The 128,639-nt window shown below is 47.1% G+C and overlaps 1 protein-coding gene across 1 annotated transcript; it reads right to left on the reverse strand.

The window, feature by feature from the left end:
• Positions 1 to 60,091: 60,091 nt before the first annotated feature.
• On the reverse strand, positions 60,092 to 115,395 carry NSG2 (neuronal vesicle trafficking associated 2). The gene is made up of 5 exons (XM_025866615.2): positions 115,244 to 115,395; positions 114,190 to 114,340; positions 98,736 to 98,819; positions 64,337 to 64,447; positions 60,092 to 61,916 (listed from the first exon to the last, which is right to left on the reverse strand). Exons 2-5 carry the CDS (start codon positions 114,316 to 114,318, stop codon positions 61,725 to 61,727), a joined length of 516 nt encoding a protein of 171 aa, XP_025722400.1. The 5' UTR covers positions 114,319 to 114,340; positions 115,244 to 115,395; the 3' UTR covers positions 60,092 to 61,724.
• Positions 115,396 to 128,639: the final 13,244 nt, after the last annotated feature.

A 128,639-nucleotide genomic window follows, 5' to 3' on the forward strand; every position in this document is an offset into this window, starting at 1 on the left:
CTCTGGGGGCCTGGCGGCTAGGCTTGGAGGCCAGCTGGGAGGGCGCCCCATCAGGGCTCTGACAATGGTCAAGGACATATAGAGCTGCTGCCCAGGCCCCTGGGGCTCCCACAGTTTATCTGATTCCGTGGTTTTGGTTTCAGTGAAGCAGAAGACGACCACCCCGGCCAGTCCAAGCAGGTGATGGAATTGTCCCAACAATCGCCAGCGAGCCGCTGCAGTGGGGAAGCTGACTGGTCCTGGTTGGTCACTGCCACTGCCCCGACATTGGGCTGGGAAAGGGAAAGCAGCAGGGTTAACAGAAAGACGCTTTAAATGAACCATACCGCTGTGATCTTGACCTTTTGGTGGAGCGACTAAGACACTGTCCATTTTCCTGGTTATTAAAAGCCCACTTCTGAGACAAAGGGCATTGTGGGTGCACTCACTTCCTATGGCTGCCATAACAAATTACTATAAACTTGGCTGCTTAGGACACAGATTTATTCTCTTAGTGTTCTGGAGGTCAGAAGTCCAAAGTCAGTGTTAACCAGGCCAAAATCAAGGTGTTGGCAGGGCTGGCTCATCTAAAGGCTCTAGGGGAGAATCAGTTCTCTTCTCTTCGAGGTTCTAGAAGCCACCCTCATTCCTCAGCTTGTGGCCACGTGACTCCAATCTGCTCCTGTCACCACATCTCCCTGTGTCCTCCTAGGAATTACACTGGGCCCACTGGGATAACCCAAGATCACCTGGGGAGAGGGAAGTGAAAACACCCCATTGTATATGGTGGGGTTTGGGACATGCTACCCCAAACCCCACCTTAGAATATTGAATGTCTTGAGCTGAAGGAGTTTGAGAAAATGGCAGAAGCTGGAAGGTCACTCTGACACCCCCAGCCCCTGTCCTTCTTTCCTGAAACAGATCGTAAAACTCCCATGGGAAAGGTAGCTTCCAGTACCAGGAGGAAGGAAGGCACGCTTACCCCCAGACAGGGAACTTGGGGCCGAGAAATCTTAACCCCTATCTGCCAGTTCCTTCTTCACCATTCATTCCTCAATCCAAACGCCTTTATCTCGTCAATTCTTCAGTTGTTTCTGTGTCGAAAAGGCATAAAAACTTCCTGTTTCTGGTCACTTCCTCGAGTCTTCAACCTCTTGTGAAGGCTCCTGCATCCAGGTGAAAATTCAACACTACTGGTCTGCTTTTCTCCTGTGGACCCGTCTTTGCCAGCTTACTTTTTAGGCCCAGCCAGGGACTCTATGAGGGTCAAGGAGAACGTTTTCCTCCCCTACACAGTCCGATAAGGGCAGCATCACGTCAGGTCAAGCAGGTGGATCAGGGCCCCTCTGGCAGCAGGTACTTTCGGGCTCTGCGTGTGAATCATGGGCACGCGGGACAAAGGCTTGGCGGAGCCCACAGTATGGTGTGCCCGGGGGTTTCAGGGAGCTAACGGGCTTCCCCACCCTGTCCTCCAGGTTGCATGAAGCTAAGATGGGCGACATACGGAAAGCGCTTCACGAACTTCAAGGCCCTGTGTGAATGGCAGACCTGAGGCAGTGGGGGCCTCTGCCACCACCCACGGGTCCATGGCACTCTTCTCTGCTCTGGTATCCATCAGTCAAACAGAGGCAACAATCCCGAAGTGACCTCAGAGGGTGTGTGAGGGGCAGATGAAACAAAGCGATGGGGCTATGAAAAAAAATCACTAAATGCCAACACATAATCTCATGGTCACTCTCCAGGTTAAAAGCCTCCAGTAGCTACCACACAAGCCAAAATCTCTTCCGAAGGGACCCCAGAACCCAGCTCTGGCCAGTGCTACTCTGCTGGACCCCCCCCCGACTTCTCCACCTCTCTCCCTCACCAGGGCCCCAACCCCTTCCCCCCTCCATGCCGACCTTCTCTCTATTCCTTGGACACCCCCAAACACGGGCTGACTTAGGACACTATACTTGCTGTGTCCTCGGTGTGTCGGGCCCTGCCCCCAAATCCCCCACGCCTGCCTCCTCCTTCTCGTCCCTCCTCAGAGGCCTCCTCTGTGGCCCCCACGCCCCCTCTCACCTCGCACACCCCGCCACCCTCAGATTCTCTCTTCTTTTCCCCACATAACATTTATCATCACCTGGAATTACTTTCTTCCAGTACTTACTCGCTTGTCTCCCGGCGGGGTTAGGGGCTTCGCGAGGACGGGTACCACGCCATGTTTGCTCGCCTCTGCATCCCCGGTGCTTGTATGACAGCTTCCAGAGCAAGGAAGACAGTCAATATTTGAAAGAATAAAATCCCAAGTGAAGAGATGGATGAGTGTAACGACAAGGATTTCTCCAGTGCTTGCAGCCCTTATTGGGCAAACCAAAAGGGAGATTTGTTAACCTTCAAGTCTTTTTATATGAGGCAGTTTGGTTCTCCCTTCAGGAAAGTGGAACAACTGGCAATAGCATCCAGACCTCCTGGAGGGAAAAATGAGAATATCACTGCAGAACGTATGAGGAACTTCAGCACGCCTTGTCTCCCTCTTCTTTCCATGGGGACGCTGCATATTCGCTGGTATCTTAACAGATGAGGAAACAGAAGAGAGCCCAGCCGAAGCACAGAGAGGCTGTGTCACTTGCCTGAAATCACACAGCTCAATCATGGAGGACCCAGGCTCCTAGGGAAAACTATGTTCGGAAATACCCTATGCCAGGCTCCTCTCTCTGAGAACACTGATATCTGTCTTTTGTTCTGCGAGCAGTTCCTTATGAATGCACTCCTTCGGTTACTCCACATTCAGTGGCACCGAATCTTGTGCTGGGTGCCCAGACTCGGGCACTGCCCTGACGTATCCATGCCAGATGGGGGAAATGAACTGTGACAGATACCCAGTTGCTGTGGTTATTACTGGCATTGTATTCTGTCTAGCATCCTACCTTTCTTCCTTTGGTCACTGCCCTTGATTTTCCCTTGGGAAATCGCTCCAAGGTGGGCCTGTGTCCTTTTCCTGACCAGTTGAAGGCACAGAGACTGACTCAGCTTAGGCACCTGATCCAAACCAGGCCAGCAAACCAGTCCTAGGAATTTCCTGGAAGTTTCCTTTTCCCAAAGGTATTGTTTATTTGGGAAAATATAGGTTTAAAGTTACAATGGCTATGTGAGAATGAGCCAAATATGATGAAGCGGTTTCTCATTTACTTCCCATTACTACCTGGATCGAGCCATGCCTGAGGGTACAACTCTCTTGTTAAGGCCAGCCAGAGCTGGGCTTCTGATACTCGCAACTGAAAGAATCCTGGCGAATACGAGATGTGTGAGTCATCACTATCCCGCGCCGTAGGAATACACACTATGAAGGTTCGCCATTTGGAGGCCAGGGTAAGTCTCAGAGAGGAGGGGACGTTCGAGGTGGAACTCGAAGGAAGGGTAGGAATTCTTGGGCAAACCTCTAGGTGTTGGGACTAATATACACAACCACACTGCCATGGGATTCGGCAGGTCCCGCATTGCTGGACCACAGAATGAGCGGGTAACATGGGGAAGGGCCGAAAGGGGATGTGGAGCCCCTCACAAAGGGCTTTGAAGGCCATGCCGGAGTTTGAACTTTATTCTGTGGGCAGTAAGTTCTCACCTAAGAACATTCAAAAGGGAAGGCTGGGTTTCTGAATCAGCAAACCGTTCAGAAACCCTCCTGGAACAGGTGACCCTCGCCTCCTCCCTCCTGGAATCCTGTCATCTCCTCTGTGGGTGGATCAGCCACCCCCATCCCCACTGCACTTCAGCAGCTGAATGGCATTGGCATAATTAAGCCATGCTGGGCATATTTCCAGAAGAGACCCAGCCGAGGCCAATGAAAGCTGTGATTCTATTACAGTCTCAGATTTCTTTCAGACTTAGAAATTCTACTTTTCCTCATTTTCACCTCAGAAACAAAACACAGTCCGTCCGGAATTGGGCTCCGCGTGTGATGGGGTGTGGGGCTTTCGGGGGCTCCGACAATCTCTCTGCCAGCACCGGTTGGGCCTCCTTGCAGGATGCCACCCAAATGCCCTGAAGAGAGGGTGCCCCCTCTTGACAAAGGAAGCCTCTGGATAGGGGAGGAAGCAGAGAGTGTGCAGATGGGGAAGATGAAGCAGGGCCAGACTGCCCTCAAGGGGAACTGTGTCTTCATTAGCATCTTACTGGTGCGCTTCCTTGGGAGAGGTTGAGGGTGCAGCCCCCTGATCGGCCCTGGGGCCAAAGGCCTGCTCTCCCCTTGGCTTCTGTGGGTGGGGGAGGCTATCCATTGTGAGAGCCCCGCTGGACCCTAGGAGGGCGTCAGGATAACCCCAGACTCTTTGAGCCTAATGTCGGCAAACAGATGCCTGGGCATTACCTGGGAAGTGTCGTGATTGCAAAGCCTGGAGCAGGGTAATAATGCATTGTTACCCTAATCTCCAATCCCCCCACACCTGCTCTTGTCCACCCCTGCCCCCACCTGCGCAGGTCCACTGCCCTCTCCGGCAGCCCACTGTGTCGCACCTGCCCCGAGCCTGCCACGGCCCACACCGCCGGCTGGATCTGGGGGTCCACAAGGCTGCTGAGCCCGGGAAGGAAATGACCCCACATGCTGGGGCCAGAGGCAGCCCCGGGGGCTTAGAGATGGTGCAGGGGGGCCGAAGGAAGCTTCCAATCCAAACTGACAAACCTGGTTGCCCTATTGTTTGCTCAGCTGCTCAGCATACTGTTCCCTCTGCTCCAAGCCGTTCCTCCCCCAGAAATCCACACGCTCTACTCCCTCCTCCTCCTCCTTCTCATTCCTCCTGCTGTGCTTCCTCTTCTCTCCTCCTCTCTCAGATCATGACTCAAATGTTCCCTTCTCGGTGGCAAACCCCTCCCTGACCACCCTATTCAAAAATGAACACCGCCCCCTCTTCCCAAAATGAACACCCCCTTCTCTCTCTCCCTCTCTCTCTCTCTCTTTCACACACACAGCATGCACACGCTCCCAAGAACTCCTTATTACTGCCTTTCCTGCTTTCTTTGTCTTCCCAGCACTTACTGGCAATATAGAAACCCACATATATCAAGTATGTACATAGTTCTTTCATGACAACAACTGCCCTTTATTAGTCACTTGCGGTGTTCCAGCCCCTTCACGGAGCACTGTGTGTGCGGCGCGTTCCCCCTGCCGGCCTCAGGAGAGAGCAGGCGTCGCTCCAGGAGCTGTCCACGGTGACATCACCGAGGACCGACAAGTCTACAGGGCAGAGGTCGGGCCCAGCCTAGCTGGAGCTTTGGCTCAACGTCCCTGGAGGCTGAACTCAAGAGTGTCAGCTGGGGTCTTATCAGATGTGGCTGTTAATAGAAGTCATTTCCTTGTGACGGTAGGTAGGACTGAGGTCCCCATTTGTTTGCTGGCTATCGCCTGGGGGCTACTCTCAGCTCCTAGGGGCCCGTTCTCCCATCCTTGCCACAGGATCCCTCTGCAGACGCTCTTGACACAGGCACAGAAACAGTCTCAAACTCACTTAGTAATGCTATCTTCCCACCCCCATGCTCCTCTAGAACATAGATTCTGTGTGGGTGAGGATTTGTGTTGGTTTTGTTCACTGCCATATCCCCCAGCGCCTCAAACAGCACCTGATACATAGTAGTTGCTTAACACATGTTGATGGAATAAATGGCTACAGTGATGAAGGATGGAGACTCTAGAGACAGACAGATGGGGTTCAAACTCTAGCATTAGCATCTGCTGGTCTCGTGGCGTGGTGCTTAGCCCCTCTGGGTTCAGCTCTCTCATCTACAAAACAGGGGTGGTTGTAATAAAAATTCCTTCCTCCCAGAGTAGTTGAGCAGATTCATGAGATCCTGCATGGAAGGCACATAACAGGTGTCCAGCCCCATGAGCATGGATTACTCTTATCCCCTGGTGTCATGATTTCCTTCCATAGGGTTGGGTAACTGGCCATTTTCTTACTGGAGCTCTCTACAGGTAGAAAGAAAGTAGTATTTCAGAAAGGTCCAGTAGTTTTCTCGAGGTCCCAGGGTGAGTAAGTGGCCAACAGAACTAGAACCCAGGACCGTGTTACTCAGGGACAGACGCCAGTAAGTGGGGGACAGTAGGTAGGGAGGAGCGTGAGGGGCGATGGGGCAGCCGTGAGGTTGTCACAAGAGACTGGGGAGGAGAGGTCACCTTCCATTCCACAGATGCACTCCAGGTGATCATGTGGGGCACATGCTTAGAAGGTGGGCTCTTCCCTCACAGACCCAGTGGGAGAAAGCACACACCATGATGTTCTTGTACAATTGTCTACATATATAACTAACTGAACATCGATTCTGCTTCCATCCACTGTGTGTACATCTGTCTCTGCCCGCCCAGCATCCATGCCCTACTCCTCTGGTTCCAACACCTGATTTTGCTTTGGAAACCCGTCCTTGCCCATCCTCAGCCCATGTGGTTCTGGTGCGACTGACCATACCTCTCTGCTTCAACAGTGCTCCTTGCCTGTGATTGGGTCAAGGATAGGCATGCCACCCAGCCAGTGCAGTGAGAGTCAGTCCTGGGGTGATTGGCTAGAAGTTTGGAAAAACAGGCTCTTTTAGTGTTGCTAAGCTAGTAGGATATAAGCAGGAGCTGTACAGCATCCCCATATGGAAAGAGTATAAATAGGAAACCCGAAAAGCTAAAACGGAAGAAAAACAATGGGGAGACATGAAGAGAAAGGACAAGTAGGAGAAAGGAAACAACTTGGTAATATCGTTTGAGTCCCTGGATCTAACTGTGCCTGAAGCTAGCCCTGTCCCTGTGCTTTTCATTTGTATGAGTCAATACATTTCTTCTTTGCCATGTCAGTTGGTGTTGAGTTGCCGTCACCTACCACCAAGAAACTTCTGGTTAATGCACCGACTCCCATCCTGACTTAGCTATTAAGCAGCTTGTGATGTGTTCAGAGGTTTAAGAACATTGGAGGGAAGGAAACTACCGTCTACTGAGGACTTATCATGTCCCAAACCTTTACCAGAATCACCTAATCCTTCACAAACCCTAGGAGCTAGAAGTTATTACCCCAACATTACTGATGGAGGAACTGCAGCTCAGGAAAATGACTTCCAGAGCCAGGTTGCAAAGCAGAGGTTCAAATCCTGCACCTTCCTTTTTCTAATGCAGGCTTCCATGGATTAGGGAGGAAGGTCTTCTAAAAGATGGGACTTTAGAGCCTGGTCAAAAAGCAGGAATGTGGTCTTGTTAGGCCAAAAATGGGTAGGAAAGGAGTTCTAAGAAGAAGGAATCACACAAGCCAAGCTCAGAAGCAGGACCATGGAGAGTTGTTTTGGAAAACAGCATGGAATCCAAAGGGACTGGAAGCTAGAGCTCAGGGAGGGACCAGAAAGGAGAAGAGACCTGAGAGACGGACAGTGACTAGGTGGCAGAGGCCTGGAGAGTCCCCCTAAAGCACTTGACTGTAACCCCTGACTTCAGGGAGCTTTGAAAGGTTTAGCAATTTCGTAAGACCCTTCTGAAGACACTGGGTGGGGTGAAATAGGGTGCTGGTACATGGCCCTGGTGAGAAATGAGGAGGCCTAGACCAGGCAGGGTGGGAGGATGCGGGTGAGGGGGCACATGGGGAGAAGACTGTAAAGAAAAGATATCAATATAACCTAACAATGAATGGAGTGGAAAGAGGAATCAGAGAGTCCTCAAGTGTAGAGTTATTTACAGGAAACACGGTGAGGTTTTTCAGACGTCAGGAAGTCAGGTGAAGTAGGATCAGGCAGCGAAGATGATGATTTCTGCCAGCAGTGCTGAGAGTCTTGGGGGCAGACTGTCAGGTGAGCCGTGGGGTGGGCAGGTGGTAAACAGCTGGACTCAGGACGGAAGGTCAGGGCCGTGGAGTCAGTCCTGGAGGCCAGTGACTTGAAAGCAGGCTCATGACCCCTGTCCCCCTCCCACATCACTGACAGACTGAAGAAGACCACGTGGAGAAAGGGACCAGGGGGTACCCTGTCCTTAGGGTCGGGTAGCAGGGCAAAGGCTCCAGCCCTACCACTAATGAGCAAGTTTCAATTCCGATCCTGCTGTGTGGCGCCCCAGTTGTATGATCTTGGACAAGTCACTTCCCCTCTGTGAGTCTCAGTTTCCTCCTCTGCAAAATGGGGGTCAGAGGCCCCGCCTCAGAGGGTTGCTATAAGAAGAGATGAGCACAGAGTATAGTCGTAGCTCTTCGAGGACAGTTCTTCTTTCAGCATTGCCCCTGAGGAAAGGAGGGATGTTATTTCAGGGACTGAAACTTACCTACCGACTTAGTCTGGTCAGAACAGCGTTTTTATGGCCTCATTCCTCTTGCCACCAGGACAGGAAAGGCATTTTATGGTGCAAGAGCATTTTTGCTCAGTTCTTCTAAATCTTCCTTGCAAGGTTCTGCACAAAATCACTCGGACTGTAAACAGAATTGAACAAATGGCTGAGGCAATTTCCCCTGACACTCTGAGCCTCCCACTCACCTTTGCATGGTGTTCACATTTCTCCGGCAGCCCGTGGAGGACAGTTTCTGGAAGCCCGAGGTCCTGGATGGTCCAGCCCATGAAGATTGATGCATATCTGGTTAAAATAAAAGGTCACCAGTTATCTGCATAGGGTTTGTTCCTGTCCAAACAGTTATCAGTCGATGTGGCTTTGACCTCCCAAGGAGCTCCTGCACTTTGCCAGCTATGCCCATTTAATACAAACTGAGGGTTGCTGGAGTGGTGGGGGGTGGGAGGGATGGGGGCGCTGGGTGATGGACACTGGGGAGGGTATGTGCTATGGTGAGCGCTGTGAATTGTGTAAGACTGATGAATCACAGACCTGTACCTCTGAAACAAATAATACATTATATGTTCATTAAAAAAAGAAAATGTATAAATATTGGGAAGGAAGAAATAAAACTGTGTTTGCAAATGACAAAAAAGTATGCCAGTTTCAAAATACATTTCTTATTGTTGTTGCAATTTAAGCCCTAAAGCAAGGGTCACCAATTCCAATATCCACAGGGACCAAAGTGAATGGTGCTTGCTGGGTGTGGGACAATAGGGCACAGCGGGGCCTCTGTAAACTACCAGCTCAGGCCTCTCAAAAGGATGAAAGGACATAGCTGCCCCTTGACCCCTCTCCCCCCATCACCATGTACAAATGTGATTCTAACACTGCCAGAGCATTCCAGTTTTCTAGAGAAACTGGAAACCAATGTTTTCACTTGACTATGTGCTGCTGGGTGGGTACTGTGTTAAGCTAAATTAATGCTTGTAACAGCCCTTTGAAATAATTGCTATTATTAGGCCCATTTGATAGATAAAGAAATTGAGGCTTAAAGAGGTCAAGTGATCCACCCACCAGGAAGCAGAGGGACCAGGGTTCAAACCGAGGAGGTCTGATTCAACAGGGCGCTCTCAGCACCACATTTGACAGTTCCAGGGACCCAAGCCCAAGGCAAGGGAGACCCAAGTGGTGCTGGGAAGCCTGCAGAATAGCAACAGTGTGGCTCTTCTCTCAGCAGGTCTGTGTTTGAATCCATGCTGCGTGACCTTGAGCGAGTCACTCCACCTCTCTGATGTTCCGGTTTCTCACCTGGGAAAAGAGAAAATAGTGGCAATGCTCTTTTAGAGACTCAGCCAGTCAGTGCGCACATCGTCCAGTTTCTGGAACATACGCGGTGCTCAGACACACATTGTGCGAATGTGGCCATTCGACTGGACATCTGAGGGTCCTCAAGGTCATCAGGGTTGCCTGTGTGACTTAAATAAAGGCTTCCCAGATAGGAAGTGAGCTCCCAGATCTTTCACTAATGGCTGTCCAGGTTTTTTATAACCTTGGGAGAATATCAGGCAGATCCATCTTCCACCGATGGGTTGTCGTCCCTCAGCCGTGAAAGGACTTGCTTTCCTCGAGCCTTTGTGCTTGCAGGGTGGCTAGCTGGTGAGGAGCTGGGTCTGTTAGATGTACGGAAGCATCTACCCTAAACCCAAACCCCTTGTCCTCATCTGGGGATGCCTTAGCAAGGGAGATACCGAAAGTAAATTCGCAAAACACATTTTCTTTGCATCCTCTAGCTGTTTCCTTTTGGCTCCAGTAGGACTTGGCAGACTTGCCTTGGGTTTCCAGCCAGAATCATAAAGCATTTATCACACATGAGCATACGCACACACGGCTTTAGTTGCTGGATCGTTTTAACCACTCGGCTTATAAATGCCCCCTCCTCTAACTCTGTACCACCTGCTCCCTCCCTACCCACAAGTAAACTCTGAATCCACTTGAGTCCAACAGACACTCACTGCACAGCTGTCCAAACCCTGGCCTCTGGTTGGTGCAGGGCATCTCAGGAGCAGTTCTGAACAAGCTCCGCCCTTGAGGAGGCCACCTGCCCAGGCAGGTCAGATCCTGTCGTCACTCCTCTGCCTAAAACCTCCCAGGGTGTAATGGAGGCAGCTGACTGTTCACCAGGTCGGCCTCCGCATCTTGCTGGGGCACAAGTGAACCACATTTCCCAGCCCCCTTTGCAGTTAGGTATTACTATGTGCCAAGTGTTGAACGGCATCCCATAAAAATTCATAGGTTGAAGACTTGGGACTTAACCCCCAGTACCTCAGAGTGTGACTTTATGTGGAAATAGAGTCAATGCGGATGTAAGTAGTTTTGATGAAGTCAGACTGAAGTAGGGTGGGTCCCTAATCCAATAGGACAGGTGTCCTTATGGAAAGGGGAAATTTGGACACAGACACACATGCAGGGAGAACACCACGTGGAAATGAAGGTGGGGGGGTGCTTCCACTAGGGAAAGCAATGCCAAAGATTGCCAGCAAACCACCGGAAGCTAGGAGACAGGAGACATGGCCTGCAAATCATGGAACACAGACAAGAGCATGGGACACATTCTCCATCACAGCCCCAAGAAAGAGCCAACACGCCAACACCTCGGTCCTGGACTTCCAAGCTCCTGACTGTGAGACAGTCCATTTCGGTTGCGTAAGCCATCCAGTCTATGGCACTGGGTCCTGGCGGCCCTGGCAAACTGACCATGTCACTGAGCTGGACCCCATGAAACGTGACGGCAAGAACTGTGTGCCCGGGACAGCCTGTGCCAGAGACACGTCCGACAAGGCTGCCCCACCCTCCGTCCTTCTCCCAGAAGTGGACACGCAGATGACTTGGAGCCACGCGTTGGAGGTGTGGGGCTGCTGTCCGCCTGGGTCTCTGTGTGACAGCATGGGGCACGGCCACCACCCCCGGCAGTGACTGGGTCTGATGTACTAGAGAAACGGAGTCTGACGTATTAAGCCCCTGAGATTTGAGGGTTAGTCTGAAAACCCTATTTAAAGTAGCCACCCTCACTTCCCTTTGGAGCATTCAGCACAATTTCTGTGATGCTTTCCGTTTGCTGACTTGCCCATTTTCTGCCTTGCTACCAGACCCTCAGTTTCACGAAGGTGGAGGGTCTGCTTGCTAACAGCAGGCCAGGCCCAGCCCTCCTTCCATTTTTCCGGATGGGATTAAGTCTGGTGGGAGAAAGGGGCAGGGTCACACTCACAAGCGCTGCTCACAGGGACGTAAGCTGACCGGCGTGTGAACAGGTCTGGGGAGCAATGTCTTTAGCGGAAAGAAGAGAAGGACAGAGAAACTTCAGAATGCATTCTATAGGAGAGAGTGGCAGGGGGAGGGGGAGACATGTGAGGCTGGGGCTGGATGAGAAACTCGGCAGGGACTCAGAATGTTCTGCAGCTGAGCAGGTGGTGCACCGGCCACCTGTGGGGAGAAGTAATTCCAGGGAGTGCAGCTGGACAAGTCTGCAGCAGCTGGACCAGGAAAGCTTGGATGAATTTTCACTTAATCCACCGACTTCCAAACCTCTCAGACCACACCCCAGAGAAGGAAACACATCTCACACCACAGTCCAGGACGCACGCATTCATGTCTGAATATAACAGAAATAACAGTCTTAATAAGTAATACTGGCCCTTATAATTTAAAAATATGTCTTTTATTTCCTATTCTATCCCATCCCATCTATTTTAAAATGCTGATCTCTTATGCTAAATGGATTTCACGGTAACTATTGGGCTGTGACCCAGAATTTGAACGTCTCTGCTGCCGGCACATGGAACTCCTTTAGGTGGGCTCAGAGCCAGGGAGGGGCCCAATGAGCAGACGGAGGTTGGGGAGAAGGGGAGGGAAGGGCAGGGCGGCCAGCCCCACAGTGGAGGGGCAGCAGCCCAGGCCAGGGGGTGCTCTACACAGGGCAGGGGTTATAGCCGGCGGGATGATGGATGCGATCCTGTGAGCAGGTGGGTGCCTGGGGACTGGCAGGAACCCAAGTACAGGAAATGGCCCTAGCTCTTTCTGAGGGCTTGGCTGAGCACTGTGGCATGAGTCCCAGGCCAGGGTGGGGACCATGGGTTGGTTGATGGCTTGGATGGCTTTGTTGGAGAGGAGGGTCTGCAGAGGGGCTGGGAGTCAGAGCCAGAGGTGCAAGGAGAAGGGAGAGTGTCCAGGGGGTGTGGGCACATTTGCGCCTCGAGAGTGGCTGGAAGGCCTCAGTGTCTGCTCTCAGCACAAGTGGCAAACCCTCAACACAACACGGGGCTGGGTGTGTGTGCGTGTGTGCGTGAGCGGTGCATGAGCGTGAGTATGTATATGCAAGAGTGTGTGGGAGTTGTGTGTGCTTGCATAAGAGTGTGCACGTATGAATGCGTGAGTGTGAGGGGGTGTGTGTGGGAGCGCGCATGTATGAGACAGCCTGTGTGTGAGCAGGGGACCTCCTCTGGCCGCGGGGTGTCAGCCTCAGGTCTCCCCTCATCACCCCTCAGGTGGTGGCCTAACCCAGGGTGTAGAGTCAGACAGAATCCTTAGTCAGGTGCTGACTATTCCATGCTCACATGTGACTTGAGCCATATGGCTTCTCTCTGGGCCTCAGTTCCCACACCTGTGGAGTGGGTATAGCAATCCCATCCCTGCAAGGTGGCTCTGTGAGGCTTTTTGAGGCAAGGTGTGGCACATGGCTGGCATCTTCAAAGCAGATGGAGGAAGGTTCTGGGCTTTACTTCATTTCCACTGGGACCTCTCAGGCCAATACCTGAGGCAATTTGCCTCCTTTCTAAACCTCTCTCACTGCAGAAGTTGCTGCGTTAACTATTTGCTACCTTAGGAGCCTTTCCCCACTCTCACTGGTGGTCCCCCTCTATCCTGGAGACTGATGCATCCTTGAGTGACAGATGTCAGGACTAAGGGTTCACCTCTGCTTTCTTGAGCAAACTTCTCTAAGGCTTCTCATCTGCATCTGAGCAATGGGCACAAGACTCAACCCTCCCTTTGCAGGGCTGTTTTGGAAGAGCTGATGAATTACACATTTGGAAAGGTTTGTCAACTGTGAAAGCAGCTTGGGTGGTGACGAGATAATCGGAGATCGTGGGGATGTTGGCATCTCAGACAAGCCCCTGGCAAAGTCCCTGCAGAGAACTAGGAGCCCAGAACAACCCGGGTCTGCTCAGGGTGCTGGGTGTGGGTGCGGGCTGCCAGAGCCTGCGGAGAGAATTCCCTCCTTCCTTCCCTCCTCCCTGCTCCTCCCTCATCTCCTGGTTATATTTGGGTTTGGATGTGATTCAAAGGGAGGGGAACAGAGATGGTTCCCAAGAGGGCCCTGGGTCCTCCCTGACAACAGCTTGGGCCCCCTAGTACCTCCCTCGCCCCCCCGGGGGGGGCCCGTGGAAAGACCTAGAACAGCATCTCCACTGCCCCCACCCCCCAATCTTTGCAGCCAGCCCTGCTTCCTGAGCAACAGGGATAAATCTGCAGCCTTCCAAGGGCTAGAATTCTCCAGTTCTCCCTGGCACCCGGTTCCCATGGCAACCGGAGGCTCTCCTTTGCCACCTTCAGGAATGGCATTAGGGCTGCTGGGGGGTGGGGGCGGGGAAGCAAACAAAGGGAGACATGTCGGGCTGTGCAGCACCTGCTCCAAGCAGAAGCCCTGTGTGTAGCAGGGGCTTTTTCTTTCCTCGTAAAGAAAATATACCAACCATTTCATTACATCAGACCAACCAAGGCTTTTCTTTCCTAAGGGGTAAAAACAACAAAACTCATAAAATGTACCTCAGAGCCCAGTCTGAGAACTGGAAAATACACGCTAATGTGTGAACCACAACAACACTACAAAAATAATAAGGACTTTACATTAAACCCTCCCAACCGCCTCCACACAGAAGAGGAAACTGAGCTCAGGAGAGGCCAACAGCCCCTTCAGGGCATGGAACCAGGGGTGGGGGGTGGGGATGTGAGCCCGGCTCAGAGCCTGCTCAGCATGAGAAGCCCCGCCAACACGCCCTCCCAGGAGCCCGTGATGACGGCATCAGGGTCTGATTTAGGAGCTAGGTGCCTGTGGAGGAAGGGGAGGGATGCTGGATGTCTTCTCGGCCCTCGGCCCCCAGGTGGGCTGATGCAAACCTGGACGTAACCCAGATCCCAGATGTCTCTGGAATCCACGTTCATGCCATCTTCCAGCTGGATGCCTTGAGCTTCTTCTGCTTTGGTCTCACTAACTTCCATCTCTTCATCCCAAGCCCCCCTTCACCGAGGCCACAGAATCTGTGCAAACACGCTCTGGCCATATCCTCCCACCTTTGCCTAGCCAGCACAAGATGAAGTCCAATCTCCTTAGCATCAGCCTCTGGGCCCCGCGCTGGTGGGTTCACCATAGACCTTCCAGTATCACCCTCCAGAAATAAGCCCGTTGCTCCAGACAGACTGAGCTCCACGTGGCTAACCAAATGGTTCCTGTTCCTTTTGATCTCTTTTCCTTTTATTTAAGTTGATTCCTCTGCCTGGAACAGTACCCTTCTTCCCTATGAGCCACATAAACTCCTGGTTGAACATCCAATTTCAGCCCGTGCCATCGCCCCCTGGGAGATCTTCCCTAATTTCTGGTCTCCTCCACCTCCATGCAGACTTAGTCCACCTCTCCTCTGGGCCCTTAAAATATTTAGACTCTTAGCACTTTCTTCATTTACTGAGATTACCTCCCTTAGGGTCTGTGAACACTTTGAGCTCGGGGACCACAGCTGGTGCATGACTGTGATTTCAGCACGCAGTAGACGCTGAGGCATTTTTAAATGGCTGACTGGCACATTCCCGTACACAAACATGCAGATGGACAGTGAAAAGAGGAGAGCACGCAAATGTGACTAAAACTTGTTCTAAGCTAAACCAACAAGAGGTGGTGCTGGAATGAGCTACTTTCTGACTTGAAAATCTCTTTGAAGTTGTTACAACATGATTTGCCTGATATAAACAAGTCTGCTCTAATGTTGGACGAATGACCCGGCTCATGGCATGGTTATCCAGGCAAGTTCAACAATTAGCAGGATTAGTCTTACCTTGTTTAGCACCGTTTACATCTCCGGCCAGTCCACCCACTTAGAGGAAAATCCATGGCCTTAAATGCATTTATTAAGAACCACAAAGCTTGACAAGAAAAGGACTTAACTTGCATCTAAAAAAGGCAGAAAAGTACAAAATAACTCACTCTCTAAACTGAAGGAAACAAGAAAGATGACAGCAGAAATTAATAAAATAGAAGACGAGCAAAACAAAAGCAGTAGATTTGATCAATACAAACCTGACATGGTTTTTTGAAAAGACCAGTATAATAGACAAATCTCTGGCAACTCTTATCAAGAAAATCAGAGAGAAGATATTAAAAAATAACTTTGGAAATGAAAGAAGTCGAAGAGCTATAGATAAGAGTGATAATAAAAATGCATTTAAGAGTGCTAAGAACAAGTTCACAGCAATGAATGTAAGCGTCTCCATGAAATGAATGACTTTTTAGGAAAATATGAATTACTAAAATTGATTCAAGAAGAGGTAGAGAACCTAAATAGAGGGGTGCCTGGGTGGCTCAGTCAGTTAAGCGTCTGCCTTTGACTCAGGTGATGATTCCAGGGTCCTGGGATGGAGCCCAGTGTCCTTAGGCTCCCTGCTCAGCAGAGTCCGCTTCTCCCTCTGCCCCTCCCCCTGTTCACGCTTCTCTCTCACTCTCTCTCTCTCTCAAATAAATAAAATCTTAAATAAGAAAGAAAAAGAAAACCTAAATTGATCAACAAACAGGAGAAAAGTTTAAAGTAACTAAAGGCCCGTCCCTTAAAAAGAAAATAAACTCAAGTGGTTTATGATGAGTTCCACCAAATTTTCGAACAAAAAAAAAAAGTTATCTATGATATATAAACTGTTTCAGAACATAGATTAAGATGGAAATTATTTCTCAGCCTCTGAGCAAATCCTGATATTAATATTAAAACAAGGAAATAGTAGGCTATACTCACTCAGAAACATACATATAGACGTGCTGAATAAAATATTAGCGAATCAAATCTAGTGTATTAATATTATAATTCCAAGGATATTTTACTATTCAGTATCTATTCAATACTAGAAAAATCTATATATTTTACCAGCTTAACAGATAAGAGAAGAAAATCGTATGATTGTTTTAATAGATGCTACAAAAGCACAATAAAATTAAACACCTGTTTCTGTTGAAAAAAGTAATGATGTAATAGCTGATGTTTCACAAACATCAAAATTCTAAACAAATAAAATTGTCATTATTTGTAGGCAATATTCTTATCTCCCTAGAAAATCAGCTAATAAAATAACAGAACAAGAGACATCAATGAAGGGGGAGTAGGTAGACATTACACAGCATTTAAAAATTAACAATTTCCTGGGTGCCTGGGTGGCTCAGATGGTTAAGCGTCTGCCTTCGGCTCAGGTCATGATCCCAGAGTCCTGGGATCGAGTCCTGCATCGGGCTCCCTGCTCAGTAGGGAACCTGCTTCTCCCTCTGCCTCTCTCTCTCTGTCTCTTAGGAATAAATAAACAAAATCTCAAAAAAAAAGTTTAACAACAAAAAAAGTTAACAATTTCCTTTGCTAAATAATAATCAGCTCTAAAATGTAATTAAAGTTCCCATTCATAACAAGAAAAAAACAAAGAAACATACATACAATATTTAGGAATAAACTGACAAGAACTGTGCAAAACCTACATAAAGGAAATTATTAAACCTAATGAAATGAATGCTAACAAGAATGAAAAGTCCTGCATAATGGAGATTCATGCCATAATCCTGGATAAAAGACAAATTATAAAGGTGTCAATTCTCTCCCTATAATCTTCATATTTAATGTAATCCCAATCATAATTTCAGCATGATGTTTAATGAAACTTGGTAAATAGATTCTGAACTTGACATAGAAAATGCATAAAGATTATAAGGAAAATTTTCAAAAAAAAGAATGATATAGAACTTGCTATACCACATATTAAAACACACTGTAAAGCTATAGTTATTAAAATGGTGTGCTTAGTGGTTCTGAAATAGACAGCAAATAAAACAAAATAGAAAATATGAAGACCAACCTATATACGCTTGAGAATTTTATTTCATGATACCACGTGGACTACTCAGTAAACAGGATATCTTTCTCAGTAGGAAAAAGTGAGGATATTTAACAATTTATGGAATATAATCATGAAAAATAATGAAAAAGATGCTTATGGACATGGAAGATTTCCAGTGCTTATTGTAAAGTGAAACGAGGTAAGTCATGGAACAATACGCCTACTGTAATTCCATTTCTGATTTAAGATGCAGGTCATGTTGGAACGTAAAAGCACAGACGAGTCTAGAGGACGGAAGTGAGCCTATTCACAGTGGATAGTTTGGGGGAGGAAATTGGAATGGGGAGGGGGTGTGAAAAAATTTCCCATTTTGTTCTATATTCTAGATTATTTTAATCTTTCATGCTGAAAATGCATTCATGCATTTCTTGCTTTTATGCATTCAATAATAAATTAGTGTTCAGGAAAATTAAAAAAAAAAAAAACCTCCAGCATACACCACAGAAAAGACCCTGGATATGCCAGCAAAATAGATCTGGGGCTATAGAGAGCTCAGGAAGCTCCCCCCTCTCCTTCCCCCCCCACCCCCCCCACCCCCACCAGCCTGTCTGCTGTCCCCACGCACAGTCCATTTCTTCTGGAGACAATTCCAAGTCTCTTGGTCTGGCCTTCTTGAAATTGGCCCTCACGCAGAAGACCACCCAGTTTCTGGGACTGCCTTCACCCATGGGCTCCATTCTTCTGACATTCCTTAGCATTATTCCCCACTCTTAAGCTGGTCCCACCTCATCCAGCCCAACGGGGGAATTCAGAGCATCCCAACCAAAGTGTGTGTCAAGTGAATGCCAAGGACACTGAGCCTCAGACACCACTCCCCTGAGGAGAAGCAAGAAGCCACACAGCAACCGCTGAGTATCCACTTACCAAGTGCTTCCCACTCCTCGACTTTTATGGCATCATTATTTTATACACCAAACTCTGTGTTTCCCACTGGAATGAGGGAGGGCAAGGACTTCGTTTTGTTCATGGTCTGTCCTTTGTCCAGCACCTAGAAGTGTGCCTGGCCCCGTAGGCACTCAATAAATACTCACTGGATGACTATTCCCGTTAAGATGCCCGTTGTGGACACTTCCTTCTGATTTGTGACCTCCCGGGGTCAGGAGTAGGCTCCCTCCTCCCTCCTTGTGAGTCAAGGCTCATTTCTTCCCAGAAGTTTTCAACAATTTTTGAACCACCTAGCCTGTGGGCCTGGGGCCATTTTTCTCCTCTGGGTCTTAGTTTCCGTTTCCTGAATAATGTAATCCCCAAATCCCCATGTCAGGGACAAGTCAGGACTCTACAGTCAGCACCGTCCATGGCTTCTGGGACAGCAGTCATGGAATTTGCATTTTTCCGCAAGCTTGATCTCATAAATTTCCCCTGCACACCCTGGCTGAAGATTCGTCAGACCAAAGATTTTCTGTATCTCCTTTCCACCACCAAACTCAAGGAGAATTTCTACTTTTCCACAGAGTTCCAGCGCTCAGTGGGTTTCTTCCCCAGGGTTTGGGCTCACCAAAAATATTGATTTTGATTTCTTGAGGAGGAACCACAGTTGATCCAGCCTTCCCAAAGGTGCTAATGAGAAGTGCTTCGGCCAACCTGAACCGCTGTCATTCTGTCTCCTGGTTAACTGGCCCCTTTGCACCGAGGTGAGACCTCTGGGCAAGATGGCTTGAAGCATGGAAAGAGGCCAGGCATGAAACGTAGAGGACAGAATAAGGAAACTGAGGCACACGCCCAGCCCCCAGGCAAGGAGGTACTGATGACTGTAATCTTCAGAGGGATTTGCAAGAACTTGCATGCGTTTAACTCCATGGCTTAAAGAATAGGACTATAATTTCATAAACCATGACAAGCAGTAATAATCATGATCACAGCTAACATTTCTGAGCATTTGCTGCATGCCAGGCCTGGACGGGTTTTATCATTTTTAACCCTCCCTTACAGGTCTGTTGTGCAGGCCTGATCACTCTGCCTACTGCCCGGATTTGGAACCTGAGGTCAGCTCACTTGCCCAGATCACCTGCTACACCCCAGGTTCCGCTCTTTACACCCAAAGGACTTCGAGTGGAGGAGGGGTTTACCCCCACACGAAGCTCTCTCACCTGAAGAAGGAGGAGTACCTGCCAGGGAGACCAGGACCCAGGCCTGCAGCCCAGTGTACCCCTGAGACACACTGGAGTCAAACGCTTGCCTTTAGCACCAACTGTATTCAGTGAAATCCAATCTAAAATTTAGCCTTGCCTAAGGCTTTTTGTGTTCTAATTATAGTCACTATAAGTAAAAAAAAAAAAAAAAACAAAAACCACCTAGGTGCAAAGCCATTGGCCACACACTCCACATACCCCAACCCCTGAAGGCATGTTTTCACATTTTGCATTTTCCCCAGTTCAGTTAAAATAGTTCTTTCCAACAACTGGTAAAGAACTTCCTCTCAACCTAAGAAATCCAATTTTTTCCCTTTGTATCTCCGTGAAAACAGGGTGGGTAATTATACGAACCTAATTATCCACTCTTTCAAGAGTTGGGCTGCTCAGGCTGTGTTTGTGGTGCTAGACTTAACTGCCCTGAAAACTCTACTCGCACAATATTATAATTATCATAATCAGCCATGCTACCCTCGAAGCACTAAGTGGGGACCTTTTTCTGGAAGAAGACAGAGCAAACCCTTTCTCAGTGATAAATAGGTAGCAGAACGGGAGGCAGTTAGCTTAGTGGTCTGAGTCACCCAGATGACAGTTCCAGTCCCGGTCCTGTCCCGACCAGTTCTGTGACCTTGGACAAGTCACGTGACTTCTGAGTCTCAGTTTCTTCATCCGTAGTTGGGGGTGAAATGGCTTCCTTCACACCATCCTGGGAGGTTAACAAAATAACGCGTGTCAAAGCAGGTCCTAGCGTGCCTGGCACAAGATAAACATTCACTCAATGATAGCATTATTTCTCTTTTGCATCTTTGTATTCATATTAGCTCATTGAATTAAGGTGATAAACTGTGCGTGCTCTGGGTACATTGTCAACTCCTCTCCATATGTTCTCGCACAGTGTCCATCTAAGGTCACCTCTTAGACCTGGAAGTCACTCTCCTTGCCTGGGAGAAACCCAGATTGTAAAGCTGAAAGAGACATGGAGAGACCATCAGCCTAGGCTCCTAGGCCTCAGATTTCCTTCTATAAAATTGGCTGGTCATCTCTACCTCACTGCTTTGTCACAACTATTGATAAAAATATATGAAATGTCCTCCTCAGTGCCCAGCACACGTAACTGTGCCAGAAACGATTTGTCCCCCTTCTGGTACCCACTAAACCATGCACTCTGCACTCCTAGGAGGGAAGCAGGGCAAGGGTCAGTGTTCCCCCCGGAGCACAGAGAAAAACTGGCCTGCTTATGGCCACTCAGCCAGATAAGGCTGGAACGTGAACTCCGTCTCTGGGTTCCACTCCCATGCTCTTTCCAATGCTCCATTCACTCACTCAGTGAAAGTCTACTGAGTGCCTCCCCCATGCCCGGCCGTGGGCTGGGCTACTGCAACGGTCCAGGCTTGATATAAAGAAGGCCTGACCAAGGCCAGTGCCGGAGAAGAGGGCAAGGGGGCAGCTTCTGTGCCTTCTCCTCTCCCTTCCCTGTTTATTCCTCCTCTCATTTTCTTCTCTCCAGGGCTTCACCACCCACACAGCCAGCCACGTTCTGATGAGGTTAATAATCAGGGTGTCAGCTTTAAATACCAGTTAACTAAAGGGAGAGAACCTACTTGCCAAAAAAAGAAAGAAAGAAACTTAACAAGAGGAAAATTCCAGTTGAGCTAACCCATTACCACAGCCCATGGTGCCCAGTCTCTAGTACACAGTTATATGCCATTCATTCACTCACTCATTCATTCATTCATTCTTGAAACAAGTATTTACAAGCATCTGTTAGGTGTTAGCCTTGTTCTAGGACAGAAGTCAGAAAACTTTTTCTGTAAATGGCAAGATAGTGAATCTTTAAGGCTTTGTGGGTCATACGGTTTCTGTGGCAACCACTCAGCGCTGTTGTCGTAGTGCAGACAATATGGAAACACATGGGGGTGACTGTGTCCTGGTCAGACTTTATTCACAGAAACGGGAAGCAGGCTGGGGAGTGCTCACTCCTGCTCCGAACCCTGGGACACAGCACAGAAGACCCAGGTGCCCTCACAGAGGTCAGGGTATGGACATGAAGACAGACGGCGGAGCACTGTGGTGAGAGGGAGCGTAAAGGAGGCAATCGTGATGATAAGGAGTAGTTCGTTCTATACGGAGTGCCTGCTATGTGCCAGAAACTTTACCTACGTTATTTAATTTATCTTCCCACAACCCCGAGAAGGAGGTGTTACATATGGTCACTTACAAAAAACAGGCTCTGATGGGTGAAATGCCTTGCCTGGACCACATGGCAGTGACCAGGCAGGGGGCCAAGAATTGAAGGCAGGCAGTCCGACTCCAGTGTTCACACACCTGGGTGCAGCCTCTCTGTGGAGGCTCCAAGGAGGCAGGAGTCTGTTGATTTGGGCAGGTCATGGGAAACTTAGCCAGATAGGGGATGCTTAACATCTTCAAGGACTCGTTCAATGTCCCCAGACAGGAGGGCACAAGGGGGTGGAGAGAGTAGACAGGACGTCCAATGGTGAGGTATTTTTTGAATGTTACCTACCATGGACCAGGCACTATTCAAAGAACAATATAGCAGTAAGCAAAACAAAGTCCCTGCCCTTGTGGAGCTAATATTCTTGCGGGGAGAGATATACAATGAACAAATAAATATAATAGGTCAGAGGGTGGCAAGTGCTTGGAAGGCAAAATAAAACTGGTAAGGAGGCAGAAAGTAATCAGAGGGGGCCTCTATGAAGAGCTGACATTGGAGAGACAAAAGGAGAATGAGACACCTAATCCAGGTAGTGAAAATAGCATGTGCAAACGTCCTGGGGTAGAAGCATGCTTGAGTGCTTGAGCAGCCAAGAAGGGTCAGAAATGAGCCTGACCTTCCACAGCCCAGAGTTTTACCACTAAACCATGCTGCCTCCACCTCACAGATCCAAGGGCATACTGGCTGAGGTGGGCACAGCCAGGAATGGTGAGTGGTCCCAACATTTCCCTGGCCATCCCTCCACTACCCACAGGGTGCTGAGAGGGGAGCAGCCTCCCTGGAAGCCCAAATCAGAGGAGAGGCAGGTGTGTGTGCCCTGCCCTCAGGACTGAAGACCACATCCTGGGTTCTCATTGAGACAGAGGGGCCAGGAGCAGGGTGTGTAACCTGCAAAGGTCTCTGTAGCCTTAGTACAGCTGTCAGAGGAAGAGGTTAAGGGGGGGAAGGACACACACACACACACACACACACACACACACCAGAACATTCATTTCCTAGTAAATCCTAACTGGTAAAAGCAAAGTCAGCCAACACTTCCGTAAATAAAACATCACTTTTGTCTTCTGTGAATCCATTTGGACTTCCCCAGTACTACAGGCAGATGTGTGTAGAGTAGAAACAACCCTCTAGGTTTCCTTTATTTACTTTTAAAAAATGAGCAGACATAGGGGCGCCTGGGTGGCACAGTTGCTTAAGCATCCGACTCTTGATTTCAGCTCAGGTCATGCTCTCAGGGTCATGGGATCAAGCCCTGCCTGGAACCCCACCTCCAGCCCCTTGTTGGGCTCCACCGCTAGATGGGGAGTCGACTTGTCCCTTTCCCTCTGCTTCTCCCCACCCCCACCCTCACCCCACTCTATCTCTAAAATAAATTTTAAAAAATCTTTAAAAAAATGAGCAGAAACAGTAATCAATATTTTTTTTTACCCATTAAAAGTTTAGCTTTCAAAAATTATTTTCACTAAGGTTGGAAATGCACGAGTCAGGTGAAATTAACTGTTTTTTATTTCTGTTTTTCACCCTGCAATGGCACATTTGTGAGTTTCCTGGCAATGAAATGTAGTAGTCTCTGGTTACATTTTCAGCCCACAGCATTGATTATGGTGAAGACTGCCTTCCTGAGGCATGTGCTGTATTGGGGTAGGTGCGAGAGAGAGGCAGGAGGGAGGTCTAAAGAGGCACACTTTGACTTTGAGCTTGCTGCCAATCTGTTTCTGGATAAATTCGTGTATATGTCACAGAAATTTGCAAGGAATTTTAAAGAGACAGAAAATGATATATTCCTTCTGACAATATCTGGATGCCAGAAATAAGTTTCTGGACCTCGTCTCAAGCAATGGGCCGGAAATATAGCATTACCCTTCAGGACTCTTAGCTAAGAGACTGTGTGCAAGAGCATGTGTGTGGTAGGATTTGGTCTGTGTTCAGAAAGAAGAGTTTAATGCATTCATTATCTCAGTTCTTCTCTCTAGGGGAAAAGCAGGCTGTAGGGATGCCAAAAACTGGAGCTGTGTCTGTTTGCAAGCCTTTCTCTTGTATATTTATCCAAGGAAAGCGATCGTAAGGGAGACCTGAGCTTATCACATTTTCTCTCTCCACGCCTTTGTTCACACAGATCCTTTCCCCCTCGATGCTCTTTCTCTCTATTTGTACATAAAGAACTTGTCCTTTTCCTTTGAAATCCAGCTCAGAATTCTATTTAGAATATGGTGCATTACCTCCTGGTAGACATCAGTCCTCACAGAATCCGTAATTATAGACAGTGGACACAATACAAAAGGTGTTCTACATGGAAGGTGGAGCTGCTCTGAAGACTCTGGGGGATGGTCAAAGCAGCCAATTTAGGAGGGGAGTCAAAACGTAGCAAGGACTGGCACGGGGTGAAATCCTCTTGGCAGCTTTGGTCTGAGGATGGGCTGGAATCTTGGAGTGGTGTGGGGCAACCACAGCTCTGATTAAACAAAACAAAACAAAAGAAAACCAACAAAACCACTGTCTTTATGGCCTGAGGAACAAAAAGACAGAGCCTAGGGTGGCCACAGCCACCAGAAAGTGAGGAGAGAAGTCCGGGAAAGCAGAGAGCTAGGGAAGGGGAGCCCCAGGTTCTGTGTGTAACCAGAACCAACCAAGTGTCTGACCAACCCCGTGCGTGCATGGGTGAGACTTGAAGCAGCCTAGATAAGGCTCTAATAGTAACCTGAGGATCGGCCAACCACTGCCCCAGACCTCCCCATCTCCCCCCACCCCACTGTGTGTATGCATGTGTGTGCATGGATCGTACCCCTGCCGCGGTCAGAACCGTGCCTCAGCTTGGCAAGACCAGAAGCACAAGCTGTTGAGGGCACCTGCAGCTGACCTACGGGGCTGGATGCGTAGACCACCAGTCGCTTCTGTCATCCCCTGAGACAGAGGGGTTGGGCCACTTGTGAGGAGACTCTTGGGGGTCATCAGAAGCCAACTTAAGGCAGAGAGGCCCAGGGGATGGACCAACCTCAGCAGCAGAGCAAGGGGGCAGAAGGGGCGAGAAGAACAGCGAACCTGCTTGGAAACTCCCCTGTGGCCGGAGCACTCTCCACAGATTTCCTCATTGTGCCCTCACTACAACTCTAGCAGGCGGGTGCCATTCTTATCAACATCCCTGTGCACAGAGGAGAAGTCTGGGGCTCGAGAGACGTATCTGGCTCCCCACCAAGTGCCCCTCGTGGGTTCGGGGTGTCTGAGATGGTACCGATGCTCTCAGTGCTGGCGACAGTCGAGTCCGTGACCGGGAGCAAATGCGTCTGTCCTCTCCGGGGTGACAACGAATCTCAGCTTTCTCTGTGTGGCCTTGATATGGGAAATGGTGGGAAGCAGCAGGGCAGTTCGTTCCCTAGACGTCACTCACTGGGCAGTGGTGGAGGGGATTCAGAGCGTGCAGTTGGGCTCCCAGGCCCACCCTCCAGGGCAGGGAAACCCGGCTATGCACAACCCCAGCCCCAGGCTCTCTCCATGCCCACCCAAGTCTCCTTGCCCCCTGGCAGGACACAGTCAGCCATGACCCCTCAACCCTCCCACAGGCCTGGTGGGGCAGATGCGATCTCACCCACTATGCAGACCGGGAAACTGGGATGAGGGCATCCCCTCTTCCCACACATAAAACCTTGTTCTGTGCCTTCTCTGCCCACATGGGACAGGGGAGGTAGGGTTGGGTAGCTGTGCTTGGCTCTAGAACTTCCTGCGGCCTTCAGTCAGAAGCTCCTTTGCAGTTGATGACCACCTCCTCACCCAGTCTTCCAGGCGAGGCTCAAATGTCTCCCCTTTCAGTACAGGATTTGTGTCCCTTTAGTGCCTGGATTCTCGGTCACACCACTTTGAGGAATGAAGAGGTAGACCAGACGAGGGGTGGCGGGCAGCAAAGCAAGGTTTATTGAGCAAGAGTTCAAAGTTCCCGGAGAGGGAGGGGGACCCGAATGTGCCAGGAAGTTTATCTAAGTTTAGGGGTTTTTATGAGCTCTTTTGTGGAACTATCTTAAGCAATCAGAGTGTGCTGAGTCGTGCCAATCAAGGCTTCGGGCACGTAGCTGTCTACCTATTAGGTTCATGTGTATGTGCCGATGGTCTTTTTCTGCTGACATCTGGGGCTTTGGTCTTAACTGCCCCTTGCCGAGATAGAGACAAATTCTTCTGTGGTTAATTGCCTTATTTTAGGACGTTTTGCAGAAGTCACTTCTGCAAAGGCTGCAAAACAGAATGTCAGTAGGGTCCTGCCTGAGCTGCAGAACGGGACGTCAGTGCTGTTTTAGTGTAGCTGTCCTGACTCCATGTTTTCTTGTTGGGGACCCTGGCCCTGACTGCCTAACTGTCCAACTCACTCCCGACACTTTGTCCCACCTCAGAAAGAGCTAGCGATTCTCTCCTCACGCCCATGGCTCCCTCATAGCAGCTCCTCCTGGAATTATAGCTATGCATCAGCAGCGTCCCCTCCTAGGAGGAACTTTGGGGGGAAAGACCTGCAGGATGGGGGCCATGCACAGGGCTGGGCTTTATTGGGAGGCAGAATGTATAGAACGTGGAGATGAAGTAGACACGGGATGCTAGAGGATGGAGGCATGAATACTCCCAACTCTCTGGTATATGCCAGAGTGCAAGACGCTGTCATTTGCTGAGATGAGGTGGAAAAGGGCAGCTGGGACATCACGGACAGAGGGGGCAATTAGAAGTCCCCTGGGAGCAGGAGTCCTGGCATCAATGCCTTCCAACAATCTCACACCAGAGAGATCTTGACGAGGACTTGAAACCTTTGGAGGCAGATTCCCCCACCCGTCCCCTTTCTCTTATGTCCCAGCTATTACATATCAAGGACGCTTATTTAGATGGTGAAAGCACCTGGAAAGAAATGGAAACAGGGCTTATGAGAGCCCTCAACAGGGCTCAGATTGCTGGGAAATCACCCTCCTTTATGATCCCGGCCAATGTCTAATGAGGGCCCAGGAAGGCGAAGAGATGAATATTTAAAACACCCAGGGTCCTGGGCGAAGCAAATGGCCAGCCTTGAAGTCAGGGGTCTGGGCTCTGGTCCAGTGCCACCTCTAATGATGGCCACAGTCCTGGAGGCAACTCCTCCGCGCCTGTCCCCCAGGGTGTCCCCAGCCTGTCTAGAAGCTCTGCTCGTTCCGAGGCCATTTTCTGTGACTCCTGTCCTGCTCCCTGCAGAGGTAGACATTTTCCTCCTCACTCTTCAGCATCCCGCATTCCTCAGTTACAGCAGACGCCACATTTAATTACGGTCCTTCCCGGTCAGTGCCACAAAGGAGGGAGAAGCAGGGGACCAGATGGTTTGGGGCTCCCTTTTCCAACGTTACCTCTCACTACACATGACTTTGGGTAAGTCCCCTTTCCTCTTTGGGTCCCTGCAACCCCAACTATTGTGAGGTTTCAAACATGAGAAGAAAATGCACATAAACTGTTTAATCATCATGACTAGCACATGTGAACTGCACAATAAAGATTATGCCCCCACCCCAAGAAGAGGGTGAGCTCTGTGAGGACAGGAGCCCTCTCTCTTGGGCATCTCCAAGGACTTGGACTTTGCCACCAGACTGAAGTGTGTTCATATCCTGGCTCTGCCCCTGACGAGGCACATGACCTTAAGGCAGACCATTTTACTCGTCTAAGCCTCAGTTTCCTAATTTGTAAAAGAGTGGCTTTTGTTAGGAAAAATGTGGATTATGAATGTGAAGTGTCTGTCAGTGTCTGGCACTTAGTATTATAAAAGGCTCAGATTGTTGAATTTGGCACCCTAAACTGTAGGGTCTGTGAGATCAGGAACTGTTTCTTTCCTGTTCACTAGCATATCCCCAGGGCTGCCAAATACAGGTGTGTAAGTTGTGCACTGCACTATTCCAGAGAATCCTTCATATAGACTTTGATGCAAATTATGCTCTTTGGAGTTGTACAGTACATCAGCCCTGCCAGAACAGTGCCTGGCATTGTTCTAGGTGCTGTAAACAAGACCAATTCCTTCTCTCATGGAGATTATATCATAGTAGGGAGGGGGAATAATAAGGACAATAAATAAGTTCCCAATAAATAAAATAGGGTGATGTAATAATTCCTAGGAGAGGAAAGTCCTCATGGCTACAGTGACAGGAGCTGAGGCATGAGTGTCAGCTGTGCAAACACTGGGTGGGGTATTACAGGAAAAACACAAAAGCAAGGGCCCCGGGGCAGGTGTGAATGTGCCAGGAAGTAGTCAGAAGGCAAGGTATCATGGGCACGCAGGCCCAGCTAAGGACAACATGCCCTTCTAAGTGGTTCTGGATGGCATGGAAGATTTCCGTCAGGGGCGGGACATGATTCGATTTGTGATCTCTAAAGGGGAGAGAAGCAAGCAGGGACCAATCGGGAGGATGATACAGTCACCCTGGCTGGAGATAGGGGCCGTCGGGACCAGGGAGCGTGTTTGGGAATCAGAGACAATGAATCCAGGCCAGATACATATCGGACACAAGTGGGCTGGACGTGGAAGAGAAGAATGGAGACTGGCTCTCATTCCTGGGGCTTCAGGTGGAGAGCTACGTATGGAGACAAGAAGCCTGGGAGTGGGACAGGCTTGGGGGAGTGTCTGCCTGGAAGGCACCTGAGCGGAGGTGTCCAGTGTTCAACTCATGTTCAGTAAACTCGTCGGATGCATGAATCAATGAACAACTGAGGCTCCATGTTCTCGGTAAACAGAACTAATAGGGCTCTTCTGGTAAAATTGAATGAGCTCATGGAGATCGTGGCTAGAGGAAGTTGCTTCTGATGCTACCCTGAAGAGGCACAAACGGTCCCTGTGGTCTGACCCACACTCCCTTCCCCCCTTCCCCTCACAGAGCCCTCTGACCATCCCAGAACCAGCCCCCCCCAACCCATACACACACGCATGCTTCGCCAGTCTCCAGGCTTCTCCTGTCCCACTTTGTGAGGAGAGCTGCTGCAGCCCAGGGATGGTGGAGGCCCTTTCTTAGGCGGGGAGGCCCTGCTCCATTCCCGGGGTGCAGGGCCAGAGTGCTTGAGGGTGCAGAAGCAAAGACTGTGTCACCAGGCCCGTCGATTTATCATTGTGCGGTGCACTTTGGTTGGGGTCCCGCTGAGCATGCTGGGGGGTAGGGGGAGGGTGCTCCTGGTGTCCTGGGGAGGGCTGGCCCCCTGCATGGCAAAGCTGCACTTGCCCGTGCTTTTCCCATAATCCCTCTGCCATTCTCCACACTCCTCTGCTCCCACCCTCAATTGGCCTTTTCATTCTCTGGCAGGTGCTCTCTCTGAATGGAAGGTGTCTGCGAATACTATGAATATGGGAAAATGTCAGGGCTCTTATTTCTGCACCGTTTCATTGTAAATGCTCTTCAGAGACCTAGAACTTCACAGCCGAGCTATGGGACCAGATCCATTCAAGCCTGGATCCTGGTTCTGTTAATTACAAGCTGTGCTGTCTTGGGCAAGTAGCTTCCTGTCTCTGAGCCTCAGGTTCCTTGTCTGCAAAAGGGGCTACTCGTTAGGTGTGAATGCTGACCTAGGGATGTGCCCAGCACAAAGTCTGGCCCAAAACAGAGGCAGATTAACACGGAGGAAGAACTCCCAAGTTCAAGGTGGGGGATATCACCTGCTTTGAGGCAACAGAGCATGAAGCTTAGAGAAGAAGCATGAACAAAAAGGAAGGAGCAGGAAGGATGAGTGGGGAGGGAGAGCGCTGCCACAGGGGGGCTGGGCCGCGTCGGGCCACACACAGCAGTACTACGTAATTTAAGGAGTGTGCTGAGGGCACTGGGCAGCTTGGATGGGCTGTAGCAGGAGCACATGATCTGACTTCTGGTGGCCTTGCAGAGGATGAATTGCAGTGGACAGTGGATGAAGCAGGGACTGCTAAAATCGAATCAGGCGAGAAATCAAAGCCGAATCCCACTTCCTCGCTTGAGCCCTGGAATCAGATGGACCCAGGTTCAAATCTCAGCCGCGCCACTTGGCATTTGGGTCGACTCGGACATGCCACTTTCCCTCTCTAAGTTTTGGGTTTCTCATCTGTAAAGGGGGAGGAGTTGGACCATGCATCTTGGGGCGATTATAGAAATTAAATGAGCGAATTCATGGACAGAAGCTAGCATAGACAAGCACTCAATAAATGGAAACTATTACTATTGAAGCCTTTTTGTGCCTGTCATGCACATAAACACACATGGCCCTAATAAACCGTTAGGCTTGCAGAGGAGCCCCTCCCCATTTTTATAGCCACTTCCAAATCAACCACTGTCAGCAGCTGTGGGGTGAGGGGTGAGTGGCACAGAGGCCTCGGAGGATTTGTGCGGTGGCTCGGTTGCCTAGCAACAGCATCAGCATCTGCATCATGGCAGAGCCAGGCCACATCAGGCACCAGTCAAAACAAAGGCAGCAGCAATGACTCATAGCCAGTCCTGGGAACTGGTGGGCGAAGGGCCTTGTTTTTGGCAAGGATCGGGTACCCACAGGATCTAGCTCAGGGCAGGGCTCAGCCCCCAATCTAGCCCCTCCTTCTCTCCTACGAGGCCTACTCCTTCACAGTCCCCTGGGCCTTCTGGGGCAAGGAGGGGACTTGGGGTTGATTATGTGTCAACTGTATGCCAGAGCATTCTGTAACATGCTGAGTGTTCAGTCTTCAGAGCAATGTTTCTCCCCAGGTTACGACGCCTGAAGACAAAGAAGCCCAGAGAAGACTAACATACGAAGTTCAAGGCTGTCTCCTCAAGACCATGCCCTTTGACTATGCCACAGGGGGCCTCCCAGATCCTGCGCCCCTGCCCTCACCTCTTTACAGAGCTCTAGAGTCACACGGCCAAGCACCCCCTGCCTCCCCGCCAAGCTGAGCCACGGGCCCCTCACACAGGATGACCGGAGCTGGCCTCCTCATTCTGCCTTATCCAGTTCCCTCTCTGCCTGGGCCTTCTCTGTAATGCACCAACACTACCCCATGGTGTCTAGTAAAGTAGCTGCCATCCTGGGCCCTTCCCATCCTCCTCAACCTCAAGGCCAAACAGTCACAAAATCCCAGCAACTGTCCCCTTCCCTTGCTCTCCTCCTAGGTCTTCTGTCCAGCTTAGGCCTGGCCGTGGCCTCCTGGGAAGTGTGCCCAAACCCCAACCTCACCTGCTCTCCTCCTCCATATGGTACCTTCCAAACGCCCGATAGGACCTCGGCATGGGACTCCGGGCTTCGACCCCTATATGGCTCCACCTACCACAACCCAAAGCCCAAACTCATTACCGGGGCCTGTAAGCCCCCCAACAATCCAGTCCCCCTACCTATAGCTCACCACGTGCACAGACACACAGCACACCCTCACCCTCAAAGACGCTCACGCGCGCACACACACACGCACAGCCTCAAAGACACACACACACCTCTCCCTCTTGACCGTGGGTGACAGAACTTCTCCTTGCTCCCTGGTGACAGACGAGCTGAGCACAGCTGGGAACCGTGGTGACTACAGCCCAGCAGTCTTCCAGGCAAAACGTGGCCTAGGTTCCAGGTCAGGGGCCGCTCTTCCCTGATGCTGGACCTCCAGTCACGCTCAGATCAATCAATACCTATTTACCCCAGTGAGACCGGCCACCCATGTCACGTTCGTCCTGCCAGCGTGGAGGTGAAGAAGAAGGACCCCAGGCTTGTGGACCGTGACGACTTAGGCTTGAGTCCCAGTGAAGCCACTCGCAAGTTTTCAAGTATGGGCACACATTCGCTGATAGTCCCTCTGAGGTGGGAACCGAAGGCCCCTGCCCTAGCACGGGGGCTGGACTTGGGGGTCTTTTCGAAGAAATGGAAGAATAAAAATAAAGAGGAAATGATGAGGTGTGACTTCTGAGACCAAGTCATAAGGGGTGCTCCAGCTTTGCTTTATCCTCGCTCTTGGGTGACTCATGCTGGAGAGAGACATCTGCCGTGCCCTGAGCACGCTCCAGCGTCCTGAGGAGAGGTCCCGTGACGAGGTGCTGAGGCCTCCTGCCACGTGAGTGAGCCTCCCTGGAAGCGGGTCCTGTGTGCCATCCGTCCTGCAGATGCCTGCAGCATCTGCCAGCACCCTGACCACTGCCTCAGGAGAGACCCAACCCAGAACCACCCAGCTCTGCCCCCCAGAAACCGTGAGGTAGCAGACGTTTGTTGTCAGCTGTCAAGTCAGGGCCGAGGAGGGGCAATTGGTCTCGAAGCATGGGCATCTTATACATTATCCTAGAGTCAATCTCTTACCCTCACTCTGCTTCCATTTCCTCAGCTGTAAGATGGTTTAGTAAGAGCATGTGTCCAGTGTTGTTGAAAAGACGGAATGATTCATGATCGGGGAGTGTTTAACACAGTGCCCGGCATGTATTAAACATCCAGGAAATATCGGCTATTATTATTCTTATTTCTTACAAAGGGTTTCCTTTACATTTCCAAAAACTTGAAGTAAGACCAAAACATCCAGGGCTTGCCCCGTATCCAGCTGAGCACACCTGCCACAAGGAGCTAGACGCTGTGATCACTGAAAGTCAGTGCCATTGCTTTGTTAGGGAAGAATTTCAGCCGAGGGATTCCCAGCCTTTTCCTTCAAAGCAGTAGGGTCCAGAATCACAAGAATCATAAATAATAGCAGCCATAAGAACAGGAGGCCCCTATCAGGCACCGAGCTCCTAGTCTGCAGAGTGCCTCACGCACACCGACCCTCGCAGGCAGGAATATGGGGCCCGGTGACAGGTGAGGAACCAAAGCCCAGAGGGCAGAGCGCGATGGCCAAGGTCCCCAGTGAGTAAGCAGTGGAGCTGGGGCACGAAGCTGTCCTGTCCGATGTAACAGCCACTGCTAAGAATCGCTTCGAGAGTGGACACCCCGCTCGCCCCTCACCCCTCAGGAACGTCCAGAGAGGCAGTGCTGGCTGTGGCAGGAACTGAACGTCTGCCCTAAAGGCAAAGGCCCTCCTTTTGGGCTGCATCTGTAGAACACTCTCCTCCCTGCCTTTCAGGGGCATGGAGACTCAGGGATCCCCCAGAAGCCAGGGGTCCCGTGTGGCTGTAGGGTGCTAGCACATGGGGGTGCGGACAACCTCCCCAATCCCCACACCATCCACTGCCCTGTAGTCGTGGGAAGGCCTCCAGATTCAGGGAAGGCCTCCAGAGCCGGGGAAGGCCTCCAGATCCGGGGAAGGCCTCCAGATCCGAGTAAGGCCAGAGGCCCTGGCGTGAGTGCAAGTGCCGTACGGTTACCTCTGGATGACACCAGTGCCCACCTCACTGAGATGTCACGATGGCACATGGCATTCTGGGAAGCACAAGAGGGGCCTGCCTTTGCAGCTCTGGTCTTCCCATCCAAAGCACTGCAGCAAACACCCTCCTTGAACACATCGGTGTGGCCATTTCCTGCTCCGCGACCCCTCCAGATGTCCCCAGAGGTGGCAGTCTATGGCTGGGACCAAATAGGGGCCTCTCAAATGGTTACCAAGAAACGTATCTCTTCTGGCCCTTAGTCTTGGGTGTTAACAGTGCAAGGATGACAGAATGCGCTAGACTCACATGCCATCATCCGTGTGAGGCACATTAAACTGGAAAATTCAAAGGCTTCAGGTTCAGCTGCTAACACGTGGGCTAGCTTTCATCGACGTTCTTGCTCCCACTAGAAGGCTTGACAACTTAGTCTTAGGATGAAAAAGCCAGATGAAAAACTCTGAGCAGGGACAGAAGAGACTACACATTCCACCATCTCTGTCTCTTTGCTGAAGGGACACTCAGGCTCTCTTTGCATACCTCTACTGATGGAGAGCTTACCACCTCCCAGGACAGCCCTTTCTGGAACCAGATTCTGGAATTTGAGCCCTGGATTGGACATCCCATGCAACGTATGACCCTGGAAAAGCTGCTTCCCTCCTGTGAAGTTCGGCTTCCTTTTCCATAAATAAGGCTCATGATCTCACAGGTCCACAGGGAGATTCAAATAAGATATTGGCTATGGACGTAATTTTGAGATGGCAAGCTGCATGCGGATGGTGAGGGTTATTTTTGTCATAACTGCCATTATTATGAGGATGTTACACTAATTGTTCAGGAGCTTTCTCTGAAACTGAACCCGTATTTCCTCCCCTCTAGCGCCTGTGCCCTAGGTCTCCCCACCCATGGGTTAATCACAGTGTTTGTGGTGAGAAACAGAAGACTTTGTCAGCTTTATTAAGACTCGAATCCAAACTGAGAATCATCATTCTGGAAAAATATTGACCAAAGGTGCACTTTCAACCTATGCCTCCCCATTAATAATTTGCGGCTAGTCACAAGGCCATGTGCATCAAAAAGAGGAACGTGCCCCCATCGTCCCTCCTCCTCCTCCCGCTTTCTGTCAACAAGCATTCCAGTGCTTTCTATGGAGGATACAGAGAGGCTTTACCAGCTCACCCAACACACCCCACCTCTCTACTCTGTCTTCTATCGATACATCTCTTTCTCTGGTGCTTATCGCGATCAGACCTTTCTCAGTCATTTGTGTACTATCTGCACCTTCCTGCGAGAACGGGGACCTTGTCCATCTTGTTCTCCACCCTGTTTCCAGCGCCAGCCCAGGGCCAGGGATATGAGATGCTGAATCCATGTCTGTAGCATGAATTTATAAATAGATGGTGAATAAAGTGCAGCTCCCACACCCGAAGAACTTCTGCCCGGTGGGGGACAGACAAGTAGAAGGATGGTATCAATTCCGTGCCATCCGTGCCATGATAGCAGACGAACAGGGATGAAACAAGAAGAGGTGAGGAAGGCTTCCCTTGGGAGAAACTTGAAATGGGCCTTGAGGGATGCGTAGGAGTTAGCCAGGTGGTTGAGGAAGCTGTGTGTACAAACGAGCAGAGTGCTGAATGACAGGATGCACTTGCAATAGGACACCTTCTGGAGCCCTGGGATCCCAGGGTCCACCGGGAGAGGGGAGGTGGGAAGGCTTATCTGAAATCAGGTCAGGACCCACGTGCCTCATTGTGAGAGCAGAAGGGAGCTCTGAGAGCTGGGCAGGAGCTCGGTGGGGTCAGATGGCAGGAAGACCACTTCTGGGGAAAATCTGTCCAAGGTTTCACACGTAGGGCAAAGCCAGGAATCAAACCCGGTTCTTTCTGATTTCAAAACTCAGTTTCCTTGCCTTATATCACCTACCTCCCTGAAGACACAGGGGGACAGGTGTGAAGAGGAAGGGAAGAGAAGAAAGGAGCAAGGGGCAAAAACATGCTGCCTGCTACAGTCGGAATGTGTTCCCCCAAATCCATATGTTGAATTCCTAACCCCCAAAGTGATGGTGTCAGGAAGTGAGCCTTTTTGCCTAAGTCAAGTGAGGGGAGCCCTCATGAATGAGACAGATGTCTTATAAAAGCATGCTGTTTATGGTAACATGAAAGATTTTAAATCCTTCCTCGTTCCTGGGTTCAGGCACGATTTTCTCTTTTGTGCACGCAAAATGAGGAGACCTAAGCTTTGACCCACTTCGCTCCCTCTCTTCTGGCACCAATTGTTAGAAAAAGCTTTGGATTTAAAATGAGAATTTCAGAGCAGACAGTCCACACTCTTAAAAGAAAGGAAAAACCCGGTAACTGAACCCCCAAGAGAGAGTCCCACTCGAGATGACTTCTGCGCGAGATTACTGAATCGTCACGTCTAATCATCTTCATTTTACAGATGAGAAAGCTGAGTCAGAGGTGGACCTTTTCATACCAGCATCACATTAGGAAGCGAAGACTGAGTATAGCCGATCCGTCATTTGGGTCCATGTCACCATGTGGCAGAGCCCGTGGCCATTTCTTCACCACTGGGCCCAGCATGGGTACTCAACAAATGTTTGCAAAATGCATGTGTCGATAGATGGATGAGCATGATCCTGTTCATTGTGACATCAACTTCCATACCTATATTTTCATTCCAAGTATAGTGTCTGGTTACCTAACGTTTACTCCATCGAAGTTTGTTGAGAAGACTGAGCAATCATGCCCTCATGGTGCAGAGTGGCAGGACCATCTCCTGCTCGAGCCCAACAAAAGACCCGGAAATGAGTTGTCCCAGCCCAGCAGAACACAAATGACTGGGGGTCGATGTTGTAAAGGTGGGCTGCCTCGGGCTAGTGTGGAGAAGACAGACCGGGTGCTCACCAGACCCCTTTCTCTCTTCTCCTGGGCAGGCAGGGGGACTCTATCTGCGCCCAGGCAGGGTCACGAGACTGGAAGAGGGCGCAATAGGGACAAAGATCTTGAGGCAGAAATTAGCAGGCTGCGTGTTTGAGGTACAATAAGAAGGAAAATGTGGCTGGAGTCTGCCATGTAGAAATGATATTTTTTTAACCTAACAAGGTTTTGTGAGGGTCATACAGAGGCAGAAAAGAGAAAAACCTCAGGCAGCAGCCTTCTCTTTGCTTCCCTCTTGGACCTCTCACAGAAGGATGGTCTGGCTAAAAGGGTGGGCAAGAACTTGAGCCTAATGGGAAGCTGAGGATGATGAGATTGAAGATGACTCTCAACAAGTGTGCAACTGGGTGGCTTTCAGTTGAAGTGACAGAAAACCCCATTGGCTGTGAATCCCGTACTAAGGACATTTATTTCTCTCTCATTAGAAGAAATCAGGGGGTCAGTGGCTCAGGGCTGGTGTATCAGCTCCACAATATGAGTGAGCTACAACAATAGTCCTTTGAGTCTCTTGTCCTCCTCATGGTTGCAGAATGACTGCCACAGCACCAGGCATCATGGCCTCCCTTGACCATATTCACAGACAGAAGGCAGAGAGCCGTGGTGGCAAGGGCCAAAGAGTTTACTCCCACATGCCTCCTTCTTATTACGGAAAATATACTTTCCAGGAACTCCCCAGCAGATTGAACAGACCTGGATCACTGGTCAGACACAGGGAAGGGATAAGGTGACGCTTCGGTGGTCACCACGCGCATGAGGTCACTGCTTAGCCTCTAAAGTAATTGGTTGATTCAGGAGAAGCAAACAAACACATCGAACTAATCAATCAACTCTCAGGAATAATAACTGGCCTTTGAACGGCACCTTATAATTAAAAAAGATTTACATGCATTGGCTCATTATAAGCTCCCAGCTGACTTTTCAAGGAGAGAGTAAGTAGTAGCCTCCTTTTATAGATGAGAATACTGAGGCTCAGAGAGAGGGAGTGACCGCATGTGGCAGAGCTAGGTTAGTCCGTTTGAAGAGCCCCCACTGCATCTACTCTTCCTCCAGCCAAGCCAACTGCCTGGCTGACTAAAGAAGGGCTTTGTTCACACTGTCCAGAAATCTCCTTCGGAAGGAAGGGTAAGGGGAGGGCGTCCCCGGCTCTTGATCCCCCACGGTGTTCAGCGAGCAGGTACACGGGGAGCAGAGCGATGTGTCTAAATGGTCATTCGGGGGTGAGCTCGCATTCTGGACTTGACTGACCTTCCCCCAGACAGTGACGCGCCTCCACGCTGCCTTGAGGAGACCTGGGATCCGGGGAGCCGGAAGCCCCAGAGAAAACCATGGCGGATGTGTGATTGATTGACTCCCAAAATAGGCTCCGGAGAACCAACGGGGGGGGGGGGGGGCTGCAGGAGGCTTGGTGCGGAAGTTATGGACTGAGATTTGGGATGGAGAAAGGAGGGACAACTAAGCCTCACCTGCCCCTGCCTGCACCCAAGAACGGAGGGGCGCCGCCTTGGGAGTGGGAGGTAAGGGGCAGTGCGGCCTTTAAAAGGCTCCAAATGGGGGAAGATACGGAGGCCTGTCTGAATTTTTCTTCCCTCGAAAAGCCTCTTCTGAAATCACAGAGTGCTTTTCTCAGATCATCCATTTCACTTACTTATCATTATTTTCATCGATTAGATATTATTAACAACTGTATCTTTACACTTTACAGAGTATTGGTCTTCCTTCGGGAATTAGGAGACTCCAAGAAGCAAAGATGCGGAGGAGAATAAACTAGCTTGCTCTCCTCTGCTCTAGATAGGCTCTCAATGCTCCACGTCCATCTACAGCCGCCTCTCAGCTGGATTCCTGCCCTTTGCAGCCTCCTCCCCTGAGGGAATGGCATTACCCATCTACTTTCTTTCAAAAAAGAGAAACACAACAGCCTCCTGGCCAAACGTTGAAATGTACTTTATCTGATAACCAAGTGGATGAGCGCAGTCCTTTCATAACGTGTGCTCAGACCCAAAACCCACCCCTCCTCGTGCTCTTCAGGGGGCTGACCTTAGGGCATTGGAACTGATGCCCAGCTCCCCTTACTTTCTCTGCTCCTTGCCCTCCCCTCCCCTCCCCAGCCTCAGGCCCTGGTCCGCAGGCTGCCTCGGGGACTGAACCAGGTGCCTAACGCAGAGAGAAGGAGCTTCCTTCTGGCTGGCGGCTTCCAACTTTCAAAAACCTAAACCCCCAGGGGAAGGAGATCTCACAGCGCGGACGAAATATTTAGGAGAAAACACAAGGCTGTATGAACAAGCTCTCCCCTTTCTTTGTAACTTGCCACCCCTCTGATCGGAACTGAATTCTTCAGACTGGGGTGTCTCTCCCCTGGAGGGAAGATCTTAGAGGAGAAACAAGATACTTTGGGTCCTAAAGAAAACGTCCTGATTTTTCTCCAGGCTGAGCACCCCCGGAGGGTGGCAAAATCCCTAAGGAGTTTGCGGATCCTAGAGAGACAACACCTGCCCCTGGCTTCCCACGGGGAGCCCCAGAGAAGGTGAGGGAAGCCACAGAACGGGATGCAGGTGTGTCTTGGAAACCAGGCTGTGCCCAGCCTCACAGGGATGTGCCGGTGACCGGGAACTGTGGAAGCAATGAAATGATTTCCAAGCACCCAAAGAGGCAAGACTGAACCAGGAGCCCAGCAGATTCAACACAGCTAAAAGAAAGCAGCCTTATCACCCCCACTCTGTCTCCTTCCCTCCCTCCCTCCCCCTCTCTGTCTCTCTGTCTGTCTCTCTCTTATATACATACACACATACACACAGCAGCAGCAGCAGATCTTGGATTGACCCTTCAAAACATAAGGACGAGAGGGATTGTCCCATCAGTATTATTATTTCTGTTGTTCTTCTCACCATCCTCACACCCCAGACCCCCCCCACCATCTCTCACCTGACCTGCTACAGTAGTCTCCTAACTTACTTCCACCCTTACCCCGCTATAATTCTTTCTGCCCACAGCAGCCTGGGTGATCTTTTAAAAACACAGTTTAGATCATGATAGTCCTCTTCGGCTCAGAATCCTACAGCAAGTTCTCAGTTTGCTTGGTGCAAAATGCAGATTCCCTCTGTGACCTGCAAGGTCTTACCTGTGTACCCCTCGGACCTCATCCCCCAGTCATCTCCTTCTGGCTGTTCTCCAACACACTGAGCTTACAGCCCACCTCAGGGCCTTTGCACATGAGCGAGAATATTTCCGGCTGACATGGGGCTTGCTCCTTTAAATCATTCTGGCTCAAACATTACCTGGGTAGCTGATCTGAGGGCATGACTTCGTCTATTTCTTTCATGTTCCTATCCCCGATACTTAGGACATCACCTGACACTCCATGTACGATTGATGGATATTGATCGAATGAATAAATTTTCCAAGGGTCCATCGAGTGGAGTCTTGAGTCTTGATGGATGTTATCAAAGACCAGAAGATCAGCTCCTTCAGCCCTGTATAATACTTGAGTTCTCCAGATTTTAGATGCCATCCAAGGAAAAAGTGGAGGAATATTGATTATGTCCACCACCTTAAAAATAGAATTAATATAAATGATAGAAAGTGAAATTGTTTTTTGCACTAATTTCATGGCCTGGGATTCCCGGTCGGCACACCTTCCTTGAAACAGAAACCCCCAGCTAGTTGGAGGCGACCCTTCAAGGTCTTCAATGACTTTGCTGCTGGACCAGCTCACCTGCTTCCTTCATTCATGGGTTTTCTTAAATAACATTTCATCCTTTCACTGTGTTGCACCTGGGCTGGTGGGCACTTGGTTACTATAAATAATAACAATTAATATTTATTGAGCATTTACAGTTCCAGAAACTGAAGGCTTCATATGGCTGATCTCCTTAATCTAACCAAGGACCCTGGGAGGTTTGTAAGGCTTGCACTATTATCAGCCACACGTTGCAGATGGTCCCTGACCTAGAGGTACTCCGAGGTCCGTAGGGGGGACAAACACATGAATCAATAATTACCATATGGCGCAAACTCGAATAGAAACAAGCACAGTGCTGTGGGAACACAGATGGAAAGCTGGCTCGTTCTCTTTAGGGTGGGGGTCAGTGAATTCTGCCTCCTGCAGCTCCCAGATCCCTCTCAGACTCTGCCTTTTTGGGACCTCCAAGCCTGTAGTTTGTCTCTCTGAGACACCCTGCCCTTGGCTCTTCACATGGCTGGCCCCTCCTCCTTCAGCTCCAGGCACCCTCCAAAGTAGGGCCCCCAACTTTCGTCCCGGAGGCACCAAGAATGTGAGCTCCCTGAGGGCAGGGGTCCTGTCGCTCTTGTTCACCACTGCATGCCCAAACCGGGATGATGAGTGTTTGACACAGCAGACGTGCTTGGTAAATATTGATCGAACAAATGCCTCTGTGAGCATGTGAGTTAATTAAGTAATTGAAATTATGAGAGGCTCAGTATACTAGAAGGGAGGAAGGGAGAAAAAGCTTTCCAGACACATTCGCCATGACACGGGCGAAGCTGGAGGGGGTTTGCCAGAACTCATGGCAGAGGGAGCCCAGAGATCATCAGAGACATCCTCTGCCTCACTCTGCTTACAGAACCTCCTGGTCCGTATCTCCCAGCCCCTCTCCCCCAGATCTCCCCCCAGCAGAGCTCTTAGGACACACTAGATTCTCCCTGACGTCTGATGAAGGAGTGAATGATGGGGCATCAGCCGAGCTGAACAAATATGTCACTGAATGGGGCGGTGCTGCCTCCCGCTCACGAGCTGTCGTCCTCAGAGAGAAGTGGCCAGTTTGCTGTTTATCTCAAAGGCACGTTCACTGGAGGTGTTCGTGTCAAGCAGACCTGGATTGGAACCCCACCTCCATCACCATGGCTGAGCCCTGAGCCCCCGAACCCTAGTGTGTGTGCCTGTCTTGGAAATGACAATGCCTCCATGCTGGCTGCCGGGATTGCCCTCTGCAGAGTGGCCGCTACAGAGTAAGGGCTCCATAAAGAACCCGTCATTGAATGAGGGAACTAACGGATGAATGAACAAACGACAAAATAAATAGGCATTTTTGGTGAGATCTTGAAACTTCCTCAATTTAGTGAATTTGAGACAGCCGGATGTAAGAGAAGCTGCAAATTCTCTTCTCCAAACATCCGGAGAAGGCACGGACGTGAGCCCTGCTGGAGTCTTCCTTACCCCCGCACCCATCCCAGCAGTGGTTTTGAGGGTGTGGGCCGAGGATGCTCGTGTGATCGTCCCCACACGGGACCTGTGCTGTCCTGTCCTGCACCCAAGCAGGAAGAACCAATACGACCAGAGGGGCTGCCCCACGCAAACGGAGAAGGGGCCCCCATAGAGGGGCCTGGGGGCTTGAGGCAGGCCCCAGAGAGCTTGTTGGACCTTTGCAGGCCCAGCTCAGTAGCTACAAGGGTGGGCTCCGGAACCCAACTGTCCGGGTTCGGAAGTCAACCCTGCTTCTTACTAACTGAGTGGCCCTAGACAAGTCCCATGTGCTCTGCATGCCTGGGCTTCCGGGTCTGTAAACTAAAAATGGTAACAGCACCTGCCCCACTGGGTTGTGGGGGTTCTGGAATCGCCACGTGGGAAACATGAGAGCAGTACCTGGCCCACTGTGGGTTCCCAATAGATGTTGGCTGGAAGTGGAAATAAAAAGATTTTAGCATTATTTATCTACACCTGACTTAGTGTCTGCTCTCTTCTGGGTTCTGGACATGGAGGGTATAGAGCAACAAGATGCGACCCCAGCCCCGTGGGGCCCCCAGTCTGGTGAGAGAGGTCACTGTGTCAGCAGACAGGGGCCCCCAGTGACATCGCTGCTGTGACAGCACTGAGTCCCTGCACCAGGGACACCTAAGCCGACCCGGCACGCCCGAGCGCCCTTCCCGGAGGACGTGATGAACTTCACGGGGCAAGGGCCACAGAGCCAGGAAGAAGGGAGGGCAAAAGGCTGTGTATGGCATGGCCCAGGGGCAAGGGAGCTTGGGATGGCTGGGGCACAGGAGGATGAGAAACACACCGGCAAGGTGCGAAATGGTCACTGTCAGAGATTTGCAGGGCACACTCTGTGTGCCGGGCCCTGTGCCCCGCACTGAAGACCGAGAAAGCAGACAGAGGCAGCTCCCAAGGGGTGTACATTCTAGTAAGAGAGATGGAGACCTAGATGGTAATGCTGTGGAGGGTGCCAGGCCTGCCCAGAGCCTGGAGGAAGCCCCAGGTAAGCACGGGAAACGTGTTTTGACGGACCCTCAGAGGACACAATGATTGCAACGGTGTTCCTTCTTTCCTGCCTTCCACCAAGAGGCCAACCACCATGGCGGTTGAAAGGGCCGGCTCTCTGCTCAAATCTCCACTCCGCCACTGAGTGGCTGTGTGACCTTCGGCCAAGCCTCTTAACTAACCTCTCTGTGTCTTCCCTGAGTTGCTATGAGAATTAGACAAGTTGACATATTTAAAGCACTCCGAACCCTGCCTAGCATATAAGTAAATGCTCTATGTGTTAGATATGGTAGACCCCTTGTTCAGTTTATGGATTAAGTGTATTAAGCTCCCCTGGGTGCCAGGCATTGTTCTAGTCACTGGAGACATCACAGTGGCCTGAATAGACAAGATCCTTGCCTTCACCCAGCTTCCCAGGACGGTGGGGCTCTCAGGGTTAAAACTGGAAGCGTCCTGGGCAAACAGAGGCGGTTGGTCACCCTGCTTCTGAGCTGTGGAGCTTCGGGAAATGATTTCCCCCTTCTGAGCCTTCTCTCAAAAGCCTTTCCTGAGCCCAGTGTCTGTGTCACCCTTTCCTGGCCACTCGCCCCCTTACTATCCTTTTTTTATTTCTATCACAGCACGGACCGCTAGCAAGCAGCGCATTACCTTGCCTGTTTGTTTGTATACTCGCTGCTCTTGTCTGCCCACACTGGAACGCAAGCTGCAAGCCTGACACTTTCTTCACTTAGAAAGTGAGCCGCCACCCTGTACCCACCACCTTACAGATACGTGACGAGCGCTCCAGGGAGATCGTGACAGGGAAATTCTTTGTAAAGGACAGCACGCATGTGAGTCGATTTTGGACACAGTTTCATTTTTTTTAAAAGATTTTATTTATTTCTATGACAGAGAGAGACACAGCGAGAGAGGGAACACAAGCAGGGGGAGTGGGAGAGGGAGAAGCAGGCTTCCCGCGGAGCAGGGAGCCCCACGTGGGGCTCGATCCCAGGACCCCGGGATCACGACCAGAGCCGAAGGCAGACGCTCAACGACTGAGCCACCCAGGCGCTCCTTTCAGCACCCAAAAAGTTGGGGTACAGCCGAAAGGACTAGAGTTGAGTTGGGGAAAAGCCCAGACACCTTAGTGTTGAACAGGCTTATCCTGTACATGAGGAAACAGGAGGCTCAGGGAAGGTGACTGGCCCCCAGGCTCCCAGGGGCTTCACAGCAAAACTGGAACCTAGGCCTCTTAACAGGGAGCTCCGTCCCTCTCCCCTGCTTCTCATATACCTGTCTCTCTGCTACCCCTCAACATCTAGCAAGACCCTATGGAGTCCAGGATATCACCCAAAGAGGAGTCCTCCTTGTGGGGGAAGCCATTCTTGGCGGTGGGGGAGGGGGCGGATTCCTTGCAAATGGTCACATTCATGTCCCAAGCCCTCAGCCCCAGCTGTTGCCAATGCTACATGGATTGAGAATTTGGGCAATGAACTTTTTGATCACTGTCATGAGTTTTTATTTCCTTCAGTCAACTCTGGCATTATATTATGAAGGCTCTAAAATATTAATATTCCTCATGATTTGGAGTCAACGGGGAAAAAAACGCTTTGCACAAATCGCAAACTCTGAGATTTAAAAGCGAACCCCAGCATTTTGGTTTACACTTCAAATGAAAATCTCTTATTCAGTCTGGGCCTGCCCAACTTCTAAACTTCACTGGAGTATAAACATTATTTGCTTTCTTCTCGAGTCCAGAAATATGTTTTACTAAGTCATCCTAACCATTTTTCTAAAAGGCTAATTTAGCACGGCAGCATGTGCGTTATTAGGCAGGGAATCTGCTCCAATGTGCTGCCCAAACGTTTACCCGCAACAAGACACTTGGACACTTCCTCATGGACCGTCGTGTATTGACAACCAAAAGGGAATTCATTATTTCCACTCCAAACCTGGTTCTCCTTCTGGTTTCCTGTCCTCGTAATGCCAGCATAGTTCACTTAGGTGTCCAGAAACAAAGAACTATTCTAGACTCTTCCCTCCCCCTCACCTGCCACATCCAATCTGTCCCGTGTCCCATCATTTCTACCTCCACCCCTGTATCTCTTAAATCAGTCGCCATCCCTCCAGCCGTACTACTTAATTTAGTTGGTGTCTTCTTTTCTTTCCCCCAGACTACTACCATGGCGCCCCGGCTGGGTCCTCCCAGCCCTGGCCCGTACACCTCCTAATGTATGCACCACCCAGGCCAGTGGTCAGACATCTTGCTGACTGTCTACTTTTTCTTTATTTTACATTTATCTCTTTCTTCCTGATTCTTTATTAACATCACTCCTCTTGGCACCCAGCCTGATGTGTCTAATATACGGCCTTAACTATGCATCGATTCTTATCAACTAAGTAATGTTGCTTTGTAGGGAATGTGTTTTAACTTAAATAAATAGTATTATGCTATCAACGTCATTGGTTTTCCCTTCTTTCCCTCAGTTTTCTTGCACGGAGATCTTTCCGTGCAGCCGTAGCTACACCTGTTCTGTGGTGTCTGGCTCCCGTAGCGCATTCCACAGTGTGCATCCACCCCACTTTCTACTTCTGCTTGCCCCTAATGGGCACCCGAGATCCTCTCATCCCCTTCCACCCAGAGCCTAGCAACGACTCTCTTAGGACACGTTCCCCTGCAGACCTTGGAAAGAACTGATCTAAGCCGCACACCTAGGAATGTGTGGGACATATGACACATGCAATCCTTAATCACTTTCCAGAACTCTGCCAACGTGCACCCTCACTTCCAAGCACAAGCGTTCTGGTCTCCCCACATTCTCACCAGCATGTGGAATTAATCACTGACTAATGCTCACCGCGCTCATACACATACATCGATTATCACAATGTTGTTCTCACTTCTACTTCCCTCATTGCTAGGGAGATTGGGCCCTTCCTCACGTATTGCTCAGCCAGTCGGATTCCCCTCTATGAAGCAAATGTTCATCTTTGTCCTATGTCCTGAGTTCTGTATTTTCTTTTTAATTGGTTTATAGGAGTTCTTTATAGAACACAGGAACAATAATTTGTTGACATGGGATACTGCAAAAATCTTTACTCTGCCTGTCATTTGTCATTAACATTTCTGGTGAAATTCTTTCACTGAGAGAGAGTATCTCCATTTCAACATCAAATTCATCCATTCTTGCTGTCTGGTTTGTCGGGATCCCTTTTAGTCGCCCCCTCGCCCCAGCTTACTCCTGGTGCCAACACTATATGACTTCAGCTGAGACAGCCATGTGCCTCCAGGGTCATCCTGCCTTAGGGAACGCAAGGGACTGGTGCCCAGATGGGCAGGCACCTGACCCCACTGCGCCACAGATCCTACTCCTGAGGAAGGTGACAGTGGGACTGAGAGCAAATCAATCAATCTCTGCCTTTAGTGGTGGTCAAACTTGGGAGCTGTTGATGACCATTTTCTATTGTGATAAATCTGCCCCACAGGCAGGCATCAACATGTAACCGACAGGGGGCGCCTGGGTGGCTCAGTCGTTAAGCGTCTGCCTTCGGCTCAGGTCATGGTCCCAGGGTCTTGGGATCGAGCCCCGCATCGGGCTCCGTGCTCAGCGGGAAGCCTGCTTCTCCCTCTCCCGCTCCGCCTGCTTGTGTTCCCTCTCTCGCGGTGTCTCTCTCTGTCAAATACATAAATAAAATCTTAAAAAAAAAAAAAAAAAAAACGTGTAACCGACAGGAGGAGAGAAGGAGAGAGGACAGAACTGGAGGGTGTCCTGATTTCCCATCCGATCCTCTGGCTCCTGGGGCTCAGCCCCCAGGGGACAGCTCAGCAGCTTCCTGACCTGTGTTCCCCAATTGCCTTACAAAAAGCAGGGTTTGGGCATTCAAACGCTATCTTTATCTCAGCCTTATCCATCTACCACCTGTTCTACTGCTTACTTAATACTTCACATTCAATTGACCAGGTATGTTCGCTTACAGCTTTGCAATTTCAAGAGAAAACTCTATACTGAGACTACGAACAGAAAATAAGCACCACTTGCTATACCTTGAGGTAATGATGGAAACAAATATAATTAGAACAACGCCGATGCTAACTGAAGGCAGAGCCCTGTAGAGCGTGTTCAGACAGAGTAGACCCAAACCGGGACTTTCTTCTTAATGTAATCAGGATTTACAGAGATGTACAAAAAGAGTAACCTTTTCTTGGTGTGATTCAATGGTATTGAGTATCTTTTCTCCAATCTCCTAAAACACTTCCCGGTCCCAGTGATATCTTTAAAAGTCAATGTTCTAACGAATCCCCTCTCTGTCCCCTGACAAGGTTTTTATTTTCTTTCTCCTTAATCTATGTCTGATTATTGGTTTCTGATCATTGCAACTGAAAACATCATAACAAAGTAAAGTATCTTCACCTAAGGGACAATCGTTCTAATTTATTGTTGAGAACCAAGCTTAAAGGAACCAGCATACATGCCTTCCTCCCATATTCTGTTGTTCAGAACTCAATCATGTGAACCCTCTCCTAGAAGCAAGGGGGTCTGGGAAATGTGGTCCAGAGCTCAGCAGCTGCTCCTTTGCACCATGGAAGGGATGCGTGACTCTTGTGTGGACAGTGTCTGCTGTATGCTGTCACCAGTGGCTGGCACAGGGCTGGACATGCTGTGGGAACTCGGCTGAGGAAGGGAAAGAAGGAAGGAAAAGGGACAGAGGCAGAGAATGTGCCCTATCCTTTGCCTTTAGGTGGGAAAAAAATTACTATTCACCCTTCAGGCTCATGATTTTAAATGAGCGTGAACTACTTTTTTCCCCAGACATATTGATACTCAGCATAATGCAGAGAGAATTGTATGGTTTAATTAAGCAGTTTTATTTGCATTCCCAGGATCTTTCTGGGAGGACATTATATACAGATTAATTCGTGAAAGGTCATCTGGAAAATACATTTCTATAAATTAAATCTTGTCTTCCCCTGGCCCTCATTATGCTATCAGTCAAGTTTCTCTGGGAGCATATTTCTAAGCCATATCATCTTTAAGAACTCAGCTAAACATACAATATCACACACTGGGGTGCGAGATGGTACTCAAAATAAGTCGCAGTATAAAATGCCTGGCACTGAGAATTACCTGGATGTGGTATGCATTTCCTAAGGCTGCAGTAACGAAGCACCACACAGTGGGTAGCTTACACAGCAGAGATTTGTTGTCTTCTAGTTCTGGAGGCCAGAAGCCTGAGATCAAGATGTTGGTGGGGCTAGTTCTATCTGTCAGCTCTGAGGAAGAACATATTCCATGTCTCCCTCCTGGCTTCTGGATGCTTTGCTGGCCATCTTTGGCATTCCCTGACTCGTAGGTACATCTTTCTGATCTCTGCTTCACGTTCACATGGCATTCTCCCTATGGACATGGTTGTCTCTGTGTCCAAATGTCCCTTTTTTATTGCGACGCCTGTCATATTGGATTTGAGCCCACCTTAATGACCTCATTTTAACTTGATCATCTGTAAAGACCCTATTTCCAAATAAGGTCACATTCTGAGATTCTTGGGGTTAGGACTTCAGTGCATGAACTTGTGGGGGACACGGTTCAACCCATGAGAGTCATTGTCTCAAAATCAGAATGTTCAAAAGAGAAACAGCAGGGGCCATGTAAGAGAACAAAATGCACTGCACCAAAGTCAACCAGCTTCCGTGAGGTCCTCATGGTCCATAGCTAGAGCACAGGGAACACTTTGATTTATCCAGCTTTCTTTCCCGGAACTTAAAATAGCTACTGACCTCTAAAAGAATGGGCTTGGTGAGACGCTTAGAATGTGGGTTCCAGAGGCGGAGTCCTGGGCTGCAATCGGGGCTTACATCTAACCAGCTCTATGACTTGATACATGAACCTCTCTGTTCTCATCTGTAACCTCAGGTGGTGCATGCTTCATAAGATGGTCATGATGACTCAATGAGCAAAATGCCCGATAAGTAGCTCATAGCAGGCATTGTGCTAAGCCCCGGGTATAGAATGATGTCGAAGACAAGCCTACCTTAAAGGAGTTGTACAGTGAAGGGCCACGCACCCACCCCCTCATATCTCTCCAGCCAACCATCCGCGCCATCCTGTCATTATTCCGTCTTATTTTGTATGCATTTCAAAATACATTTTTTCCTAAACATTTCAGTGTGCATATCATTAACTAGTGTTCAGTATCTATTTATAGTTTTTTTTTTATTGTGAGGTAAACTTTCAGACAGCAAAATGCACAAATCTGAAAAGTACCTGTTGATGGGTTTTGACAAATGATACCTCCGTGAAACGTAAGCAACTGTCAAGACACAGAACATGTCCATCACCCCAGAACCTTCTGTTACGTTCCTTCCCAGTCAATCTCTAAACCCGCCCACCCTCCAAGACAGCCATTGTCCTAATTTCTATCATTAGGGACAAGTTTGGGCTGTTGAAAACTATATAAATAAATCAGACAGTCTGTCCTCTTTGAGGCAAGCTACTCTCACTCGGCATAAAGCTTCTGAGATTCCTCCATGTTATTGTGTAGACCAGTGTTCCTTCCCTTGGCTGCCTGGTAGTGTTCCATCGTGTTCCTTTACCCGGTCTCCCACTGACGCACACCTGGGCTCTCCCCTGTGTTTCAGCTATTGTGGAAAATGCTGCTGCAGAGAATCTTACACAAGTCTTTGTGTGGACGTGTGCCTTCATATTTCTGAAGAGTGCCATTGCTGGCCATAGGGCAGGGTTATGTTTCGTTTCACTTAAAAAGTTCCAGAACTTTTTCCAAAGTAGTTGTATCATTCTATATTCCCACCAACAATTTCCTAAGATACTTAAAAAGGAAGATCACTCTGGTGGCCTCTGAGAAAGACGGATTAGAAGAACAAGCCCAGACCAGGCAGATGACCAATTGGGAGGAATCTGCAATGTTCTGGAGCAGGATGACAGAGGCTGGACAAGTACCTCCCAGGTCACAAAACCTCTGTTTAAAAAAAATTTATAATGCAGCATGATCTTGATCCTCCGTGTCTGTTCCAAATAACCCCAAACCATGATCAGGACACCAGACGGAGCTCAGAGAGAGAGAGAGCACTCCATTCTTGCTTTAGACAGTAATTTCTTGGAACAAAAAAAGACTTACAAATACAGAATATGTCAACATCCATGCCAGCATATTCTTTTATTAACTCTGAAGATGTTTGACCTATTTAATACTGAAGCAGAACAGCCTGGGCTGAGAGATGAGGGTCCTTCAGTGTGGTTTCTGCATCCCTCCCCTGGCCTGCAGCTATTGCAGGGAATTAAGTGAATTGGCCTCCATGTCTGTCCCCCCTGCAGCATGGTTTTGAGTGCTGTCCAGAAAGCTAAGCCTGGAGTTGGGGTCTCCAGCGCTCTCAATGAATCTGGGGACCCCTTAGCAAATTGTAATCAATCCCTTTTTCAAACTCCTTATACTACCTGGGAACCTTCAAACTGGGGGAGCAGAGACCTGGGGGTACACAAGGACTTGCGTGTGTTTTATTTAATCAGTTGCCAGATCTTCAGTTTGCGGAAGCCCACGATTCTAAAATGGACCGTCTGCCAGCTTCTAGGGTCTCTGCTCTCCTTTCCCCCCTCCCCTTTGCCCAACACCATCCTGCACCTAGCCGAAGAAAGGCTTGCCTCCCTTCCAGCCTAATTATGACTGTAGTCTTTGCCACAGGGGCCAAGGTAGCCAGGCCCAAATAAAGGGAAAGATTTGAGAAGGAACAGCTGCAGAGGGGGAGAGAGTCCCTTAGCAAAGCAAAGACCTTCAGTGACGAACACTGGAGCAAATTCCTTATAGGGCTTCCCCTTCTGATTTTATTCAACTCTCTATTTCTCTCCATTTCCATCTATCTGTCATCTATCTATCTATCATCTGTCCAACTTAGAACTGGAGTTCAGAAGGGGGATAGTTGTGTCAAGGTCAAGTTTTTTGAACTGAATAGTGAAGTCAGGTGTTTTCTGAAAATTTGATTTGGCCACTAGTTTAAATGAATGGCCTTGCCATTTAAACGAGGTGGCAGACATTTTCCAAACTGAAAGAGTTTAAATGTGCAGCTTCAAGGTTCCAAAGAAAATAGATTTAAAGCATATACTTAGCATACAATAAATGGCAAGCTGCATCTCTTGCAACCATTTAAATTTGTGATTTACATATCAACCTAAAAATGTGCAAGGGAAAACGACGCTTTTTTAAATTATTATTGTCTTAGGGGGACTTGGAGTAAAATATTTTGAAGCCCTCTGCGTTGGGATGTCACCCTTCATCCATTCGAGCTGTTTGCTCAAGGTGTTTCTTCCAAATAAATACAGTGCTCTTCTTAGAAGGAAATCTGACAAATTGACTTCTCCCTATCTCATTGCAGGAGGGGAAAAATTCTAACAAAACTGTCCCTTTGCTTTTGGAAAAAGAAGTTCATTTGCAAAAGATGCCATCAGCCACAGCAAAGCTGTGTGCCCGGCCGGAGGAAAGACAGACCTATCACAGAGGCGCAGACTCACAAGGCAACACCTCTGGGCCACACGTCTTTTGCAGGCCTCAGCTAAAAGACGCTTTCTTCCCGGAGCTGCAGGAAGAGGCTGCAGGCTGAAGCCCAAGCCAAAAGCAAATGCTAAGTCCCAAGCCCCTGGCTGTCTTCCCTTGGAGGGCCCGCTCCGCACCGCCCCCCCGAACCGTTCCCCCCCCCCGCCCGCCCCCCGGCTCACCAGGCAACAGCCCCTGCACCAGCCCCGAGAAGATGGGGCTGCCCGGGGGGCTGGCTTGAGCCCGGCCCCACCAGGCTACACCCGGGTTGCTGAGGAGGGGGTCAAAGAACAACTCATTAAAAGCACCACTTCTCACGCTAGAGAAAATGCAATAATGACTTTAAAAGATTTTCCTCTGTTTTCCTTCCAAACCCAATTAGATGCCAACTACCTTTGCTGATCTCAAGCCCAAATTGCTGATGCTATTTTACCTAACTCATGATTGCAAAGGCGCTGGAGAGCTCACAGCAAATAAGTGAGGGAAAGGGGTTGTTTCCAGCTCATCTAGTCCAAATGAAGTTTCGCTCCTATTTTTTTTTTCTCGCGGCCCCCGCAAGGTTGGCTGTTGTGGGTGTGCCCCGCCCCGGGCATGATAGCGGTTGTTATTATCTGGGGGTTGTGCCCCCTGTCACCACACGGGAGGCCCCAGGCCCTGGAGGCCGTGCTGGGGGCCGGGCCCTCCCCTCCGCCAGTTCCCAGCAGCTCTCCAGGCGGCGTGGGCGCTGTCTGCGTGGTTGGGGGGGGGGGGTCAGCAAGAATGCAGGGCAGCCCTCAGGAGCTGTGTGTGTTGGGCGCCTTCACTCTCACCTTGAAGGTGGGGGTCTGCATTTCCAGTCATCCCTGGCTCCCCAGGTCCTAGCAGACACCGGGCACGCGGCGCAGTGGCCTGTACGCTGAATCGGAGAGACTCACTCGAACCTGTGTTCATTTATTGTAACACCGCAAACAGTTGTTGCAAGCCTCTTGGAGAACGAGCACAGCCTCCGGGGTCTCCGTTAGTTTGCTAGAGCTGCTGTTAACAAGTTCTACAGACCGAGGGGCTGCAAATAACAAAAACGTGTCTCACAGCTTTGCAGCTGGCGGTCTGAGGTCAAGGTGCTGATGAGGCGGTCGCCTTCCGAAGGAGAACGCGCCTGGGCCCTCCCTGGCTTCGGCTGGTTTGCCGGCGGTCTCGGCGCGCTTCGGTTCATACATGCGTCGCCCCAAGCCCCAGCCTTCGCAGTGGGTTCGCCCTCTGTCTGTGCCCCTGTATCTAAATTCCCCCTTTTTTAGAAGGACCACGCACACTGGACGGCCTCATTTAAACTTGAGTACCTCTGTAATACCCCTATTTACCCGTAAGATCACATTCTGAGGCCCTAGGGGCTAAGATGTCAGCATATCTTTTTGGTGGGGGACACTCTTCAAGCCACAAGAGTCTAAGAGACCACGAGGTCATGACTCCATAAGTTTCAAGCAGTGTGACCATATGCTCTAGAGTCTTTGAGCCGAGGCGCGGACCACTTGCGAGGTTTTCTGCAATTTAATGTAAAGGACTCCTCCTCTTGTACTTCTACTTCTGTAGCATGGCGGAGTTGCCAAAATGGTTGGATACTCAAATGACCTTTCCAGCACCCCTGAGAAGTAGGGATTGGCACCATCCCTCCATGGATGAAGAAAGTGAGGCGCGGACTGACGGCGTGGCCTGCCCAAACTCCCAAGGGCAGGAGTCAGTGCAGCCGGGATTCACACCCAAGCCCAGGACTATTTGGATGCCACTGATGTGCGGACAGCTCTCTCATTTTCTCTTCCAAGAGCTCACGGGTCTGAATTGTGTTTTTTTTTTTTCTTTATTAATTAGCTGGACAGTTTGCATAGAAGGGAATAAATTGCCAGCATAGACACATCCTCCTCATCAAATGTGTTTGTTTAAAAGCTGCAGGGGAAAAACCCAGCCCCGCACACAGTCAGCAGATGATCTCTGTCCTGCAGGAGAGCAGGACTGGGGGGCGGGGGGCCTCTAAGCCAGTGGGCAGAGGGCCGTGAGCAGGATGGAGGAGGCAAGGGCGGGTCCCAACGCCTCCACACGAGGGGACAAAGGCCGGCACCCTGGAGCTGGAGCAGCCGGGGCCGTTTCAAACGCCGCACTTGACCTCTCGGAGCCTCCATTTCTTCATCTATAAACTGAAATCATAATGATAATACCTATGCCATACTCTGTTGATTGAATAAACAATTATAGAATAAGGAGTACACTAGAAGGATAGATGAGATGCAGTGGGGACGCAGAGGAGGGGCTCCCGCAGAGTGAGCGCACAAATAGGGAAGGGCTGGAGGTGGTGAGAAGGGCAGAAGGAGTGTGGCCCTCACTCTGTAAATTCAGGGGGGCAAGATCTCTCTCTCTTTTTCCTCCAAACTCAGTGAGATTCCTATCTAAGTCCCCGTTCTGGTGGGCCAGCGGGAGAGGTAACCTCAGGCCTTTGAGGAATTTGGTTCTGGAATCCTAGGCCTCTCTTAGAAACAAGTGTGCCTGTCTCCGGGGCCTCTGTCAGCCTGCTTCTAAGCCACCGATGGGCACCTGCGGCCTTCTGGACACGCAGACATCCCATAGCCAGTCCTCTCTGGGGCCTCAATGCCCCTGGGTGGGGGCCCCCCTTGGTGGGGGTGAGTGGCATGCATGGCTCTCCTCTCTCTATGACCCACAGAACTGTCTGTTCCATGCCCTGCTCCCTTCAGCCCAGAGGATCCTTTCTGGAATAAGACAAATCCTTCTCCATGTTTCTGCAAGACACTTCATCTGTATGCAGGAATTATCTCCTCTCCGAGGTACAGATTTTAGAAACAAAAGCAAGAAGGTCAGGAAGGCACTTTCTGCTTCACGCCCTGCTGTATCCCTTTCCCACACAATGAGCACAAAGACAATTCCCAATTTCAGTCAGGCACGGTGAGGAGGATGGAGAAAGGGGCGGGGAATGAAACCTTAATCTCCAAGACATGATCCCAGCTCGAAGGGCAGCTGAGGCTATGGGTGCTTGTGAGGGGCCAACTTGGTGGGACTGAGTGTGGGTGGGAGGGGAGGGTTGTCCGCGGAAGACATGACGGGGTAGGAGAAATCAGGGTTCAGGCTTGAACGGGCTTCCCATGACAAGGTAAAGAGGCTGGATTTAATCTTGAGGGCCAGGAGAAGCCAGTGAGAGGCGGTAGGCAGGAGCGTGACAGGATCAATGCAAGCCCTTGCGAGGGGCGGAGGGAGACTGTGAGGCCGTACGAGGGTGAAGTGAGCGGGCATGAACTCAGGTTCCGGGGGGGGAAAGGGCAGAATTGAGTCACACTTTGGAAGTGGAATGGGCAGAACTTAGCAGCTGACCAAATGTTGGTTGATGGGGGGGGAGAGGGCGTCTAAAATGAGACCCAGGTTCCCAGTCTGGAAAGCTGAGTAGTTGATGAAGTCATCGCCCAGTTTCATGAAAAATGAGGCATATTTGGGTAAAATATGATGAAGGTTTTGGGGGGCATGTTGAGTTTAAGGTGCAGGCAAGAGTCTTCAATTAGAGTTGGTCAACAGGAAGAGGCACACGTGGGTGTGAGTCTCAGAGGGGAGATCTGAACTGGAGATGGACATTTAGGAGTTATTGGCATAAAGACGTTTTTCATCTATCAATTTAACCAGGAATTCACAGATAAGTAATCTGATGATAAAAATAGACTGCATACCTCTGTGATACGGGGATGCACAGGGTTTGGGGGCATAGCAGTGGAGGATCCAACCCAGTTTGGGGAGAGAGAGGAAGACTTCACAGAACAAGTGATGTCTGCTTCCTGAAGCATGAACCAGAACGTGCCTGATGGCTGAGAGAGCTCGGAGGCTGAGGAGCTTTCTGGAGAGAGCTTACCTGAGGGACCACGGAGCTGGTATCATGAGTCCAGCCCAGTGTAAGGCCTAGCCACTGTTGTAATCAACTCTAAATGAGGTATAGGGTCCAGAAGGAAAATGGATTTCATTTGTGTATTGGTCTGGGCAATTCTTTCTGCCGTAACAAATAAAACCTAAAATTTCGTTAGTAACACCATGAAAGTTGTTTTTCATAGGTAAGAACCCAATGTAGGCAGGTGGCTCTCCTCCACAAGGAGATTCAGGAATCCAGGCTCCTTCCATTACCCCAAGTCCTGCGAGTCCTCGGCTTTGAGACGCTGCAGAGTGGGGAGGAGGGGGAGGGAGGAGAGTAGAGAAGCTCCGTCCCCTGCTTCAAAGTGCCAACCTAGAAGTGACACGTATCACTTCTAACATTTGAAGGGTGAAAACCAGTGTGTAATCAAGCTTGGATATGAGGGGGGCTGGGAAAGATGACCCCTCACCAGTCAAGGCCCTCCTAGCAATAACTCCATGCTCTGGGAGGGAGTCATGAGACGTCTTAGAGAGCCACAGTGTCTGTCACCAACAACATCAAACCAAGCAATAGAGCAAGTGTGGAGAACCAGTGCAGGGAGAGACGCCTCGGTCGCAGGAGGCCCCGTGAGAGTGAGAGAGGGTGACACAAACAATTCACAGTCTGCCCTGGGTGCAGGCGGGAGCAGCTAGGGTGCTGGCCATCTTCCTAGCACCCAAGCACGCTACTCCCATTTGTCTTTCAGTGCAGACTTCATGGAGTCCCACAGTGGTCCTGTGTAGGGCACAGAGGAGGTAGGAGTGCCGAGGATACAATAAAAGAATAAAGAGAGCTATTTTGGTTAAAACTCTGTCAGGATCTGGAGGACAAGCAGTCCCGCAATGGGCCCCTGATAATAAGGTGAAGTTTAAAGGGCAGAGAACACCATGTCCCCTTATTCCACCAGAGCCTGAGGAAACAAACCACACTGCCTCTAGGGTATCTGTGGCATTGGCCATCGGTGCCTGAGAACATCTGGGGCACGCGTGGAGCTCAGCAGAACCCAGCAGGAGTTCACATCTGTCCTCAAGCACACATGAGGCTCCACCTGGGCTGGGGAGGAAGGTCTTTACAAGGAGCTGAATCCTCCATGAGCATATGGAGGCATGTGTTTATGACATTTAAGGTATTGTTGCTAATAAGAGCTCATTATTATTCTCAGTGGTGAGGCCTTGGGAAACTCAGCTGAAATACACCACAAGGCATTGGCCTCCTAAAGTGCTAACCTTCAGAAAACAAATGGCTCTACCTGTGAGTCTTTACAAATTAAGCACAAAGGAAAGTGATAGGGGCGCCTGGGTGGCTCAGTCCTTAAGCGTCTGCCTTCGGCTCAGGTTGTGATCCCAGGGTCCTGGGATCGAGCCCCACATCGGGCTTCCTGCTCAGGCAGGAGCCTGCTTCTCCCTCTCCCACTCCCCCTGTTTGTGTTCCCTCTCCCACTCCCCCTGTTTGTGTTCCCTCTCCCATTCCCCCTGCTTGTGTTCCCTCTCTCACTGTGTCTCTCTCTATCAAATAAATAAAATCTTAAAAAAAAAAAAAAAGGAAAGTGGTATACTCCAAAACACAAAGTTAAAGATTTGAAAATTTTCTCTAGTGGTGTTAGAAATTCTAAATGTCAAAAAAATGTACCTGAAACAACTTTACCTGTATACTAGAGACAAATAAGGCGGGAAATATATGGTAGATAATAGAGTCATATTTTCCACTGTCAGAGATAGAAATTACCAGCAAGCAAAGAAGAGATGCTAGCATGAGCGCTTTGGTTTTGCCTTGGAAACGAGGTATCAAAATAAATTCATGTCTGTTTGATTTTTATAGATGGACAGATGATAAGTGGATGGTAGGTAGAAAGATGATAGATAGATAATAGATAGACAAAAAGAGACAGAAATAGTGATATACATATGAATTACTATACATTTATAGTTTCCTAACTCTGTCCACTGAGAGGGTTTGGAAGCGACGACACCCCTCTAGGAATACACACAACTAACACCCAGATCTTGGTTTCTAGATACCATTTCTCAAAAAGGGAACCAGGGATCCTTGGAAACATGGTTGATTCCAGGTCTGGGAAAGGGAATACAAGGTGGGTCTGGGACATGCCCTGGTGCCAGAGCCCACGGGCTTCCTAAGGGCAGGTGGGAGGTGACCAATTTCTGGGTCATGGGTATGTCACAGCCGTATTCTAAACCACAGCAATCCTGTGAGTGGAGGGTTTTGGGGTTTCTTTAAATAAATAATTCCAATTTACAAATGAGGAAACTGAGCCTGAGGAAGGGAGTTGTTCAAGATATGGCAGCTATAATTGTTGAATAAGGCCCATAGGTAAATCTTTAAACATTATTTCATTGAATTCTGGCAAAATAAGGTAGGTACAGTTCTTGTCCCCATTTTAAAGATGGGGAGGCTGAAGCTGAGAGGGGGAAACGGAGTTAGCCGAGGCCACAGCTACAGGAAGGACGGCACCGGGAGGCCGTGCGCTTCCCAGGGACTCTGTTTCCCCCTCTGCCGCCCACGCCCAGCACAGCGCTCACCGGGGGCCTCGAATTGAAATATAAATTACATCAACTCGGTCCACAGCCTCCAGACATCCTTCCTTTGGAAGGAGGCAGACAGGCACAGAGAGGGAAAGACAAAGAGAGAACACAGGGAGGCAAAGAGTGTCCAGGGAGGGGATGGCCACCTTTGAGGGCAACTATGACTAATGAACTCTGGGTCTGGGTTCTCAGAAGCAGATCATTTCTGACAAAAGGACAGAATCAGATAAACACCCCGCTGTGCCAGATTTGAGGCTGGTCTATGGGGAATGACATTGATGTTGCCATGGAAACCAGTCTTTTTCCCTCAACTGTTTGGGAACACTATTTTTCTAAAGAGATGGTGATGTGTGCTTCTTGGAAAAAGGATCAGGGATTTATGTCTTCTTCTCCTTCTTCCACATGACTCCCCAGTCAGATTAGAACATGAGGTAGGGATGGGGGGGCACGATAAACTGATCAATAACAGTTCTGACAGATAGTCTCTCGATTTTCCAAGAAAAACGTACATCTCTCTGAACACCTCTGGACCTGCCTGCCTGCTGGGATTACCGTGGTGCCATCATGGCCTGTCCCCGCGGTGCAGCAATGGTCTCTTCTGGCCCCTGCCCCTGCCCCTGCCCCTGGCCTGGCCCGGGAGCCACAGGGGAGTGGCAGCTGTGTCCTGGGCCTGTTTCATCTCTGCATCCAGCACGGGCACGGAGGAGACATCCCCTTACCCGGGAATGCTGTCTGCTCTGTGGCGCCCTCTCTCCACCCTCATGAAGTCTCTCCATCACAACGCAAGCCGTCCTTCAAGGCCCAGGTCTAGGGCCCGGTCCTCCAGGGACCCGCGGCTGACAGCCACACTGCCCGGCCCTCCCCTCCACCTCTCTTGCACACCTTCCTTCTGTCTTCTCTCCCGGTCAGCCGGGAGCCTCTCAAGAGAGCGGTTCCCAGTGTCGGTGAGTAGGTTACAGAGGGTGCAAAAGCCACAGACGGAGCTGATCCTATGGACCAAGGGGCTGGCTTATCGTGATTTCCTGTCTTCTCCTGACTCTCCATCAGCCAGTGGTGCTCTGCAAAACCCCATCCTCCAAAAACCAGAGCAGCTTTTCCCTGACCAAACCCCCGCTGGTTAAACTCTTCTAGAACTAATCTCCCACTCCTTGGGTCTTATGGGAAGAGTTAGGTATCCTCTTTTTTTCTGCTGAGAAAGGTATGACTCTACCAAGCAGAAAGCATGGCCCCAGGGTTGCCCCTAAAAACAGAAGTGTCTGTGGCCCATCCCCTGTCCCCCACCCTGTGCCTCCTTTCCAGTTACACACCATAGCCTCTTCGTTCCAGAGAAAACATGGCTTTGGTTTATTTTTTGAGGCAATGGAGTGGCAGATCCATTTATGACAGAATGTTTGAACATGTGTTCATTAAGTCTTTAGTTGACTTTGTGTAATTGAAAAAAAATAGTGGGTGTTTACGCCTTGGCCGTATGGATCAGCCTGCCTCAACGAGTGGTCTGCCGGCCCAGATCCCTGCCCTGGCTTCACCCTGGCCTGAAGAGAGGCTGAATTGCAGGGCTCTGTGGGTGCGGGTAGGGTTGTCTCACCCCAGAACTCAGCAGCGTGGGCCACCCCAAAGGACGGGAGCCCTGTTCTCTTCCTTCTCCATCCCGCCAGGCGTGCATGAATGGCCATAATCCCCGGTGCAGCAATGAACTTGGAGCCTCAGCCTCCAACTCTGCCCAAAGTCAATCCCAGCCTTTCCCTCAAACGCACCTTCATCTGAGTTTGAGAAGAGCTGTAAACACAAACCATAAACTACCAAGCAAAATATAGGGATGAGCGGTTACTGCTGAATGGCACCTCGGTTAGGACACCAGTCCCAAAACCTGTGGGTTAGAATCATGACTCGGTGGCGGCTTCCTAACCACGTGGCCTTGTACAGGCTGGGGCACTGCTCCATGCCTCCGTGCCTCCCTCCCAAAGTGGGGGTGAGGATGACAGCGTGACAACAGTGACGCTGATGATGAGGGTGCTTACCTCATGGAGCTGATGGAGGGTTATATGACACACGTAGTACCTGGCACGGAGCAAGGGGCGTTCACGTGTTTGCTATTCTTTATTAGTCGGGGGAGGGGGCCTCTAAATCACAATCCCAAGATCAAGAGTCGCATGCTCTACCAACTGAACCAGCCAGGCACCGCACATGTTTGTTATCCTTAACACTAACCATTAATACTGAGTTCTGGCTGAGAGTAAGCTAGTTTGCTTTTATGATAACAGTGACCTGACTTTAGGGGGGGAATGAACTATAACCTTGACAGGGTTGTTCAAGGTCTTAGAGAAGCAGGTTGGGGGCAAAGGAGCCATACACACCTGGGTTCGAATCCCAGCTCATCTTCTATGGCCCTAGGGCACCTCTCCATCCCTCTGAGCTTCAGTCTTCTTATCTGTGAAATGGGGGTCAATAACTATGCCCTGCCATGGTTATAATAAACCTAAAGCTAATTATGAAGAGGACCCCACTGATCACTCATGACCTTCTTCCTCAAGCTGTTGGCTAACAGCCAACTGTATTATACCAGTGGCATCCTCAAACTCTTCTTTTGCCAGCATCTATGTCCACGTCCAACTCCATCTCCAGATGTCAGGGTGTTGACTATGCATCATTCATCCCTGAATGCTCCGTGCCCAGCATAGCCTGGCCCTCCATGGGTGCTCAGCAGATACTCACGGGGTGAAGGACAGTGCACTGCAAGCCAAGTGGCCAGGTGTATCTCTTAGTCCTTGCTTCTGACCGCAGCATCATCTCAGGGCCCACCTGCCAGAGGATGAAGGTCCCCCACAGCCCAATTCCAGCCCCAGCCCCACAAGACACTCTGCCCCCCCAGCCCACCCTATCTTCGGGGACTGATCCCTGCCCCCGGCATCTTCCCACCAGGCTCACTGAACAAAAGGTGAGGAAAGTTGCAAAGGAAGGTCAAGAATTTCAGACACATCTATCTTTATTTGTTTCCTGTCAGAAAAGTTCAAGAATTACACCAAAAAATACTTCAGCCTCTGCTACCTACTGACAAAAATACACCACAAAATTATAAAGCGCTCAGCGGTTTTGCTAGGGACAATTTGTTATTCCGCTTCGGATGACAAATGAATTTACAGGTGACTTGAGATGATGGGGTGGGAGGAGGAGAGTCAGATGATAGCACTTGGCAGGATAGTTTGAGCGATGCTAGTCTTCTTACCCAGCTGTTGTGTATGATTTTGGCAACATAGCAAGCCAGGAGAAAATGTCCATTCAACGGCCTGTCGCAGCTTCGTGGGGAAACAGTACTACATCTCAGATAACCAACTCTCCCAGCCATTTCTGGCCCTGCAGGCCTGGAGCCACATCCCACTGAGTGGGCCTTCCGGAAACCTTTGCAGGAGAGCGGTATGGGAGTACCTGATGTGGTCCCAGTGCAGCGGGAGCCCTGGTCAATGCCAGACGCTGCCCCCCCTAGTCAGGAGCTTCTAGAACTAGACTGGGGACTTTGGGTGCTTGTCCAACGGCTGTCAATACAACAAGTGGGCAAAAGATGGTCACATTTTTCAGCTTCCTTTAGGGGTGATTTGGCATTGTTGCAACCCCGGTCTTAAAGTCTCCCTGGCTGTTACCTGCGGTTCCCGGTTATGACCTTCATCACTCTTCCAATTGTTATTAGCACTTTGGGAAACAACAAGCAAACAAGACTTGTAAAATGTGGTGCCTGTGCTTATGGCTTGGCCACATATGGTACGCCTGTCCCGTGCCTTGCTTCGTCCTGCGGCCTCTCGTCCCTTCTCCCTTCCTACCCCTGCCGTCTCTTAAACATAGGCAGTATCCGGGTGTCGATCTAGGCACGCAAGACAAAGACAGAGAAAGTCTGCCTCTGCTCAGGGTTTGATTGCAACTATGCATCCCCAGGCCTCATGCGCCGGCCCAAGCCCCAGCTCAGATTCCTGTATGGACAGTCTGTGTTAACTTGGCAAAACACACCCACGGTGGGTGCTCTTGACTCTGGGTTGTGTGCGTCCCAAGCTTAACCATGCCAAAATCAGCCCTCTTCTCTAAATAGGCTGGTCCTGACTTCCTATCTTCCTCTCCTGCACAGCAGGGGCCAACCACGTAGCCCCAGCCTGCATCACTCACATTTTCTGTACCTTCCAAACCCCCCACTGAAACTACGGCTTCTCACTGAAGAAGCCCAGAGTCTGTGCTCTTTACTGCCCACCAACGTCTTCCAGATGCAGCCAGTTTAATCCTTCTTTGTCCATGTTGTTTCCTTTTCTGTTTTTAAATTTTCCTAACAAGTAATAAGCAGTGGCTTTGAAAATATCTTACATGGGAACAATCAACACGAAACATGCCTTTGTACATAATCCTGACTTGGGGACGAATCAACAATACCAAAGGACAAAAAGAAATATCGATTCAGACAACTCCAGTGCACGATATTTTCGGTGAGTTCCCCCCCACCCACCCCGGCCCCACCCCCGCCCCCATATCCCAGGAGTACAGTGGTGTCTTGTAACTGGAGCTTGGCTTAGCCGACAGGGGGGCTCCCCTCTGTGCCCCCCATTCTGGCTGGGGGTGGGCCTCTAATGGCCCTGGGTCTTGGGCGGCTTGGGCTCATGGATGACAGCCGCCGCCGACAGCCACGGCCCGATGGCCCGAGCGGTGCTCTGCTTGGCCACACTGTAGTGGCTGATGACCGTGTAGAAGCGGCTTCTGGAGTTGGGGTCCTGGGATGAGTAGTAAGCATCCAGGGAGGCCGGGATACAGCGCTTGTGCTGAGGACGAGAGAGACAGAGTCAGGGGGAGCTCAGCGGACTGCTTCCAACTCAACCTGCACCTCGGCCACCCTGTGTTTTAAGGCCACAGCCACAGGAGGCTCTGTACCGGAGGGCAGGTGATGTCACCTGGCCTGGGCCCGGCCCTCAGGACTCTTTCCCCAACATCATCACCATCACCATCTCAAAGCTGCCACCTACTCGACCTCAGAAAAAATAAACCTGATGCTAGACTGGTGGTTGCTAGAGGCTAGGGAATGGGCGGCGGGATTGGGGGCAGGGGTGAAGGTGGTGAAAGTGGCTAAAAGGCACAGACATCCAGTTTTAAAATAAATAAGCCTTGCAGATGCCATGGACAATGGTGACTATAGTTAAGAACTCTGTCTTGTATATCTGAAAGTTGCTAAGAGAGTTGATCTTAAGAGCTCTTATCATAAGAAAAAATTTTTTTTTGTAACTGTGTGGTGATGGATGTTACCTAGACGTACATTTAAAAATATATGCAGATATTGAATCATCACGTTGATTCTTGAAACTAACATGTTATATGTCAATTATCCCTCCATTTACAAAAAAGAGAGAAAGAAACCTGAGGCTGGTACTAATCCATGGTCCTCTGCTCAGTGACTGTGAGGCTATAGAGGACACCAATCCCCACCCCCCCACCCCCACCTCTTGATTCAGCTCAATCACCCATCCCCCAGCTGCCTCTCTGGGCCATGGCTTCAGCCTATGGCTGTCTGTTTTATTTCTTTGATTTTATATTTGTAACTCCTCTCTCTTTGATCCAAATCTCTGGTTCCCAACAAACACTGATAGAATGGTCTATTTGCGTTATCCTACAACATATATCAAATGGTGACAAAATAACACGAATATTACGACCAACAGTTAGAATATTGAATCAACTTTAAGATTTCTCTATAACTTTCTGTATCCTTAGACCATATTCCTCTGTGGGTGTACAGTCAATGCACTCTGCTCATTTGGAATATTTATTTTCTTTGTACGTTTATGTCCCCAAGTTAATATAGAGCCAGGTTCTCTGTTAAGCTTGTTTTTGACTTTGAGGAATGACTTGTTGTTGTTGATTTTTTAGGTACGCCCCCAGACGTTCACAGACAGCAAGGACAGGTGGATGGCGAGCTGTACCCAGGGCAGCCTTGCTCCTCTTCCCTGCCCCCTTCACTCTCTTCCCCCTCCAGCCCCCACACCGAGTAACCATTGTCCTAGTGTTTTCATTTATCCTTCTAGCACTTCTTTCTGAAAGTATAAGCAAATATCCTTCCCCTCCTCAGTGCTTTTTCTCGTCCTTATTGTCCTGGAGGATATTCCAGGCCCGGGTCTGGAGGCCTTCCCGCCCATTTTCACGGTTGCGCAGAAATCCCTTGTGTGAACATGTCATCGTTCGTTCAACTGTCCCCTCTTGAGAGCTGTTGCCTCTTTGAGAACCTCAGCTTTTAACCGCCAGGAATGTAGTCTGAAGAAGCCACGGAGCAGAACTGAAGGACGTGTGTTTCTAAGGCAGGACACACCCCATTTGACTCCCTCACTTAGGAATGTAATGTGACGGTTTGGAAAACTCTCTTGTCCTACACGTTCTTCCCCTGTTTCCTCGTATGTAAAGTGGGGGCAATAAAACCTATTTTTCAGAATGCATGTACAGCTCAACTGAGACAATGTTTATGAAAATATCGAGGAAAGGCTGTGACTTACAGCCTATAGGTGCGCAGTAAATGGCAATTTATAAATATCTGAATCACCCGTTTTTGCTGTAGAACAGATTCTGTCTTTATGACAACTAATATTCATTGAGAGCCCATTACCTAATAGGTCTTTTATTAACTTAAATTCTCTCCTTAAGGCCTCACAAAAATCCTGCAGACAGGTGTTACCAGTGCCCATGTTGCAGGCAAGAGAACTGAGGTTCAGGGGCGAAGAGACACGCCAGAGTCACGCAGCTGGTTCGGTTCTTCAACGGAAGGGGTGCGACCAGAGCAGGGTTCAGTGGGACAGGCCCAACAGAAGGATTCAAGAGACTTCGAAAGCACCCACTCCCACCACAGGAACTGGGAATTGGACACTAAACCAGGAAGATGGGTGCCAAGGCAGAGCTTTCTGAAGATGGACTGGCCTATCTCAAGCGGGAGTGAGCCTTCCCTGCCCGCTGACCTCCAGCCTGAAGCTGGACCACCTCCTACTCCTGACTCCAGGGAGCACCATCTGGGAGGGAGAACTCTACTGCCTACTGGAAGGAAACCAAGTCCTTCGTGAAACCCCTTGCCTGACACAGACTACATTTTCAGTAGTGTGCAGGGAGGTCCCCCGAATTTGGATGCCAGTGAAGAGAAGACATTGATAAACCCTCTAATTGAGGTTGGCAGTCACCTGGGGCCACTCACCTGCCAGAAGCCTCTTACCTTGTAGACAAATCCCTCTGGGCAGCTGTGGTCATAGGTGAAGGCTTTGTAAACCACCAGGAACACGATGCAAGCGAGGAAAGCGAGGGCCAGGCTGACAAGAATGGTGACCTGGAGGAAAACAACGTTGAGAGTCATCTAGCCTCAGTCCCACCTGCCTTCAGGCCAGCACACAGGCAGCCTTCGAATCCTGGAGCCGGTAGGCAAAGTGATATGTCAGAGAGAGCAGGGGTGGCCTGAGGCCTGAGGAACTGGTTCTGTCTCACACTGCCACTAACTTGCAGTGTGACCTGGAGGAAAGCACCTGTACTGTTTGGGCCTCGGTTTCCCCCTTCTGCTAGATACTTTCTGAAACTCCTTCTTGGCCCAAGGTGTGATTTCCCCCCTCATTTACTTTTCTTGTTTTTGTTTTTGTTTTTCACTTTTCCTGTTAAGTGTGTGTGTGTGCTCGGGTGCACAGCCTGAAGCAGGGGGCGGTGGGGTGTGTGGCGGGGGCAGTCATTAATCCACCTGTCACTTCCGGTGCTTCTGCTTTCCATCACCACCGCCCTCCCTAGAACTACTGAATTCTAATCTCAGATACACCTGCCTCTTTCACCTCTGTAGGACATGTGACCAAACTAAACCCCTGCTCCTCGCCATCCCACATCTGTTCTGTCTACATTTTTCCCCAAGTCCACCTTTACAGTCACTTAGGCCAAACATCTTGGAGTCATTCTTTTTTTTTTTTTTATTTTTATTTATCTGAGAGAGTGAGAGAGAGCAAGCACGAGCAGGGGGAGAGGCGTATGGAGAGGGAGAAGCAGGCTCCCCGCTGAGTAGGGAGCCTGATGCAGGACTCGATCCCAGGACCCTGGGATCGTGACCTGAGCCAAAGACAGACACTTAACCATCTGAGCCACCTAGGTGCCCCTTGGAGTCATCTTCAACGCTTTTTCCTATATTCTACATCCAGTCCTCCATCAGAAGCTATGGTTTCTGCCTTCGAATATATCCCATAATCTGATGGCTTCTGACCTCCCAATTGTCTCCAACCCAGCCGAGTCATCACCACCTCTCACCTTTAGTCCCAAAGCAGCCTCTAACTAGCAGCCTTCTCGCCCCCTTCGATGCAGTCACATGCAGCAACCAGGGAGGTCCTTTCAAAATCTAAGTCAGGTCATGTCTCTTGTCTGCTCAGAAGCATCTCATGGTGTCCAAATTGCTCACAGTGAAAGCCTAGCTCCTAACCATTATCTACGAGCAAACTTTAAAAAAATAATACAAGACTAAACAGACAGGATTTACCAGAAAGGAGTAGATGGTTAATTTCAGAGGTGCCTCCAGGCTTACACCAACCCCATCCCACTCCCCGTGTACAAAGTGGTAGGGTAATCCCATGACATGGGCACCTAAGCGTTACACGCAGAATTCTTTTTCGTGCTATTTTTAAAAGCTGGTGGCTTTTTGAGCCAGTTGGCCCAGACACTTGGCAGAATTCCTCTCGTGGAGAGGAGGTTTCTTCTGATTCAGAAGAAAAATAAAATCAACCTCGGGGGTCCCCATCCCATCTCCTCTCCACCCCAGGTCATGGTTTATGCGGACCAGAGAAGACAGAAGTCTATGTTGCTCCAAATGAACGGAGTTGTTTGTTGGCAGCTTTAAATACTGGGTGGGAGGCATTGGAAAAGCCAAGAGGAAGATGGAGATGGGAGGTGTCCATCCAAACCCAATGGGCAGACACTGTCCGTGAGAAATACCTTGTGCACGTGTGTATGAAGTTTTAGGACAGTGCGCTATTATGATATAAGAAAAATATATATTTGGGTCTTGTTCCCAATTCCTGGCACAGAGCTCCTAAAACCCTTAAAATCTCCTAAATGATAGGAGCACTAGAAGCATCTTTTGTTCTAATACTTGGGTTTTGTGCGGAGTTCCTGAAATAGCCCAGATCCATAAAGATGAAAGGAGTCTTTTATTATTCATAAGGAGCCCCTTTCAACCACACCTGAGTTTATGTTAATGACATGACTTTTGGAAAGCCTCTAAGGAGGGGGGCCAGTTGCCAGGGAGCGACCCATGGGATTAAAGGGTTGGAACTTCTGACCGCACCCCCTCACCCAGGGGGAGGGGAGAGATTGAGTTCAGTCACTAATGGCCAGTGATTTCATCAATCATGCCTATGTAATGAAGCCTCTATAGAAACCTTAACTGAAGGGATTTAGAGAGTTTCCAGATTGGTGAACAAGAACGCGTCCATATGCAGGAGTGTGGCTCACCCCATTACTCTACATGGGGACAGAAGCCCCTGTGCTCAGGACCCTTCCACGCTTCATCCTGTGTACCCCCTCCGGGGGCTGTTCATCTGTATCCTTCATAATAAATCAAGAAGACTAATATTAAGCGCTTTCCTGAGTTCTGTGAGTTGTTCTAGCAAATTATTAAAACTGAGGAAGAGATAGCAGGAGCCGCCAGTGAATAGCCAGTTGGTCAGGAGCGCGGACACAGCATGGGACTTGGGACTGGCATCTGAACTGGGACAGTCTGTGGGACGGAGCCCTTCACCTGCTGGGTGTGCGCTAACCCCAGCAGCTCGTGTCAGAGGCGAGTTAAATTATAGAACATCTAGTCGCCGTCCCCTGAGAATTGGAGAATTACCTGGTGTGGGGAACACCTCGCATGTTTGATGTCAGAAGTATTGTGGAAGGATGGAGAAAAAGCAGTTTTTCCTTTCAGATGGTGACATGCAAAATTCACTTCTAAACTCTTGTCAGCACAGGGCGCTGGCCGCCCCTCCATTTGCATGCTGACCCCTCAGCTGCAGCCAGTTGCACACGCACCAGCCTCCTGTCCAAGATTGGGGTGGGGGTGGGGTGGGATGGGAGAGTGCAGAGACCGGACTGGAATCACCCGGGTAAGATGTGGAGAGAGTTGGAGATGTCAGTGGAGGCTGGAAGCTGGAGTCAGAGATGCCCCACATATGCATACACCCCTTCGGGGACCTCGAAGATAGTATTTGCTTAGTACAGGGAAGGGGCCACCACAGACCTCTGGCTAATGCTAAGGACCTAGGAATACCTGGGTCAGCTGATGTTTGGAGCATAGATATAAGGACTTGTAAATGCCCAGATTTCCCAGTAGCTAAAGGCAGAAACAGCCCAAATGTCCGTGGACTAATAAATGAATAAACACATTGTCCATCCATACAATAGAATATTATTCATCCGCAAAAAAAATGAAGTACTGATAGATGCTACACGTGTCGATGGACGCTGCAAACACGCTGAGTGAAAGACACCAGACATAAAGGGCCACATATTATGTGACTCCATTTATAGAAATATCCAGAATAGGTCAGTTCAAAGAGAAAGAATGCAGATTGGTGGCTGCCAGGGGCTGGGGGGAAGGGGAATGGGAACAGAGTTTCCTTTTGGGGTGAGGACAATGTTTTGGAACTAGGTAGAGGTGGTACTTGCACAATATTGTGAATGCACTAAATGGCATTGAAGTTTTCACTTTAGTTAATTTTATATGTGAATTTTACCTCAATTTTTTAAAAATGCCCAGAGCCCAGGTTGATTCTTTCCATCAAAAGGCCCTTAAAGTCCTGCTGGCATGCCCTCACCAGAGCCGCGCGTGGGGCTGGCTGAGACACAGACATGCTTGCAGGTGCAGCCCCGGACAAAGGACAGCTGCAGAGCTCGCGTGTGCCAAGGAGAGAACAGAGACCCGCAGCCCCACCCTGTCACCACCGCCAGCCTCATGCAGGGTCAGGGGAAGCCCCCGGGAAACCCCCATCTTAATGTGATCTGACTGAACAGAGACCCAGTCTCTGGGCTGACCCAGCATGGGCATCTCCGGGGAAGCAGCAGGTTGGTGAAGAGGAGGAGGCGCTGGGAGCTGGAGCAGGGCCCAGCACACCTGTCCTTGGGACACGTTCCCCTTAGGGAGCCGGTGGGGAGGCCCGGGCTCTTCCCTTCCTAACAGCTCTGAGTTAAGCCCCGTTAAGCCCCCACCTAGGAGGGGCAGGGTCTGATTCACCTCAGCGCTCCCAGAGCTCCAAAGATAAGCCCAGCAATTGTTTCTGGAACAAGGAAAGAGAGGGAGGGAGAGATGGAGGGAGGGAGGGAAGATCCTGTAGGATTCAATGCTGATGCCAAGATTGTTACCACCCTGGTGGATTCTCATTTGTTGGGTTAGGGACGGTAGGTCCAGGACACGGGGAGTCTTAGGAACTCTCTGGGTGACTATAACATACAAGCTATAGGACGAGGACCACTACTCTAGGATGACTAGGTGTGAGTGGTTCTCACCTGGCTACGCATTCTTAGAATCACCTGGGCAGCGTTTTGAACAATCCTGATGCTCTGGATCTGCCCCAGACCCATTACAGCAGAATCGCTAATGGTAGAGTCCAAGCCCCAAGGTGACCGTCGTGTGTCCGCAGGGTTGAGAAGACTTTGGCACGTAGACAGCGGGCAGGGTGCCCAATATCACTGCCAGAGACCAGGGTCTGGTGCTGAGGAGGGTGCCAGGAGTGTGGCCACCCAAGGGATTTTGCTGAGTGAGGCTAACAAGCCCCGGAACGAGGCTGAGCCGAGACCATTTTAAGGGAAGGAGCCTTTGCCTCCCTGTCCTGAATCTTGGTAACTTCTGCAGCTGGAGGCCAGTCATTCCCTAAAACCTTGTGGAGGTCAGAGAATACAGGGCTGTGAATCAAGCACAGGTCCTCCCTTGGAGCCTCCCAGCCTACAGGGTGAGGGAGAGCTGGACAGATGGATGTGGGCACGTGCACACCAGGGGTGGCACCCTGACTGAGGGCATCAGCACAGGGGACTGCTGGGCCTAATCAGCCTGGAGGTAGGGGATCATGGAAGGCCTCCTGGGGGAGGCCATGTTGGAAGTGACTTCAGGGAAGAAAATAGGATAGGGAAGGAGGAAGGTTCTGGGCAGAGAAGTCGTATCTGCCGTGGAGTGGAAGCTGGGGCTGTTCTGGAAACATCATACAGTTTGACATGGCTGGCCCAGAGGGTACAAGTGAGGGAGAGAGAGGTCTGGGGCAATGGGTAGGTGGCAAGAGAACAGATAAAGAAGGACCAGGCTAAAACTTGCACTTGTATCTCCAGGGCAACAAGGAACCCCTGAAGGTTTTCAGGAGGGAAGTGACAGGATACAAATGATATTTTGGAAAGATGTCTCTGGAGGCAACGTGGAGGCGAGTTTGCAGAGGCATGGCTAGAGGCAGAGGCCGGTGGAGAGGCTGATGCACTGGGGCATGCCCCAAAAGCGGAGGCTGGACATGGGGTCGTGAGGGTGCAAAGGAGTGCATGGTTTGAGAAGCTGCTAGGAGGTGAGCAGGGTGATGGGAGAGGGAGGAGCGAGGGGCTGACTCTGGGGACAACGGGTGACATTTGGGTTGGTCTGGATTCTTGGGAACAGCATTGATTGTTGGAAGGGTGCTCAGAGAGGACCCCAGAGAGAAGCTCCCACTTCCCCACTGAGCACCTCGCAAAGTGAAAGCCTGACTGCACGTCAGTGAGGACTAACTGGGTTTGTATAATCTCAGAGAGGTCCTACAACCCTCGGCGTCACCTCGTGATGTAACAACCTGGAACTAGAAATCAGTTCCGGGCTAGATTTGGGTTTCCTCGGAGATGCAGTCCTCACCGCTGGACGTAGCCCCCCTCCCCATCTCCAGCCGCCCCCCGCCACACGTTCATCCGTGCATCCACGCAGCACACATTTATGAAGGGCCCACGGCGAACCAGGTGCTGCCCTATAGTCATAGCCTCGGGAGCTTACGGCAGAGACAGGGTCAGATGCTGAACAGGCACAAAGAAAGAATCCTAAAACAAGCCCTGAGCGGGATCTGGAAGGGCACATAGCAGGGATAGGGTGGTCCAGGGTGGGAGAAGGAGGCCCCCATAAGAAGACTCTGGCCAGAGTGGTCCAGGATGAGGCGCCAGCCCAAAGACCCACAAAGGGAGTAGCTGGGTCCTAGTGGGTCTGGAAGGAGCAGGGTAGCTGAGACAGGGCACAAGGGGAGAGAACATTGAGATGATGTGCCACAGGGCTTTGAGACCAAGGTCACCTTTGTCCTGCCCAGGAGAGCGACTTCCCACAACATCCATCCCATATTTCAGGTAACGTCCTGCTCAGCCTGGCCTGTCTCTGCCACCTCCAGCCACACAGGCCACCACTCTCTGGCTCGCCTGGTCCCCTCCAGCTACGCCCAGCCCACTGAGCCCTCCTGCACTCGTGTGTCTCAGCGTGGAACTCCCGCGTGTCCTTCCTGATCACAGAGAATGGCCCTCAGCCTTCCGGTCCAGCCTGCTCTCCCTTCCTTGCCTGGCTCTGTACCAGGGCCTGCGTCAGCCGCTCTGAGGGGGCTCCCTCTGTCATCATGACCTCTTCATACCTCTGAACCTTCCCTTCCCCAGGGAATGCCTTGGGCAGCAAGCATATTTCATCGTTTACTCTGTGCCCGGCACCATGACTCCTACAGAGGGGGATCAGTAAACATCTCCTGAACCGAAATGCTGAATCAAAGACCGCACAGTGTGTGCGTGCGCATGCGCACACGCACACGCACACACACACACTTCCCCAGACGTACACACGCAGACAGACATGCGACCCGGTCCCAAGCACATTGCGTTTACCTAGGATGGAGGGCTCAGATACCTGCACTTGGCCTTCCGTCCTTTTCCATCCCCTATCCTCAATCCCGTCCAGCACAACCCCCAACACATGCTCCAACGAAAGTACCTGAACCTTGAAAAGGGCCAGGTTTTAGGTTGGAATCTGCTAAGACCTGCCCAAGATTTCTCCCCACGCTTTTGAGCATAGGTCAGAGAGAGAACAGAGAAAGAACTCAGCACAGAAGTACACAGCTCACAGCTCCAGCAAAGCCACGCTGGGATGGGGGCCGTAATGACCACCCGCCATGGGCCACACATCCATACAATGATAGTAGCAGTGGTAGTAATATTGATATTACTCACAGATATTGGGGTGTCTGGGGGGCTCAGTTGGTTAAGCGTCTGCCTTCGGCTCAGGTCATGATCCAAGGATCCCGGGATCGAGCCCTGAGTCAGGCTCTCTGCTCAGTGGGGAGCCTGCCTCTCCTTCTCTCTCTCTCTGCCCCTCCCCCCACTTGTGCTCTCTCTCTCTCTCTCTCTCTCTCTCTCTCCCTCAAATAAATAAACAAAATCTTTAAAAAAAAATCAGAGGTGCTGTTATTGGGAACTTACTGTATACTAATATCGGCACAATCATATACTGCAAGTAGAATTATTATGCCCACTTTGCTGATGGAGAAACTGAGGCTCTGACAGGTTAAGTGACTTGCCTAAGGTCCCGCAGTGAGTAAAAGATAGGTTCAGACAACACACCAAGGCGCCTCAAGGATACCTTGAACTCTCCATTCCCGGACCAGCCACGGTGTCTTCTGCCTCAGTGGGATTTGTGTTCAGCATCCCCCCAGACCTCAGCTCCTTCCCTCCACTGCCTGAATGCACCCTCATTTCCCCACTTCCAGGCCCCTTGTATTTGCTGGTCCTGCAGCTCATCCTAAGCCCAAGTCAAGTATCTCCTTTTCCCCGGAATCTTCCCCCAAAGTCTTGAGGCAGTACTCAGCCCCTCCCCTGTCAGCTCACAGCTCCCTGACACTTTTCTCAGTGCACCGTCATTAACCACCACGGTCTGCTTCCCCTCTTGAGAGGTCGTGTGGAATAACACTTCACATTTCCATTTACGAAGCACTGATTATGTGCCAGGCACTGTTCTTGGCACTGGACATGGATTTATTCTTGTAAACCTCACAACAGCCCTACGAGGTAGGTTCATCTTCATTGTTTTAGATGACGAGACTAAGGCACAGAGAGGTTAAGTAATTTTCTCAGAGTCACACAGCTAATTAAATAATACAGCCCGGAGTCTAATTCAGTGAAGTATTGGCCTGGGCTCTTCACCCATGCTGTATTCCTCATAAAGCATTTATTCATTAAATGTCAGCTGAGCCCCTACAATGTGCCAGAAATAATTCTACACATTGGACATATGCTGAGGAGGACAGCGGAGGGCCCTGCTCTCATAGTTTCCCTCCCATCCCTTCGAGTGACTTTCCTCCTCTATAAAAGGGGAATAATAATAGTACCTGCCTCTCAGAGTTCTGAGGATTAAATCAGATAATGCATGTGAAGCCTTGTAGTGACTCACCCCGCAAGACAGATGTCCATGTCCTCACCTCTGGAACCCGTAAATATGGCCTTATTTGGAAAAGAAATCTTTGTAGATACAATGAAGTTAAAGATCTAAAGATGAAATCATCTTGGATTATGCAGGTGGGCTCCAAATCCAAGAATAAGTGCCCTTATAAGAGACATAGAGAGGAAGACAAACCCACAAGGAGAAGAGGGGACCATCTGAATGGAGAAGCAGAAACTGGAATGATACACTTGCAAGCCCGGGGAATACCTGGAGCCACCAGAATCCAAGAAGCAAGGAAAGACCCTTCAGAGGGTGCAAAACCCTTCCTTGAGTTCGGACTTCTGGTCTCCAGAGCTGTGAGAGTACATTTCCATCGCATTAAGCCACACAGTCTTCAGTAATTTGTTATGCCAGCCCCAGGAAACTGATAGAATGCCCTCCTACAGTGCCTGGCAGTGCTGCAAATGGGAACTCTTGGATTTCTCCACATCATCTGCCATGCTCCTCAGCATGTAGTCCAAAACTTCCAACCACTCCAGAAGACTGCCATTTTTCTCAACATATGTTGCTCTTATGCACCTTTTCAGCCTTTCCGCCCTTAGTGAACTCCTAGGCATGCTTCAAAACCCAACTCACAGCATGTTGCCTTCCCTGACGAGCCTTCCCTTGCCTACTTGTGTTTCATCACACTTTCTTTCCTCCACCACTAAGCACTCGGCCCCGTACCACGACTATCCATTCTATTGTGTGTGTCATGGGGCAGGGACCGTACCTTCTTTGCCTCTGTGGTCCCAGCTTCTGGCTCATGAGCTGGCACTGGGTAGAGGGGATGCTAATGTATACCCCACATTCCTTAGCCCTCACTGCCTTGCGGGGTGACTGGATAAAATCACTGCATAAGGCCATTTGACGCTGGAAGAATTATTAGTTGCCCCTGGAGGAATCTCCTGGTCTGTCTGCTGTGCCTGTCAAAGAGAGAGGCCCCTCTCTGATGGCTGGGAGGACTGGCTTCTCCATTCTGGGCACTGTCCATGAAGTTCTGTGCAGCAGTGGTGGCCCCATCCCAAAAGGGCTCTCAGCCTACCTCTGCCTCTGATGAGCTGTGTGACCTTGGGCAGGATGCTTCACCACTCTGAGCTCATTTCCTAATCTGTTAAATGGGGACAAAACTCCCAGCCCACAGGACGGCTGAGAGGATCCATTGATTCACTGTTTGTAAAAATGCCCAAGGTTGGGCGCCTGGGTGGCTCAGTTGGTTAAGCCACTGCCTTCGGCTCAGGTCATGATCCTGGAGTCCCGGGATCGAGTCCCGCATCGGGCTCCCTGCTCGGCAGGGAGTCTGCTTCTCCCTCTGACCCTATCCCCTCTGATGTGCTCTCTCTCTCTCTCATTCTCTCTCTCTCAAATAAATAAATAAAATCTTAAAAAAAAAAAATGCCCAAGGTTGTCCTGGTGCACGGGCTCAACCGATAATAGCAATCCTTTACTGATTGTTCAGTAATACACCGGGTACCATGTCCAGCACTTTGAAGGTAGTGTCTTTTTTTAAATCTTTCATGGGAAACCTATAATCCCAGTATTCCCTGCATTTTACAGCTGTGCAAACAAAGGCGCAGAGGCACCGGGTAGCCTGCCTGAGGCCACCTGGTTATTGAAGCAGCAGAGCTTGAATGGAACTCTGGAATACCTGATTCTGACCTTCTCAACCCTAACCATTACCTTAAGTGGACTTTTGGTAAATATTTCTCTGCCCTGTTGCTGCCTTTCCTTGCAATAGCTCAATGAAAGAAGACAATCTATACTCTTAACTGATTCTAGGGGGGATGTCACCTAGACGTGGACGTGGAAATCCTAGGAGTTAGGAAGACAGAGGAGAAGAACAAAAGCCTCCCACTGTCTGCCGAGCCAGGACACCGATCTAGGACCCTCATTGTGGCAGGAAACGTGAATTTCATTCACATTCATGTACTGCAGCCTCATGGCATCACAATGCTCAGGAAACCACCCTTTTTATGAAGAATGCAAACCCTGGAAACCTCAAAGTAATCGAACCACTCACATCGGGGAAATTAAACTTTGTGGGGAGATAAAAACAGAGCTGCCCGACAGACATTCATCTTTTGAATGCAACAGCTGGAACCTCCAGAGACAGAATTAGGCCACCCGGTGCCTTGCTCCTGGCTCGGCCCCAAAGATCCTGACAATAGGGCTTGAGTGGAAAGTGCAAGGGGATGGTAAATTCTCCATAAATCCTGCCTCAGTGACATCCTGGTTTCCCTGGCCCTGTCCCTAGCACCAAGAACTTAATGGAGTAGAGTTTTAGAGCCAGGATGTCGAGACCGAAAGCCCAGCTCCATGACTGACTTACTGTGTGACCCCGGGCAATGCATGAAGGCTTCAGGATAGGCCCGGCCCGTGGTAATGACTTCAGCACCCATGGAGCACATACATGGCTCACATCATTTCATGTCCTCGAAACTCCTTGGGGAAGGTACTAGCAATGTGCCCATTTTACGGATGGCAATGACTTGACATATATGAAGACAGAGTGGAGATTGAAACTCAGGTCTAACTGAGAAATACAGCTGCCTTACCAACGGCTATACTGCTGATAAATCTATAAGTGTGTTAGAGTTTATTTTTATTCCAAGTGCGCTGCACCATTATAGTAAGAACAACATGGAAATCCAAGAGGAAAACACCCATTACAATCCTGCCATCCTCTCAACTCTGTTTTTACACACTTTCTATTGATTCTTATCCACATGCATCCTTGCATAAATCTTGATTTCTTCCATTTCTTCCCATTTTACCCATTCGTCACCCATCCAACTTTCTACGACCACAAGGAAAGCCTGGCCCCTCCCAGCACCAGACAGACCTCACTTTACCACCTGCCAATGGCTCTAGCTCATTACACTAATCTACACAAAACCGTCATGAAGTATGACCAAGATGAATAATGCAAAAGGCCAAAGGGCCACGTAAATGTGAGAGTGATGAACTAATACTTCTCGTGGCCACCACTGTTACTGTTATAATCGTGCATCCTCAGAGCTGAGCTTGGCCCAGGTGTTTCTGCAGCACGAGGACCACCGGGTATTACACTGTGTTGCCATCACCTGTGACCTGTTCTCCCTGACAGACAACCCCTCACGGGCAGTGCTGTCTGCCTTTGGGTTTCCAAGGGCCCAAAGGTCCCACCGGTGATTTTTGTTGATGGGACAGAAAGGCACCTCTCATGGGGGTCATCTTTTCTCTGGCTTCTCCTGCCTTCCCCTCCCAATCCATCATCTCTGCTGGCCTCCAAAGGGATCTTCTTAAATTATTCCTCAGCACATTTTGTGGGAGTGGCTGTAGATCTCATCTCGGCCCACTGCGGGGCTGACCTGATGTCCGGACCCGGTGCATCTACGATTTACTGAGCATCAAAGCCATCTGAGGGGACTGAGTAGATGCAGGGTCCCGGGCCTTACACCCAGAGATTCTGGTTCCCTCAGTCTGCCCTGACACCTGGAAACCAGCATTTCCACACAAGCCTAACAGTTTCCGGGTTTCAAGTAACCTGGAAACTATAGTTAGATCAAGGCAAAGACCAAAACTCTTTGCCTGGCCTCTAAGAGAAGAGAGCAAGGGGCTCCCACTCTTGATTGGCAGATACTCAGCACTTTACAAATCTTAGCTCACTCAGTCATACCCAGTATCCCAAAAAGTGGGTATGGTTGATATTCCTGCTTTCTAGATGATGAACCTGAGGATTGCTGGCACTTCTTCAGTTCCCAGAGTTTTCCAGCCCATCAGTAATGAAGCAAGAACTAGACGCCAGATCTATTTGGATCCAAAACACATTTTCTGTCCTCAGCACTACACTGTCTTCATCATCTGGCCTCTGCTGACCTGTCCCACATCACCAACTACTACTGTCTCAGCAACCCTCACACACACACACACACACACACACACACACACAGACCAACATACTGACGCAGGTAGACACACAGACACAGAGACCTATGCACCGACACACAGACATACATACACACACACACGCACACTCTCCCTCTCTCTCTCTCTCCTTAGCTCCTGAAAGTTTTAGACTTCCTGCTACTGGCATGCCTTTCCACTGCGTTCTCCCTGGAGTGCGGTCCCACAGCACACGCCAGGTAGCCTTCCCAGACCTTTCCCTCAGGAGTGAGGCCTCTCTGAAGCCCCCAGGTGCTGGGTTCTAGCCATGGTCACTTAGCGCTCTGTGTTGTCATGACTTCTTGCCCCATCAGCCTACCCCACTCGACCAGGAGCTTTTCAGGGGCAGGGGCCATGCCTCCGTGACCTGTCCAGTTCTTGTCCTGGCCCTGCCACAAAGAACGTACGAGGGAGCTGGGAAGGACTCATACGCGTTTGCTTCAGCCACACCCAGAGCCGGGCCCCCGAGCAGAGCAGGGCAGGTCCCCTCCAGCCAGGGCTCCGTGCACACCATAACCACAGTCAGAAGCACACCGCTGTCCCCCCGCGTCCCAGCCAGCCCTTGTCTAGACCCATCTCCATGGAGACACCAGCCCTGCCGCCCAAATACCCGGTTCCATTAAGCTACTTTCATTCCTCAATCCCCTTTCTTGGCAGAGAGGTTGATTTTAAAAAGAGAGAAAGAAGCAGGTCAGCAAGATTTAGTCTGGAAAATTAGAAATCATCCTCTATGTTCCAATGTGTGGCACTGCTAGAAATACCAGCGGGGTTTTGGAACCAGATAAGCCCCTCCACGTCTTCCTATACATCTTGCAAGGGTGAGAAACCATGTCTGCCAGTGCCACAGCAGCCCCACAGCAGGGGGTCCTCGGACAGAAAGCAGCTGTGCTTGGGGGAGGCGGCATTTCTGCTCCTCTCCTCAATTTGCTGCCTTTGTCCGTGAGGAGGAAGGAATCTGTACCCCCACCTTTACCTCCTCTCCCTCCCACCCCACCCACAGACACACAGACGCACAGACATGTGCACCCTCCCCACCTGGAGGAGTCTTGGAAAAGAGACTCACAGAAAAGAGTTAAAGCCCCAGGCCTGAGACCTTTACCTTCGGAAGGTCTACTTGCAGGGTTGGCACTTGGCTGGTGCCTGGGGACATGCACGTTCCCAGAACTAGTAAGAGTGGCTCATTATGCCTAACCTACGCAGGCAGTACGGATGATGCTGACACCTGCCTTCCTTCCGGGGGTCTGGAATGTGGGTACGTGCTGGGCAAGGGGGTGCCTACGTGACCAGCTCCCAGTAAGAACCCTGAGTTTCTAATGAGTTGCCTAGTGGACACAATTTCATGCATGTCACAACTCATTGCTGTGGGAGCTGTGTCCAGCATGACTCCATGAGGAGAAGGGTCTGGAAGCCCGTGCCTGACTGTGGCCCTTTCTCCTTTGCCTTGTCTCCTTTTTGCTGTAATAAAACAGAGTGCTGAATACAGCTATACACTGGGTCCTGTGAGTCCTTCTCATGAATCACCAGCCTGGGGGTGGTCCCAGGGGCCTCCAGTACGGCTCCCCTCACTGGTCCCCTTTCTGGTTCCCCTAAAGGAGAAGCATCGCGGACCTGATTTTTCAGAGCCTGGCAGGAATATCTGTTGCTATGGACCCTATGTCTTAAAGACAGGCACCAGCTTCCACCCTTGAACCTTTCCCTTCCTCCCCCTTCAGGTCAGGCCTCTTGAATCTCTCTTCCTTACTTCTTGCCTCGTGGATCAGGACAGGGTAAGGGTCTTCTTCTTCCTGCCCAGGAGGAGCCTGTGCCATCTCTTTTCAGGTCTATACCTCCTCTCTTTGTGGCCTCTTGACCCATGTGATCACTGGGTGAGCCTACATCAGGATTTGGGAATAAACACTCTCTCCTATCTTCCAGCTCACATTTTTTTCCCTCCGGTGGTGGCGAATGTGCTTTGGACTGCTCTTTTCTTAAAGTGTAGTACGAGATCCCTCCTTGGGGTGAGGGTGGGCAGGCCAAGATGAGAAGCCAAAGGCTCTCTGAGGCCTCCCACCAACAGCTCATGCCTGCTTTGCTCACGGAAGAAGCGATCTGTCCGGATATCGGGTGCTCTCCAGGGGTACTTTGCCTCCTTACGTACAGACGTCCTTGGCAGGGAGCCTCAGAAGGAAAGAGTGAAAGGGTTCTGGCACCAAAACAGCTGTCTTCCCAGCTCTTGGCAAAGTACACATGTGGGTATGTAAGCTGACTCCACAGCCACATGGCCCAGTCAGGATGCTCAGCAGTTTCACCTTTAGGTCACACCTAGGAGCTGAGTCGGCCCTCAAGGCCCAAATATTCTCAGGTCAGCCAAGGATGTTTCAGTGTGGCCTCAGGCGGAACATTTTACCATCCGTCTGTTCCATCCTGATAAAGGGAGAAAAATGCAATGGCTGTCCCATTTAGATTTCCCAGGCCTCAGCTTTCTCATCTGGAAATTGGGATCATAATAACCACTTTGAAGCCCTGGGGTGAGGATAAAATGAAATCGCTGTGTGGAAATACCGAGCCCAATGCCTGGTGCAGGGCCAGTGCCCAGAGCTGTCCAGCCCCTTCTTCGTCCTCACCAAGGATCTGGGAAGAATGAAGGTGCCTCAGGATCTAAAATCTGATTTCCTCTGACTGTCCCACAATTCCATGCTTTGAATGATTTTTTTCATGCCAAACAAACGGCATTCATTGAATACTAATGAATTCATTCTCCTATTTTGGATTCCTTGGACTCAAGGACATACCTGTGAATGAGAGATAACCAGAGTGACCAAAACAAAGACCCTCGGTGTCTTTGTGGGTCTGTTTGGCCTAATCAGAAGAAAAGAAATTGTTTGGGTTTTATGAACTATCCGGACAAGACTGAGGACAGCCATCAGTAGTGGCCAGGGCCGGTCTGAGGCCCGTGCAAGCTCAGAACAGACCTGCTCTCCACTTCCAGCTCTTACCCTGCTTTCTGCATGACTTTGGACAAGTTCTGTGACGTCTCTAAGCCTCAGGTTCTCCACCTAAAGATGGGGGTTACAACGATCCCTAGCCCCCAGAAGCACTGAAAGGTACCTTGTGGATCATACAGATCAGCGGCCCAGCTTTGCTCTACACGTTCAGCAGAGGGCAGAACAATTTCTGTCATACTACCTCTGGGGTAGAAATGCTGGCCCTAAAGTGGCAGGCAAGGACTGGAGAGTGAGCGTGTGTTTTGTTCACTCCTACATTCTGTTTAATTCCTCCACAGGAGTTAGTTCTTAGAGAGGGAGCTGGCTGTGCTTATGGGCCGTGCTTCCATATCCAAGATGATTTCATTGGAAAGGTTTAAGATGGGCAGTAAGAATTCCTAAACACAGCTGGTTGTTTTAACTTTATTTCTTGTTGGTAGCTTTTTAAAACCAACCCTATAAGGTAGGTCTTCTCATTTTTCCTGTTTTATAAATGAGGAACATAAGACCCAAAAAAGTTAAGTTGCTTGCCTAGGTAGACTCAAATAACGAATTAAGATGCAGAATTTGAACTCAGGGGCGATTCCAAAGGCTGTGTGTTACCTTCCACTCACACTACTTCCTCTGGAATGGCTGCTGGTAGTGTGGCTCTTTGGAAGACAAAGGTTCTCTCCATCCCCAAACCAAAAAGATGGCGTTATTACACTGTTTGGCCGGCTCCCTGTGGAAGCTCCCAAAAACCCATTAAGGAAGCCTATCCTCTAGGGCCCCAAACGAATCCAGCTCAGTAAATTGCCTTTTGAAAGGAAAAGGAAACATCTGTGGCCTCAAACTTTATATGAGCAATAATTCGAGAGTCTCTTTCAGAACCCAGGAAGGGAAATTCCCCCACGGAAGGAGGAGTGGTGCCCAAGTGTGGACCCTGCTCGAGCCGGGAATTCATTAATAATTGTGGAACCCTTGAAAGAGAAGAAGCACAATTTAAACTGGAACATTCCAAAGCAATAACTTATCTCTCAATATAATTTGCTATTTGCATAATCATTAGAAAGCAGAAATGAGGGTCTGGGGGCCCCGCTTATGTGGGAGACAAATCTCTGGCCTCCTGAAATATTTTTCATTTCAGAAGTTCAAACCATTGTTCGTTTTGGACCCGAGGACCGTCTTTTTAAGACAGTAACGCTTTCACAAGATGGAGAGGCTAGGGCCTTACTGCACAAGGTTGTGTCTTTCTAAGCTGATAAAGACAAACGCAGAACAGAGATCTAAACAAATGCAACTTGATCTAAACAATGTATCAAGGGGGAAGGAGTCAAGGTTTCCTAGGCTCCCAAGATGTGCGAGCACAGAGTAGACAAGCAACATAAATGGGGGAAGAGGGCCAGGGCCAGGCACTGGAGGGAAAACACCCCGTCCACGGGGACAGCAGCTGCTCAGCCCCAGGCAAGTGCTGTCAAGGACAGGAATGAGGGCTCATTACAGCGAATCTGCTTTCTCAAGAAAAGACGGAGGTTCGGAACCTTATGGGAAATTTCCCGATATTTAAATTGGGGGCAGCAGATACAAAACTATGTTTTCTTTCATTATACATTTTAAATGTTTCCTTATAAAATTGGCCTTTTCAATCCTATTCTGTAGGAAATCAGGTTCCAAAAAGTAGTTGGTTCAGGGTCAGATAGCAGCAAAGTGTGAAACCAGGACTTGCCCCCAATCAGTTCTACGAGGGAGGTGATGACCGATTTACTACACAGGTCAGGTGGGAGGATTCAAGGTGTCCGGAGCATGTGTCCACAAAACATCTCCAAAGAGGCCCAGCACCTTCTACCGCAGGGAAGGGAGGGGATTTGGGGGTGTGGAGAAGAAGGATCTACCATTTATTGAGCATCTGCTATGAGCCAGGCACTGGGTTTTGCACACATTGCTTTATCAAGTCCACACAACAACTGTTTGATGAAGATGCTATTGTCCCTGTCTTATTGAGGTCAAGCTAGGGGACTTCCCAGGGTCCCACAGCAAGGCCAGGTCAAGGCCTTCTTTCTAACATTTGTTCAGCACACCTGGGCCTTCCTCCTGCCTGGGCTGCTGAGCAAGGGGAGCCCTGGAGCTTCCCCTACAACCTTGTCACTCACCCGCATTTTGTAAATATGGTCCAGATAAGGAGACCCTCACAAATCTTGCCAGGGCTCTTTGGCACCAGGGGAAACTCAGTAAATTAAGATGTCACACAAGCCTTGCTGTTTCCACAAGGAGTGATTATAGCTACAAATCTGTCCCAACATGCAGCCAAATGGGCTTTGAGCAGATAGGTCATGAAGTTGATTTACTGCTGCCGTGATTATGATTTTGATTTATTATGAAGAAGACAAAAGGCTTCCAAGGGATCAGGATACAAGGGGTATGGCAGTTCAGTTTTGGCTTTGCAGAGACTGGGATGCAGAGGTTTAAAGGGAAGCAGTGGGAGGTGGGAGAAGGAAGCAGGCTCTAACACCAGACTGGCCTGGGATCCAGTCTCTGCTCCACCATTTTCTGGCTGTGTGACCTTAAGCAAGTAGCACCACCTCTCTGAGCCTCCATCTCCTGTCTGCAAAAATGGAATTATCATAACAGCTACCTACCAGGCACGTTGGAAGGACTCCCAGAGACACTTGATGTAAAGCTCCCAACATTGTTGGATATCATTATTGTCATTATTACTGAAATACATTTCTTAAGCAGTCACCTGCAGAGCCAACTGTTTGACTTCCTGTCACTGAAATAGTCAATGCTTAGCTGAACCTCTTAATTTCATCAAAATGGTCTGGTGAGTCAGAACCTTAATTAACTTTTGCATGGTGTTCTTGGGGCAGGAATCAGACCCTTGCATTTCGCCCACTCTCCCTGACTCCAAATAATGGAGGTGCATGTCCCTTATAAATTGCTCTGACTCTACAAAGACGAACAAATCACCCAGTAGACACAGAAGGTTGAGCACACAGCCAGCCTGCAGGGCCACAGAGAAACCTCTCTGCAGAACACTAACACAAGGGCTTGGAACCTAATGAAATTACCCTCCCTCTGCTGAGTTCCCTAAAGGGATTGCAATCCCGTTTGTGTGCTTATTCAATGGTGACCTCAGCCCGACCCCTCCCAACAGCCCTGGTAGGAGGAGTTGAGCAACGTGACCTAGAGTGAAGGGGCAGTGTCATTTCCTCGATGCTGCTCTTTGCAGGATTGCAGAAAACGAAAGGGTTGGGAGTGAGGTTCAGGTCAGGGTGGCTTCCCGGACACGGAAATCAAGCAGGGCAGAAGATGCAGAGGGTGGAATGTTCTTAGCGACAGGCTGTCCATGGCTAAGAAAGCCAGTTTGACATTTGCCCCGTGCTGTCTGTTCCTTGAGGGTCCCCAGCCTTGAAGATTTATCTTGGCACCCCCTGTATTTGTCCAAGGCTTGACTGCAGTAGGTGTCCAATAAATCTGTGCTGAGTAAATAAATGCCACCCAACCAGTTTCATTCGTCTGATTTTTATTACACCCCCCATCTATTTCCAGAAATGATTTAAGGCAACTTACAAGCTACATGATTTAGCAATCACTACCATTCATTGAATGCTCACAGTGTGCCAAGTTCTGCCTTGAGTACATTACCTGGTTTCTCCAGTGTGTCTTCACAACCATCCTCTGTGGTGGGGATTATTATGATTAGCCCCATTTTACAGATGAGGAAAACAGTAATGAAGTAAGTGGAAGGAACAAAGATGGGCATAAATTGGAAGCAGGTGTTATAACAGTGCCCACACTCAGAGCAGGGGGGCAAAAATTGGCTCAACGTTTACTAGCAGCCTGACAAAAGAAAGGAACTGGATCTGTTAGAACATTCAGAGTCCAGAAGATTAAAAAAAAAAAAAAATTGCTCGGAAGATGCACAAATGGTTCTTAGCTGACTTGTGTGGCCTTGGGCAAGTCACCTCTCTCTCACCCTCTGTTTTTCCCTCTGTACAAAGGGAGTGATTACAGTAATGTCCCCATCACAGGACAGTTAGGAAGGTCCAGGAGCTGATAAAGACCGCAAGCCCAGTGCCTGGAACCCAGAAGACACTCCATCAATATTCGCCCTCCTATCTCTTCTCTGACCTTTTTGCCCCATCCACTTATTGAAGGAGGCATCTTGGAGCGTGGGTGTTTAACTGTAAAATCATTGGCAAGGCTGCCCAGCCAGCTCATTATTACTTAAAAAGAAGAAAGGAGCTGTGCAAGGCGTCTCGGGGCTTTTCAAGCACGCCTGCTTCTGAATTTCATGAGCAGTGGGTGGCTGAATGGTTTGGTGAGTTCCAGCCTGGGCCCTGCTTGAAATCCACGTTAAATGAAAGGTGCCTCCAACTCCCCATTATAGTGTCGTGCCCTGGGAGGCTCCCGAAAGTCACGCTTTTCTGTCATCTCCTGCAGCCAAGAAATGCAATTGATTTTCCTGGCCTCATTTTCGTGTTTTAAAGAACTATTTCCCCAGGGCTCCTCTGAGAACTGAAATGGAGAAAATCTCATTCATGTTTTACCATGTAACCCAAAGACTAATCATGCATCTGGCAACAGATACTGGCAGAACATCTAGTCCATAGCAGACCCAGGGCCAGGCACATGGGACATAGAAATGACAGGTATGTGGTCTCTACCCTCAGGAGAACCCTTTAGAAGGCAAGTTGTGATGAAGACAGCACCAGGCGAGAGGGTTCCTAAGCCAGCCTGGAAGGAGGTGGGGAAGGGTGATGTGGGCCGAGAGAACAGCCTGTGCCAAGATATGGGGGTGTGGATGGTACGTGACGGTGAAAGAGGAAGCTGAAAGGTAAACAGAGGCAAGCTCAAGAAGGACCTTGATGTCAGACTAGAGTTTATTGGGAGAACCAGAGAGCTAACCCGTGTTTAATATCTGGTGTTCACTGATGTGGTTCCATGTGAGCATTAAACATTACTGTGGCAGTTTGGCTGGAAATTGAATTGGAGGTGGTAAAACTGGGAGGTAGGAAGACCAGTCAAGGGCTCTAAAACTAATCCAGACCTGAACACATATTCCACGAGTGGCTTCTTGATAGCCAAGTACTAAGCTAGGTATTTGGGGAAATACCAAAATAAGGAGATAAACTCAGGTTTACTGGGTGCCCACTGCATTTTGATGTTTTACAAGTGTTTTCCCATCTAAGTATCACAAAACAAGATTGGTATCTCCATTTTACAGATTAAAAAAAAAAAAACCTAGCTCAGAGAAGTAGAGGTGAGTAACACCAGGAACTCCACCCGCTGAAGAGCAGCATGGACTCTGCAGACCAGAGTCAGAGACGGCAGCAGGCTCCAACACAAAAAGGAGGGACAATTTGCTGTATGAGGGAGTGAGATGTTGCACTCTAGAGCCAAAAATAATTCGTGTATGCCTAAAGGGGAAACTGTAAATACAGAGCCCGGAGCTCTATTAATATTCAATGATAAATGATGTTGCTTTAAAATCAAATAGATGCACATGAATGCAGGTTTTAGCTGGATGCCGGGAACATTAGATTGTGGGCCAAGTCTGGTACTTCCATGAATCACCCACACCACCTACCCCAAGGCCTGGGTCCTGGTCGCTATTCTGTAAATATTTATTGACTGAATGGGGCCACTTAGAGAAAAATTGCTGAACGGAGTTACAATTAAGAGAATGACAATGGGCGCATTTCAAAAGATAAACTTTCAAAGCTTTAGAGAAGAAGCTGGGTACAAATGAAATTTGTTTATTAGTTCTTTACATATTTACTGAAAACTACCACACCCTCCCAATAACACTAAGCCAGATGAGTTAATGTGTTAATTCTTAAAAAAAAAAACCTCAAAGAAACAGTATTACTCTATTCTTTTAAATTTTCTAGAGCATCGAGAAAGAAAAAGGCATGTACATTTTCTTAACAAAGGCAGCACACACACAAAATTACTCAACACAAACTCACAAGATTCCTAAAGCAAAATTTCCAAAGAATATATTATCAAACAGAATTCAGTAGTACACCATGACCAAATGTGGACGTGTATGAATGGCTTAGTATTTAAAAATCTACTCATATAATTTACCATAATGTCAGGCCAAAGAATACAAACCATATGATCCCCTCAGTACATGCAGAAAAGGTATTTGGGGAGGAAAAAAAAAATCCATCAAAATGTAAATGACAAAAGAGCACCTGGATGGTGCAGTTGGTTAAGCATCTGACTCCTGGTTTCAGCTCAGGTCTTGATCTCAGGGTTGTGAGTTCAAGTCCCACACCGAGTTCCATGCTGGGTGTGGAGCCTACTTAAAAATAATAATAAATAATAAAACTATGTAATTGAGACAATTTGGTATTGTCTCAATTTTTGATATCAAGTAACTGTCAGATCAATGGAAGAAAAGAGAACCCAGAAATAAACTCAAATACAAATGGGAATGCACTATCTAAAAATGGGGGTATGTCAAATCAGAGAGAGGAAGGATTCACTAATAAATGTGGAACCAATGGCAAACTTCTAAAGAAAGAAAGTTGGATTCCTACCTTGCTCTTTGCAAATTCCAGATGGATCAAAATTTTATTACAGAAAATAAAATCATAAAAGTACCAGAAGAAAACATGAGTTTAGGGTGGAAGAAGGCCTTGATTTTTATAGAGTCAAATGTATCAATATTTTCCTTTAGGACTTCTAGAGTTGGTGATTAATCTCAGTTAAAGCAAAAGTAGGAAATCCTGCAGGCTTAAAAAAGAAGTAACACCATAAACAAAACCAAAAGGCAAAGGACAACTAAGAAAGTACCAAATAGGTGAGAATGACTAAGTTCTTAGCTTTGGGAAGAGGCCACACAAATCAGCAGGAAGGAACAGCAAGTCGCCCAACAAAATAAGATGTTTTCCAGGAAGGATGCAAAGGTCAAACAGTCAATTAGTACACAGAAAGTGGCTCCATCTCACTGATAATGAAAGACATACAAACTAAAACAAAGAAGAGGTGCCATTCTCTCTATATCAGATTGGTAAAACTTTTAAAGCTTGCTAAAACTAGCAATGTGAGGAAGAACACACTTGTAGGCATGATAGAGGAAGTATAGATTGTTGGGAAAAAGTTTTGGTAGATAATTTGACCAAATCTATTAAAATCGAAGATTCACAGACTCTCTGGCAAAGCTTGTAAGATGAAGATTCTCATAGCTTACCAATATATTTGTAAAATATATGAAAGATGTGTGTGTGTGTGTGTGTGTGTGTAGACATGCACACTAGGAAGTTTATTGCAGCAGGGTTTTTAACGACAAAAGACTGAAAGCTAGAACAACAATAAGAGACTGATTAGGAAGATTATGAAAACCCTCAGTCTACAGTCATTAACAAGAACATAAAAGGATCTCAGTGTGCTGATGTACAAGGATCTCTGAGCTATATTATTAAGAGAAAAAAAGCAAGGTACAGAAGAATATATATAAAATGGTCCCATTTGAGAAAACAAAAAGGATATCAAATGTATACATGTGTATATAAATCTATATATGCTGCCATGTAGAAAATGTCTCTAGATGAGAACATAAAGTATTCCTGGGCCATCCAATGGAGCTTTGTGCAATGATGGAAACGTCCTGTAAATCTGAGCTACCCACTATGGTAGCCACTGGACTCCTGTAGCTATTGAGCACTCGAAATGTAACTTGTGTGACTGAGGAATTAAATTCTGAATTTTATTTCATTTTGATAAAGGAGTATAGTCACATCTGGCTAGAGGCTTCCAATTTGTACAGCACAGACATAGATGATGAGTATTTGAGGTGAGAAGGATTACAGAGGGAGAGAAAAGGAAACATTTTCCATTTTATGCCTTTCTACACTGTGGGAATTTTGCACACGTAGATGTGTTACTCTTATTTAAAAAGAAAACTTACTGACCACCTATTGTTTTCAAGGCCGCATGGTCAATAGCTATGAGGGATGTAGAACTCAGCCAGGGGTGACATCTGTCTCCAAGAGCCCAGGCTTTCACAGGGCCATGGAAAATCGCAGGTAAGGAAATAACTGCATGAAATTGACAAACTCTGTGCAGTGAGGAAGATCCCAGAGGAAACGGTCTGTTCCATAACTGACAGCAGGGAAGAGAGGTGATGTTTGAGCCAGGCCAATGAGATGAACAGGTGTACACTAGACCACGGGGGAGAGAAAAATATTCAGGGTGCAAGAAACAGCTAAGCTGAGGAGTGGAGGAGATAGGGCAGAGTGTGCCCAGGATTCCGTGGGTAATGTAGGTTGGCGGGAGGAGTTTGGCGAAAGGAAGGAAGGGAAATTGAAGAGATGAACAAAAGACAGGTCCTTGAGGACCAGGTACAATGAACTAAGGGGTTCAGATTTCACCCTGAAGGCCAGGGGAAGCCCCAAAATAATTTTAAGCAGGAGTAAGGAGTGATCACAATGACTTTGAAAAGAAACACACACTGATTGTGACTTGGAATGTTAAAATCAAAGGCTGAAGCTAGAAATGGGGGTGCAGTTGAAATATACACAAAGACTTATTTTTATTCTCTATAGAGAAATAATAGTAAAGCATTTATTATATAATAATATAATAAAGCAATAATAATAAAGAAATAATAATATTTATGGGTCTAAAATTGCACTGTTTGCCCATGAAACAATCACATTTGGTCTGTTTAGAGTTATGCAGCACCCAGAAAAAAGAAAATTCACAGGACCATATTTTCCCCACCTCCCAAGGCCATCTCATTTTTTATTAAGCCCCTGGGATCTTGAGAAGTCTTTGTCTTTACCTTAACTAATTTTCCTAGGGCTTCAACTCTCTAGGAGATGGCTAGGATAAGAACTGAATACTCGACAAATCTGACACATCTTAGTGGGGCGACAATGGCATGATTCCTCTTTTTAGACCGATAAACATGGTAGTAAGTCCTAGACCAATGTTTCTCAGCCTTGGCACCCATGACATTTGGGGCAGGATAATTCTTCACTGTAGGGGTCATCCAGTGCATTCCAGGATGTTTAGCAGCATCTCTGCCCTCTACCTACTAAATGCCAGTAGTATGCACACACACACACACACACACACACACACACACACACCACAGCTGTGACAACTGTAAATGTCTCCACATACTGCCAAACGTCTCCCCTCATTGCAAAATCATCCCTGGTTGAGAACCACCGTAAGAACATCAAAGACAGGAGAGACCTTGGGGGCAATCCCACCCAACTGCCCATTTTACAGATGGGAAAACTGAGGTCCAGAGACTGAGACTAGAAGTTAGTTTTCCTCACACAGGTTAGAGATTTTTTGGAGACCAGAGATCTTTTTCTTAGCTTCAAAGAAATGTAGTTTAAAAAAAATTGGCAGAATTTTCATTCAGGTCAATTTCACCTAGGTGCATATTCATTTATCTTTTCTCTCTCTCTTCTCTCTTTCCATCTCTCTCTCTTTCTTTGCCTCATATACATGATTCATCGTAGAATTTCTATTTACTAATTTGGTTTTCTAGCCACAAATGGTACCAAAATTATTATTATTATAATTCTGTTATTATTAAAACAACCACCCTCTCTAATTCAGCATTTTTCATTTTTTATTTGTTCACAGTGAAGAGATTAATGGGAACATATCTAATATATATCAGGGGCCCCTGACAGATACATCACAAACAGTATCATTACAACAATCCTCTGAAGTGGGCATTAGTATCCCCATTTTGCAAAAGAGGAAACTGAGGCTCATGGAGGTGAGGTGACTTGCCCAAGGTCAAACAGCCAGTGAGCCAATGAGTGGTTCTATAACCAGATTTGAACCCCTGTCTGTCAGATTGCATAACACAACTGAGTTCAAGTTGTGGAGAATTAGAGTGAGCTCACGATTAACACCCAAGTGAAAGTTGAATGTCCTCAGAGAACCAAATTCCCTCCCAGTTTCTTGGATCACGGAGCTGAGGAGCTTGTCAGCATCTCCAGGAGAAAGCTAGGCCTCTGGCAGTTGCTATGACAACTACTTTTCTTATAATTATAGAACATGGTGGTGACACACAAGCTGCACATACAGTCACTTTGTTAGGACCTGTCTGCCTCTGACACTTCCAGGAGCTTAAACATCATAAATTTTTTTTTAATCACATTTAATATAATCACGCATTGCAACAGTGGAGGCCCAGAGAGCGAGAAAGTCAGGAGATTCACCCTCCCACCATGTAATGGGACCATGAGGCAAGCCACATGACAAGCAGTGAGGAAAATGGCAATTCTCCCTTGGGAAATTTTGCTTCTCTTTTTTTCTTTTTTGGATCAATGCATTTCAGGGCTTGGCCAAACAGTGTATTCAAAGAAAAGAAAAAGGGAAAGAGCCAAGGCAAAATTAGCCTAATTCTTGGCAAATAACAAGGAAAAGCAGCAAAATTTAGAATTCTAACAACCACTTTTCAGTTTAGTTTCATTTAGCCAGTTCCCAAAATGTGCAGGGTTTCCCAATTTGGAAGATGGGTATAGACAAATGAGCACATACACACACTCACACGTACACTCAAAAGCATCCATAGTCACACATACCACTCTGGGTCAAAAAAGCCTGATTCCGCCCCTTATTGGCTGTGTGATTGTAGGTACCTTAACTAACCTCTCTGATCCCCAGTTTTCTCCTCTGTATATCAAAATGATGCCTACTTCATGAGCTATAGTAAAGATGAGATGGAAAATGACTAGCTAACTACCTGACACATACAGATGTTCAAAAAAAGAAAGTTATTGTTATTAATTAACTACAAATAATTTTAAATACTGCTTTACCTTCTATGAACATCTTCCTCTTACTACCCCCACGTGGGATTCAAGAAACACTATGAAGCCCTGCCTTCAGTGCTGCCTTCAGTAACTCAACCATGTAGCAGGAGAACTCTGCCCAAGCAGAGACAGATACTGGGACAAAGGGCAATGCTGGGACTTTGGGAATCCCAGATGAGGAACTGACTTGGGGAATCAAAGACTAGTTTCTGCAGGAGGTGACATTTGAGCTGGGTCACAAGTCAGAGAGCATGGGGTAGAGGTGGGGGGAGACTGCGCGGGCAAAGATCCGGAGGTGAGAAAAGGCGTGGTGGCTTTACAGAACTATGAGAAGGCTGCAGTCCTGGGGGTGCAGGAGGTCAGTGGCACAGCGACTGGAACTAGCAGCAAGGACCACCTTTGGACGAGCCTGCAATGCCATACTAAGGTCCTCATGCTGTTGCCTGTAGGAAGTAGGGAGCCACTGAAGATTTCTCAGGCAAGATCAATGATCCAATCTGATGTTGCTCATAATGGGTGGAAGGAGGTGGGAGGGAGATGGAGGGTCAAAAGCTGACACAGTAGAAAGGGCGAGTGGGGAGGGACAGGTGTGCCCAGGCAATGTCAGTTGAGACAGAGGGCTCACAGAGATGGAATGAGGCAGGCTTCCCACTGGATGCCCGAACTAGGTGGATGGATTCCATCTGGTCAGATGACCAACTCCCCAGAAATGTACAAGAGGAAGTTCACATTTCCTGAGCTCCCATGGGACAGTGTTAGTTTATATTATCTCACTCAGTCCTCACACCAGGCTTATAATGTGGACGTCACTATACCATTTTACAGGTCAGGAAACATGGGTTCAAACAGGTGAAATGACCTGCTTTAGTTCACACAAATCCCCGACCCCTATATTCCCCCTTCTTCCATATTGCCTTTCATATTGATTTTGCGGGGGGGGGGGGCCTAATTTGCCTGTGTTTGCCCATTTCCATGGTGTAAATACTCCCACTATGGCTGGTTACAAGCTTGCAACAGTTTAACAACTGGCTTGCAGCCTTTTAATAACTGGCCCTCAGGGGGCGGTGTGAGCCAGCTCCAGCCCCTGCTGAGCAGTCTGGTAGGAAAGAAGATATTCACTAAACTCTAGCAGCCTTCTTATACATCCAATGTATTAACTAGTCACTTGCTTTATTGCAGCGTTTACTTACCAGTGTTTGTTTGAATCAACAAGCATGAGAAGTCAGCAATTAAAAGCAGCTCCAGTTATTGGGCTATAGAGTGGTCACTGAGCCACCCAGACACCCAGGCCCCCACTGAAATCCTGAGTACATTCCTTTTGAGACAGCGCCATGGAGGTTTTTGTTTAAAAAAAAAAAAAAAGCCACATTTGCTTTTCAATGATCAATTGATAACAATATATATATTTCTGGAAGTTACTCTAACAGTATGATTCTATCAGGCCTGGAGAAAGCACCCAGACAGAAACATAGACCAGCATCTTTATTCTGATTTTCAATTAAACCCTAGCCAGAAATGCAATAATAAACATCAAATATGATCAGGGCCTTTCTCTACCAAATACTCATATGCAAATTCTTTCCTTCCCTGCCAGATAATGACTCTGCTCTTAACCCAGCAGGCAATGTTTTTAATAACTCACCTAGAATGTTCCTCAGAATAAAAAAAATTTAAAAAAATAGGAGAGCAATAAAAACCAAGACAACAGATAATAAAGTAAAATGTCTTATCTCCATTTACTACTGTCAGCAAAGATTAGAATCCCATCCAAGGAAGGCAGCCCCTGGGGTTTTGATGAAAAATTGGCAGAAGCAAATGGCAAAGGTATAAATGGGGTCTCACCTCCCTTGGAATGTGGCATCAAGAAGACATTTACAAGAATGTGTCATCATCAATAAACTTAGGAACAGAGATAAAGCCCTGATTTTAAATAAAGATGTTGAAAACGAGGCAGCCAGAGCTCTGGGGTTGTTTAAATGTGGAGTTTCTCAGTCAGCCAGGTGGATTTTTTTGTTTACTCATGCACCTGTTCATTCAGTTATTGAAGGCATCTTTTAGTTCCTAACGTGGCCGGGCGCTGGCTAGGCTCTTGAGGTGCAAAGATGAAGGAAACACCATTCCAATCCCAAGTCAGTGCAAGACACGGCAGGTAAGTCCATGACGCCAACACCATGTAACTGGTGCTAGAATAGAGGCTCGTACAGCAGGTGCAGGAAACCAAGGAGGAAGGACAGACCACGTGGGCAAGCCAGCAAGACCGCACAGGCCAGGGGCCATTTGGGGTGGGTGTTGAAGGGTGAGTATGGACTATGCCCATTGGTGAAGGGAGGAAAGGCATTCCAGCTGGAAGGCACAGCACGAAGAAAGACAGGGAGGCATACTGTGTACAGTGTCATCAGGGAAGTGCTTTGGGTGGTCAGAGTGCTTGTGGGAGAGGCAGGTGAGCTGTGGAGCTGCAGAAGGACTTTAAAGGGGCCAAAGCCCTCATGGGATATGCACTTTAGGAAGAGTCCTTCTCTGGAGTGGTGAGAAGAATGGACAGGAGCCTGAGAAAGGAGGCCCAGGGACCCAGGATGAGGCTGGGTGATGAGAGGATGGGTGAACAGAGAAGAAGGTACAGTTATTGGAGACTTTCAGGAGGGAGAGGGGCCTGGACTCTGCTGGCTTTTAGATGTGGCACTTGAGCCTGGCGAGGCTGGTTCCAGGGCTGCCCCATATCTTTTCCCATGTTGGTGTGGGGGGGACGCTAGTGGAGCAGAGGCCTGAGATGGAGTACCAAGGCCCCATCGCTTGGCCAGACAGAAGGGAAGGAGGAAAGGAACAACCAGCAGGTAAATTGGCTCCGCAGCATCCCCAGAGAGCTACTCACTGGTAGCCCAGCTCCCATTCCACTGCAAGCAGCCTCGCCTGACTCCTGAGCCCCTGCGTAGGGCCTGGGAGCCCAGCCCAGCCACACAGCCTCCTGGTGTGGAACTTGGGGGAAGCACCAGGCTCTCTGAGCCTGTTTCCCTTGCCTGTAAGTGGGGTGATGAGCTCACCAGCCCCGCATGCCAGGATCACTCAGTGAGATAACATACATAAGGCACCAGTCACAGGTCAGGAGCAGAGCAGAAATCCAAAAGAACTGAGTGGATCACAGCAGATAGACGAAATAGTGAAAAAGCAAAGCCTTATAATGTTAGGGGCCTGAAGTTTCAGTTGGACTTTTGTTTATTTTGTGTTGTTTGTTCGTTGTTGCTTGTTTTTTAGTAACAGCCCACAGACCCCTATTCTCTAAGAATTACTAGCCCTCCCACTTCCAGTCCTCCGCCACCTGGCTTCCTGGTAACGTGTCCGTTTGCCTGACAGGAATGGTGAGTTCTGGTCCCTTACCACTTATGCATCCCTGCCATTCTGACTTCTCCCACTGACTGTGTTCTGGGTCTGATCTGCAGACATCCCCATGCATTTGGACGGCCTCCCTATCTGAGCTTGCCCAGGCCATAACCACCAGAGTCAGACTTTGTGGACCCCAAATTGGGGTGTGGTCAGAGACGAATACTGAGTGGCAGTCCCAAAAGACTGGGGCTCCAGTGGCCACACACCAGACACCCACTCTATGCCAGGCCCCGTGCTGGGAACTGGAGACACGTGGGTAGGCCAGAAGTGACCTTGCCCTCCAGGGACCAGAGGCTGGGGGCAGGTCTGCAGATACAGGAGCAGCTAGTTACAGTACAGCGGCATTCAAGGCCCCCTGTGACCTGCAGAGCCAAGAGGAGGCACCAAACCCAGCTGAGAGGATCGGGGGAAGCATCCCAGAGGAGTTGATCCTATAGGCACAGTACAGCTGAGAAGGTGGCCAGAATGTTCTTGACGAATCCACATTTGTGAGCTCCTCCAGAGCAAGGATTTTGTCTTATGCATCTTTGTGTCTCCCAGCAACAGGCATTTGGCCCAGCCCAGAACAAATATTAATGAAGACAAAAAAGGAAGGAAAGAAGGCAAGCCAGCCACAGAATGGGCACAGACAATGGCAGGGTGGCATGGACGTGTGGCAGAGGGTGAGATATAGCTGGGTTCCTATCTTGTTCTAACACTGCCGGGCGGAATGACCTTGGAAGCCACCTCACTTCTCTGAGCATCAAGTTCCTCATCTGTAAAATGGGGATAACAATAGGCATTGTTGTTGTTAGGCTGAAAAGTGGATTAAAAGCGTTTTTTAACAGATACCGGGATTATTCATGTTATAACCAATGTGTTGAGAAATAGCCTACCAAAAAATTTCCCTACACTCCCCAGTAGGCAAAGAGGTAGCTCCAGAGGTCACGGTAGACAGCCAGGGGCTCCCCATGAATCCTGACATTGAACTGGCCACCCTTGAACAATTCTGCATGTTTCCCCAGCCACGTTCCCAAAGGGGAAAGCCGGAAAGGGAGGCCCAGGTTTGTCTCAACCAACAGACAAAAGCTGGCTAATTAGGCAGGAAGCTAAGAACCCAGGAGGAAGAAATGGAATCTGAACAGGAAGGAAATAAGATGAGCATTCATTAAGATCTAGAGTGTGCCAAGGACTTACACTATTTGTTATGTCCACAGTGTGTCCTGGTTTATTGATGAGGAATCAGGAGCTCAGAAAGGTGAAGGGACTTTCCCAAGGTCATGGAGCTAAGAGGTGACAAAGATGTGATCTCAGCTTCCCAGGTCATTCTAGCCCCAAGGCCCTAGAACAACCTCTCATCAACCTAACACAGTGGCCTCCAAATGCAAAACTCAGTTCCTTCTCACACCAGCTTGGGGGACAACCAGGTTTGACAGCATGGCCAGATACAACAGCACCCCGCACCGACCAGCACCCTGCACCGACCAGCACCCTGCACAGACCAGCACCCCGCACCGACCAGCACCCCGCACCGACCAGCACCCCGCACCGACCAGCACCCTGCACCGACCAGCACCCTGCACAACGCCTTCCACGGCAAAATCAGCTTTAGAGGAACACTCAGCTCCCAAGACTAAGAAAGAAGGAGAGGCTCCTCTCTGCATGCTACTGTTTTCTTAAATAGCCTGCTGAACACTTTCTCAAGTCTGTGACCTCTCACAAGAGCTTTCTTGGTTTTAGAAAAGACAAAAAGTCCAGACAATTCTTTCAGCCAACCTTTCTCACTTCATTGCCCCGCCACTCTCTCCTCTCATTCTCTCTTATGTGGCTTTGAGCCGCTCTGTCTAGATCAGCTCTGAAATGTGAAGTCATAAGCCTTTCCACCTCTGTGAGGGTATTGGAATGAGGGACAGATGCATCTTTGCCATCCCCATAGTTACCTCCTACATGAGCAATATCCTTGGGAAGTAGCCCAGCCACTGTTTACCAGCACCACACTCTCTAAGACTAACTGGGAATTCTGACTTCCAGCCCTGGTTCTCCAGCGCAGAGCCATCCTGAGCCCCAGGCCATTTACATACAAGGGTGACCAGACCACCATCCATGGCCCATATGCTCCAGGCACCTCTCACTCAATGCATGCCCCCAACCTAGGTCCCCCAGTTTCTCCTTCAGTGGACAGCATCCCCTTGCCCAGCCAGCCAAGCCAAAATACCAAGGAGTCGCTCTTTTCCCAACAGGAACAAGTCCTATAAATTCTGTCTTCAAAACAGACCACCTGGGCCCCAAGCCTTATTGCAGCCAACAGCTCAGACCCTCAGACTCTCCCCCAAAGCCTCCTCCCAGGTCCTCGAGCCACCCTCACCCCAACAGATATAACCTCCACACAACCCAGAGGCAGCTCTCTTTAAAAAAGCGAAAAGAGGCTAATGAATGCTCACAGCTTTACATAAAGGGATTTGCTCCATTCCTCCCATTTTGTTCCAAGTGGCAGGGCCCCCTGCCTACCCGTGACACCCGTGCTGACAAAGGACTGCTGCCCCCAAACCTAACACCCTTCCTCCTTAACCCCCTAGGACTAATCGAGTCAAGCTGCTGGGGGTGGGGGGGGGGCTTCTGCAGCCCCAGACCCGGACTGAGCCCCTCCTTTTCTCTTCGTTGACTCACTTCTGTTCTGTTCGAATGGGGAGTGACCCACCACGACAGGCGGCGTGGCTGAACAGAAAGGCCACTCTGGCTCAGCTCTGAGCCGCGGCCCTGCTACTTGCTGGCTAGAGGAGCAGATCACGTCACTGCTCCGAGCCATGGCTCCCCTTCGAGAAATGGAGGATTGCATCAGTCTCTCAGGGGCTTGTGGGCAGTAAATATGATTAAATAGCAACATCACTAAAAGTCAAAGAAGAGGAAAAAATCATCCAACACCACTGCTGTAACACCGCCACAGAGGGGGCATACACTGATACATTTTTGCCATGTCTTTTTCCCTCTGTTTACTTGTGGGTTTTTGCATAGTTCCAATCCTGGAAAACACACAATTTGAATCCTTGCTTTCTTCACTCAACTTTCCCTCTGAAGTATTTGCCCAAATTATTGTGTCTTCATAACTATCATTGTAAAGCAACTGATAAATAGGGAATAATTCCATCAGAAGCTTGTAACACTCTATTTGGTAAAAACGATAATAATAATCCTACTTTTTTTCTGATTATCAAAATCATGCATGCTCATATCAAATTTGGAAATCATGGGAAAGTAAAAAGAGATGAAAATATTGCAGAAGCCCATAATTCTGAGTAAATGAAATACTTTCTGAGAGAAAGGGAACCCTGAGAAACTGCTAAAATAATCCATCATATGGCTATGGTCTTATTTACAGAATCATGAGGAAGTTGTTGAAAATGTAGCATTATTTCCAATACTTTGATGTTCTAAATAACACATTGAAGTAAACGTTCTTGTATGTGAATCTGGGCATATTTCTAATGGTCTCCACTGCCAGGAGAACAGGTCAGCTTACTCTCTGGCCCCATGCATATACTTTATTCCCCAAGGTACCCTCACCTTCACCTTGAAGCTCTGATCAGGCTCATTCTTGTGGGCATGCAGTTCAGGCCAGATCCATATTCATGGGGCCTACACTGTGAGCCAGACACTGAAGCTACAGCCAAAAATAAGAGCAGCCCCTGTCCTCAAAGAGGGCGTCAGCATCCAGGGAGCTCCCACACTCCAAGGGATGCATACAGAGGGGCCACACTCCCTCTCAGGCTCACACACCCAGCAGCTCTAACCCAAATTTAGCAGGGAGATAGGGAGGGACGGGAACAGACCAATATGTTTATCCATGTACACACTCCAACCAAGGGCTGTTTTCACTTTCAAAGCCCCCAGTCACAGCTGACACTGGAGAGCTACTGTTCTTTTGTATTTATCACGTACAGATCGTAGTGCTCTGCATGTCATAGTGCTCTGCATGTCTTCTGCACTTGACCCTCACAGTGACCCTACTATTACCTCCATCTGATACATGAGGTTTGCAGACTTGTGGTGGCCACTTGGCCTAGTATAAAGTGGAAACAGGGCTCATACCCAGCCAGACTGCTCCAATATCCATCTAAAGAACCACTTTGTTCTAGTAAAATCATGGCTGATTTTGCCTCCTAAATATCTTTTAAGTCTTTCCATGTCTCTCTATCTGCTCGCCATTCATGTTGGAGCCACCATCTCTTCCTACTTGGACGACTGCAGTAGCCTAATTGTCTCCAAACATTCCCTCTTGCCCGCTACAGTCCACTGGCCACATAAAAGCCAGTGTACTTTATTTAAAACCCAATTAAATCATGTCCTTTCCCTTCTTGAAGTCCTTCAGAGGCTTCCTTTATGCTTCTAGCATAAAATCCAAATTCCTCCATAGAGTCTACACAGCCTAGAATTGTCTGCTTTCCGCCCACTTCTCCTGTCTCCTATCTGCCTACTCCCTGCGCCCTTCTAAGAGCCTAGCCTCACTGCCTGTGTTCTTATTCAGAGTTGGGACCAGCCTCAGGGCCTTTACACAAGTTGTGCTCTTCTCAGCTTCCTAAGTGACTTCTCCAGGGTACTTCCCTCAAGTTCCTCCCTTCGTCCTTGCAGAGCATGCTTCAAGACTCCTTCATCACAGTGATATATATTTATCAGCCCTCCTAGTGACCGCTCACCAAGAAATAGAAGGTCAACCATTTGGGTTTTTTCCACTAAGAAGTCAGCTTTTTTTTCCCCCTTTGTCTCTTTTGTATTTTGTTACAACCATCCACTGACTAATATATTTGAGGGCTTTTTTTTTTTTATATACATTTCCATCATATTTCCTGGAGATTGTGATGGAAAGGTAGAGAGATGGGGACAGGGGGAAAAAGAAGAAAGGAGGCACATTCCTCAATTATCAAATCATCTGAGCATTCCAGAGCAGAAGAGAGCATAAATCGTCCTCAGGAGGCAGAGCTTTTGTTATTTGATCAGACTCGGTGAGCCAGATAGTGTGGCCTCAAGAAATCCTCCCAGAAATAGCCTCTATCATTTCCCACTCCCCAGGAGCACCTGCTCTACTAGCGCGAGGAGCCTTGAGCTGGCTGAAGCCAGCCTTACCTTTACAATTTGTGTAAAGAAACTGACCGTAAATTCGGCGATTTTCGGCACCCGAAACTTCCCTTTGTTCTTCTGTTCAGGCTGATATTCTGTTCTTGTCTTCACAATCACCTGAAATGTTCAACGAGTGTTAGCACAACTGGAGACTTGAACTGCTTCTTTTTTTCTTTTCTTTTTCTCAGTAGCTAGAATTTTTATACATTGCATAAAGATCAGAAAATAAAGAACCTCCTTCTCAAACATATAAGAAAGTAGAAAATTCAAATTACCCATACTTCCCCATGCCAACAGAGACAACCATAGGTGACAATTTGGTTCACACCTTTCCAGATGTTTTTATATGCACATATATATGCATATATTAGACATATGTGTGCTATTTATATAAGCATATCTTTTCTTTTTATGTGACAGATTCATACTTCGTGAATTATAACCTATTTTAAACATACAACAATATATTAACATATTTTTATGTAGACAAATACACAATTGTATTTTGCCTTTTGATGAAGCATAATATTTCACTATATGCATATACTACAATGAATCTGATGAGTCTCTATTGTTGAACATTTAAGTTATTTTCACAGCTTGGGTTATGTAAACAAGTTATGATGAACATCTTGTAGCTCAACCTTTATATATATACTTGATTCCAATTTGACTTAGGCACTTGCACAGAGAAAAACATAAAGGTCTTTGAATCTCTTGTATCATCTTGTTTTTCTAAAGTCTGAATATTTTGCAGAGGTGGTTAATATCTTATCAAGATATGCTGTCAACCTGCCAAGACATTTATGGAACTCCATCCCACTGTGTAGGCAAAGTGGAAGAAAAAAAGAACCTGACAGATAATCAATAACCATGGCCGAGTGCCACAGTGTCAGGGGGAACACAGAAGCTGTCTGAGACTCAGGGCCTCACCTGTAAAATACGGGCAATAATCTTCCCTATTTCACAAGGTTGTTCTGAGGGTTAAATGAGATGATAATGGGTAATATTTTTGGAATTATTTATTATGTGCCAGAACTAGATCAAGCACTTCATAAGCCTTTATCTACATACCACTACTATTTCCAGTCTTGGGACAAGGAAACTGAAGCTGGGAGATACTAAGTCACTTGTCCAAGGTCACTCAGCTAAAAGGAAGCTGCCTCCTAACCATGATCACTCTTACTTCTCACTGGAGCTTAAATTAACTGAATCTTCATGGAAAATTCCCATGTTTTCCTGGAGACAGTAGTCAAGTGTACTGACTCAAGCAAAAAAATTCTCCTATGAAGAATATTCTTTAAGTCTGTGAGGCATGCCATTAACTAAATGTAGCTCAAAAAGGAAAGGATGGAGAAAGGACTACTATTACTGAACATTGCCTGTGTGGCACTTACATATGTTGGTTAAGGAGGCTCGGGGACCAGCCCATCTAACAGTTCTCTTCCTCCGCATGATCTAGAATCCAAAATTTGCAGATGTCAGTTCTGCTCTTGTGTCCCGCCCCTCTCTGTAGTCTGCTCCTCCAAACAATGGAAGTGAGCCCTGGCTCCTTCAAATAGGGAATTAGGGCAGCCAAATAAGGGTGAGGGTCTTTTGGGAGGTAGGGTGCGTTGTTCTGTTATTTTTATTTTCTTCCTATCTCCTCTTCTAAAGAATAGGAAAGCAGAAGCTTCTTTGGCACAGGTAATAAAAATAACTCTCATGCTTTGCAAATTTACCATATAGCAGGCACTGAACATTTGACATACATATCTCACTTAATTCTATGCTGTGGGGCAGACACTGATACTGTCAGTACTGTAGGAAGGTGTAAGGGTATGTGCTGGGTTTGAACACTAGCTCCACTCCTAAGCCTTCTGTGTCTTCTCCTCTATAAAGTGGGACAATAACCATAAATATCTCATTGGGTTGTTGTGAGGCTTAAATGAGTTAATAGAAGATAAGCACTCAAACCATTCATTCAAAAACAAATGTTTATTTGCACACTGCCTCTGAGTGCTGCCAAATTTTCTTCCATGGATGTTCAAAGCAGATGTGGAATGGAGCCTGGCCTGCACTTGTCAGCCTGCAGGTCCTCCCTACCCAGCTCGAACAATGCTGTTCAAGCATGCTCCTGACCTCCTTGTCTGGAAAAAAAAAAAAAGGTAGGGAGTGATGGATGAATAGAAATTTACTGGGTGAGGGGCGCCTGGGTGGCTCAGTTGGTTAAGCGTCTGCCTTCAGCTCAGGTCATGATCCCAGGGTCCTGGGATCATGTCCCTCATTGAGGTTCCTGCTCAGTGGGGACCCTGCTTCTCTCTCTCTCTACCCCTCACTCATGCTTTCTCTCCCACTCCCACTTTCTCTCTCTCAAATAAATAAATAAAATCTTAAAAAAAAAAAACTTCGTCAAAGCAGACTAGAGAAAGCGTCTCCTACTGGCCTTGAAGAAATAAGCTGACTTGTTACAAGAAGACCATGCAGCTGGAAGGCAGACTCTAGATGCTGAAAGTGACCTCAGCTGACAACCAGGTCACTCAAGAAGATGGGGACTTCAGTTCTACAACCACAAGTAACTGAATACTGCCAACAACCTCAGCAGGCTTGGAAGAGGACCCTGAGTGCCAGACGAGAAGGCAGCCTAGCCAACGCCTTGACTTCAGACCCGTGAGACACCAAGCAAAGAACACAGCTAACTTGTGCCCTGACTTCTGACCTACAAAAACTGTGAGATAATATATTTCTGTAGTTTTAAACCATTATATTTTTGGAAATTTATTGTACAACGATAGAAAACTGATATGCTTTCCCACACTCCCAAGTCCATCTCAACCAACAACCATCTTTTGGTTTGATCTGTTTGCAGCTAGATCCTTAGCCATCAGATCTCTGGTGTTTACACATCACAGAGGAAATGTTAAGAAGCATTTGCTTCTTAGTCCTTCCCTCCGCCCTCAATTTCTATGAACAGTTTTTCCAAAGCTTCTCAAAAAGCTCGAAATCATTTTCATCATTCCACATAAATTTAAAAGACCCTATGCATAGCCGACATTTTGAGACAGGTGACAGAACTTTAAAAATATTACTGTCGGAATAACATTCTAATTATCATATTAAACATTTTGTGGTTGCTTCCCTAGCATCCATTTAGATCAAAAGTCCCCAGATATTCCTTTTGGGAACCCACTGCTGCCCCTTTGTGTGGCAGCCATGTGGTTTGGTGGGATTGATGCCTCCCTTCATGATAGGAATGATACGTTAAGCCAATCAGGGCCTACTATCCTCTTGATCACAAAATATGATTGGCTCAAGATTAGGACCAATGAGATATGAGGCAAGATTGACTAGGAACTTGGGGAAAGAAGCCTCCTTGCTCTTTATGGGTGTTCCTCAAAGAGCATGCTCTTCCTCTGGCTGGTGTGGTGAGGACTTGAGTTCTGAAACTTCCGCAGAGATTGTTGTCACAATAAGGAGTAGCCGAGATGAAGACAAAGGTGGCATATGAAGGAGAGCAGAGCCAGGGCGACCCTAGAGAAATGGAGATGGGCCCTGATGACACAGTGCCCTCTGGATCACACCTTGCCTAAAGTTCACATTGAACTCTGCAGTTATAGGGGCCAATTTACACTCTTTGGGCCTTAGTCCAATTTGGATTAGGTCTTCTGTGAGGTAAAAAGATCTAGCTGATAAAAAATATGTTCCAAGAAAAATGAACTGAAAAGCTATTAGGATTTAGTAAGACGGCCAAATACTAAATAAGCATAAAAAAAACAAGAGATTTTTTTGGCACCAACAAAAAAAAAAAAAAAAAAAAAAAACCTCAAAATATAATGGATCCACCAAAACATACAAATAAAAATGTTCATGGCCACTTTTTTCATAATATCCCTGAACTGAGAACAATCCAAAAGTCCATTAATAGAAGAATGCATAAATTGTGGTTTATTCATAAAATGGAACGCCACACACATGGGTGAATCTTACAGACATTACCTTGAACAAGATCTGACACAAAATTTTTGTGTATATTATACGATTTATTTATATCAAGTTCAAAATATACATAAAAATTATATATTATTTTATATAATTTATATATAATATTTATAATAAATACATAAATAACATGTAATGTTTATAAGTATATATATACTATTTCTTTTTAAAGTCTCCCGTTTACCATTTGCAGTAATGGTGGGGGTGTTGAGTTTAGGCAGAGTTGAGGTCATAGCCCTCCTTCAAGTCCATGTCCTGCTTTGCCCTAAACCCCTATGACAGGCTGCTTATGCCCTGAGTGACTTTCTAATGAAAGGGGTTCTTTTCGGTTTCGGAGCCCCAGTTCTCAAACTACCAAGTTCAAACACAAGCCACAGGCCAGGTGGGTACCTGACCCAGGCTGGTCTTCCGTCTTGTCCTCTCTTTAGCTAAGCCACATTTTCCCCAAAAGCAACCCACGTGGCTTAATATTTTACCACCGCCCCTAAGGAAATGTTAGCTCATTAGAACCCCATCTCCGCATCAAAAGCAGGTCTTTGCCCATTTGCCTAGGACAAGAACAGACGGTCCTCTGGCCTCTTCTCTGACCTCTCACTGGTAGGCTTGTTTGCTCCCTACCCCTTGAAATGCCCTTCTCCCTTGGGTCCATGGCCGTATTTCTCTTGGTTCTCTTCCCGTTCACTGACCAGCTCTCCTCAGTTTCCCTTTCAAGATCCTCCCCTTCTGCTTGACCTCTCAATGATAGAATTTCTCAGGGTGAAGTCATGGGCGTGCTTCCCTCCTACGCACCTCCTCTGAGTATTCGCACTCCTATAACTTCCAAGTCCATCTTTACCCTTACAACTAAATTCAGACCTCATCCAGCATTCAGATTTCCCTACTGGACATTTGCCCTTGGACCAATCTGCCTAAATATACCATGTTCACAGCAAAGCTCTTGTGTTCCCAGTCCACCTGCCCCTTAATAGTTCTTCCCCAAGCCATCCGCCCCCAAATAGCAGCATTATCCATGCCAGTGCTTATGTCAAATACAGGAATTCTCCCATGACTCCTCCCTTCCCTGCACTCTCCAAATCCATTTCAGCACCAGCTCCTGCTTCTCAAAAACTTCTCTCAAATCAACCCATCTGTCCAGTCACACTGCCTGCACCCTCGTCCAGAGCATTGTCATCTCTCCCTGAATGGTTTCTCTGGCCAACTTCTTTTTTCCATTCTTGCCTCCCCAAACTTAGGGAAAAGGGTTTTCTAGACCGCGGGAACGGCATATACCAGCATACGTTCAGGAGACACTCAGGAGGCTGGCACATGAAGGAGCCACAGGAATTGGTTTTGAGCGGCCAGAGCATAGGGTAGGTGAAAGTGAGGGGTAAACAGAAGCTCTGAATGCCACACCAAGCAACTTGAAGATTAACTTGAAAGCAGTGAAAATCCAAGGAAGGATTATAAACCAGAGAGTGCCTTTCCAGATGTATATTACAGGTAATGGATAAGCCTCTGGCCACAGCGAGATACACTGGAAAGATGCAGAGAACAGGAGAAATACAACCCTACAGAGTTACTGGAATCAACCAGCTATTGGGCGTGTCATGAAAGTTGGTGTTCTGTTCCCGTGGAGGGGAGCCAAAAACATTTCCCTTCTATAAAAGAAGATATGGCAACAGTTGCTTTTTTTCTTTTTTTTAAGTACTATGAAGGGAAAAGCATAAGAAATGTTAGCGAATCATTAATTGTACCTTGGAGGAATCAGCTTACATAAGCAAAGAAAGAGAAAAGAGAAAATACATTTGCAAAGAAAGGCTCTATTCTCTGCAGTTGAAAAAAAAAAAAAGTGGGGAAAATGGAGCCCTGAGCTCTTGATTAATAACAGAAAGGGTGGGGGGGAAGTGGAGAGAGAAGAGGAAAAATCCTTTCTATGCTTTTTATCATTTAAAGTGGGGTCTTACAAATATTTGGAAAAATGAACCTCCAGATTTTCAAATACCATTGTGGATTTGGGCAAAGATATAATTTGTTTTCATATTTATACATCAGTCCCCATTGTCCTGTCAGTGGCTGATATGAAGAACATAATTTAACATAATTGGCGTTGTGAAAATGGGATAAATTATTCATCCCAAAAGGACCCCTAGTCTGGATATATTCTCTGTTCACTGGCAAGGCCAGATAATACATGGTGGTTCAGATGGTGCAAAGTACAGATCATAAAAATTTAAAATACTACTTCCCGGGATTATCAATAATGAAGAGGTTCCCACATGGAGAGGCCCCAGGATTGGCAAGAACAATAAATAAAAGTGCAGAAGTGCTGACAAGGAGCAAGATTGTATTTTTATGAGCTGGACTTTCACAGGCCAAAAATAGATCTAAGTTGTACCCTGCAGCTCATCCCTGCTGCTAAGAGAGAAGTTCAGAGCAGGATAGGGCATCTGCCAAGCACCTACTATGTGCCAGGCACTGTTCTAGGGGGTCTACTGATGTGTACTCTGTTAATTCTCATAACTCTCCTCACAACCTTCTCTCCAATCTTCATGTATCTCCTTTAAAATCATTATTATTCCCATTTTTCAAATGAGACAATTCAGCCTTAGAGAATTCGTCACTTGCCTATGATCAAATGACTGGTAAGTAGTTGAACTGGTGGTTCAAACTCAAGATTACCCTGCTCTTTCCTATCATTGTTTTAAAATGGGTACCCAGGAGCGCTTGGGTGGCTCAGTTGAGTAAGCATCTGACTCTTGATTTCTGCTTAGGTCATGATCTGAAGGTCCTGGGATCCAACCCTGAGTTGGGCTCTGTGCTAAGCAGGGAGTCTGCTTGAGATTCTCTCCCTCTGCCCCTCCTCTCTCTCTCTCTCTCTCTCTCTCTCTGCCTCCCCAAAATAAATAAAATCTTTAAAAAATTTAAAATAAAATATAATGGGTACCCACTACCACTGTGCTAAAAGCTTTACATCTTATATCATAGGAAACCCTCTCTATCACTCTGAAGTAAGAATGATTATCCCCATTCTACAGATGAGGAACCTGAGTCTTGGAGAGCAGAAATGACCTCATAACCTCACAGGGCACTAAGAAGTAGAACCAAAGCTTGAATCTAAGCTTTTGGCTCAAATCCAAGTGCCACCCACTAGGAAGGTCACCATTCAAGAACTCTAACTCTGATCTTGTGGCACCTGGTACACACGAAGGGAATCCATACATACTGTTGAATGAATGAATCCCATCTGTAAAGAGACAAGGTGAAATTGACCAGATGGGGCCTGAATACTTAGTTGGGAACTTTCTCCCATTTCCCTTGCTCACCTCTCAACCCATACTCCATCTTTTTGGGTTTGAGTCTACTCTCTTTCTCTGGGCCCTCAAAGCTTGGTAAGGGCCCAGAACACAGGGTAAAATGTCAGTGCTCAGAGGACATTAATGGTAGTGCTGTCCAACCCCATCAACTCACAGATGGGGAGATGGGAGCCCAGAGAGGGGAAGGTATTTGCTACGGGTCACACAGCAAGACTGGGTCAGAAGCGGGACTCTAGTAAGGGCCTGCTCACTCCCAGTCTAGGGCTCTTTCCATGGGATCAGGTCTCTTTTCCTTGCTGGGCTTTTACTTTTTCAGAGGCAGAATGGAAGGTGGGCCAGTATGGCCTCAAATGCACTGGCCAGCCCACTAAGCCTATGACTGTCCAGCCCCCCGGCAGTACGTAGCATGCAGGGAGATGAGGGACTCTCCATATGGTCCTCTCTGGGGTTTGGGGTGTGGGGAGGGGGCTCCAGCTCCTGTTCTGAGCAGAAACTAGCCGCCTGGGCTGGAATCTTTGTAGCAGAGACCCGCAGATCTGCCCCTGGGCCTATCTTCTGTGGTCCAGAGGCCCAGCCCACTTCACTGCTCAGCACTCCTTGAGGCCTGGGGCCAGCCCTGTGCTCTCCACAAACAGATGAGAATGGTAATAAGCAACAACAGTAATAACAACAGCCTCACACTAGCATCTACTCTGTTGCTGGGCACTGGGGTGAACACTCAACATGCATTTTCTCATTTCACCCCTAAAACAGTTGTTACAGGAAGAGATTATCGTCCTCATTTTACCAGCGAGGAAACAGAGGGACAGAGTGGTTAATAAACCTGCCCAGGGTCACACAGCAAGTAGGTGGTAGAGTTAGGGTTCAAATTCAAAGTGCACTGCTTTAATGCCTTCCTCTACGTGCAGGGATGCCGGCTTGCTCCATGTGTAAGTGTGAGCAAGTCACTTCCGTGCTCCAAGACTGTCTCACCATCTGTGAGAATGGGGGTGATTTTTTTAGTAGAAAATTTGATAGATGCTCATGATAAAAATAAAGCTTGAAAAATATGGAATGAAAGTCTTCAAACAGTCCACCCTCCAACCCCTATCCCTACTCCCTCAACATTTAATGGTTTCTTGTGCGTCTGTCCAGAATTGTTTTATGAATGATAAGAACAAAACATACACACAGATGTGTTTCCACAAATGAGATGACTCCGTGCCATGCTCTTTAAAGCTATTCTAACTGAGCGGTGTGTCTGTGGTTCCTCCCACATTAGCACAAGCAAGAATGCTTCGTTCTCCTAGCAACCACTCAGTATTCCACATCCATGCGCTAGGGTTCATCTAACCGGCCCAGTCGCATGGAACATTCCAGTTGTTCATAGGTTTTCTTTCTGCATAAGCCTTTGCATACTTGAAAGAATATACCCATAAGGTAACTTCCTACCAGTAGGAAGCATACCAATCGAATGGTACGCATAGTTTAAATTTTATAAACAATGTCAAAACACCCTCTGCAAAACATTGCACCAAATTATATAACTGACCAGAGTGTATGGAGATCTGCTTCGCCCTCAGTACTAGCAACACTGGGCTTTATCAAATGCTGTGGGATCAGGGGTTTTTTGTTTTGTTTTTGCCAATCTAATAGGTGAAAAATTACATTTTGTTTAAAATTATATTTTTAAAATTATAAAAATTTTAAATATGCTGAGTGGTCATTTTTATATCTATTTACTGGAAATGCCTGGTCAGAGCCTTTGCCCCGATTCATGGTGATTTATAAAGCTGTGTCTTGAGAGTGTCTGAAGAGCGAAACGAGGGGGCTCTGTGAACCTCAAATGTGCAGAGATGTGCATTTCTGCTGCTCCTTAGGGAATGGCTGACAGTTCTCTGATCCTGTGCTTCAGGGAGAAAAAGAACCCTCTTTTTAAAGCCACGAGAGAAGCCAAGAAGGCTCGCGGGACTCAGTGACAGGAGAGGCATCTCCTTTGGCCACATCTGTCCAGGTCCACCCTGTCGGATCCCCTGTACCTTCACCTTGGAAACCCCATTCATATCATGTTTCATTTTTACAGTCATCTTTCAAAAATGTGAACTGCAAGACCCATATTCTGGATGTCCAGTGGAAGATAGGAAACTATATCAATAAAGCACCATTTGTGTGCCATTAGACAATTTTCATGCTTTTCCTCACAATAACCCTGGTAGATAGATATTATGCTCATTTTGCAGTTGGAAAAAAAAGTCCAGAGAGGCTAAGCGACTTGCCTAAAGCCCCACAGTAAGGAAATAGCTTAGCTGAGATCTGAACCCAGACCTCTAGGATGGCAAAGCTCATGTGGTTTACCCTGCAAAATACCAAGTGTATCAAACCTCAATACTGGATCTACAAATGTCTGCATTCTTTTCCTCCCACAAGCAAGTAAGCCAACCTCATCCAGGACATGTAAAGACTTAGGAATTAGTAGAAAGAAAAGGAACATTTTCCCAGAGCTTGGTTGCTGGCTTGCCAAATACATGATTCATCTGGGGATTTGCCAAGGTGGGGCTGTGCCCGTTTGTGGCTTACTTTCTGCAGACCTGCCACCCACTAGTTGGCATCTCCCAGCACACCTGTGTGCTGATCTTGGCTGCACTGTTTTCTTTTGGGTATCCTAGGATAGCATTTCACCCCTCTGAGTCTGTTTCTGCATCTGTAAAACGGCAATAATGGTTGCAACTTCCCAGATGGGTTGTGGGGGATATCCAGATTAACTGTGCTCACTTAGACACACCAAAGGCAACGAGGCCCCATGGGCATGTCCCAAAATTTGCTATCTGCAGACTGATGTTTCAGCTTCTCAAGAGCTTGCACTCACAGGCTGGAAAAGTCGCCCAACTGCTTACATTCAAGTCTATTCCCACATGTGTCAAGTGGAGAAACTAAGCCCAGCTTTAGGCTATGGAAGGGACAGGGGTCCTCGCTCAGCCAGTACTTCCCACTGCCCATTGCATGCCAGGATTCATGATGAGGCCGAGCCAGGGCCCTCCGGCCTAGTGGGCAAATCTCCTCAGTGCCCACCAGACACAAAGTCAGCCTAAATCCACCCACCTCCCCATTCTCACTGCCACTGCCCTAGTGCCACCTCCCACCTCCTTCATGAACACAGCAGTGGCCTTCTAGCTGACCTCCTGCCTTGCACTCTTTCTCTACTTCTACCACTCATGGTGGGCATGCTGCAGGGAACCAGTCACCTCTGTCTTGGGGAAACTACTCTGGTGCTGCAAGGGGGATACGTTGGAAGGAATGAGGAAGAGGAGACCCATCATGAGTCCCTCATCCCTAGGGTGGCCCACAGCAGCCAGAGGAATCTTCCTTAAATAGAAATCTGATCCCATTACTCTCCTGCTTTAAACCCCTCCAGAAAAATACACTGAGCCCCCCATGAACTGGTACCCACCTCCCCTCATCTCCCAAATGTCTCCCCCTCATCAGTGTGTCCAGCCCACTTACTTTCCTGCCTATCCCTCCGACTCCCTCAATACCTGTCCACATACTAGACCCGCTGCCCCTACTCCTTTGACCACCCAACCCCCAGGTCTCAGGCGGGCCTCCTTCCTCAGGAGGACCTCCCCGACCAGCCTCTATCACAGTTAGGTCTCTCAAGTCTTACCCTCTCTCACATCACAGCTCTGTATTGTTTCCTTAAGAGCCCATTTTCAGCTTGTGTCTCTGTGCATCTGTTTGTATGATGGCTTGTTTGAAGTCCCTCTTCCCCACTGGACTGGAAGCTCCGTGAAAGCAGTGGCTAGGCCTGGTTTTTATGGCTGGATATGCATAGCCTGGCACAGTGCCTGGCACATAGAAGTGCCCAAAAAGATGTGTTGGGTGAGTGAGTGAGTAGATGCCTTCCATGGTGATAAGTCAAATCATAGCTATAATGATGGGTGGCTAGGGAAGGAACCCAGGAGAGCTGCCATCTGAGCTGGGTTTAGGAAGATGAGTACTGGCTTAACAGACAGGCAAGAGGTGATAAGGACATTCTGGGCATAAGGAATGGCATGTGCAAGAGAAGGGAGCATGAACCACCCTGGAAACTGTGGAAAACTCTAAGGCAGGGTTTCTCAACCTTGGCACTGTTGACACTTGGGGCCGGATAATTCTTTCAGTTTGGGTGGGAGGGTACATTCTATGCACTGTAGGATACTTAGCGGCTTTCCTGGCCTCTACTCACTAGATGCCAATAGTGTTCCCTCCCCTAAAGTTTTCACTACCAAAAATGTCTCCAGACATTGTCAAATGTCCCCTTGGGGGGAAAAAATCACCCTCCACTGCTCTTGATATGTCTGACATGTTGGTGTTCAAGGTACAAAGTGGGAATGGTGAGAATGGAAGCCAGTGGGGCAAATAAGGATTTGCCAAGGTAAAGATTTGAGACTGTAGCCTGTGACTATGATTGAAAGGGGTTTCCATGGGAGAGGCACCTGGTCCCAACTCTGGGAGGCTCCCTCAGGTGCAGTGTGGAGGATTTGATTAGAGTGCTAGACAAGGTGGGAAGCTAGCCCATCTCCTCTCCTGAGGCAGGCATGGATCCCTCCAGTACTGGGCAGGGAGGAAGCATTGGAGGCTGGGATTTTCTCTCTGGAGGATCACACCCAGCCCCCAGCAGCTGGTCCAGGGAGCCCACGGAGGAGCATGGCCATGGATGAGGGATGTTGAGTTTGAGGAAGCACTCTCTGGAGGAGGAATACTTCTTGTTATTGACAAGCACAGTGAAGAGGGAAATATTGGGGTTTCAGGTGCACTGGGATTCCAACCCCAGCTCTCCCACTCCATCTGTGAGGCTTGGGCAAGCCACTCTATTGATGTGAACTTAATTTCCCCATCAGTGAATTGGGTGCACTAAAACCCCCCTCACAGGGCCATTGGGAAGATTAACTGAAACAACAGATATGAATGCCTTTGTGGCCCATTCCCAGCCCAGTGCAAGGGCTTCAGACCTGCTCATTTCTCCATTTGGCCTCCGAAAGCTTTTCCCCCTGAAACTCATAGACTCCATACTATAGTACCTTTAGTGAACAAATCTAAAGATGATTATCAGTATCACACACCAAGCACGCTCTGTATTTTACATTTTCAAAAAAAAATATGATTTAACATTGGTGTCAAATATACTTCTTTGTGATGAACGTTTTGGCTTCAAACACTCACCATCTGACTGGAACCTAACCAAAGCGCTGACAACTGTGTCAGGACTCACCTCACCTTCCCTACAGTCCCGTGACCTGAGTCCCAGTATCATTATCCCGACACTTTACAATGAGGAGGCTGAGGCAGTCTAGGAAGCTTGCTTCAAGTCATTAGCCAAAGTAAAACAGTAAAAGGTAGGGCAGAGATGTGAACCCTCCTAGAGCGGTAGCTTCAGAGTCTGTGCTGCTAAATAAGTATTTGGAGGACCCATTTGGCTTCTCAAGTGGAATTCACTTCTAACACATCTGTTCTGATGTCAGGAAAACTTGTTTATTCTTGTAAATATTATAAAATCAAAATTCTAGCACAGAATACCACTACTAGAGTTTCCGACTCAGAGAAGAGTAGACAGAGGCCTGAGTGAGGAGAAACAAGTTACACAAATCACACTGTGGGTTGCAGCTGAGTTTGAGCAAAAGCCCAAGTCTGTGGACTCCCAGGCCAACTGGCTCCTTGTTCCCGCTGAAGTGAAGTTTCTGGAACAACACTGCCTAGGTTCTGGGTTCTCTAGACATCGCCAGGATGCTTGTTAACTATGTGCTTTGGGAAGTTACTTTATCACTCCATGCCTGAGTTTTGTCATCATCAAAAATTGGATTAAAATAGCAATTCCTTTATTGGGTCCTATTAACTATTTACAGCTAAAAGAAAAGTGTGTGTGTGTGTGTGTGTGTGTGTGTGTGTGTGTGTGTGCGCGCGCGCGTGCGCGCGCACGCGCGCACCGCATGAACGTATGATTTAGAACAGAATCTAGTATTTAGGAAGCACTTGAAAATGATCATTATTATTCTTTTACAGTTACTTTTGTGCCAGAAACTTTACATATGAGGCCATATCTAACTTTGTTCTGACCATTGTGACTAGGGGTGATCCTCCCTGTTTCACAAAGGAGGAAATGGTGGTGCCTGGTAGGAAGACTTGGTCATGCACATCAGAAGAGTCTGTAATGTGCCCCTGTGAGGATGTGTCCCAGTAGGGATTTGCATCTTTCGGGATGCATTGCTTTCCCTTTCCATGCGTGCAAGTCCCCAGTGTATTTGTCCTTCAGGCTTTGGGACAGCCTTTTGGTTCATCTGGACTGGGCACTCAATGGTTATTGTGTCTTTTCCTTTCTAAAGAAGAGAAGGAAGCCCTTGAAGGCAAAAGGGTGGGATGGGAAGAGTAAGGGGAAACAGAGGCCATGGTATGTCCGGATGACTTGCGATGTGTCTAGGGATGGGGGGAGGGATGATCTCACCACAATCCCTTTTCCTTGTGCACCTTTTAGGGACATGCAGATCTTCCAGGTTGTAGCTGTTGGCAGAAGGGTAAAGAATCTTCCTAAAACCTCAAGAAAATATCCCCTTGCTCCTCTCCAATTTCCATTATATCTGGGTTCAAATTCCAGCATTGCCAGGTACTCCTTCTCTAAGCTTGGATAACTAACCAAATTTCTCTGATCCTTCACCTTTTCACCTATAAATTTGAGTGCATAATCCCTGACTCCCATGGGGAAACGTGCATCTAACGCAGCGGTTCTCAACTTTGGCTGCATGCATGAGTCACCTGGGGAGATTTAATTAATACTGATGCCTGGATCTCACCCCCAGAGGTTCTGACATAATTGTTCTGGGGTGTAACCTAGATATCAGGATTTTCAAAGCCTCCCCTAGGTGATTCTAATATGCAGCCCAAAACTGAGAGCCTCTGTTATCCATGTAGCAGATACCTAATTAATACTGTTCTTTTACATTTCTTTAGTGTTAAGTGCCTGTTCACATTTTATTTTTAAAAGCCTTATCAGTCTCACAGGATGGCTCAAGGATTCTTTATTTCTGCCACCCCCATGCACATTCTCATACTGACAACCTCTGCACTTTCAAAACAGATGACTCAACCCCCAGCCAATCAGCCAGGTCCTTTATCTAGCTTTGGCTCCTCTTCTGTTCATTGGCTAGAGCCAATTGGTTAAGACACACAATGCCCTCCTGGAGATGCCAATGAGAAAATCAAACAGATGGAATGATCCATTGTTTGCTCTTCAGCCAGGGAACTCCATCATTTACCTCCAAATCTATCTCTTACAGTGTGCAAAAGCTTATATTATAAGACCCCAAGTTCTCTCAACTGGATCTTAAACAATAACGTTTCTCCCAGCTCTGCCCATGGGATAACTTTTGTATTGTTGCCCACCTTTGTATAAATGCCCACCTCCATTCTTCATGGACTACTCCCATGTCAGGAGATGTGCCATCAGCCAGTCATTCATTTCCAGCCACGCCTCCCCAAAGACACTCTACTCTAGTCATGCTATTTCTCAAAAGCTTTCCATGCTTTGCATATGTCTTAAATGTCTTTTCCTCCTATGGTCTATCTGGAAGGTTTTCACTCACCTTTACAAGCCAAATTCAAATGTTCTCCTCTGCAGTTTACCTAATCTGTTCTTCCAGTCCCTTCCCACCCCAAGAGAATTTAATTGTTTCCACCCCTGTGCTCTCATAACCTGTGAAATTCTCAGGTATAACATTTACCCTGATGTATTATATTAAGCATTACACTAGATAGGGATTTTGTAATTTGCCTTTTCATAACCAACTTGTAGCACAAGGATAGGGCCTTAGCAGGTGCAAACTAAATGCTTATTGGACTGCATCCAATATCTCTGTCCTCAAATCTATACCAGTGAATTTTTGAAACACCTCCCCCCCAAAAATCAAGACAATTTTCTCCATCACCATCCACAAGCTTATTAGTATTCATCTGCTATGATAAAACTTTAAAAAAGAAAGATTAATTTTCTTGCCCATATATGTATATGTGAACAAAAAATGAGTAAACACTTACCATAAACCTGAAATAACACAAGAGATGTCATGTCTCTGGAAGACTACATTTTATAAGAAAGGGGATATATTTGGCGGAGGGAATGAAAGGGTTTGGAGAGGTGGAATTTTTACTGCTTTATTTCCTGAGATGGGGGGAGCATGAGGGACTGATGGGGAGAAGAGCAACTGCTTTACCTTTTCCGGAGCAGGCAGCTGTAAGTGGTTAACCTCCAAGGGAGTTATGAGAGGGACGGTCTGGAAGCCATCCTCAACCGAAGGCGGCTTGGTTCCCTTCTCACTGGGGTTACTGTTCAGCTTCACCATCCTTACGCCTTTCTTCCCAGACCTAAGGCAAGCAGTGGGGTTCTGGTTACAGTGGGAGGTGAAGCAGGGTAAGAGAGGGCTGACGACAGAGAAAACAGCAGTGTCCTCAACGGGTCCACTTGGTTTTCAGTGTAGAGATCAGTCATCTATATATTTTCTGCTAGATTTCATGACATGATTCTCATTATCCAGCAAAACTTCTTTAATCATCAAAATATGCCACCTGCCTATGGAGTTCAACAGCCCTCAAATTCAGGAAAACTCAAGGAAATCCCAGACTTACACCAACAATATACAAGCTTTAAAAAAAATCCAAGATACTAGAGCTAATACAGTCATATAATTTCAGTGAAAAGCTTATTTTTACCAAAAAATTAAATCCTATTATTCTGGGTCACCCTGCAGTATGATAAATTTCACCTTACCACCACACCTTACCACCTTGCTATTTTATGATGTTGGCTTTTCTTCAGCAATCTCCTTAAACCACAATAAATACATTCAGTGTCTCTATGTGTACTGTACCCTTTCACATGATATGTAGATTGTACAAGAGATACAATTTCCTAAAACAAACAACAAAAAAAAAAGGCTGGCTTGAACCTGATCCTGTTATTCAGCCATGGAATGCCTCCATTTCCTCAATAGCGAAGGGCCATTTTTTTTTCTTCCATGGAAAGTTAGCAACCCCCGTATTGCAAGATTGCCAACTAAATAAACAAATCACATTTATTTCTCTCAAGCTCCCTTGGAAGTCAAACGATGCTCCCACCCCACCCCTAGAAGCCCAGACAACTGGATTTCTCTTGTCAATCCTGCTGATGGAACATTATTAGACAAAATAGGATTGTTGTGGAGATGAAAGGATGATAAAGGGTCGGAGGATATTGAGGAGTGGTTATAACAAAAACAAATGCCTACTTACTGTGATGCACTCTTGGGGGGTCAGAGCAGATTCAAGCCAATTTGAAGAGGAGGAGGACGGCCAGGAGTCCTCCCTCCTCAGCCCGAGCTTGTGGTGCTGAAAAGACAGCGCCTTGCCTGTGTCTGGATTGGGAGTTTCTGAGAGCGAGGCGCGAGCAAGGGGAAGAGCTCCTGGCAGCTGCCTGCCTGCTCCCTCGCTTGCGCCCCCTCCCACCGGGGAACGGGCTCCCACACCATCTGTCATCTGGCACCACCTGCTGTTTCTCATGCATGGCCACAACCAGGGCATGGGACAAAATGGTTTCAAGAAAGTGGGAGGGATTCTGGCCATAATAATAATAATAATAACCATATAATAAGCAATCCTTGAGTCTTTAGAAAAACAGAAGAGACATATTCATTAGGAGAAGGGATCACTTTTTAAAATCTTCCAGAGCAATATTATGAAACCCAGAATGGTTCAGGACCTGCGCTGTGCTCTGACCTGTGGTAAGGAGTGAAGGGAAACCTATATTTATTATTTCCCATGCAGTGGGCACTTTTCCAGTTTCTTTCAGACTATTTTCCTCATTTGCAAAATGTGATGGGATTAGTGTGAGGTGGGAATGTGATCACAACAGGAAAGCAGCTCAGAGCAGGGCACACTATTCTCACAATGCCACTGGAATCATACAGGTCAGGTAGAGCACCGGGAGCTGGACCTTGAGCCCTGATCCATGGCCACTGATGTTTGCATGCAGTCCACAACTTTGTATAGCTTCCAAGTTGGTGTCTGGAATCAGAGAAGGTGAAGTCCTGGTATCAGCTCTATGAAGTTCTGACTGTGGAGATCTTGGACATTTTGTGTTCCCTCCCCAAGCCTCCATTTCTTTATCTATGATGTGGGAATAATAATACCTCCCTTGCAGGGTGGTTGTGAGTAAGATGAGACTGTGCTCAAGGATACCTCTTCTAGCTCAGGGACAAGGTTCCGAATGGCTGAATTATTTCATCTCTGGAGATTGCTCTTACACTCTTAGAATCCTCTGAGATTAAGACTATTGCCACAAGTTTCTCCTCGCTGTGGTTCAAATCACTGTTGGTCACTTATCCCCAGCTGCAGTGCTATTTATGATGCACATCATGAGGTCGAGTGGTCTTGGCATTAGTAATAGCATCCCCTTTCACTTTCAAAAATATCCTGGTTCCCATGATAAATTGTTTGGCCACCTTAATTAGTGCTCACATGATGAGCATACACTCTATCACCTAAAAGGCCAGGAGAAAACATGCTTATTATCGGTATTGTTCAGTAATGAAATGGACATGTGTGTGCATGTGTGCATGTGTATGTGTAAAGAGAGATGTTTCTGAGACAGTAAAGTCTATAACATATCAGAGCTGCACAGGGTACTATTACTAGAAGTATGCATATATATGAGAGGAAGTTACTTTAATATTAATTTCTCACTCTCTCCTTTCCAAAGACCAGGATGACTTTCAGGTGCAAGCATCGTCTAAGGAAAACACAATGTAGACATCCACATGGAGTCACTTGTGAACACTTGTGTCTGATCCAATTATTGTTGTCTCCAAAGGAAAAAAAAAAGTCCCTTTGACACAGCTTATGATTGATTCACAAGCAGAAGTCACACCTTTAATAACTCCAAGCCAGAGGTCCTGACAGTTTAGTAAAAGGTCCAGGAGAAGCACCTGTCTCATGGCAATGGGAAATCCAGGCTTCCTGGTGTGTGGAGTCAAGAGAGAGGCTGCAAGAAGAAACAGGGGGCTGGAGTGATGTGGAAAAGCCCCTTATGGGAAAATGATATTGAGAGGAGCTTAATATAATAGACTATTATTCTTCTGTTGAGTTCTGGGAAATATGTTTCACAGTTGAAAACAAAACTAGAGCATTTTTATGAGGTTTTCCATGTGTGTAGATGTAATATATAGGATAACTGCAACATGAAGAGGAGAGGATAAATGGACCACTACAGTGGTAATGTTTCTATATTCTAAGTGGTAAAGTATATTCCCACTAAACAGTGAAAAGTTAGCTATGTCTATTTAAATCCCCAGAATAACCAAAAATATACAGAGATAAGATCAAAACTACAATAAAGAAATATAAATGGAATACTAAAAAAAAAAAATCAAATAACCCAAAAAAGGCAGGAAAGAAAAAACAGGAACAACAACAAAACAAAGGAAACAAGCAGAAAACAAATAATGAAATCGTAGACTTAAATCCAAACTTAGCATTATCATCCAGAGTTCATAGTTTACATTAGAGCTCATTCTTGGTGTTGTACATTCTATGGATTTGGACAAATGTGTAATGACATGTTTCCATCATCTGGTTATCATACAGAATAGTTTCATTGCCCTAAAAGTCCTCTGTGCTCCACGTATTTATCCCTCCCTCTCCCTCAGTCCTTCGCAACTACTGATCTTTTAACTGTCTCCATAGTTTTGCCTTTCCAGAATGTCACGTAGTTGGAATCATACAGTAAGTTGCCTTTTCAGATCGGTTCTTTCACATAGTAAAATGCATTTACGTGTCCTCCATGTCTTTTCATGGCCTGCTAGATCATCTTTTTTTTTTTTTTTTTTTAGCACTGAGTAAGATTCCATTGTCTGGGTAAAGCACAGTTTATCCACTCACCTGCTAAAGGACATTGTGGTCACCTCCACATTTTGACAATTATGAATGTGGCTACTATAAACATTTGTGTGCAGGTTTTTGTGTGGACATAAGTTTTTTACTTCTTTAGGTAAAAACAAAGGAGTGCAATTCCTGGATCATATGATAAGAGTATGTTTAGCTTTGTAGGAAACTGCCAAACTGTCTTCCAAAGTGTCTGTACCATTGTGCATTCCCAGGAGAGATGAGAGTTCTTATTGCTCCATATCCTTGCCAACATTTGGTGATTTTGAGACTCTTGAATTTGGCCATTTAATAAGTATGGAGTAGCACTTCATCATTGTTTAATTTATATCTCCGTGATGACATATGATGTAGAATATCTCATATGCTTATTTGCCATCTATATATCCTCTTTAAGTAAGTGTCTATTAAGGTCTTTGGCTCATTTTTTAATTAGGTTGTTTTCTTATTGTTGAACTTTAAGAATTCTTGTGTATTTTGGATAAGAGTCCCTTATCAAACATGTGTTTTGCAAATATTTTCTCCCAGTCTATGGCTAATCTTTTCATCCTCTTGACAGTATCTTCTGCTGCAGAGCAGAATTTTTTAATGTTGATTAAGCCCAGCTTATCAATTATTTCTTCCATGGTTTATGCCTTTGGTGTTGTATCTAAAACACCACCACCAAAACCATCTAGATTTTCTATGTTATCTTCCAGGGATTTTATAGTTTTACATTTTACATTTGGATCCATGATCCATGTTATCTTTGTGAAGTGTGTAAAGTCTGCACCTAGATTAATTATTTTGCATGTGAACATCCAGTTGTTCCAGCACCATTTGTTGAAAAGGCCATCTTTTGTCCATTGTAATGCCTTTGCTCTTTATCAAAGATTGGTTGACTACATATTTTTAGGCTTATTTCTGGGCTCTCTATTTTGTTCTATCAGTCTATTTGCCCATTCTTTCTCCAATAACACACTATCTTCATTATTAAAAATTTATAGTAAGTCTTAAAGTCAGATAGTGTCAATCTTCCAACTTTGTCGTTCTTTTTCAATATCCTTGGCTATTCTGGATCTTTTGCCTCTCCATACAAACTTAAGCGTTAGTTTGTTGATATCCATAAAATAACTTGCTAGAATTTTTATTGAGATTGCATTGGTCCTATAGATCAATAGAAAATCTGGCATCTTGGGAAAAACTGACACATTTATAATATTGAATCTTCCTATCCATGAACATGGAATATCTCTCCATTTATCTAGATCTTTTTTGATTTCTTTCATTACATTTTTGTTTTCCTCCTATATTCGATATATTTTGTTAGCTTATACCTTAGAATTTCATTTTTGGGTAATACTATAAATGGTATTGTGTTTTTAATTTCAAATTCTACTTGTTAATTGCTGGTGTATAGGAAAGCAATTGACTTTTGTATATTAACCTTGTATCCTGTAACTTAGCTACAACTGCTTATTAGTTCCAGGAGTTTGCTTGTTGATTCTTTCAGATTTTCTACAGATTAAAAATCAGAAAACATCTGGAGGGAAAATATGGTAGAAAAGTTTGGGCTCTCTTCCTAGCTGTTCCCTTTTCTCTAGGATCTTGTCCCTTCCAGTTCTGGATATCTTGGTAGCAAAGAACTCCAAAGTTTGTCTCCCCACCTCCAAGAGACTGACGAAAGCTCTAGGCCATTGCTTTCTGCTAAGCTTCTAAGAATGTCATTAAGAATTGGCAGTGTGAAGGGGAAAAGCAGCGAGAATTTGGAGTTTGCCCCAATCCATTACTAATTTCTCTCTAGAACCTTAGCTCCCCAAGTCCTTGCTTCACTGGTCCATTTCCTTCAAACAGCTGTTTTGTCTGTTTTATTTTTAATTGACAAAATTTATTTTTTAAAGCAGTTTCAGGTTTACAGAAAAATTGAGTGGAAAGTGCAGAGTTCCCATATACCCCTGCCACCACCCACCCTGTGCAAGTACACATACAGTTTCTCCTATTATTAACATCTGACATTAGTGTGAAATATTTATTACAATTGATGAGCCACTGATGATACATTATTATTGACTAAAATCCATAATTTACATTAGGGTTTACTTTGTATTTGTACACTCTGTGAGTTTTGGCAAATGTATAATGTATCCACCATTACATGTATAGAATACATTCATCATTACAGTGTCATACAGAAGAGTTTCATAGTCCTAAAAATCCCTTGTGCTCTACCTATTTATCCCTCCCCCCCTCCCTCCAAACCCCTGGCAACCACTGATTATAAATTTGTCTTTTTCAGAATGTCATATAGTTGAAATCATACATTATGTTGCCTTTTCAGATAGGCTCCTCTCACTTAGCAATATGCATTTGACTGTCTTCCATGTCTTTTCATGACTTAATAGCACATTGGTTTTTAACACTGAATAGTATTCCATTGTTTGGATATACCACAATTTATTTATCCATTCACCCAGTGAAAATATCTTGATTGCTTTCAGGTTTTAGCAATTATGAATAAGGCTACTTTAAACATGTGTGTGCATGTTTTTATGTAAACATGTTTTCAACTCATTTGGGTAAATACCAAGGAAAGGAAATGCTAGATCATATGAAAAGAGTATGGTCAGTTTTGTAAAAAACTGCCAAGTTCTTCCAAAGTATTTGTATTATTCTGCAATGCCAGTAGCAATGAGTGAGAGTTCCTGTTGCTCCACCACCTTACTAGCATTTAGTGTTGTCAGTGTTTTGGATTTTAACCAGTTCAAAGCTGCATAGTAGTATCTCATTGTTTCAAATAGCTGTGTTCTATTTTAGCCAAAATTTTAATTGCTCTCAGTTTAGAAGTATTGCTAAAACAAGCTTCTCCATCACACCAAACAGGAATTTGAGACTTGTCCTCTCAGGTTCTAGGTTCAAAATTCCCAGAGAAGAGCTCTGATGGGCCCTAGTAGACTCCAGTGCCCACTTCTTATGAGGGAAACAAAATTTGAAAAGGACGACAACTTTTATTCAAACCACATGGTTGAAGTGGACAAAAGAACTTCCTGGAAGAAAGGAAGGTAGCATTTCCAAAAAGTGAGAAGGAATATTGATCACCCAAAACAACAGATATCTAAATATAATAATAACATGCTGAAGAGTTTAAACGTTATCAACTTCACCCTTAACCTACTAAATACCCTTAAGACAGTGTATTGGCATTGTCCTGGATGAAACAAAGAAATAATTATTTTTTTGAACATTATCTGACCATTCTAGATGCCTTGCACCATAAGTTACTTATAAAGAACATTTTTAAAACACCCATGTTTTTAGCATAATGTGATAGGCATTTTTTTCACTTTTAAAATGTTTTAACTGGTATTTACTGTTTGTAACCATTTTCCTTAATAATTGTGTGTATACTATGGAAATTAAGGACACAGTCTTTAGAGCCAGACTGTCTGGGGTCAAATCCCAGCCTTGCCACTTGCTAGATTTCTGGTTTTGGGTAAGTTACTTAACTGTTCTGTGCCTCAGTTTCCTCATTATAAACCTGGATACTACTAATACTTACTGCATAGGGACATTATATGGAGTTAATATATGTAAAGTGCTTAGAACAACACCTATCAGTACAAGACAAATATTTACTCATGTTATTCAATTATTATATACACTTTTTTAGACCTAGCTCCTATGTTAATCAGTTTTGTTTTTACTTTCCTAATTTACACTTTTAAAATGTTTTATTTTTCCCGATTTCCTTAAATATATCTCATTTTTCTCTTTTGAGCTTCCTGGAACAAATATCTAGTTTAATGATTTGCTTTCTTCCTGTTTGAAAATGGGAAATTAATGCTATTATTTTAATTTACCTCTGATTACTGAGGCTCTTTCATTATTATTCTTCAAATATCTTATAACTTAAGGTTTGTTTCTCTGACTTGAGTCATTCAGTAAAATAGTTTTGTTTTATTTTAATTTCTACATGCTTTTCATCATTACTAATTTGTATCTTTTGAGACCAGTTTCTAGTTTTATTGTGTGTAGTCCAAGAGTATTTTCTGTACATTTTCTATTTTGTAGAATGTATTAAATTTCCTTTGTGGCCTAGCATATGAACTATTTCTGTTAAATTTTCTGAGCATAAGGAAATAAGTCATTTTCTATTTAAATACATATGATTTTTAGCCATCAAAAGGAATGAGATCTTGCCATTTGCAACGACGTGGATGGAACTGGAGGGTGTTATGCTGAGTGAAATAAGTCAATCAGAGAAAGACATGTATCATATGACCTCACTGATATGAGGAATTCTTAATCTCAGGAAACAAACTGAGGGTTGCTGGAGTGGTTGGGGGTGGGAGGGATGGGGTGGCTGGGTGATAGACACTGGGGAGGGTATGTCCTATGGTGAGCGCTGTGAATTGTGCAAGACTGTTGAATCACAGGTCTGTACTTCTGAAACAAATAATGCAACATATGTTAAGAAAAAAGAAAAAGAAGAAGATAGCAGGAGGGGAAGAATGAAGGGGAGTAAGTCAGAGGGGGAGACAAACCATGAGAGATAATGGACTCTGAAAAACAAACTGAGGGTTCTAGAGGGGAGGAGGGTAGGGGGATGGGTTAGCCTGGTGATGGGTATTAAAGAGGGCACGTTCTGCATGGAGCACTGGGTGTTATGCACAAACAATGAATCATGGAACACTACATCAAAAACTAATGATGTAATATATGGTGATTAACATAACAATAAAAAAATTTTTAAAAAATTAAATACATATGATTTTTATACATCACTATTAAGTCAAACCTGTTACATAAGATACTTAAATCTTCTATACCCTGATTTTTCACTTGCTTGTCTGTCAAGAAATGAAAGATAGGGGTGCCTGGGTGGCTCAGTCAGTTAGGCATCTGACTCTTGGTTTCAACTCAGGTCATGATCTCAGGGTCATGGGATCGAGCCCTGTCTTTGGGCTCCACACTCAGCAGGGAGTCTGCTTCAGATTCTCTCTCTCTCCCTTTCCCCTTTCCACCTCCCTCTCTAAAATAAGTAAATCTTAAAAAAAAGAAATGAAAGATAGGTGTTTCTATTTTCTACTACTGCTGTGATATTTCTCCTTGCATTAAAGCTACGTTATTTGACATAAAACTTCATGATGTCACATCTTCTTGTGAATTTTGCTTTTATGGATGTAAAATGACCTGAGTCCTTTTTCGTGCTTTGTGATTTGAATTCCTCTCTATCTAAAATACAAATGCAAACTCTTTTCTTTCTGTGATTGTATTTGCTCTTTCCAGCCTTTTATAATTGGACTTTATTCTTTACATAGGTCATTATAAGTAACCATTTTAATGTGGGAATTTAACTCCTTAAAATTAACTCTTATGATGATATGTATTGTCTTATACTTGTCATAGTGTTTATTGTTCCTTGTGATTTCCTTCATTGTTTTTTACATAAAGTTTCCTCCAATAATTTGGAAGGCACATATAGTGTTTTAAATTGATGTCTTCAGTTATTTTTTAATATACCCAAAACATATTTGAATCAACAGTCATCTCCCAGCCTCAAGAATAAAACAAAATCTTCTGATATCCTCCCATGTAAAATTAGATGATACGCACACATCATTTTTTTTTCACATCACATCACATTTTTTCTCCTCCTGTTCCGGCCTCTCATTTCTCCTATAATTATCAGATATTAAACCCAAGTCTTTATTTTCACTGATGCACATTTTCCCATTTTACTTCCATTTCCTGAGACACTCTTGTCAGGATTCATAGTGGGAGAAAAGTGAATACAGTGTGAGTCTTTTCCCAAAGGGCTCAATGATACTTTATCTGAAAATAATTACTTTACATACATAAGTTTCAAAGGATCTGTGATGTTTCTGTGATAGGTTTTCATTACATCTTCGCATTTAATGTTTTGTTTTGTTTCCATGTATAAGATATACCTCCAATGAAAGAGACGATAAAAGAACTTTAAATGTCTCATTATAAATCTTCTTAAGTTGTCAGTTTAAGAATGTTATTCAAAATTTAATGATGTGATAGGAATATAAGCTTTTTAGAAATCTGTTCTAAGAATCTCCCAGAGGCCAGCATAAAAAGAAGCTATGCTCATACTATTGCTAGGAGCTCTATATTTAAATTTCAAACAACAGTAGTCAGAAAGCAATGAAAAGCATGAGATTCTCTTTCTTCTTAAAAAGGGAAGAGGGCATTGCCTACTTTTGATTTGGAGGAAAAACAGACAATAGAGAGGCCAAAAGGCAAATGATAGAAAGGCCAGTCCACATTTCTCCTCAGATTGGCTAGAAACAGATGAAGAAGACTTTCTAAAATAAAAAAAGGGAGGCAAGCCCTGGGGGTGAAAATTGACATCAGCTTAATTCAAGCAGGATGACTTATGAAGAACCCTTCCAATTAAGTCTGGGCATCCACTTAGAAATAAGTCGATAAGAATAAAGCCTTTTTTAAAAAGTTTTAAATTTTGCCAAGAAGTATGTCTTTAAAACGCATTCCAGGGCACTTTTTCCTGTTAAATGATCCATTCATCTGTCTTTTCCAACAAAAGGTTTCTCAGTCTATTTTGTAAAACGAGTAACAATTGAGTGGAAAGTTTCGGTTGTAGAACAGGTTTCCCCAAAAGCAGATTCTGAGAGCTTTGAATGCAGGAAACTTACTAAGGAATGCTCAGGATGAAGAAAGGAAGGGAAGGAAGCAGGACTGACCAGAAGGAGAAGTTGAACTGTGATACAATCTCAATAACGCCCTCAGACAATCTCACAAGTACCTGTGAAGCCGGGATGACCTTTCTTAGTTGTCTTGAATTCAGTTGCAGGTGGACACCCTTCTCCAAGAGGGCAAGAGTGGATCTCTTCAACCAAGGGCAATTCCTGGAGAGAGCTAATAGCTAAGGCTGTCAGCCAACACCTAAGGGGCAAAAGACTTTCAGTCCTGGAGGGGGATTTAACTGGGCAGAGCAGCACCCACCACAGGCTCTATCCTAGGCTGTTCTCATGCTCCCTCACTTGACAGTCACACCCTGTGACTTCAAATACCATTCATATATCAATAACTCCTAAATTTATATCTCAAGCACAGAGATTTGTTCTGGTTTCCAGACCCATATATACAACTCTTTCCTTGACATATCCATTCCAATGGTTCAAGGGCACTTGAATCTCAACATGTCCAATTCCTGCTCTCTCACCTCAAACGTGCACCTCTTCCTGCTTTGCCTCTTGGTGAATTGTGCCATCATCCATCCATTATACAACCAGAAAACTGAGAGGAATTCTTGACATGTTATTCCTCACTCTTATATCTAATCACCAAGTCCTGATCACTCTCCCTCCCAAATATCTCTTACATCTGCCCACCCCTCTCTCTCCATGACTCCTGAGTCCACTCTGTCTCCCCATCTACAAGTCTCCTCACAACTGTATTTTCCTCCCCACCAATCTATTCTTTAACCACAGTCCAAACAAGTTCTGTGAAATGAAAAGTCTAGTAATTCTTTTTCCTTGCTTAGAATTCCTTAGAAGCTTTTCTTCTTCTCCTTCTTCTCCCCCTCCTCCCCTCCTGCTCCCCCTCCTTCTTTTTAAAGATAAAGACCAAAATCTCAAACTCAGTCTGAAAGGCTCTTTATAGTTTGTCCCCTGCCTATTCCACAAGCTTCATCTCCTGCCACCTTTCCCCTTACAGCTATGCTCCAGCTTCCCTGACCTCCCAAACACACTCCTTCCCAACCCAGAGACTTTTCATATGATGTTTCCTCAATGACTCCCTCTTCAGGGAGTGCTCTTTCCTATTCCTATAATTAATTTCTTATTATTCTTCAGAGTCACTTAAATATTACTTTGTCAGAGAAGTCTCCCCTGAGACCCCAGACTATATTTGACTCCCCTTGTACTACCTTAGGAGGAGTTTTTCTATGTTGAAATACCTACCATTCTCAAAAAATTTTTTAAAGTTTTTCTATGTTGAAATACCTATCTATGTTTTTCTATGTTGAAATACCTATCATTCTGTTTTTCTGTGTTGAAATACCTATCATTCTTAAAAATTATATGATTATTTGTGTAATTATGTTTTAATGAGAGTAGAGATTGTGTTCTTCCAACCAAAAGATCAACAACCAGGGGGTAGATGGGTAAATTTTAGTTCACAGCATACGGTGAAATATTATACAGTCATTAAAAATGATGTCATAGAATTTTAGGTAACATGGGAAATGTTTATAATGTTGAATAAAAAGAGGAATCAAAATTATAGGGACATTATGATTTTGATTATGTGAAAATATAGAGACTGAATACCAACTATGAAAGAAAAACAATGGGGGCATCTGGGTGGCTCAGTCAGTTAAGTATCTGACTCTTGATTTCAGCTCAGGTCATGATCTCAGGGTTGTGAGATCAAGCCCTGTGTGGAATTCTGTGCTGGGCACAGAGCCTGCTTAAGATTCTCTTTTCAGGCACTTGAGGGGTTCAGTCGGTTAAGTGTCTGACTTCAGCTTAGGTTGTGATCTCTGGGTCCTGGAATTGAGCCCCGCTTCAGGCTCCCCAGTGGGGGAGGGGTGTCTGCTTGTCCCTCTCTCTCTGTCCCTCCCCCTGCTTGTGCTCTCTTTCTCTCTCTCTGAAATAAATAAAACCTTAAAAAAAAAGATTCTCTGTCCCTCTCCCTTTGCCCCCCAAAACTAAAAATAAAAAAAAAGAATAATTATGAAATGTGACAGAAGTGCTAATTATTGCTACAATGGCAATCATATTACAATATATAAATGTATCAAATTAACATGTTGTATACCTTAAATTTACACAATGTTATATGTCAAATTATATTTCAATAAAAAAGACTGAAAAACATTAAAATGTTTATAGGTTTTTTCTGCATGATTTTTTGTCTGATTTTCATTCTTTTCTTAACACTTCTTTGCTCATCTCCCCCAAAACATTATTTATTTTTAAATCAGTGAGGAAAAATGAACAATTATCTGCTAGATAAAAAGTCTACTGAGTTCTAAAAAAACAAGTTTTTTTTAAAAAACAATCATTTATAAGAGACAAGTAAGCCAATATGGTAAAAATCAAATAGTTGAGTATAAGTTTACTGGATGTTATGAACACTTCATGAAAAATTCCTTTTATTCCTCTCTGACACACCAGAAAGTATTAACAGGCTGTAAACATCTATTGTTATTTTTCTTCCAACCTAATTTAAATATAATTAATAAGCATTGTAAATATTTAAGGTGTACAATGTGTTAATATGGGTATACACTGTGAAATGATCACCACAATCAAACTAACTAACATATCCACCACCTCATATAGTTACCACTTTTTACTATGTGTGGTGAAGACATTTAAGATCTATTCTCAGGGCGCCTGGGTAGCTCAGTCAGTTAAGCATCTGCCTTTGTCTCAGGTCATGATCCCAGGATCCTGGGATCGAGCCCCTCAGCAGGGAGCCTGCTTCTCCCTCTCCTTCTGCCCCTCCCCTCCACTAGCGCTCTCTCTCTCTCAAATAAATAAATAAAATCTTAAAAAAAAAAGATCTACTCTCAGCAAATTTGAAATATACAGTACAGTATTATTAACTATAATCACCGTGCTGTACATTAGGTTTCCAGAACATATTCATTTTGCATAATGCAAACTGCATCATTTTGCAAACTTTGTATCCTTTGACCAGCATCTCTCCATTTCCCCCACTCCCCTGCCCCTGGACACCATCATTATACTCTCTGCTGCTATGAGTTCAACTCCTTTAGATTTCACATATAAATGAGATCACGCAGTATTTGTTTTTCTGTGCCCAGCTTAATCACTTAGCATAATATCCTCCAGGTTCAATCATGTTGCTATAAATGACAGGATTTCCTTCTTAAGACTGAATAATATTCCATGTATGTGTATACATACATACAGCGGACCCTTGGACAATGCAGGGATTAAAGGCACTGATCCCCCAAGCAGTCAAAAATCTATGTATAACTTTTGACTCCCCCAAAACTTAACTACTGTACTAATAGTCTACTATTTACCAGAAGCCTTACTGGTAACAAAACAATTAACACATATTTTATATACTATGTGTATTATGTACTGTATTCTCACAATAAAGTAAGCTAGAAAATAGAAAATTTTAGGAAAATCATAACAGAAAATACATTTATAGTACTATCCTCTATTAATTTGAAAAACTGTATAAATGGACCTATGCAGTTCAAACCCATGTTGTTCAACATTGACTGTACATATATATATACACACACACACACACACACACACACACACACACATATATATATATATCACATTTTCTTATCCATTCATCCATTGATGGACACAGGTTGATTCTATAACTTGGCTACAGTGAATAATGCTGCAGTGATCATGGGAGGGCAGATATCTCTTAGAGACACTGATTTCATTTCCTTTGGATATATACCTAGAAGTGGGATTGCTGGATCATATGGTAGTTCCATTTTTAATTTTTTGAGGAACCTCCATACCATTTTCCATAATGGCTATACCAATTTACATTCCCACCAAAAGTGTACAAGGGTTCTTTTTCCTCCATGTGCTCACCGACACTTGTTATCTTTTATCTTTTTATTTTAGCTATTGTAACAGATGTGAAGTGATATCTCATTGTGGTTTTTATTTGCATTTCTCTGATGATTAGTGATGTTTATCTTTTTAAAAATCTTTTTATTATTATGTTAATCACCATACATTACATCATTAGCTCTTGATGTAGTGTT

The sequence above is a fragment of the Callorhinus ursinus genome, unplaced genomic scaffold (assembly GCF_003265705.2).
Source record: "Callorhinus ursinus isolate GAN/ISIS: 27379988/994484 unplaced genomic scaffold, GSC_fseal_2.0 scaffold3, whole genome shotgun sequence".
Lineage (NCBI taxonomy): Eukaryota > Metazoa > Chordata > Mammalia > Carnivora > Otariidae > Callorhinus > Callorhinus ursinus.

Coding starts and splice junctions, on each gene's coding strand:
- NSG2 (XM_025866615.2), bottom strand. CDS start 114,318: ATGGTGAAGCTGAACAGTAACCCCAGTGAGAAGGGAACCAAGCCGCCT. Junction 98,820..114,189: donor AGCTGCCTGCTCCGGAAAAG/GTAAAGCAGTTG, acceptor TGAACATTTCAG/GTGATTGTGAAGACAAGAAC. Junction 64,448..98,735: donor CGAAAATCGCCGAATTTACG/GTCAGTTTCTTT, acceptor GTTTTCCTCCAG/GTCACCATTCTTGTCAGCCT.